A 140167-nucleotide genomic window follows, 5' to 3' on the forward strand; every position below is an offset into this window, starting at 1 on the left:
TTCCTGCCTGCCTGCCCTGGGCCTGGAACTGGGACTAGAGGCTGCCGGTGGGCCCAGAGGACACTGTCCCAGCCGGGGCCCGGCCATCATTTGCTAATCCACCGCCCTGGAATGTCTGCGGGCCAATCAGCGGGGTCTCCAGGGGCTCCCCAAAGGCTCCAATAATCCTGCAATGATTAGCAGGGGCACAGGGTCAGTGCACACTGCCTGGTTGGCTGTTGTGGGCAGGGCCGCTGGCCAGGCCCTCGGCTGGAGGAGGGAGGGAGCCCTGGGATTGGAGCTGCCTGGCTCTTCATGCCAGTGTCGACAGGAGGCCTTTTGGATACACCGATTACTCACACCAGCCTCCCCCTTTTGTCTGCCCGTCCAGCCTGCCTCCTTGAGATTGTGAGTAGCTCTGTCTAGCTTGGGAAGCAACAGGCCCATGCTGGGGCCGGCGCCCTCCGCCCGGCTGGGGGGCCCCCGGCCCAGCCTCCTGCCCGTGCTCCTGGCTCTCCTTGGCATGGCCTGGACGGAGCCGAAGTTACTTCCACTGCAGGAGGGACAGGCTCCGATGCCTGGAGGTAAGGGGGCCCCCCGGGGCGAGGAAGGAGGGGAAGCAGCCAGGAGTGCCGCAGAGCGGTGCCAGGAAGGCCTGAGCTCTGGGCAGACCCGTGTGGTTTAAATAGCAACCCCCCTGCCCCGAAGGTAGTCCAGGGACCCAAGATGGATGGCGGAGGCTGGGACTGGGGAGCAAGAAGAATGAAGGGGAGTGGGCCCAGCCGTGGGGGTCAAGGAGGAATAGCAGTCCAGAGCCCAAAGCTGGCGGCCCCAGGGCTGCCCCCCAACACCAGCCCATGGCCCTACCTCCTTCCGGTCAGCCCAGCCCCCAGCTCAAGGGCCCCTGCACACCTGCCTCCCTCCCAGGCCCCCAGCTCTCTGTCTCCCGTAGGCCGTCCATCCCCCTCACCATCCCCGCGCCCCGGTCCCATCAGCTCTTGCTCCCTAAGGGCAGGGCGGCCCTCTCAGCTTGCCACAGCCAGGGTCACCCCAGGGGAGCCCAGGTCCCGCTGTGCAGGGGGCCTGACCTTGTCTCCCACCCCAGCCCTGAGCAGTAAGGAGACGTTCCTGCTCCTCTCCGTGCACAACCGTCTGCGTAGCCGGGTGCAGCCCCCCGCGGCCAACATGCAGAGAATGGTGAGTACCCCAAGGCGGGCTCGCCGAGGCGGTGGCCGGAGGGGCAATCCCGAAGACGGTTCAGGAGGCCAGGCCTGTGGCAGGCGCCCTTCCGCCTGGGCAGGGCAGGGGGACAGCCAGTCACCCTGCCCAAGAGGGGACAGTTCCTGGTTGCTAGGGTTCTGCCGCGGCCTGCTTCCCAGAAGGGCCAGTCCTTTGGCCTTTCCTCGCATCCCATCCCGTTGCCCTGGAGACCAGAAGACATGGAAGGAGCCCCGCGGGAAAGGGGAGCTCCACAAAGGACTCCCCGCAGGATCAGAGGGGCAGAAGACTGGGAGGGAGAAGCGTCCTGCTTGAGGGAAAGGCCTGGAATGTGACCGGGACCCAGTGCTTCTTCACGGTTTATCAGGGTGACGAGGAGGGGCCCCTCCAAGGTCTCTGCTCCTCTGGGGGCTGGCGTAGGACGGCAGGGTTGGTGGTGTCATCCCAGGGCCCAGAAACTCTGCCCCAGCACATGCCAACAGGCCCCGGGGGGTTGAGGGCGGGATTGTGTGGGGGTGGGCAGGGTTCCCCATGGCTGCCTCCCATAAACTCCTCCAGGCTGGCTCAGCGGCGGTGACCTTGAGAGCTCCTGGGTCAGTTTCCCAGGAGGTGGGGGTGGGGCGGGCCAGTGGGAGGGGGTCGCTTCTCTCCTTTCCCTGCTCTGCAGCAGCTCTGGCCCTCCTCAGGCCCAGGTCCTGGCTCCCACTGCCCACGCCCTGTGCTCCCAGCTCAAGTGCCTGGCAGGGAGGTGCTCCCCCTCCTCCGGTCATCAGTGTTGACGCTTTTCATGCCCCTTTGGCCAAAGTCTTAGAAATCAGCATTTCATAGAAGATGAGAATGGAGACCCACCACTCAGCCTCCCTCACCTGTGCGGGTCTCTAGTGCTTTTCCCCAGTGGAGGCCAGGCTCTTAGGGTGGTGCAGGGCAGCCAAGGGGCCCCCCCCAGGCAATCCCCACTGCTCCGGTTCAGGTCTGCATCAGAGGTAAAATCCTAACAGCCGTCCAGCCCACGGTGGGTCAGGCACTCTCCCCCTGTACCCTTTGAGTCCCCATGATAATCTTCCTCTGTGAGTATCTTACTGTCCCAATTTACAGACGAGGATGTTGAGTCTCATGGAGATTAGGAGCTAGAGGCCACACAGCTGGGGTGAGGTGATCCAAGTCTTCTTGATTGTTGAGCCCGTCATTTAAGAGGAGAGGGGGACGATTTGCTAGCCGTGGGGGTATGAGGGGGGAGTCTGCTGGTGTGGGGGTGGGAAAGAAGATTAGGGCCACTCCAGAGAACAGCGCTGGCTGGGCCCGAAGCCCTGAGGCCAGGAGCCTCTCTGGTCCTGCTTCCCTATTGGCACCCCTCCACAAGGCCAGGTAAGTGGGGGGGACAGGACAAAGCAGCCTGGTCGCTGAGGCCTTTTTCATCAAAGAAAAGCCAGATAGGAGCAACGGAGCCTTCCTGACAATGGCTACAGCCCGCTGTACCTAATGGCAGGCAAAAAACCATTTTGAATGGCTTGGGTCCTGCCCGGGCTCACGTTACTGGACAGAAAAATCTACCACAGAAGCCCATCCCGTTGCCCGGGCTGGCACTGCTCCCTCAGGAACGGGCAGCCCCCTCTGGGGCAGCGCCTAAGGCGGGAGTCAGGAGGAGGGAGGCTCTCAGGCCCGGCTGGAGCCAGGCTCCGGGGTAGGCGTCCAGACCTCACTGGTGTTCTCACCACCGCATCTCCAAGAGCTCCTCGCAGGCCGGGTCTGGCCTTCTCTGGCCCCAGGGTGAAGTGGGTGAAACAGGACTCCCCATCCAGTGCTCTCAGCATGACCCCCACCCCGGGAAAGTGGGGGAAATGGGATCACTAAGGCCGGGTCCAAAGGTCCCTGATGACATCTCTTTTTGTGCCGCCCCCAGGACTGGAGCGAGAGCCTGGCCCGATGGGCTCAGGCCAGGGCGGCCCTGTGCGGTACCCCAGTCCCGAGCCCCGCGTCAGCACCTGGGGCCCCCCAGCAAGTGGGCTGGAACGTGCAGCTGCTGCCGGCAGGCTCGGCGTCCTTCGTCAGCGTGGTGGGCCTGTGGTTCGCAGAGGGGCGGTGGTACAGCCACGCGGCCGCCGAGTGTGCCCACAACGCCACCTGCACCCACTACACTCAGGTGAGGCTGTGGCACCGGCCCCCCGGGGTCAGCTCAGAAGGGCCGCCCCGGCCCCCGGGGTCGTCTGCAAATCCATGGCTGCTCTTCCTCGATTTGTAGTTTTCCTTTCCTCAGCTCTAAGCATGAACTATTTCAAACGTAAATCTAGTAATGGACTCCCTTTTACCTATGACCTCACTTAGGCAATGTTTAACTATACTTGTTCTCATCTCTTAAGAAAAAAACAACTAGGGGCACCTGGGTGGCTCAGTTGGTTGAGCCTTCGGCTTGGGTCATGATCCCAGAGTCCCAGGATCGAGCCCCGAGTCAGGCTCCCTGCTCAGGGGGAGTCTGCTTCTCCCTCCCCCTCTGCTGCTCCCCTGCTTGTTCCCATTTCTCTCTCTCAAAGAAATAAATATCTCTTTTTAAAAGCCCACAAATGGGCACCTTCCATTGAATATTCAACCCTTCCCCCACTGACTCACAGTCCACCTGTCACATAACAAGCTCACATCTGCCCGTGGATCTGTTGCTGAGTTCTTGATTCTATTCTGCTGCTTTTTTTTAAATCCCTGCACAAATCGTGTTTTAATTATTACAGCTTTATAGAAACTTTTGAAATGAAAATTCCCCATATTATTATTATTGTTCAAAACTGTGTTGCCTGTGCTCGGCTCCCGATTCTCTCAAACGCTACGCAGGCGTGGATTTTTAGCTGCTGATTCAACTTTTGGAAATGGTCTACTTCGCGTTGAGACTGTTTTGCCAAGTTCTGTTTTCTAGGAAACTGTCCATTTTACGTTTCCCAATTGATTGGGCAGAATTTTTCAGTACTGAAGAGAGCGTTAAGGCTAGGATTAAACAGAGTGGGGGTGCCTGGGTGGCTCAATCAGTTAGGCATCTGACTCTTAATTTCGGCTCAGGTCATGATCTCAGGGTCCTGGGATCGAGCCCCGCATCGGGCTCCCTGGTCAGCGGGGAGCCTCCTCCTCCCTCGCCTACTCCCCCTGCTTGTGTTCCCTCTCTCGCTGTCTCTCTCTCTGCGTCAAATAAATAAATAAATAAAGCTTTAAAAAAAGAGAATATAAAAAAATAATACAGTAAGCTGAATAAAGTAGGAGAAAGTAAATAATGTGGGTGCCTAGTTCACTTAGTCCGTGAAGCATGGGACTCTTGATCTCATGGTCATGAGTTCAAGCCCCACGTTGGGTGTAGAGATTACCAAGAAAAATAAATAAAATTTATTTAAAAACAGAAAGTAAATAATAACAGATAATAAATTAAATTATAAATAAATTTATAAATAAATAAAATAAAATAAATTTTTAATAAATTAAAAACAGAAAGTAAATCATAAAAATAAGAGCCGAACATCAGTAAAGCATCCGATTCTTGGTTTTGGGCTCAGGTCATGATCTCGGGGTTGTGAGATAGAGCCCCACATTGAGTTCTGAGCTCAGCATGGGGTCTGCTTGGGATTCTCCCTCTTCCTCTCTCACTCTTTCAAATAAAAAAATAAAGTCTTAAACAAAAAAAAAACTAGGATTAAACAGGGATTTAACATTTTCCTGGGATCCCTGAGTGGCTCAGTTGGTTAAACGTCTGCCTTTGGCTCAGGTCGCTCTGGGATGGAGTCCCACATTGGGCTCCTTGCTCAGCAGGGAGCCTGCTTCTCCCTCTGCCTGGCTCTCCCCTTGCTTGTGCGATCTTGCTGGCTCTCTTACTCTCTCTCCAACAAATAAATTTTTAAAAAATTCCCTGTGTCTCTTGCTAGGTCCTTTTAAACTTTTCAGCTTTGTTTATGTGCACCTTCTCTCTTTCATTCTTTACCAGTCTTCCCAGAGATGTGTCTATTTTAACAAGTAAGCTTTTGTTTGTTTTATCCTTTTTCTTTTTTTAAAATTTCTGCTCTTATTTTGACTACTTACCTTTTTTTAAGTTTATATATTTTAATGGGGTGCCCCCATTATTCACTTTCTTTTACTTTATTCAGTTTACTCTATTATTTTTTTATATTTGATCCCAGGACCCTTGGATCATGACCTGAGCTGAAAGCAGACACTTAACCGACTGAGCCACCCAGGCGCCCCAACCTCTTCCTTACTTCTAAGTTACTTACTTGGAGATTGTATTGCATTGAATTTATAGAATGCAGCCCATGGGATATTATTCCTTTGGTTTTTGTTGAATCTTGCTTTGTGGTTAAGCGAAGGGTCAATGTTTGCAAATGTTTCATGCATTCCTAAAAAGAACGTATTTTCTCTAATTATTGGACACATGTGTCCGTGTCTCCCTACTTCATAGCTGTGCTATAGGAGTTTGCTTAACTAGTCCCCTGTATTGACTGTGCTGTTTCCAAACTGTCACAGATTTTAAGATTTTCAATCCAAGTGCTGAATACTATCAGAGACCTGTACATGTTAGCTTTTGGTGCTAACACACTACCCCAAAGTTTAGCATCCTTGGGCTTGGCCCTGTGTGGAGGTTCTTCTGGTCTTTGCTGGGTCCAAATACAAGTGCAGTCAGCCGCTGCCTGGGCTGGGAGCTGGCCGTCTAGAGGGGCCTCACCTGGCTCCCTTGTGCCTGTGGGGTCTCCAGCCCTAGGTTCAAAACCAGCTCAATATCATTTTTTTTTGAGACGTTATTTTGTTTATTTATTTTAGAGAGTAAACACACGGGAGCTGGGGGCAGGTAGGGCAGAGGAAGAAACAAAATCCCAAGCAGACTGCATGAGCCCGGAGCCTGACACAGGGCTCGAACTCACAACCGTGAGATCATGACCTTAACCTTAACCTAAACCAAGAGTCGGACGTTTAACCAACGGAGCCACTCAGGCCCCCCCAGCTCAGTATCACTTCTGCTGCATTCTGTTGGCCAACACAAGCCACAGGCCCAGCCGGGGTCCAGGCTAGAAAAGAGTCCTCCTCTCATTGCAAAGAACTGCAAAGGCACATTTAAGAGGGGCCTGCAGGGAGGAGGGAAGGGTTGTAGCCACGTGTGCAGTCTGTCACAAAGACTTTGAGGTCCAAGACTTTCTTTCGCCACTCCTCCCCCCCCCGCCAAGATTCTCTCCTTTCTTCAGGTATCTGCCCATCCAAACCTCTCCACGCCCCTCACCCAGAAAGCCTTCCTAGGCTGTGCCCACCTGTCCCCATAGCTCTGCCCAGCACAGCTATGGCTCCTGAGGCCCTGAGGTCTGTCCGTCTGCCTCACTGGGGGCAGAGACTGTGTCTGCCTCCCGCGGGGCAGGCATCATCAGTGCGGTCGGCCCCCAGACTGGGAGTGGGGGTGGCCTGTGATAGGGTTCCTGAGCCGCCGTGTCTCCGGCAGCTCGTGTGGGCCACCTCGAGCCAGCTGGGCTGTGGGCGGCATCGGTGCTCTGGGGCCCAGGCCGAGATGGAAGCCTTCGTCTGTGCCTACTCTCCCGGGTAAGGGCCCATCGTGGCGGCTGCCCTGCCATCCCCCGCTGGCCTTGGGCGGGGTGGGGAGGGGCGCCTACCTTCCCCCAAGGGAGAACCCTCGGCCACCCACTCAAAGGCCTTTACCCCTGGGTCCACACCCTCTCGGGGAGAGGGAAGGAGGGTAGGGAGTGGGTGCGGAAGTGGGCAGCCAAGCCGAATGTGGCTTCTCCTCAGACGCCCCTCCTTGGCAGCACTATTCTGCTTTGGCCCACGGAAGAACGGAGCGTTCGTGTTAGTCCGGAGGCCATCCTTCCTGTCCTAGGACACCCCGTGTCTCCTCCAGCTCCCTGACTCCTGGGCTGAAGGGGTCGTGGGGCGTGCAGCAGGGCCCACGCCTGCCTTGCCCAAGGCCAGGCCCCTGCAGCCCCCTGGTGCTCGCTCTCGCAGGGGCAACTGGGAGGTAGACGGGAAGACAATTGTCCCCTACAAGAAGGGCTCCTGGTGCTCGCTCTGCACAGCCAGCGTCTCGGGCTGCTTCAAAGCCTGGGACCACGCAGGAGGGCTCTGTGGTAAGTGCCCGACCCTGCCTGCCTCCTGCTGGGGCAGCGGGTACAAGAGAACTCCGCGTGGTGACCCTTGTGGAGGGTGGCAACGTCTGGTGGGACGGTCCTCGAAGCCCTGGCCCTTGGCACCCTGGGAAGCAGCCCCGTGGCTTGCCGGAAGGAGGCGCCCGCTCAGAGTTCATCCTCATCGGGCCAGAGGTCCCCAGGAACCCATGTCGCATGAGCTGCCGGAACCATGGACGTCTCAACGTCAGCACCTGCCACTGCCACTGTCCCCCCGGCTACACAGGCAGATACTGCCAAGGTGAGGGGCACCTAGAGCTCCAGGTCACAGCTACCCGGGGACCCGGTGAGTGAAGCCTGGGCCAGGGCAGGCAGCTGTGGCGGGTGAGGAGCGCCACGTGTCCTTGTGTGGTGTGTCCAGGGGCCGTGGGGCACCCACCGCGAGTGGCTGGAGAGAGCCCTGAGGGAGTGTGTGGCCCCTGACCAGGTACTTGCTGATCTGAACACCATGTAGTCATTCGACCAACAGCCTGAGCCCCTGACGGAGCCTGAGCCGTGTAGGGGATTCAAGGTGGAAACTGATTTGGCCCTTAGGTCCTGAGAGGGTGGGAGGAGGACATTATCAGGATCTGGAAGTAGACTCGATCCCACTGTCTCCCTCCCAGCTCTGTGACCGTAGTCAGGTCACCCCTGAACCCTAATTTGCTTCTCTCTACGATGGAGATCCAACCAGACACCAAGCGTAGCCGCAGCGGGAAGCCCTGATGGGGTCTCATCCTCGAGGGTCTTTCCTGTCACGGTTGGCCATTGCCCACACTCCGAGGCCCGTGAAGGGCAGCACGGGGTCCGGGGGCTGCGGGCTGAGCTCCGCTCTCCCCCCCCCCCCCGGCAGTGCGCTGCAGCGTACAGTGTGTTCACGGCCGGTTCCGGGAAGAGGAGTGTTCCTGCATCTGTGACGTCGGCTACGGAGGAGCCCAGTGTGCCAGTGAGTCCTGCCCCGAGGTCCCCCGATGAGCCAGGCCACCCCCAGGAGCCCCTCACTGGGCACATCTCCCGACTCCCCATGCAATCACATCATGTTGGTGGCATTCCCACCGCAGAATCGGGCAAATGCTACAGATCGTTCTTTTTTTTTGGAAGAGAGAGCAAGCTGGATGTCACACATTCCCCAGCACGCCGCTGACTTCCCCACCCCCCGCCCCAGCTTGGAGAGAGCGGCCAGAGGAAGGGGCTCCTTGAGCTTAGCTCCCTGGCAGGGTGGAAGGCGTAATGCGTCTGAGGTCCCCACCCGCATAGTCAGGCCCCCCTGTCCCCAGCCAAGGTGCACTTTCCCTTCCACACTTGTGACCTGAGGATCGACGGAGACTGCTTCCTGGTGTCTTCGGAGGCAGACACCTACTACGGAGCCAAGATGAAATGCCAGGTGACAGTGGACCCCAGCCTTCCCAGGGAACCCCAGGGTCTCAAGCGAGGGTCCTCATGGACGGACCTTGGATGAAGAGATGGTTCCTTCGATTTCTCCTGACCTGACTCTGGTCATTGGGATAAAGCAGGGGCCCCAAACTCAGAGGCCCACGGAAGCCAGGAGGCCACTGAATGAGCTGAGGGACTTGGGATGGGGGGCAGGGGTGAGCCCCCACCCAACCCCCCCTCTAAGGAGCCACCCTGATTCAGCTGTAGCTGCGGGCTGCCCGGTAGGTCACTGAGTACAGGAAGGCCAGAACTTGGGATTTTTCAAGAGAATCAGAAATTCAGATTTTCATTGCCATCTCTCGAGGTATTCATGTTGGCAACCGATTCACATATATTCAGGACACTGAACACGTGAAACAAAAGCTTCCCAAGGGCAGGGCCCGGTCAGTCTTGGCCCACTCCCCATGCCCAGAGAGAGGAGAGGCAGGCAGGGGCAAGGAAGGGGGACCCCCACTCTAAGAAGGAGGAAGCAGAGGAAGAGGACGTCCCTGGCCATGGCGGTGTGGCGGGGTGGGGGGGCGGACAGAAAGGGCTGGTCTGAGCTCTGGGCTCCTGCCAGGGTGACCTGGAATGGGGGTTACAGGGAAAGGGCGGGGTGCTGGCCCAGATCCAGAGCCAGAAAGTGCAGGACATCCTCGCCTTCTACCTGGGCCGCCTGGAGACCACCAATGAGGTGACCGACAGCGACTTTGAGACCAGAAACTTCTGGATCGGTGAGTGCCTGGTTGGGGGTGCAGGAATCTGGACTGTGAAAACCCACCAGCAGACAGTAAGGGTGTGGTGAGGGCTACGGACCCAGGACGGGGCAGGCAACCTCCTTCCCCGGGGAGAGCACAGAAGGGAGGGAGAGGGAGAGCCACGGGGGTCTGGAAGAGCTAGGAAGGGGTCTAAGGGCTCGCTGGCAGCAGAAAGGGGATTAGGCAACAGACTCCAAGCTTGGACAGCTCCTCTCAGGGAGCCTGGGCTCTAAGTGGGGCCCCGGGGTGGTGGGCCAACTCACCTGCCGCGGCCCAGGGCTCACCTACAAGACCACCAAGGATTCCTTCCGCTGGACCACGGGGGAGCACCAGTCCTTTACGAGTTTCGCCTTTGGGCAGCCCGACAACCAGGGGTGAGTCTGGGGTACCCTCCCTCCTCTGGGCCGGCTTGCTGAGGCTTCACATGGGGGAGGGCCTGGCTCCCAGAAGCCCCATCTGTGGGCCGGGGCCATTAGACACAGGGGGCCTGCTGGAGGGGAAGACGGAAGCCTCTCCCGGACTCCTACTTCCCTTCCCCGGCACTGAGCCCCCAGCGTCCCGGCCTGGCAGGTTTGGCAACTGTGTGGAGCTACAGGCGTCCGCTGCCTTCAACTGGAACGACCAGCGCTGCAAAACCCGAAACCGTTACATCTGCCAGTTTGGTGAGGGCCCCCTCACAGCTCCCTCTTCTGGTCCCTGCTGGCCCGCTCCAGGCACTAGGATGTCCAGGTCACAGACCCAGAAAGCACCTGAGCATGCAGGGCCTGGGGATGTCCCGCTCTGGGCTCCGTGGCACCTGCAGGCCCCCGAGGCCGAGGCGGGAGAGAGAAGCCCAGCCTCACGTCCACGAGGCAGCAGGACGGGAATGACAGCCTGGCCAGGGATTTCTCCAGGGTCGCTTTCCTCCTGTCACCAAAGCTGCTACTTAGGGACCTGCTGGGTTCACCCGTGTTCCCTGATTCCCTAGAGCCCAGTAAACTACAGCAGGGAACAGAGGTGGCCCAGAACCGACCCCAGCAGCACCTGCTAGAAAGGTCTGGAGCTCCAACCGGGAGCATAGCCATTTCAGGACCAACTGCCAAAAGGTCCCCACCCTAGGACCGCCTGGGCTGCCAGTGACCCTCGCTCTGTCCGGCTTCCTTTCCAGCTGAGGAGCACATTTCCCGGTGGGACCTGGGGCCCTGAGACTCGGCCGTGCCTCTCCCCTGCCAGCTCCCAGATACACAGCCCAGCCGTGCTCGCCCAGCTGCCCACCTGTCTGGAACCAGGGCCAGGCCAGGACCGCAAGCCAGCATCCAGAGGTCTCAGAGAGACCCTGCAGGAAGGGAGGCAGAGGGGTACAAGTCAGCCCCAGAGGGAGTCTGCTCCAGGGGGAGGGGAGCTGGGGCCCCTCGGCCTGCTGTGGATTGGGAAGGTGGGGGTCAGGCACCCAAACAGGAGGCAGGGCCAGCAGCCAGAAGAGACCACCCTCCTCCACGGTCGCCGGACCCTCTGGGGCAGACGGAGGCTTCTCACTGCCCAGGGTGCTCCCTGCAAAGGATTAAACTAAGTTATGAATCAGCTGGACTTGTGACTGCTTGTTTTGAAGGGGAATTCGGCCGACCCAGGATGATGTCAGGAAGACCAGAGGGCGCCTGAGAGGCCTCACTGCTGGCTGCCCGCTACCCACCCCAGTCCCTTCCCTGCTCACCCGCATGACCCAGACCACCTTCTGGAAGTTTTCTGGTCTTAGCCCCTGAGGGGTGCAGATTGGGAAGCTCTGTCTGCACCCTGACTTCCTGCTCCAGCTCCTCTCACCACGGGCTTTGTGCTCCTGCTCACATCCTCCCCTATGGTCCCCACGCCTGCTCCTGCGTGTTCCTCCTGCTTTCTTTGTGATTATCTGAGCTGGGGTGTGTCATGGCCCCTTCTCCTTCCGCTCCGTGCAGTGGTGAGAGAGGCCGTGTGGGCAGATGAAGGCTGGGAGGGGCTGTCATTAGGGTCTGGAAAGCACCCCGGCCCCGTGTGCACACTGTGGAGTCGCTTTGCTGGTTGGAGGTGGGAGTGTGGTCTGGACCATGGATGGGGACACGCGTAGCAGCCACAATTTTTACTGTGGTTGCAACCAGGAGAAACATAGAAACTCAGCTTTGACTCATCATAGCAGAAAAGGAATTAATCAAAAAGACATGACTTAAAAATGAGCAAAGAATGTGAATCCACTGCTCTCCAAAGAAGCTATCCAAATGGCCAGCAAGCACAACATCCCTAGTCGTTAGGAAATTCACATCTAAATTCACATCTAAACACCCATTAGGACAGCTGTTACCAAAGAAACAGACAATACAATTTTGACGAGGCCTTGGACCAGTTGGAGCCCTTACAGGCTGCTGGTGGGAGCAGGAAATGGGCAGCCACTCTGGAAAACAGTTTGGTGAGTCCTCGAAAAGTTCAGAGCAGCTACTATTTGACCCAGCAACTCCGCTCCTAGGTCTGTACCCAAGAGAACCGCGAACAAGTACTCAAATCCTTCCACACAAAGTTCACAGCAGCATCACTGCCAACAGCAAAAAGGTGGAAACCAGCAAAAAGGCAGAACGTGATTCAGCCATTAAAAGGAATGAAGAACAGATACAGGCTACGAGGCAGATGAAGCTTGAAAATGCTATTTTAAGTGAAAGACGCTAGTCACGGGGGTTCACGTACCATACAACTCCATTCCGATGAAATACTCAGAATGGATAAACCCACAGAAGCAAAGCACATACTGGGGGTTGCCAGGGGCGACAGGAGAATGGGGAGTAACCGCTCCATGGGTCTGGGCTTTATTTTGGAACCAAAACGTTTTGGAACTTAGCAGTGGTGGTCTTGATGAGGGAGCAGGAGGCTGGCTGAGGACAAAGCAAAAGCTGGCACCTTGCGCCCCCTCTCCACCCGCTCCCCTCCCCTCGGTACTATAGGTGACATTCCCCAGGCACCCCTGACTGCCATAAATGAGAAACAAATAGTTAACTTGCAGAGATCACAATCCTGCAAGGCAGGAGTCTCCCTTGGTTTACAAATGTCCTTGAGATTTACGACAAAGAAGTTACCTTATCAATAGCCCAATTTCCAGAGGCACATAACTCAGTTCCTCAAGCCCTAACATCACCCTCCCCTCCATAAAAACTGAAGGAGGCTGAGGTAGAAGGATAAGTAAATAAAGTTAAATTGCTTCTAAACCTAAATCTCACTAACAAGGACGCTTGATAGCAGGAATGCGACATTCCACCAGGAGACTCCCAATTGTCTTTATGTCAGTGCCTCATTAGAGGGAAAGCGGCCTTGGCTGGATAGTAACAAGGACTTCAATATCCTGACAGTCTTCTTTACCCTGAGAGCCCTTCTGAACACCCCCTTTGTCCTCACCTACCTAACTCCTGTGTATGTAACCAACCACTCCTCACATCCCCGGGGCAGCTGCATCTCTGCCTGCCCACGGGTCCTGTCCCCGTGCTTTAATAAACCACCTTTTTGCACCAGAGACGTCTTAAGAATTCTTTCTTAGCCGTCGGCTCCGAACCTCACTCCACCGAACCTGACCTAGGTTCTAGAACTTCATCAGTCTCACAACATGGTGATTGGACTTGATGCCCCAAATGGGTTACCTTCATGTTATATGAATTTCACCTTAATTTTAAAAAAAGACCTGGTCCCAAAATCCTGGAGAGAGTCAGAGACCCAGGCCCCAAATTCTGCTGCAAAGTCAGGCCAGGTAGACACTTACACCACTGCTGCCAGGCCCTGGAAGCACATCTGTGGCAACCCCAGCCCGGCCCTCCAGAGCCAGGGCACCAGCTTCCCACCCAGAAGCAGCCTCCCCTGGTGGCCCGCCTGGCCCAGAGGCCTTTCCCTCACCCATGCGTTTCTCTGTGCCACCTCGGGGTTTGTGAGCACAGGTGGTGGTGACCAGGTCCTACCTGAAAAGTCAAGCCCAGCCTTCTCATCCGGAGGCGAGGTGGAGAATGGAGAGATTGTCCATATCAGTCCGCAGCTCGGCAGCACCGGCGTCACCAGTGAACTTGGTGGAGAAGCAAATTCTCAGCCGCCCCCAACGGACGGAATGGTGAGGGTGAGGCCAGGGCTGGGTTTTTTTTTTTTTTTAGGAAGATCTCCAGCTACTTCAGACGCCGGCTCTTCAGACTCGAGAACCACGGGCAGAGGTGGAGAGTTTGAGCCTAAATTGAGACACAATTGAGACCACCTGAACATCAGGACAGGCTCCGCCACTTACTGCATTCCCTTGGGCAAATTACTTAACACACACACACACACACACACACACACACACACACACACACAGCCCGTCTGCCTGGAGCTGTCTGGGTCTTAGAACAGTCCCCGTCCCACCTGGTGGGAAACCCCTGGGTCCCAGGTCTCCGTAATACATCTCTCTACCTCGTGTACTTCTCCTATAAAATGAGGATAATAGGGGCACCTGGGTGGCTCACTGGGTTAAGCATATACCTTTGGCTCAGGTCATGACCTCAGGGTCCTGGGATCGAGCCCCATGTCAGAGTTCCCTACTCAGCGGGGAGTATGCTTCTGTCTCTCGCTTTGCCCCGTCTCCCACTCCAGCATGCTTGTGTGCTCTCTCTCTCTCTCAAATAAATACATAAACTTTTTTAAATTAAAAAAAAATGAGGATAATTCATTGAGTTGGTACACTAATGTGTCTGGACCAGAGCCTGAGACCGGTAAACACGGATGAACGTCAGCTCAGCTGAGCTCATGCCCTCATTTTGTCTATTCCTTCATCCACCGAACACCATCTAAGCCTCATTTGCTAACTAATTTGTGAAATAAGTCTAAAGCCTGGTGGCTAGTAAATGCTCAGTAAGTCTTAAGCTCATTTTTCTTCTTCGCTATTAGCAAAGGTTATCTAGCCACAATGAAGACCAGGTTTCAAGCAGTCATCAGAGCAAACAATTAAAACCATCCCAGCTGGGGTGTCTGGGTGGCTCAGTCAGTTAAGCGTCTGCCTTCGGCTCAGACCGTGATCCCAGGGTCTGGGATCGAGTCCCACATCGGGCTCCCTGCTCGGTGGGAGGCCTGCTTCTCCCTCTCCTACTCCCTCTGCTCATGTTCCCTCTCTCGCTGTGTCTCTCTCTGTCAAATTAAATAAATAAAATCTCGAAAACAAACAAAAACAAAAGAACTATCCCAGCTACTCACACTGGCCCTGCGGAATTCTAAGTATCAGTACAATAAACCCCGTCTCACACCCTTCCCTCCCCAGGCCTCTGGTCTCGGACACCCTCCCCTGATCACTTTGCCAAATTGTGGCCAATATAAATAAGCAAAGTCTCAGGGTGTCTGGGTGGCTCAGTCGTTAAGTGTCTGCCTTCGGCTCGTCCCAGAGTCCTGGGACTAGCCCGCATCAGGCTCCCGCTCTGTGGGAAGCCTGCTTCTCCCTCCCTCACTCCCCCTGCTTGTGTTCCCTCTCTTGCTGTGTCTCTCTGTCAATTAAATAAAGAGGAAAAAAATTAGCAAAACCTCTTGGTTCTTTTGGCGATTCAATGTCCTCCTTTTGGATTTGCAGTCATCAGGCCCCTGGGGCCTGACTTGTTATTTTTGGTCCAGAGAAAACAAGGGCTGATGGGGAAGGTCACCTCAAGGTCATTCGGGGCTCTATTGTTTAAAGAAACGCTAGCTGCCGGCCGCCCCTCTGCCCCGCAGCACACTAACCCCGAGGGAGGGTAAGAAACCCCAGCGACACACACGCCCAGGGAAGGGGTATGGTTTTGGCAAGTAGCCAACAAGTTGCTGCTTCCAGGATGTTCAGAATGACCGCGAGGCGGCTGCTGCCGACCAGAGAGGCTCCGTCGTCGGGGAGCGTGTGTTTGTAGGGGGCGCCTAAGTCTTCCATCTTCCCGAAGAGGCCCACTCTGATGGCCTCTGCCCTGCACTCTCCATTCCTTCTCAGTTAGAGACCAGGCAAGGGTATGAGGCCACCCGATGGCGCCATTTTCTAGCCATTGATCAAGCTGTTTTCTCACTCACTCCTTCTTGTAGGTGCAAGATATAAAAATTCCCTGGTTTTCTAACCATGCCTTGAGCAGAGAATTTGGGCTCTGAGCTTGCCTTTCTCTCTTTCTTTCTTTCTTCTTTTTCTTTCTTTCTCTTTCTTCCTTTTTAAAAAAAAAATTTTATTTGACAGAGAGAGAGAGAAAGAGCAGAGCATGCACACACACAGGCAGAGGAAGAGGGACAAGCAGGCTCCCCACCCAGCAGGGAGCCCGCTGAATAGGGACCCCAGCCCTAGGCTCAATCCCAGGACCCCGGGACCATGACCTGACCCAAAGGCAGACGCTTAACTGACTGAGCCCCCAGGCACCCCTGAGCTTGTCTTTCTTTCCTTCAAGCTGTGTGGTGCTATTAGCACCACCCTCTGAACAACAGCCCCTGACTTCGGAGTAATCCTTATACTCTCCTCTGTCAGGAGCCGCCAGATCACCAAAGCCTTTCCTTTGAGGGGCACTTTGTTCTGGGGGACTGCGGGATCAAGTGTCTCACTGTGGCATGCCATGGGCTGCCATCATCCTGTGCCTTAATACCAGCTGGATTTTCACCATCCTCTGGCCACTTCCCAGCCTTCGATCAACACCGTTTCCCTCTGGGCTTCTCGCTCCTTCCCATGCCCAGTCCAATTTGATTCAATCAAGATCCTTGCTTTAAGCAACAGAAACGAACTCTGGCAACTCTACGCAGGAAAGGAATTTGCCAAAGAGACTGGTTAGTTCCCAGGAGCTCTTGGAAAGCTCAGAGGATCAGGTCTGGAAGACACCTCACTCCCTCTGCCGGGCGCAGACGTCACAGTCAGTGTCACCAAGGCAGGATGGAGCTGGAGAGTAGCTGCTCCCGCTGCCACCTGCTGAGATGGGCTCAAATTCAAAGTCAGCCCTCTGGGTCTGATGACAGGGGCCACCATATGGGCCCAGACACTAGGGGCAAGGAAGGCCAGGAAAGGGAGGCAGAAAGGGGCATTTTCAGTTTCTTTCCCTAGAGGCAGTTTCTGTCTACAAGCTAGGAGACACCTGAAACGCAGGAAGTAGGCTCAGATGTGGAGCCGCCAAAAGAATGACTTGTGTCCACTGTAAGAAGCCACTGGGTACAGCCAGGACCCCAGCCTGCAGCGCTGTCCTTGACAACCCAAGCCCTCACCAGGGTCCTCGCCCCCCTTGGGTGGAGGGGTTCATGGAGCAGTCTGGGGTCAAGACATCGCAGCCTGGAGGTGCTCACAGAACCAGAGCCTGCCTCCAGCTCATCCCATTGGGGACCTTCAAGGAGTCCTCTGGAACTTCTTAGAACACGGTAGTGGCTGCAAGGCAGGGACTGAGATCCCACGACTCCTCTCATCTTACTCTCCACCGGATCCTGTCAGTCAGATGGGGGTACTAACCGCATCCGCCCTGCAAGGCTGCCGTGAGGGCTGAGATGATGCCTGTGAAAGCACGATGGCCGGCAGATGGTTGGAATGCAATCATTTCTGGCGGCTGGTTGTGATATTTCTTTCCTTTCTTCCTGGGGGCTCTATGAAAATCGGGGAACTACTTTGCATCCATTTGATGAATTTAGGATGGACACATCTGGGAGTCAGCTTGGGGAACTCTGGAGACCAGCTGTCCAGGATGTCCACTCCCTTCTGCTTCTCTCCTTTGTCCTGATTCTAGTCCTTCCATCCACTTGGTCTGTTTCTGTCTTCTGCTTTCTTCCCACCTGACTGCTGATGTCCCCTGTCCTTGTATCATCTGCTGTCACTCATTATGACACCTATGCATGAACTATCCTGCCTGTGTTCCATGAATCAGGCACTCAAAGCCTGGGGGTGCAAGAGGGGGTGTCCCTTTGTGAGAGATAAATATGGAGCAAAAACCTCACCTTTTTCTGGTGCTCGGTCCCTGTAATAGTTAATATTATGTTTCAATGTCAGCCACAAGGTGGTCAGCCAGAGACTTGGTCAAACATTATTTGGAGTGAGTCTGTGAAAGTGTTTTTGGATGAGATCAACATTTGAAGGGGCGGACTAAGTAAAGCAGATTGCTCTCCCCAGTGTGGGTGGGTCTCATCTAATCAGTTGAAGGCTTGCCTAGAACAGAAAGGTTTATCTTCCCCAGAGTAAGAGGGAACTTTTCATGTCTGACTGCCATTGAGTTGGGACACCCATTTTTGTTTTTGTTGTTGTTTTTTTTTTCCTGCCTTCAGACTTGAACTGAAACTTTGACTCTTCCTAGGTCTCAGACCTGCTGGTCTTTGGACTGGAACTATGCCACTGGCTCTCGTGGGTCTCTAGTTTGCTGACTAAAGCTCTTGAGACTTGTCAGCCAATTCCTTATGATAAATCTCTTTCTGTATATGCCACCTATTGGTTCTGTTTCTCTGGAGAATCTTGACTAATACAGCCCCTGAGTGGGGGTGGGGCCAAGCCATGCCCCCAGGCTTATATGCTCTGGGCTGCAGGTGGCAGGTGCCCAGGAAGATGCCTATTACACATGCGGACAAGGTTTGCCATTGATGGTGAACTTCCCAGATATTCCACTAGCACCCTTGTTATCATTAGCCCATAACTGGCAATTTGGGGACCACTGAGTGGTTTTTCCCACTTGACCCAAAGCTGGGTCCTGTGATGGAGGCCCCAGGAGAGTGGTGCAGGTTTCTGCAATCTCTCTTTTCTGGGCAATCACGTCTCACTCGGTATTCCCATTTTTAGGAGATGAGGTTTAACCCAAAGAGAGTGGAAAGCTTATCTAAATGCTCTGCCTTCTATCTGGGGCACAGCAGGCACTTCTAAGTGCCTGTGCCCTATGGGGTAGACATGGCTGTGATTTTCTGTCCCCTCTGGATATTGCAAATGTGAAAGTGACCACAGATGTAAAGATATGCCAAGGGAAAAGATGTAGGAAGCCAGACAAGATGGAAATGCAGGCATCTGCTTTGGTGCACAGGGCATTTGTGTGATGTGTCCTTGAGAGGATGAATCAGGACCACAAATGAGAAAGAAAGGCCAAGGTGACAACCTGCCCACTTCCATCCAATTAAACACTAGGTCTGGATCGTCAGTGCCTCGGGGACACTGTCGCCAGTCTCCTGTTCTCCCCGGAAGCAAGCAGGGGCTGAGTGAGTGCTCTCGGCGCTCACGTGGCATGAAGTCTGGAGAAAGGGGGAAGAAGGCTCACATTCGCTTCCGTCTTGGCAGCCACGGTGGACCACGGATGATGATCACAGATTGAGGAAGAAAGGGGTTGGGGTCAGGGAGAGGCCCTGAAGTCACAAGGGAAACTCTGGGTTCTGATCCAAACCCCAAACAAAAAACTGAATTGATTTAATGGACTCTCATCTACATATTCCCCGGACATCAGTGGGCGCCTGCTGAGTGCCAGGCCCCGAGCACCGCATGGGGTGCGCAGTGAACTGGAGCCCTGGTTCACATGGGCACGGCACTGCTCTCTCAAGTGGGGACCACCACAGGACAGAAGCCCAGACACGGGACAATCTGCTGTGACGGTGCACTGACGCCGCCTCGCTGGGTATCTCAGCCCTCCCCTGCGTGGGTTCAGTGGACTCTTACCTCCCCCTCCGATAGAGGGCAGCGGGGTGTCCATTCCCCAGACGAGGCCAGCTGCTGGCTTTGCTTCTCACTCACAGCCACACTGGCCAGCTCCACTGCAGCCAGCACCCACCTCCCGGGCTTATCTCGCAGGCAGGGGTGCGGGGGCCACCAGCAGGCAGGCAAAACAGGCAGCAGGAGGACATTTGAGAATTGACTCTGCCAGGGCTAGGTGTCTGGTCAGAGGACACAGAGATCACGGATATTTTTCCTCCTGCCTTCTGACGGTACCACCCCCAATTCCAGGGCACGGGCAATGGGGTTGATTCCTATCGTGGGTTTGGGGTAGAAGGAGGTCAGACGGGGCTGCCCACTGACCAGGGCGGTGCTCTGCCTCACGGCCTCTTACAGAGCGATACCCAGGGTCTCGGGGCGGAGGAGCAGGGTAGGGCTAGCCCGGATGCCAGTGGGGCCCCGTGTGCACTTGGGTCCTTTCAATGCAGCCCCCCTTCCTCAGGCTCTGACCTTCTCTCTTGTTCTCTCTTCAGACTTCGCCATGGCTGGAGAGGCCAGGCCGGGCCCTGCCCAGCAGGGCGAGAAGAGGCATCAGGGCACAGCCCTCTCTTGGTGAGTCTGTCCAGGGCTGCCTGCAGCCTGCAGGGGAAGGAGGCAAGGAGGCCAGTGGCTGTCCTATCTGAGGCTCTGGGTTCACCTGAGATGGAACAAGATCCCCAGGAGGCCGGCTCAGTCTACTCACTGTGGCACCTGCAAGTCTCTTCTCCCTTGGCCTCAGGTTTTGTCTGTAAACTGAGGGAGATGACACCGTTCATTCCCAGGGCCTTTGTCACTGATGTCACCCAGCACCATCCTGCTGACAGAGGCTGGGTACCCCTTCTCCCACCTGGAGCCGGGGCGAATGGGTCCTCCCCAGGGAGTCCCACCTGCCTGGTGCCTGGGGAATTCTTCCAGCTAGAGATGTTTGGGAAGTCACAAATGGGAACAGGGCCTGGATGAAACCTTGCCCCTAACCTGGGAAGCCTAAAGAAAATGTTAAGAACTCTTGAAACATTTTCAGAAAGGAGGTCCCACATTCCGCCAGCCCGCGTGCCATTTTCACCGGCATAAGGCGAGCGTGTCCCTGAGCTGGGCATCTGTGGTGGCCTCGCTCAGCTCCTGGCCCTCCTGTGAGCAGTGCGGGTGGGGTGGGGGGTGGAGCGGGGTTCCCACCTTGTGGAGGAAGAGGCTGTGGGCCAGGGGTTTGCTGTTAGGAACCATGCTGTGTAAATGCCCTGTGCCTTCTGGGTTTGGCCTTGCCTCGTCTTCCCGGAAAGGAGATGGCAGGGATGGGCTGGGGGCTGCTCCCAGAAGTCTCTGCACCTTCAGCTTGACCTTGACATAGATGAGGCCCAATCTCTCCCTGCCAGCACCCCCCCGGGGGTGTGTGTCACCCTGTGAGTGTGCCAGTGTGGGTGGTTTTGCCACTGCTTTTGTTTTGGGCGGATGAGCAGGTGTCTGGTGCTGGGTAATGCGCGGTTTTTGAACTTGGCGTTTCTTCAGTGATACGGAGCTGCCTACGCGCTCTGTTGGCTTGCCTTGTGTCTTGTGGAAGACTCTAGGGGTTTCGTAATGCTCTGTTCCCGGGGGCACTCCAGGAGGGAGGATGAAGCCTTTTGTGGGTGGGCAGTGGTGGCTGTGGCTCAGGCCCCTGAGATAGTGCCCAGAGGAAGGGCAGGGTGGGGATGGGGTTCTGGTGGCCGCTGAACTGCGGGATGACCTCCCCGTGAGAACACGTCAAGTCCAGGCTGTGTGACTTGGGCCTGAAAATGGAAATTTTCAACCCAAAGGCAAAGTTTTGTGGTCAAAGACTTGCCCCAAGTCTCCTCCCCTTGCCCCTGGCCCTGAGGACACTGGAAGGGGCCTGACCTCTGCCTACCACACCACTCTAAAGCTGCGCCCTATTTCTCTTTTTGTGCGGAGCCCCAACTTGCGGACTGTACCAATTAGCCCAGACCAGGGACCAGATGCGGCTGTGTAGCCCTGAGCGCAGGCGCTGCCCCCTGGCGGGGAAGAGGCAAGCCCACAGGATCAGGGCACAGGCTTCAGCCCCCGCTGATTGCTGAGGGGTGGGGTGCGGGGGAGTGAGGGTGAGAAGCAGGACCCCCGTTCCTCAGGCCCAGGGGGACCCTCTGCCTGCAGTCTAACTCCCAACTACCCCTAACTCCCAAACCCATCCTGCCCCGTCTCCACTCGGGAGCTCTCAAGTCTGTGCTAAGCGGTCAGTGACACACCATTCCTGTACCATTCATTCCTGGCTACTCCAAAATGTCATTTTAGGAAAAAAAAAAAATGCGGGGTGGGGCGTGCCGGGGGAATAAAAAGAAAATAAGAATGATCTGCATTGGCCGGGAATCGAACCCGGGCCTCCCGCGTGGCAGGCGAGAATTCTACCACTGAACCACCAATGCTGCACTGGCAGAGACGCTGCCACAGAGATTCAGAGGGTCTGCAGCGGCCGCCTCCGCCTCTGCGCTCCGCGGGGGTTTCCGGCCTGTCTAGGGGGACGGGTCGGGGGACCCGCCGGCCAATCTAAGGGGATCCGGACCAGTGAAAATTCTCTCCGAGCAGTCGCGCCCAGCTGAGACGCATCAGCTTCAGGTCGGCCCTAGCCCCCACCCCAGGCTGCCCGTTACCGGCACCCCACCGGCGATCCCCGCCCCTATCGCGACCCCCGGGGGCTGGGTGCGCCTCTCCTGACGCTTTCCTTCCTCCAAAGACGGGCCTCCCACCACCGGAATCAGCATCCCTGCTGCTTCCAGGCCGCCCCTCCAGACCCCCTGATGCCAGAAAGCAGGGGTGGGGGTGGTCGGAACTCGCACCCACCGGCCTGGGGGTGGGGGGTGGGGGAACCAGGATAAAAGGGAAGGGTTCCCCTGAACGTCCCCCATTCCGACCTGGTGGCTCTATCGGCCTCGCCTCTCGTGGGCTGGGCCTGAGCTGGGGGCGTGGGCGCACAGCACCCGAAATTTGCTTTAGAAACTGTGCTGCCCCTGCTCACATCCCCTCCCCTCCCCCCCATCACGCCTCTGGCTCCAGGCTTTGGGGGCTCCTGCAGCTGTGTCCCCACAGAGTGCCGCTGCCCAGGCCGCGACCCAGCTGTCCCTTTGTACCCATCTCCCCACCCCTCCTAGGCAACAGTTCGCTCCCTGGAGATGTAGGACACCGGAGACACAGGCAGTGAGAGTCTGGGACCTTCCAAACTCCTCTCTCCCCAGGCCTAGAGCAAAGAGGAAGGTGGCCTGGCCACAGCCCTTACAACTGCCCGGCTGGCCCTGCCAGAGCTGGGTTGCATCCTGGCCATCCCCTCGCAAGGATTAAGGGCTCTCACACACCCACCTTGGCTTTGGGTTCTGACTTCACTCCTCCCTTTCATCCTTTGCCAGACTTAAGTTCCAGAACGTCAGCTGTTCCTGGGGCAGGCAGAGGAACCTTTGGGGGGGGGCCCCTGTCTGGCTGGCCTGAAGGCTGCAGGCAATTGTGGAACGTGACCCTTGTCAGAGGCCAGACATGGGGAAGCTGTGGTCCCCCAGAATGACCTTGGTTAAGTCCCTCAGGGCTCTTTTGATGGAAAAATCCTGGGGTTCTAAGGAAAAATTGCATGCCTCAGTTTCTTCAAGCTAAACTGGGGTCTCGGCGAGGACTCTGGCCATGGAGAGTGACCCCTTCTCCATTTGTCTCTGTTGCAGCAGGAATAACTATGACCTGGGCTACAAGCTGTACAGGGAAGATGTCCCCTATAGGTCAGTGAGTCTTAACCCTCATCCTCTGGGTAAACAGGTGCGCTGCGTGGCCTGACTCCCTGTCCTGTGCCGGTAGGGTGTATGAGTACCAAAGGATCCCTCCGCTCATTAATCGTGTGCCTGTCAAGATCTGGAGGACCCAGGTGGGCTTGGGGGTCAAGAGCAGCTTCAGTCCCCACAAGGGCGCCAGAAAGAGCCACCTGCCCCGAGAGCAAATAAAGCGTGAGTGAGGGGGGACCGCCCTCACCTGCAAGGCTAGGGAAGAGCTGGGCGGACCTTAGCAGTGAGGGCAGGCCGGGGAGCCCAGGCAGCAGAGCCCTCTGCCCTCCAGGCCTAGTGGGCACCAGCTCTGGCCCCTCTCCAAACAGTCCAGACTGAGGAGCTGCACTCCATCAGGGGCGAGCTGAGCCAGATCAAAGCCCAGGTGGACCGTCTCCTGGAGAATCTGGAATGCATGGACCAGCAGAGGGACCAGCTTCCAGGTGGAACACCAACTGTGGACCCAGGCCACATTCCCAGTGAGCTCCAGGTTTTCGCACTGCTGCAGATCCCGGGGGCACCAGGATCCTGCCCTGAGGCTTTCCCTCTGCAGGGCTCCTTCCTGCCCTCCTTTCCCCCACTCCCGCTGGTTGTTCTTATGGCTGGAAGGCCTGTGACTTCTAGGTGGTTCTGTGAGCCACCCCCCCCCCCATCCACTCTCCAGCTATCTGGAGGCAGAGCAGTGTCCCAGCCCCTCCCCATCTTGTCCTCTCAAGCCCTAGGCACCCTTGATCAATGCTGGGCACCAAGTGGGCCTGAGATGAGCTGGGGCCTCCAAACCTGGCCATTAACTGGTGACTCTCCCTGCACAGGGTCAGAGGACAGTGAAGAAACCAAGGGCCCAGGCAGTAAGGATTCCTCATGCAGAATCTCTGACCTCCAGCAGAAGCCCAGGGGCCAGAGCGCCCATCCGGAAGCAGACAGCTTTGAGGACAGCGCAGGCCCAGAGGAGGCAGTGAGTGGCTCGGCACTTCCCCTCATCCTCACCCTCCTTGCATTTGGCTCCTTGTGGCCTCCCTGTGAACAAGGCGGAGACTCCCGTCCGTCCTTGCAGGCGCCTATGGGGGTGGTTGAGGGGAGACCTGAGACATGTGCCTCACGCGACCCCCAGGAGATGGGCCCTGTACTGCTTGTTTTCCCCTCTCAACTCGGGCTGGGTGAACTCAGGGAACTAGAGGCTGGTTGTGGCCTGACGTACCACCCTCTCCTGGAAGCTGGGAGGCGGGCTTTGAGCACGACATCATGTCATAGGTATGCCTCATGGCCCCAGACCCCTTGTCTGAGGGCCTGGAACCAGTTAAAACCTATTTCTGCCTTTTCCCTGCCCTGTCCCCACATCTTTCGGGGTACCATGCTCCCCGGGGGAGCTGTGGTACTCAGACCTTCCTGGAAGGAGACCATCGGATCCTGGATCTGATAACAGCCCTCTGGGCAGCATTAAAGGGCCCAAATGTTCCTGCCTTACCGTGTCCTCCTCCCTGATTGGATGTCCCTGCAGCAGGCCAAGCCCCATGCTTGTTGGGGCCATCTCTGCGAGGTCCGGGATGCTGAGGGGCCTTCCTGCTTCCACCTATCCGGCCCTGTCCCCTGGACCTCTGAGCTCTGGAGGGCCCTTACCACTGCCCAGGCCTACACGAAGGGGCTACTTTGGTGGTTCTGGGTTTCCAGGCCTCAGGAGGAATCTGGAGGGGCCCTGAGCTGCCGACGCTGCCGAGAAAGGGACATGGGGTTGAGGGAAGAGGTTAGCAGGCAGGCCTCTATTTCCTAGGCATTCCATGCCTCTCAGCCCTCCCGGCCAGAGTCCTGCTTCTGTTTTTCCTACAGGGGAAGAACCATGCCTCAGACCTGGAGGGCAGCCAATAGACGGGTGGAAACCCTCTGGGCTCCTTCCTAGGTGGCTCCTTTGCTTGCCTCATGTGGACTCCTGAAGGCCTCCCGAAGGTGACTGTGCCGCCAGAGGCACCCGTTCTAGAATGAGCGCAGTGACAGTGGAAGCAGGGCTCAGCCAGACCAGCCAGGAAGCCTCCCCCATTAATGGTGGCTTTTGCTTTGGAGGTCATGTTTCCAAGATGATAGGGGCCGAGAGGGAGGCCTGCAGCTCCCTAGCACAAGCTCACTGCACTCACGAAGCTGAGGCTGTCTTGCAAGGGGCAGCTGCCCAGGCCCCCGTTGGGCACACGTCAGCTCTTGGTGATGACAGGTACTGCGCTGGCTGCTCTTCCCCGTCCCCCTGCCAGTTCCCAGTGTGGCGCGTCCCGCAGCGGCCAGCCACAGTGGTGCCCAGGAAACTCATGTGCCTACAGTCCCCGTTCCAGTCTGAAACGGAGCTTTAAGTTCCTCAGTGTGTGCCCCCACATAACCACCTCTAGTTCCAGACTCCTCGCCTACCCTATAAAGCCATCCTTCAGAATAGGGCTATCATTTTTACGTCCTATTTCTATCTTGTCTCTTGCTGGTGTGACACTATGTACTTCAGATCGGCTCTGGAAATATTATGTCAAAAGGGCAAAAATAAAATTTGTGTTTCTTTTCCCTGGCCAGGGCTTCTTGGTGTGGTCTCCAAGTGTCATTCTGGTCCTGGGGCTGCCTCAGGTCAGGCCTTCCTGGAGAAGCTGAACAGGCCCCTGAGTCACACAAGTTCAGAAGCTCCTCCTAAGCCAGGGCACACAGAGGGAACCAGGTTGCCTGCCTTCTTCCAATTCAGACCTGGGCACAAACCCACTGGGCTCAGCAGCCACACAGGGAAGATCCCACTCTTGTGGTCACTCAGGCCAGCTCTGCCACATGGAATAATGGCCAGGCTGCATCTGGTTTCCCAAATCTCCTAGAAGCTCATCTGCCCTCCCCCAGGAGCCAAGACTGGATCAGGGACACCAAATAATAAACCCAGCCGGGTGGGGCGCCTGGGTGGCTCAGTCGGTTAACCGTCCGACTCTTGATTATAGCTCAGGTCCTGATCTCAAGGTCACTAAGATCAAGCCCTGCATCAGGCTCCGCACTCAGCATGGAGTCTGTGGGATTCTCTCTTCCACCACACCCCTGCCCCCCTTTCACGCACTTTCTCTAAATTAATAAATCTCAAAGAGAAAAAAGGAAAAAAAAAAAAAAAAGGAAAGAAAGCCAGCTTGGACCCCCTCTTCTTACCAGTAGTGGAGGAGGCCTCTAGCTTCCACCCAGGACCAAACCCCTTCCAGGGACCCACCCCCGAGCTGTGGTCTTGCCCAGCACCAAACCAGAGGATGGAGAGAACACCCAGAGTGCTCCTGGGCCCATACAACCCTGCCTACTCTTGTCACACCTCACCAATGGCTAACTCTGGTACTCAAGGGGCAGGTTCTCCTCCTTCAAGGCACATTTCCCCAGACCAGCCCCCACACCTTTCAGTTTCAGCCGGTCTCTTCTACTTATGTTGGTCTAAGGAACAGGACACATTCATGACAATGCGGTCCCAAGCCCTGATACCAAGGGTCCATTACTTGTCGCAAAAGAGCCTTGCTCCCTTAAATTCACTACTGAGAAGAACCACAATAGATACAAAGAAGTTTGTTTTAGCTCAGATATAAATGAGAAGGCCCAGCCCTCTTGTCCATTCTCTCAAGAGCAGACCAGTTCTACAGAAGGGAGTCACTAGCTGGCCTGCATAGGGTCCATCCCTTACAAGACAAAAGCTCCAAGGCCCGTTTTCCAGGCAAGTCCGGCTGAAAAGTCCTTTCCAACTCGGGAGTCAGGCCATATTCACAAGTTTCTTCAACCGGGTCGTAGCTGGGACGCACCAGCTCAAGCAGAAAAGTTTCTTTAACGGCAGTCTGTAAAAAAAACCGTTCCGACACGGCTGTCCAGTGCATCAGTTCTGTGCACGCCTCCTCAGACCCGCCCTGGCCCTCCGAATTCTCAGCTCCGCTCAGTCTGGAAGGTGACGGCACGGGTCCTTCGGAGGGCGGCGGCAGCTAGGTCCTCGCCGTCCGTCGCGGCTCGGGCTTCTGGTTCAGGACGGCGCGGCGGCGCCCCTCCGGCGAGCAGCCCGCACCAAGCACTGCTGCAGGACGGGGTAGAGGCGCTGGCAGCCTTCCAGGCCCAGACGCAGTGCCTCGGCCCAGCTCTCGGTTGGGCCGCCCTCCCCGCTGCCCAGCAGCCCGGCCACCTGGTTGAGCACCGGCATGAGCGCCACGGTGAGGCCGGCGGCGGCGTGCTCCTCCTCGAGTCGCGTGGGGTCCAGCAGCCAGGTGGGCGCCGGCTCCGGCGTGCGGCTCAGGCCGCAGCCCACCACCAGGTCGTACATCTCGACGCCCGCGTCGGCCAGGGCGAGCGCGGCGGCCGTGAGCGCGGCGGCCAGCGCCGAGCCGCCGTCCTCGAGCAGCAGCGCCGACACCTCGAGCTGCGCGCGCGGGTAGCGGCCCAGGCGCACCGCCGGCTCGAGCGCCTCCTGAAGGGCCAGCGCCAGCTCGCGCTCCTCCCCGCCGCCCGGGGGCGCGCGGCGCCGGCGGCCAGCGAAGGGCGCGCGGCGGAAGTCGCAGAGTAGGCGGCCGCGCAGGGCGGCCGGGGCCTCACCGCCCGCTCCGGCCGGGCCGCCGCCGCGCTCGCTGCCCTCGGCCTGGCGCGGGCCGGACACGGCGCACAGCACCTTGGTGCCTCCCGCCTCCAGGTAGGCCGAGCCCTTAGCCTGGCTCAGCAGCCCGGCGCGCGCGTACACGGGCCGCAGCCGCGTCGGGTCGCGGGCGGCGGGCGTCTCATCCTCGTCGGCCGCGTACAGCTGCGGCGGCTGCGACTCCTCGGGCCCGCGAATGCGGCGGTGGTCCCCGGGCATGGCTGCGCCTGGCGTGGGAGCCGCTTCCGCCCGCCGTCCCGGCCTCTCGCGCGGGTTCTTCCGCCCGCTTAAAGCCGCGCGCCCGCGCGAGGTCTGTCGGGATAGCGGCGTCCGGCGCCGCACCGCCCCCTGCCGTCCCGGAGGGAGACCCCCCGAGCGCAGCCGATCCCCGAGGCCGCTTCAAGGACCCCGGGATGTGGATGGATAAATGGATAGACAGCCTGGGCAGGCCTGCAGGAGTGGGACTCGGTCCGGCCTGGCTGACCTCTAGCATCTTAGGCCCGAGCAATCCCAGGGTGTACGTCTTCGTCCTTTCACTTGTGAAGGTTGTGATTGTTTTTATTTTGCACTTGTTTGTGTGACTATCTCCTACGTGTTTCCCTAGGACTTCCCCAAGAGGACTGGCCTTTTGTCTTGGTCATTCCTCCCATCCTCAGTGCCCTGGCTGGCATCATGCTTGTTGACGGATGGAACGGCCTCTCTCTTGCACTAGACTGTGTACTCTTTGTACCCATGGGAGTCCTCACCTGGCATGTGCTTGGTGAAGCCAGGTCCTCAGCACCCTCTGCCTGAGTGCTTCTCACCCCAAGGACAGCCCCTCACCCCCAACTGGTGACAGCTAGCCTCGCTGCTTCTCCCAGCATAGACCCACTTTCCTCCTCCTTCCGTGTCAGCAGACCTAAGTGAACCTGGGCCCCACGGCCACCTGTTATACCCAGGGAACATGGAATCAGCCAGAGCCAGCACAAGCAAGCAGTACCTTTACCTTTAACCTCCCCTGCACACAGTTTCCAAGCCCAGCTGTCTTCAGACCTGAGTGAAGGATTCAGGGGATCAGGCAGGTCCCAATCCTCACGTTCCATCTTTGGGTCAGAGGGGTGGGGGTAGGCAACTAATGCACCTTAAGTATGCCCCGTACCAGAGAAAACCTCTGGTCTCACCACTGATGACTCATCAAAGGGGAAGGGAAGAAGTGGAGAGCTTCTGTGAACTGCTTCCAGTAACCCCATGGCCCATCTTCTACTCAATGATTAATGTCTCTCTCCATCTCACCCCCAACTCCCCATTCTATGGGCCACCTCCTCCCAGCAGCCATTCCCGAAGTTCAGGAGTCTGGAGCTGGACTTGGTGAGGACCAGAGCCAGAAGCCAGCTGGAGCCGCAGGCTGCTACACAGGGGCTCCGGGGAGGCGGGCAGTTACGAGATCACATGGCATCATCAGGTATTGCACATAGTCCTTTTATTCTCTGCAGCACAAAGGACCCCTCCCTGCGGACCCAGACCCTCAGGCCCGCAAAGAACTCTATCTACAGACACGAGCAGGACAGTGATAAATAACAATCCTGGGGTAGTGGTTTCAGACGGATGGTGCTGGTGTGTAGGGCTCAGGGCAGAAATGTAACGTGGGCCAGGAGTCACAGGCCAGCTCCCAGGTGAGTGAGTTCCAGTTACTGCTGGGTTAGGCGCAGACAGGGCTGTTTAAAGGTCCCAAGATCCCAGTGTCCTCGTGGCAGATGGAGAGCTGGCTGGACGGATCCATCGGGTGAAGGAAGGATGCCTCCCAGTGGAAGCTCCCCCCTCCCCTCAGTTCTTCACATCTCCCAGGCGGAGCTGGGCAAAGGAAGCGGCCAGCTCCAGCGCCTCCTGCAGGCAGCCCACGTTCTTGCCTGTGGCCTGAGCTGACACATCTTTGCCACCACCCTTGCCGTCCATCAGGCCTGACACCTGCTGCACCCACTCACTGGCTTTCAGGCCCCGGTTGGCTGCATTCTGGAAAACACAAAGAAGTGGGAGTGAGGACAGAAGACGAGACTGAGGAAGACATGGAGAGGGGAGAAAATGAAAAAGGATGGGGGAACCCCTGAGCCCGACTCCTGCCCTTCCGGGTGCGGCTGCCAGGGCTGAGACGGATCCTACAGCTGGTGCCCCAGCCCAGGTGAGGCACACGGAATTGCCAGACCAGGTATCAGCACAGTGGAACGTGTTCCCCAAGGAGATGGCCTGAGGGTAGGGGTGCTGGAGGAGGTGACAAACAGGGCCAGGAGGATGGCTGTTTCTAACTGGTGGCACATGCACTGAAGGGTCTTGGCAAACAACTGTGAGAAGAACCAAGCTTCCAACACCATGCCCTGCCGGCACAGGGCTGCAGGGTATTCTGACCTGGGGGACTTGACACAGGCACGTGATCTTGCCAGCTTCATTGTCCACTGTGAAGAGCATGGCAGAGGTCTGAGGGGAATGTGTCTTGAAGAGCTTCAAGGCTTCATTCAGGGCCTGTGGGAAAACCTGCTGTCAGGCCAGGCCTAGGGACGGGGAGTCAAGCTGTCCACTGTACAGTGAGTCTGCAGAGCCCAGTTCTCAGAGCATCCCGTGCCCCTCCCTTCTTAGAGCAGACGCTGGTCCCAGGAGACTGTATGAGGAGGAGAACCCAAGCACAAGGCTCTGCCCACACTCCAGCTCTGAGGTTCGCCTTCCATCATGAGGAGCTAGAGCTCTCCAGTCACCAGATCTCTCCATGGCTCAACCTAACCTCAATCCCAGAAAGTGGGCCCTCAGGCCACCATTCCATGCAGAGCCACAAAGCTCACAATTCAGCCACCAGAGAGGGCTGATCCCCCGAGAGTAGACAAGTACTGGACAGGCACAGAGCAGCACGGGACGTCCCAGCCCCTTGCCTTGGCCGAGGCGCCACTCTCCATCTCCAAGATGACAAGGGGCTGGTTGGGGTTGCTGTCAATGAGCTGCTTTGTCTTCTCCAACACCTGCAAGGAAATCCACAGGAGAGGCCTCAGGTCAAAGGCCCAGACAGCTGTCCACACAGTCTCCACCTGGGTCCTCCAGGCTCCCTTCCACCCACCAGCACGGCAGGACTCACTCGCTTCTGAACATCAGCTTTGCTGGCCCGGTCTAGGTCATCCATGATCTTCTTCAGGGATTTGAGATTCTCCCGGAATTCATCCTTCTGCCACTGGGGGACGACTGCAGTGGCCAGGGCCTGGAGCCAGAACCACGATACCAGTCAAGACCACAAGGAGCTAAGATGTGAGACCTAAGACCAGCCCACCCTTCTGGCTCTGAACACCAAAGTCTTCCCTGACTCGTATCCAGGAGGAAAGAAAAAACAAAAAGGTATCAACTAGCCTAGAGACCAGTCACTCTATGAGCAACTACTGGTGCCCTACCAAGTAGGGTGAGTGGGAAAGGGGCAGACACAGAGAGCTGGTCCCCACCAGGCAGTGAATACAGACTGTGACAGGCTCACAGGAAGCCTCCACATAACAGACATGAAGCAGCCTGGGAACAGTGGGCACCCCTTCTCCCAACTCCCTCAACACTGGTGCCCCCTCGTGCTGAGAATGGGCCCTGCTGTCGGCAGCAGGGCAGCTGGCGGATTCCGGGGGTCCACAGGCCAGGATCCACAGAGCCCCCTGTGCAAGGCTGCCGGACAACAGAAGTCAGTTCAAAGGGCCACTGCACTGAGAACCAGGACTTGAGGCTTCTGCAGGGAGCGTCCGATGCATGCAGCCCTCAGAAAGGCCCGAGGGAAGCAGCCCGTACCTCACCAAGGTCAGCGATCTCCCTCTGCACGTCCTTATTTGGCGCAGTCTGAGCCTTCACTTTGGCCTCCATGACCGAGAGAGAGTTCTTGAAGCTCTCTGCTTTCCTGAGGGCCTGGAGAGGGGCAGAGTTGTAAATCTTCGTGCGGTAACCTTCAGCTTCACTCTACCTGTAAACTGCAGGCGCACTGACTGCAGGCTACGGAGCGACACGCCCCCAACATGGCAGAAGCTTCTCTTTCTCTAGGGACCAAGTGCTGGCAGCCTCACGCCCCAGGAGGGGCGCCCTCCTCACGCACCTGACTAGCACAAAGACTGTACCACCTCAGGCTCAGGGAGAACTCCCGAGTCAGGAGCCCTTCTCACCCCAACACAAGAATCGATCCTCAAGCCTCAGCACACCTCGGGCCCCAGCTACAGTCCCCACCCCTGGGGCAACCATCCTCATGCACTGTGCGTCTCAAACTAGGCATGTACCCCTGGGGAGATATGAGTGAGTGCTGGGGCACCAGAAGCTACAGCCAAATTATGGCTTACCCTCCTAGAGACCAACAGATGATGGAACAAACAGCAGAATTTATGTATATATATATATATATTTTTTTTTTAAAGATTTTATTTATTTGTCAGAGAGAGCGAGCAAGCGAGCACAGGCAGACAGAGTGGCAGAGGGAGAAGCAGGCTTCCTGCAGAGCAAGGAGCCTGATGTGGGACTCGATCCCAGGACGCTGGGATCATGACCTGAGCCGAAGGCAGCTGCTCAACCAACTGAGCCACCCAGGTGTCCCTATGTATATTTTTAAAGGTTAAAGCCAGCACAGTTAGGCAGTTCTGCACGGTGGTGGCTCTCTTTTGCCACGTGGGGGTCACTGGAGGACAGTTCGGGCGTAGCACTGTACTTCCAATTCTGAGCACAGCAGCTATGGAACCGTCTACACTATAGACTCACAGACTGCACGATTCCTGCCTTGTTCCCATAAGCCACAAACCAGCTGCCACACTTACCTTCTGGGCTTCGGCCCCCGTGACAGCAACGATCCTCCGAATGCCCTTGGCAATAGCTTCTTCACTCACAATCACAAAAGAGCCCGCGTGACTTGAATTCCGCAGGTGCCTGAATGGAACAACACAAAGTCCACAGTGACCAGAGAGACCACGCACCCTGGTCCTTAGCCGGGAGCCCTTGGGAGACCTCATGAGGGCCTGAGGTCTCTAAGGTCCTGGGGAAGCTCCCTCAACAGGACAAGGGGAAGAGGCCCTTCACGTGGACTTCAGGGGAGGACTCAGGCCAGGAAGCCCAGCAAGTCAGAGAAAGCCCAGCTGGGGCTGAAAACACACAGGCACTGAGCAAGACACCACCCTTCTGAGCTTCAGTGTTCTCGGGTATAAAATGCGGAGAATTCTCCCGCCCAGGACTACTGTGAAACTCAAATGAAATCAAACAAAAGTGCTTTGTAATCCTTAATGCCCAACACAATGTTCCTGCTGGCAGACTCTGTGTTCATTCTATTTCTGGTCCCCTTTGGAATAGAAACTATATTCTTCTGTCCCTGCCACTAGCTGAGAATATCCAAGGATTACCTTTAAAATCTCACCACAATCCTGTAAACAGGTTTTATTCCCCAGGAGCTCAGAGAATCCTAAAGTTCTTGGGCACGCTGTCTACAAGTATATGTCTGAGAACTTTGTTTTAGCCTTAGAAAAATAAGAGTGGGTCTAGCCTATTACTCACATCCTCCAAGGACAGCACCACATTAACAAAGAGCGAGTCCATCCACTGTTCCCCGATGTACTCACGTTCCCCCACAGAACTCAACAGAAGTGAGTGAGCCCGCAGGGCCAGAGGGGTCATCCAGCAACTCGGACACGGGAACCCCAATGGAGACGACTCGCACAGGGTCAGGGTAGGTTTCATCAAACACAGCCCGAAGGCCCTGGATGGCTTTAGCTGCGGCCAGGGGACAATCCTGGGTGTAGACAGGCTGCCACGGAAAGAAAACAGAACAAAGCTGGGAAAAGATCTCTGGAGGTGCAGTATGAAGCAGCAGGGAAAGCACTGTCTTACAGGCAGGACTCTGGTTTCTAATCCTGGCTCTCATCATGTGCCCTGAGCCTCCTGGAATAAGGCACCCAGGTATAAAGTCAAGGAGCTCAAAATAGGAATTTCCAATTACTTTGCTAAACTGTGAACTGAATCTTCTTTTTTTTTTCGTGGACCAGATCTTATACAGACGTGCTGCATGTGAGACAGAACCAGAAGAGCTCTGGACGGGGAGGAGCAAAAGACCTCCCTCTGCCCCCTCCCTAGAGGCCCTAAGGTCCCTCCACAGGATACCACCACAGCCCCTCCACCCCACGCAGCTGAGAATTGCTGCTTCGAACAAATCTGTGTGCTCGGCAGGATGTGGTCCCATGAGGAAGAGCATCAGGACTGCAGAGAGGGCTCCACGGAGAAAGACACCGGTGCAGGAAGGAGCAGGGCTCACGGCCCGAGAGCTGACGCACAGTCCAACCTACCTTGGCTGCCTCAATCATCTGGTTGGCTATCTCTTCGGCCTCCTTGATCTGCTGGGTGGACATGGCTCCCTTGGCAGTGAAGTCAAACCGAAGGCGGTCGGGAGCAACCAGGGAGCCTTTCTGGTCCGCTTCCCCGAGCACAGAGCGCAGGGCAAAGTTCAGGATGTGCGTGGCCGTGTGGTTGCTCATGATGGGCCTCCGTCGGGGCTGTGGAGGGCAGGGGCAGCTGGTGGAGAGGTCTGTCAGTCATCCTGCAATCCCTGCTCTCTCCCTCCCAACAGCTAGAATTCTTAGTTGGACACGTGGCTGCCCGGACTAAGGGCTACGTTTCTCAGTTTCCCTTGCAGCGAACTGTGGCCATATGACTACATTCCGGTCAGTGTGTTGTGAGAAGATGTGATACACACCCTTAAAGGGAAGGAACACACCCTCCCCTTCCTCTTTCCCACTACCTAGAGTAAGAAGTAAGAGTTGGCCAATTATGGCCTGTGGGCCAAAATCCAGCCTTTTGTCCATTTTTATAAATGGGTTTATTGGAACACAGCCAGACCCACGTTTATACATTATCTACGCTGCTTTTATGCTACAGCACCAGAGGTGTATGGTCGTGACTGAGATGGTATAGCTCACAAAACCGAAAATATTGACTATCTAGAACTTTGTTTAAAAAAAAAAAAAAAAAAAAGTTTGCCAACTCCTGGCCTAGAAATGGATCCAGTGGCTACCTTCCTGGACTGTGAAACGAAGGGCAACACCGCAGGAATAAGGATAGAAAAACAAGCAAGGAAAGGCTGGGCCCTATGACTTTGTGGGGCAGAGTATCTGTATCATCTTGGACTTGGAGATGAGAAACACACTTCTACCTTGTTTTAAGTGACTGTTAATTTGGAGCTCAGTCACATGAACAGAACCTATTTCCTAATTAATACAGGATCCCAGGCTCCTGAAGAAGTATCTGCAGTTAATCTGGAGAAAGACCATCCATGAAACAAGTCTATAAATTTCAACTAAAGTCACTGTCATCTGGGGCACATGGCTGGCTCTGTTGGAGGAGGCTGGTTCATCTTGATCTCGGGGTTATGAGTTTGAGCCACACACTGGGTATAGATTATTGAAAATAAATTAATTAAAATAGAATAAGATAAAATCACAGTCCTCTGACTTAAGAACATATCCATTTAGTAACTCACAGCTGGATCCATCACAAAATGTTCTCTTGCATCAGACTTAGAATCATCTCACGAATTCACTTAGGAGTGACAATCATGACTGGACCGATTTAGAGCCAAAGGAGATGAATTCTTTTCATAATGTATATTGAGTCACTATGACATACCCTTGAAATACCTTAGAATTTTATGTCAACTATACCTCGATAAAGCGGAGATTTAAATTACAAAAATAAAAATAAAAGGGAGAGGATTACTAACCAGGTCCAATGCCAAGCAGCATAATGTAACTCACCTCATCAATAAACAGCCGGACCTGGTCCCCGACTCTCAGGCTGCCATAGATGGTCCCTATGTGCAGCACATACCCTCCTCGCACCTGAGCGTTCTTCACTGTGAATTCTGTTTTCTAAGAGGAGTCCAGGAGAAGAATAATATGTAAATAAACCCCAATACATATATATATATGATATCCTCTCTCTATATCTACATATTACACATTCTCTAAGCTCCTCCTTCCTAGTGTGTGTATATATATACCGTTATACATACATTATACCATTAATACCATTATTGTATACATACATATGCACCATTATCCACTGAAAATTAATCAAAAGGAAACACACAGAAGTGGAGCCCAGTGGCTAGAAGGGGAAGCTAGAACAGGAGCAGTAATAATTTCAGAAAGAATTTGTCAATTACCGAACCAAGTGGAATCCTCGACAGGAAAGATACACATTGCATCTCCTAGGAGAAATCAACTACCCCTGCAACTCAGCCAATGAGAAACCACCATCACCCCAAGCTTGTGATTTTCTCCATTGAACTTTCCTTTAAAACACCCCCCCAACTTCCTCCTCCTCCTCCTCCATAAAATGTCAGTTTCCCTCCTTCCTTTGCTGGACTTGCCTGTGATTTTGCCATAGCTTGCATGTCCCAAATTGCAATTCTCTGCTATTTTCCAATAAACTCACTTTTCCTGGTAAAATACCGGTTTCATTTTTACAGTTGAACGGTACCTGTATTTACCGTTAAAGATACAGACCACTTTATGTGTGTACAAATATTTGCGTGTATATACACAGAAACAGATGTTCCCTTAAGGAGCATGCCAGAGAATGTAAAGCCATAAGGAAACTGAAGCCCATGAGACAAGGTAAGTCCTCCAAGATCACAGAGTCAGCAGTGGCAGAGCTAGAGGCTGAGGCCTCTGCAAGGGGGTCTGCCCTCCAGAGAGCTACCTTTTATTCGCAAGGAAAGCCTGGAGGAATCTAGGATCAACCAATGCAGCAGGGATCCTGCTAAGAGGGACCTAACTGCAGTGGAATCAGTGGTACAAGAGGCAGCTCCCTTGGCCTCAGAAACATTGACAATGGACCACACCCAAAGATCACTTGTGTCTGCTCCCCAAGGCCAGGAGTGTGAGAAGCCAGAAAAGCTACCCCAGCCCAGGCGCAGCCCTCTACTGGATGCCCCCATCCCTGGCGAACAAGGATGAACTGTTGGCTCACATCTTCACTGTTGTCCTCAACCTTCACCAGGTAGCCTTCATCATAGATCTGCCCGCCTTGCTCGGCATAGAAACAGGTCTTGTCCAGCACCACTCCACACTCCTGGCCCGTGCACACTTCTTCCACGAACATCTTGTCCCTGCGCAGAGCCATCACTGTAGCCACCGCGCTCTCAAATGCTGGACAAAAGGGGAAAAGAGGGTCAGGGACCTCACTCACACATTCCTGGCTGTCTTTGCTGGATTCTATTTCTCAAACTCTCCTTATGTCCTAACTGTCTGATTTTATTTTACAATCAAGACCATTAGACTCCCCAGAAGGGCTTAACAGCCAGGAACGTAACACTCAGTAGAGTGACCACCTGTCAGTTTGCTTCAGATCGAGGGGTTTTCCAGGGGAGACTTTCACATCACTGGGACAGTTCTGATCACTCTACCTCTGAGCTGTTGAACAGGAACCTAGTGAATCTAAGAAGTATTTAGGAGAAATAATAAATTCCCTACTCCCAAGTTCAAGTCACAAAGAATGTATTCATTTTGTGGGCTTGCTTGGATAGATTTAGGGATCTCTGCTGATGTAAAAAACCATAAACACCGGGGCGCCTGGGTGGCTCAGTGGGTTAAAGCCTCTGCCTTCGGCTCGGGTCATGGTCCCAGGGTCCTGGGATCGAGCCCCGCATCGGGCTCTCTGCTCAGCAGGGAGCCTGTTTCCTCCTCTCTCTCTGCCTGCCTCTCTGCCTACCTGTGATCTCTCTCTGTCAAATAAATAAATAAAATCTTTAAAAAAACAAAAACAAAAACCATAAACACATATTTCCTGTTTCTTTGATTCTTAACTTCAGAATGCCTCTATTCTATCCTATTCTCTTTACTTATTTATTTAAATTAAGTAATCTCAGGGCATATGGGTGGCTCAGTCGGTGAAGCGTCTGCCTTCAGCTCTGCTCATGATCCCAGGGTCCTGGGATCGAGCCCCACATTGGCCCCCTGCTCAGCGGGGAGTCTGCCTCTCGCCCTCCTTCCCGCTCGTGCTCTCTCACTATCTGTCTCTCTCAACTAAATACATAAAATACTTTTTCAAAATAAAAAAATAAATTAGGTAATCTCTGTACCCACTGTGGGGCTTGAACTCATGACCCCAAGATCAAGAGTCACATGATCTACCAACTGAGCCAGCCAGGCGCCCCTAGAATGCCGCTATCCTGATGCAAAATTCAGCAGCCACTGAAGATTGTATCAATGCCAACTTCCTGGTTTCCTGAAAGGTGTTACAATTAGGAGAAACTGGGTAAAGAGTACGAGGGCTGTCCCTGTAAATTTTTTTCACAACTTCCTATGAATCTGTAACTCTTCCAAAATAAAGGATTAGAAAATTAGTAGCCATGGGTCTCTAGTATAAAATTACAGAGCACGACCCTGCAGGACTACAGGAGAGGCTCTGCTAAATAGCCTAGGTTCCTAATCTTGAGACCTGGCCAAGGTACGCACAGTAACACAGGAACGCACCATAGCTCCCACTGGAGTCCGAATGGTAATTATACTTTGGGGAATCATCTGTTGCTTCCAGACCCTTCTCCCGGAGCTCTTCAATAGCATAGATGTCCAGCATAATGAGGTCTTCCCCTCCAGCTCCCTTGCCCTGTGATTTCAGCTGCCAGTAAGAGAAATAAACAGAAGTTACCCCAATGTGGGAACAAGAATTCTGAAGGACCCCAGACTGCTAAAGTAAGCTCAACAGAAAGCTCTAGAACAGTTTTTTAGTCTCAGCACTACCAACATTTGGGGCCAGGTAATTCTTTGTTTTAGGGGGCTGTCCACGGTAGGATGTTGAGCAGCACCCTTGACCTCTACCCACTTGATGCCGACAGCATCCCACACTCAGCTGCGAAAACCAAAAAATGTCTTCATATATTATTGCCAAATATCCCCTGGGGCCAAAATGCCCCTGCGAGTCACCCACTGGTCTTGGTAAAAATGGAATTCCGAAGACTTTAATGGAGGGAAACTCCTATGCTTTGCAGCCAAGTTCTGCCTTGTTTAGTGTTGGGTTTTCAGCTCACCCCCTAAATTCTTTACCTGAGCCAGTTTCCTCTCCTCTTCAAATCCATCCATATCCACCACCAGGCCCTTCTCTTCAGCAATCAGTCCTGTGAGATCCACTGGAAACCCATAGGTGTCATAGAGGAGCCAAGCAGTGTCCCCTGCATGGCACAAAGGAACTGTGTAAGAATGACATGGAAGTCCCCTCCTTTGCCATCCCAAGCCCTTCTCAAAGGAAGCTGGCAGTGACAGAAGCAACTGGAGACAAGGCTAGTTAGTATTGATTCTCTGCACTTGTCAGAAAACCCAACAAATATTTCAGATTGACCTGGAGGAAGTACAAGAGGTCTCCCGGAAAAGTTTTGTTTCTTAATCAGAACACAAGTGTGCCCTTTGTGGAAATTCATCAGGCTTTCCCCTTGTGCATTATACTACAATAAGAAATTTAAAATTTTTTTTAAATTTTCCAGTCTAGTTTAAAAAAAAAAAAAAAGAAAGAAAAAAAGCCAAGTTGCAGAACAGTACATACCGTATGTTCCATTGTTGCTAGAAAACACACACACACGCCCCTACATACATATGTATGCAAACAGAGAAAAGTCCTGAGTAGTTATACAACAAACTCTTAAGAACTGTTACCTCTGAGAAATGAGGTAATAGGAGGAGAGAGAATCTTCATTTTTTACTTCCGTGTTATTTAAATACTTTGCCACATTAACATATTACATTTATAATTTTACTATAAACTCCATTTTATACCAAAAGCAGTATATCCAAGCTATCCTTAGCCCTTGGAGACAGGGGACTCCACTGTCAATTGTGAAAAAGGGCCTGCCTCTTTTGGAAAGATGAACCTGGATGAAGAAAGGAACAAACTGGTCCTTACCAGGAATGGTTTTACAGTCTCCCAGGCTCTGAATTTTCCTGTCCAAGATGCGGCGCCCTCTGCTGAGAGTCTTAAGAAACTGCACTTCTTCTTCATTTATGATGTCCTTCACCATATCTGGGTCCTTCTTCAGCTCAGGAAATGCATCTCCCTGGCAAAGGGGAAACAGAGACGTGGACTCGTTGAAGACAGGAACCATTCCATGAACGCCTTAAAAACTCTCACTAACAGTATGCTAACTCCCACCCCAGCCCTCTAAGCTATGTGGATTAGCAGAACAGAGGTAAGCAGGGAGATACACCTACCAACGACTGGACGACAACATCTACTAACGTGGCAAAGAACCCCCTGCTGGCATTGAGTTTCTCATGGGAATATCGGACAGCCCGGCGGAGAATCCGTCTCAACACATACCTGAAACAGGCAGAAGACCACCTCCTCCAGACAACCTTCCAAGCATTTTTTAATGGGGTTTTTGGAATTCTACCCAAAGCAACATGACCAGCATTTTGACTCTTCCAGAGACGTTCTTTTATCTAAGTCCTTTTTTCGTGAGCCCCTGAGGACATTCATTCCAGCAGAAAACTCAGGAATATACCCAACAAATATGTCTTTCTACCACATTCTGCTGACCCAGAAATGGGGTCAAGTGCAGCCCAGACGGCTGATGACTCAAATCTCAGGACCTGCCTATCAGTAAGAAAGTTGCCTGGGGCTAATCAATATGGACCCCATCCCACCCTTCCAATATCCTACCAGACAACCTAAAATACAACCTCTATCTTATCTTGTACTTAGCAACAAAGATTTAATAAGAGTGGCAACTCTGTAACACAAGCTGAAACTTTCTTAATCCCTAAAAAATACAAGGATCCCTCCAACTACCTAAATGACAAAGAAAACAAGCATAAGGAATGGCTTTGAGTTCCATGGAGAGTCATCAAACTCACAGTGGCAGTCCTAACCCTGCCCCATGTGTAACAGACTTACCCCCGCCCCGTGTTGTCAGGTCGGCCACCATCAGCCAGTGCCACGGTGATGGTCCGGGCATGGTCAGCCAGCACCCGATAGGCCATATCGATCCCATCAGCATCATCAGCACCAACTTTCCCCGAGTATGGCCGGGCACCTGTGCCCTACAGATAAAAACCAGGAGGTGGCTCGTTAGGAAGCACCCTTCTGGCACCGCCTTGCCCTAGAAGATTCCAAGAGAACTGATTGGGCATAAGGGAAAGGATGACCCTCTTCCCAGATCTTTTAATACTAAGAAAAGGGACAGAAAGAGCCTCCAGCCAGATCCCTGCACTCAACAAACCACAGTACCTTATGCTTAGAGCCTCTTAAGTTATTAACAATTCAGTTAACAGATGGTCACAGGTACCCTTAGCTGGCAAAGACATGATTATTTTACCTTTGACAGTACTGCTGACAGTACAACCTAGAAACCTCCAGAGACATCTGCATGTTTGCAAAAGGACCTGTACCTTCTGAATGGCTTCGAAGTAAGGAACAAAAAGGTCAGTGTCGTAGTTGGACATCTTATTCTGCAGTACGGACACCAGTCGCTCCAGGCCCATCCCTGTGTCAATGCTTTTCTTAGGAAGAGGTTTCAAAATGCCATCGCTTTCCCTGCATGATCCAGAGAAAGATAAGTTGAAACAAGGACTCTAGGTGCCACCTCTCCCCGCTGGTTAAAACTCTGTTATGTAGCACAGATGACAGGCTGTGACTATTTGCCATCTGCCTCTGCCTGATTTGGTGGGAGGAGGGTGGAGAGGAAAAGGGAAGAAGTACTCTGGGGCCTATGAAAGAGTGAGGCACGAGCCTGGGTGGCTCAGTCAATTAAATGTCATGATCCCAAGGTCCTGGGATCGAGCCCCGCATCGGGATCCCTGCTTCATGGGCAGTCTGCTTCCCCCTCCCCTTCTGCGTCTTTCCATCACTTGTGTTTTCTCTCTCTCAAATAAATAAAATCTTTTTTTTTTTTTCCAAAGATTTACTTATTTACTTGACAGATCACAAGCAGGCAGAAAGGCAGGCAGAGAGAGAGAGGAGGAAGCAGGCTCCCCGCTGAGCAGAGAGCCCGATGCGAGGCTTGATCCCAGGACCCTGGGATCACAACCTGAGCCGAAGGCAGAGGCTTCAACCCACTAAGCCACCCAGGTGCCCCAAATAAATAAAATCTTTAAAGAATAAAAAATAAAGGGTGAAGAAAGTCTCAAGGAAATGAGCTTTTAAAACTGCAGTCCAGGGATGCCTGGGTGGCTCAGTTGGTTAAGCCGCTGCCTTCGGCTCAGGTCAGGATCCCAGGGTTCTGGGATCAAATCCCACATCGGGCTCCTTGCTCAGCGGGAGCCAGCTTCTCTCTCTGCCTCTGCCTGCCACTCTGCCTGTGTTCTCCCTCTCTTTCTCTCTCTATGACAAATAAATAAAATATTTTAAAAAACAAACAAATAAATAAAACTGCAGTCCACAGGGGCACCGGGGTGGCTCTGTTGGTTAAGCATCCAACTCTTGGTTTCGGCTTAGGTCACCATCTCTCAGTTGTGGGATCAAGCCCCAAATCAGGCTCTGCACTCAGCTCGGGTCTATTTCAGATTCTCTCTCCCTCTCTCTCTCTCCCACTCTGTCTTCCTCTCTCTCTTTGGTCAAATAAATAAAATCTTTAAAAAATCAAAATAAAATAAAATAAAATCATGGTCCAAATTATAGCTAATATGACATTATAGGAATAGTCCTGAAGCAGGTACTATATGAAATAAAACTAATTTATAAAAGATAGGTCCACCAGTGTCTCAGAGATCAGAGGGAAAACCTGAGAAATAAAATCTAAATAATGTCCACAAGATCCCCTGATGTCTTTAGTCTTGCTTTAGCTCTGTTCCACTATCCCCAAAAACAAGGATGAGAAGACAGCCTTGTGCTCTGAGTTCCTCTTTCTCTACTTGGCTTGGGGAAAGGTGCTGCTATTAGCAGGAAGAGTTTAGGACCCCAAGGCCACCTGTTATACTGGATGAACACAAGGTTCCAAATCTCCAGCACATTGGGGTCATCCTGGTTGACGAGGTGTGCGGCATCCCGGCCACCAATCCGGTCATAGTGGATCTCACTGCAGGGACCACATGGGCCCGTGTCACCCATCTCCCAGAAGTTATCCTTCATGTTGCCAGGGAGGATTTTGGTGTCATCCAGCCTGCGGAGAGTAGGAAAGATAAGCCCAGTTACAGCCATTGATAAGGATTCTTTTTTTTTTTAATTAAAGATTTTATTTTTATTATTTATTTGAGAGAATGAGAGAATGAGAGAAAGAGAGCATGAGAGGGAGGAAGGTCAGAGAGAGAAGCAGACTCAGGGAGCCCCATGTGGGACTCAATCCTGAGACTCCAGGATCATGACCTGAGCTGAAGGCAGTCACTTCACCAACTGAGCTATCCAGGTGCCCCCATTGACAAGGATTCTGCCCAGACTTGTATCCACTATTAAACATTATTAAAGGAGATCCTTATGCATTCCTATTCAAGAAAAAAAAAAAAGGCACCTTCATTGGCAATGACTAACGCTGGGCCCACACAGCAGGGGCTAAGGAAGCAGAACGGGATTCTTCTCAGGCGTGAATACAACAGAATACAAAATATACATAAAGCTACATTCGTAACGAAACAAAAATGGGCAAAGACAGGGACAGAGGCTAGAAAGAACACATGAAAATGAAAACAGCTATGCTCGTATGACCAGAATTTAAGCAAATACTTACTCTGCAAATGTTCCTTCATTTTAAAAAATGGAAACACCAGAAGCATTAAAACAGCTGCTGAGTATTTCAAGTCACTTTTCTATGCCTCAATTTAGTCAACTTTCTCACCTTAAAATGCATTTAGTCAACTTTCTCACCCTATAATTTAGTAAAATTAAAATTAATTCCAAAATACTGAACTCTCCTGAGAGCTGCTAGGTAAGACAGGCGCTCAGGAAAGACTGTGCACACCGGATAAACAGGGTCCAGATACACACAAGCCAAGCAAAACAGGATTCCCACTCAAGTATCTAAGGTTCACGTGTTAAAGTTACTGGCCAAAATGTCCAAGTACATGTAGATGACAGAAACTAAGCAAGGAGGGGTTTCAGACCAAGTACCAGGGGAAGCTGGACTGGAGTAATATTACTGGAGTCAAAGTAATTAATTCATAAATGAATGAATGAAACAGCAAAACCGCTAAGTGTGGTAAAAAGCCATATCTTTTCTAAGAGTTAAAGTAAAAAGAGTAAAGAAAATGAACAGGGTGCCTGGGTGCCTCAGTCAGTTAAGTGGCTGATTCTTGGTTTCGGCTCAGGTCAGGTCATGATCTCTGGGTCCTGCGAGAGAGCCCAGTGCCTGGCTCCCTGCTCATCATGGAGCCTGCTTGAGATTCTCTCTCTCTGCCCCTCCCCCTACTCACGCTGTGTCGCTCTCTCTCTCAAATAAATAAATCTTAAAAAAAAAAAAAAAAGGCAACAAATGCACCAAAGGTTAATTGTTCCTAGTCACTCCCACCTCCATCTCAAAATGCACAGCCCGAAACAGGACAAGGCAATGCACTCCAAGCCCTAATAGCCCACCGAGGCACCAAGTCAGAAATCACTTCACTCCTCCACACTCAACATGTGAGATGCATTCTTACCCCAAGTTCTGCCAGATCTGTTTGCACTCCAGGTCTGGTTCTAAGCCAGCTGCTTCATCCCCACCAAAGTAAGTAACGTAAAGTCTCTCAACTGGAATGCCAAACTCTTGGGTGAGAAGCTCCAGCGCCATCTTACATGCCAATTCCTACAAAAAAGAACAAAAAGAAAAATGCGGAACGTGGCCAAGCCAAAAATCTATTTAGGCTAAGTAGAAAAGCGCAGACCCGAGGAATGCAAATATAGTAAAGTCTACAACATCTTTACTATCAACCCAGACAGGATCAATTTATACAAGATATCCAAAACATAAACCGGAATCCTCAAATGCTAGGCACTGCATCCTGGAAGGCTTAGATCTCCTCTTTGAGCTTACCTTGAAGTAATCTCCAAAAGACCAGGAGCCCAGCATCTCAAAGAAGGTGTGATGATACACATCCTTGCCCACGTCATCCAGGTCGTTGTGTTTGCCCCCAGCCCGGATGCATTTCTGGGTATTGGCAGCTCTGCTCAGCTTGGCCATGGGGTGAGATGGGTCAATAGTGTTCAGAAAGATGGGTTTGAACTAAAAAAAAAAAAAAAAGGCAACACTTCAGCTTTGAAGGAGGTGTCGAGCTATCAGGTGGTCACGTGGTGGCAGGAAGAGACCACACAGAAACTGTTGTTTGTGATTTATTTAATTAGCCTGGAATACAGACACTTGTGAGGCACATGGCCTGACAGGGCAGCAGCCGAGGCAGCCTGTCTTAGAGCAGCTTCTCCCTGGTCCTTGTTCTCAAACAGTCTCCACTATTGCTAGCAACACCACCTGCACCAGGGAAACGCCTGCTGGATCTGTTTAACAGCCAGAGGCTGATGTGGTGAAACCCACGCTTCCTCAGGAGTCTCTGGTGATCAGGGCTTAGGACATCTTTCTGGAAGAACTCAGTCTAAAAGTGATGGGCTGGAGGCACCTGGCTGGCTCAGCTGGTAGGGCAAGCAACTCTTTGATATAAGGGTCATGAGTTCAAACCCCACACGGGCCACAGAGCTTACTTTAAAAATAATTATTATTATTATTTAAGTTATTATTTTAAAAAAGTGATGTGCAGGCTTAATGGTAAAGGTGTTAAGAAGATAAAAAGCTTAGACCTAGGGGCACCTGGGTGTCTCAGTGGGTTAGGCCTCTGCCTTCAGCTCGGGTCATGATCTCAGGGTCCTGGGATTGAGCCCCACATCGGGTACTCTGCTCAGCGGGGAGCCTGCTTCACCCTCTCTCTCTGCCTGCCTTTCTGCCTACTCATGATATCTCTCTCTCTCTCTCTCTTTTAAATAAATAAATAAATAAATAAAATCTAAAAAAAAAAAAAACACAAAAAACTGAGACCTATTAAGGGAGTAAAATCAGCACAACTTGATGAACGACCGATGTGCAGAAAAGGTATTATTTTGCTCTGAGGATTTATCAAGTTACACTTTGATGTAACATTGTTATGTAAGTTTATTTATTTTCCCACTCACTAGACCTGTCCAATCTGGTAGCCCACCAGTCACCCGTGACTTGTGCAATTAAGTAAAATGAAATTATTAGTAATTAATCAAAATTTTCTAAAAACAAAAATTCTGTTCCTCAGTCACATCAGTTCAGTAATCATGCATGGGGTGCCTGGCCAGCTCAGTTGGTAAGCATGCAACTTCTGATCTCGGGGTTGTAAGTTTGAGTCCCATGCCAGGTGTAGAGATTACTTAAATAAATAAAATAATATAAAAACCTAAAATAAAAAATCATCATACATGGCTGGTGGCTGCCATACTGTATGCCATACATAGCCCAGCCATAGCCATAGAACATTACCATCATTGTCAAAGTTCCATTTGACAGTTCTGAACTAGACCATGAACCCCTTAAAAGCAAAAACCATATTACTTATCTTTGTATATCCAGTACCTAGCATAGTACCTGAAAAAGGGCAGAATGCCTAATAAATACTATTTTTAAATGTTAAAAAAAAAAAAAAAAGCAAAAACCCATCTAGGTATTTCTGATTAAGAAGCAGTAAGAGGCAGTACAGCACCAAACTTAAGCTAAGCAAACGACTGTTGGGGTTCCAATCCATACTCCAGCATTCACCAGCTATGTCAGCTTGGGCAATTTACCTGAGCTGTTAGTGCATCAATACAGAGCAAGGATTAAGAGTCAGCTCACATAAAAGACGTAGAACAATTCCTGGCACATAGTAAGTGCAAAATATATCAGTCTAATAATTACTGTTATTCAGAGAACATTAGGACGCTGGACTTCCGGGGCACCTGGGTGGCTCAGTCATTAAGCGTCTGCCCTCAGCTCAGGTCATGATCTCAGGGTCCTGGGACTGAACCCACATCGGGCTCCCTGCTCAGCAGGAAGACTGCTTCTCCCTCTCCCATTCTCCCTGCTTGTGCCCCTCTCTCGCTGTCTTTCTCTCTGTCAAATAAATCTATAAAATCTCTAAAAAAAACAAAAAAACAAAAAAACACTGGACTCCCATGGTGGTTCTACCAAGTATAGTTGGCACATGTGGGAGAAGACAAAACTCTTGCCTAGGAATGCCAGAGTAAAAGAGAACCTTCCCAGTATTCCAGAAAACCCATCACCTCGCAAGTCCACATAAAATTAGTGCCTCCTGGGGCAATTGAGGGGCTCGTGGGTTAAAGCCTCTACCTTAGGCTCAGGTCATGATCCCAGGGTGGTGAGATAGAGCCCCGCATTGGGCTCTCTGCTCAGCAGGGAGCCTGCTTCCCTCCCCCACCTGTCTGCCTCTCTGCCTACTTGTGATCTCTGTCAAATAAATAAATAAAATCTTAAGAAAAAAAAATTAGTGCCCCCTATTCCAGATGTAGACAAAGGACTCACACATATAATTGAAAACATGTGTATAATTATGGAGTTAATGTTATACATGATAGAAAGTGTTCCCACTGGGCACCTAGGTGGCTCAGCTGGTTAAATGTCGGCCCTTGCCTTGGGTCATGATCCCAGGGTTCTGGGATCCAGTGCTGCATCAGGCTCCCTGCTCAGTGGCAAGTCTGCTTCTCCCTCTCCCTCTGACCCTCCCCTGTGCTCCAGTTCTCACTGGCACACATGCTCTCTCTCCGTCTCTCTAATGAATAAATTAAAAATCTTAAAAAAAAAAAAAACAAACCCAAAGAAAGAAAATGTTCCTATTCCCACTGCCTCTAATTTTCTATGTCAGGAAAGAAAAGAAAATATCAACTTATCAGTTAGTACAGAGTGAGACACATTCTAAGGGCCAGTCGGTCCACGGGGCTAAGGGTTCCAAGAAAAGCACCAAAGGAAAGCCCTGAAGGCATTATGTACCTGAATCCACTTCCAGGCCACAATCAGCCTGATAAACAGTGTTCAATATCACAACAAAGCTTTCAAATTATCTCTTAAAGCTCACCACCCTAAACATAAATCCTACTAATAAAGTTTCATCAGCAGTGGATCCAAATTGGCATTGGTGGCAGTAGCTTCAAGAAAGAGTTTAAAAAAAAAAAAAAAATCACTATGGGCTCCTAGGTGGCTCAGTCTGTTAGGCATCTGACTCTTGATTTTGGCTCAGGTCATGGTCTCAGCATCCTGGGATCAAGCCCCATGTGGGCTCCAAGGTCAGTGGAGAATCTGCTTGAGATTTTCTCTTTCTCTCCCACTACCCCTACCCCTCTCACCAACCCCTACGCATGTGTACACACTCTCTCTCTAAATAAATAAATATTTAAAATTTAAAAAATTAAAATAATATAAAAGGTAAAAAATCAATAAAGTTACATGACTCAGAATGTGAACAAAAGCAAAGCTTTGAAAGAATCCTGACATACTTACTTATTTTATAAAGAAAAAAATAAGGGCAGGGCAGGGGCACCTGGGTGGATCAGTCCATTAAGCATCTGCTAAGGTCATGATACCAGGATTCTGGGACTAAGCCCCATGTCAGGCTCCCTGCTTCTCCCTCTCCTGCTCCCCTTGCTTGTGCACTCTCTCTCAAATAAATAAATAAAATCAGAAAGAAAAGAAAGAGGAAAGGAAAGAAGGAAGGAAGGGAAGGAGGGAGAGAGGGAGGAAGAAGAAAGAAAGAAAAAAAGAAAGAAAGAAAGAAAGAAAACAAAGAAAGTGAAGAAGTGAAGGAGAATCACAGTAGCTGGGTTAACAGGTCTCTTCAGGGCTCAGCAAGATTAATCTAGCCAGTGACTAAGGAAACACAGCTTTTTCCTTAGAAGAAAGTAAAGGCAAAACTTTATTCAGAGCAGGGGCACCTGGCTGGCTCAGTCGATAGGACATGCGACTCCTGAACCACAGGGTCTAAGTTAAAGCCCTATGTTGGGTATAGAGCTTACTTAAAAAAATAAATTAGGGGCACCTGGGTGGCTCAGTCATTAAGTATCTGCCTTTGTTTGGCTCAGGTCATGATCCCGAGGTCCTGGGACCAAGCCCGACAACAGGCTCCCTGCTTGGTGGGAAGCCTGCTTTCCCTCTCCCACTCCCCCTGCTTGCGTTATTGCTCTCTGTGTCTCTCTCTGTCAAATAAATAAATAAAAATCTTAAAAAAAAATTAAAGATATTAAAGAAATAAATAAATAATGTCATATCAAAGAAAGAAAAAGGAAAAACACTTCTTACCTGGTTCATGCCCGCATTGGCAAAGAGCAAAGTGGGATCATCCAATGGGATGGTGGCAGATGAGTGAACATAGGTATGCTCATTTCTCTTGAAGAAATCTATAAATCGCTGCCGGATTTCACTTGCTGTTAGGGTCGAGTCCATCTTGAAAATAACCCTACGGAACTAAGCAGAGGGAAAAAAGAAGGAAAATTAGGGGAACTGAAACTAAGAGATAAGTAGGCATTACACAAGACTCCTTGCTTCTCAAGCCAACTCAAATCAGGACACCGGAAAGCTGTTTGATCCTAAAACCTCTATGTTGTAACATCCAAGGCTAAAATCATTATCAAAGCAAAACTTGCTGCACTAGCAGACAATAGTCCCATGTGTTCTTCCTTCCCATGCCAACCTCACAGGTTCAATACACCAACGCATCAAGTAGAGCAGGAGTGTTTCTTCATGTGTTCATTTATTCCAAAATATGAAGATGTAGAGCGCATCCTCTGTGCCAAGGCCTAGGCCAGGAATTAGGAAACGGGAATAAAAACCTCATGGTTTACAGTCCAGCAGAGAAGCCAACTGGGGATGCTGGGGACGCTTAGAAGACCTGGGTTCCAGTCCTAGCTGTAAAGCCTTAATGGAATTACTTCACTTCACCAACACAAGGAGGGGTCCATATGAGATGAACTCTAAGGCCCCTTCCAGCTCTGTGTTCACCTACATGCCTACAATCGCACATGTCCCATTATCCCTAAAGCCAGGGTCTCTAGGTTTGGCCTGACCACCTTAGGGAGGCTGCTGTCAACAGTAGTGGACCTGGGGATGGGGCCAGTTATACAAGGGACTGTCTGCAAGTAGGACTATACCTGCCTCCACCTAGCCTGAGCGCCCCCAGAACTGGCTGGCAGAACTGGCTGGCAGACTGCTACCTTCCCAGCTATTAGGTTACTAAGGGGTGAGGATGCTGCAGCCACACTGAGGAGGTGGAACTCAGAGCCAGTAAAAGAGAAAGGGGTTCAGAAAGAGAGAGAAGCTAAGAAATGAGACAACTTGACAATTTCAAGGCTCTTTCACACTTACTATGATTTCCCTGAGAGGCCGGCTGGGGAAAAGTGACAGTCCCTGGTGAGCAGGTGCCAATCACCAGCATGGTACTACAGTGCCATCAGCACTGGCTGTCCAGAAAAATGGGAACCATCTAGCTGACATTAGTCCCTAGAATTCGAGACCCAACTCTAACCATAAATAAGTTACCGAGTCCCAAATTTCTTTTCTGGGTTTGTTTGTTTTTTTTTTTTTAAGATTTTATTTATTTTTTGAGAGATGGGAGAAAGAGAGTGCACACGCTCAAGTGCAGGGTTGGGGAGGAGAAGCCAATGTGGGATTTGAGCCCAGAACCCTGGGATCATGACCTGAGCCAAAGGCAGACGCTTAACCCACTGAGCCCAGTTTCCTTTTTGTGTAAAAAAGTAGTATCTAGGGACGCCTGGGTGGCTCAGTGGGTTAAAGCCTCTGCCTTCAGCTCCGGTCATGATGCCAGGGTCCTGGGACAGAGCCCCACATCAGGCTCTCTGCTCAGCGGGGAGCCTGCTTCCATTTCTCTCTCTCTCTGCCTGCCTCTCTGCCTACTTGTGATCTCTGTCTGTCAAATAAATAAATAAAATCTTTAAAAAAAAAAAAAAAGTAGTATTTACTCCACCTACTCCCGGCTGTTGTGAGACAAAACCCATCCGAAACTTGGAAGCAACTTGTAAACTGGAAAGGCCTAAAGGAACACGGGTGCTATTACTTCAAGTCACTTAGTGCAAAGTTGTTTTTTCCCTTCTTCTAAGAAGATAAAGATGCACATAGTGATTCATGGTTAACCACAATTTCAAATGATTAATTCACAATTAAATCAACTACTTACTGAAACGAAAGCCCTATGGGCAAAAAGACGTTGAAACACTGGCTGAAGAGCCCCAGAGCGGACTAAAACTCCCACAGTTAAGGACTTTAATGCCCATGCAAAGGACTCAAGGCTAGGGTTTTTAGAAACTTTGCCACACCCCATCCCTCATCGTGGCTCTCAATCAGTCTTAGCAGTGACAAAAATTAACGTACAGTGCCAATTCTGACTGAGCAACATCAGAGCAGTTTCAAAACATTCACTGCTCTTCCTCTAAACAGGCTGAGGTAAATAAGCTGCATCCCAAAAGACTTGTAGACTTCCCATTTTGCTTACTCATTCAACATATATAAACGCATACTGTGCGAGGAACCAAGAAGAATGAGTCTACGCCCTCAACAGGGAGACAGTCATACAGAAAGAACTGCAAAATGATGCAAGGATCCGATATATTCACAATATGCCATATAGAGGCAGGACTCTTAAAAGCCACGTCACCATCACAAATTCATTTATTCAATATATACTGGAAGGCTGTATAGTATTTATATCCACTGAAAAGTGGGAGAAAGGGCGGTCCTCAGATTCTACTTCCCAGCAGAGGCTGTAAAGGTTGGAGTACCTTAAATCACACTGGCCTTTGGGTTTAAGGCTCCAGTCCTAGGACCTTTCAATGTCCTCTTCATTTGCCAAGTAAGTTGTCTACACTACCCCACTCTTTTCCATTTCCTAGTTAACTCCTCAACTTTGATATATCAATTCCAAAGACACTCATTTAAGGAAGCCTTCTCTTTCTTAACCAGATTCTCCCTACTTTCCCTCCCTGGTAGCTTCAGGTGTCTTCCTTTAAAACTTCTACACCCACTGGACTGCTTCTTCAACGTCCATCTCCCCCATCACGCTGTAAGTTCCACCCGCGTGAGAATCATGACTGATTTTTGCTCACCATACGGGAATAGCCTCAACATCTAGTCCAATGATTGCGAAGTAAATATTTCAGGATTAGGTATGATCCTTTAATAGCAAACTGTTAGCGAACTGGAAGCACACCGGGAAACGCACTCTCTTTTAAAGTAATAGCAGAACATGATGGGGCACACACAGTGTCTCTAGATAAACCTGAACAAGTACCGCCTAGTTTTAAGAATTTAGGAAATGGCTCACAGGGGAATTCCATCCATCTAGCCCACCCTCGCACACACACACCCCCCCCACACACAGAACCTCCTTGCCCGCCCCGAGGGGTTAAAACCGGAGGAGATAAAACCTCAGCTTTGGGCAGGTAGTCAATGGCAACCGTGATCCTCCCAAGGTCTTGGTCCTCCGCAAGGCCACCCGAGGCCACTCCGGCCGCGGCGCCCCAGGGGTCTGAAGATGCCGCTCCCCTGCGGCGGTGTAGCCGGGCGGCTGGCTCAGCCCCAAGCCCACCGCAGGCCCTGGTTCCAGAGGCCTCGTGGGGCCTGGCCCCAGAGACCCGCTGGGGGGGTTGCGCTTTCAGGCCCACGACCTAGCAGCTCTAGCGACACCGCAAATCTCTCCGAGGCCCGTCTACTTCTCCCGAGGGTCGCCTTCCCCAACTCCTCCATAAGGACCCCCCACCCAGAGACCGAGGTTACCTGTTCCCGCAGACGCGCAGCGGCACTGGCCGCGAGCCACGACAGACCGCAGCCCTCACAACCCTGCCCAGTCAGAGCGCCCCGATGGAAAGTGCACCGCCCAGCCTTATCTTTACGAAGTATAATTGGTCAGTCTAGATGCCAATCAACCTGAGCACGAATCAGCTTACTAGCTGGTTCCAGAAAGGCGGCTCTATGTCGGCTGATGCAATGGCCGGGAATAGAAGGGCGGGGATACGTCACGTGACCAGGTAGGCTGCGGGCTTCTGGAGGTCGACATTTTGGTTTGCAAAGTCCTAACACTTGACCTGGTTAATAACGGTAACCGGCGACGTGTGTTTGTTAAAGGTCATAGCTCTTGGTGTACAGTTCTGTTCCTTGTGGAAATATGTTACTTTCGTATATAAAAGTGCATTCTATACATAAGGACGGTCAAGCTCAAAAGCCAGTTTAAAAGAAAAAAAAAAAACCCACTTGAACTAGTTTCCCAGTTCACCCCAACTCATTAATCATTATCCCACCTAACGTTTGTTGAACATGTAGTATGCAGCCGGCACTGATGTAAGCTTTCGAGCTGATCTTCACAACAACCTTATAATGAGTTACTAATATAACCTGTTTTTAACAGCTAAGGAGACTGAGTCACCCAGAGGACAAAACCAAGAAAGACAAGTGTTTGTTTTGATCCACATTGGCCCAAAATAGCATATTTGGCCTAAACAATCTGAGAAACGGGTCAGACTTTTGTGCCACCACAATTAAAATGGAAAGCCAAAATTGTACAAGTTATATTTTCAAAATAAAATAAAGTGATATTGGTTTTAGTCTCAATACCTTTATTATGTTGCTGGAGTTGTCGCTATTAGGATAGCACCTTCACTCGTGAAAGAATTAGAGACATATTTACAAAAAATTTTTTTCATTCACCCAATGACTGTGTCAATACACATGAAGAAAAATAGTTGAGGCCCAAAGTAACATTTTTCTAAGCATTCTACTTGAATTATCCAGTTCTCTATGATATGTTTCTCTTGTAGGTAATGCAACTATATAATAGAAAGAAAACTATTTTTTAAAAGATTTTATTTATTTATTTGACAGACAGAGATCACAAGTAGGCAGAGAGGCAGGCAGAGAGAGAGAGAAGAGGAAGCAAGCTCCCTGTTGAGCAGAGAGACTGATGTGGGGCTCAATTCCAGGACCCCGGGATCATGACCTGAGCTAAAGGCAGAGGCTTTAACCCACTGAGCCACCCAGGTGCCCCAGGAAAACTATTTTAATGCAACGCAAATTGTGTATTATAGGAAAATTCTTATTCTGGCTAAGCAAATAGGCTTGTAGGTAAGAGTAAGTGCTATACACATGACTTACTCTGAAGTAAAACATTGGCTGAACCTCTTGGGAAATGAGGAAGCTAATAGAGCCCAAGATAATACAACTTAAATACTTAGTTTTGGAAATATGTAGCCCTAGGTTCTAATTCTCCCATGGCACCTAAAATATTTTTAGCACCCATAAAGTGGACTTAGACCGTTCATTTATTTGCTATCAGGTCAAATGGGAGTGACTGAATAGTTTTCAGACCGTAAGTTGTTAAGAAATCGCCTGATATCTTTAAATTCAGATCCTGATTTAGTGGGTCTAGGAGTGAGGCCTGAGATTCTGCATTCCAATGGACTTCCACAGGTCCTGCTGATATCTATGCTGCTGCTGCTGGAGGAGGAGGATCACACTTGGAGTAGCGAGGGCATCAACTAGGAATGAGCTTCTTCCCCTATTTGTTCAGAGATAAAGATTTAAAAGTTTGACCTATCTGGGGGATGTGTATTCCTCATCTAGTCATTCACCAAGTGGGTGTCTATTATGCGTTAGTCCCTGAAGGTCAACATTAAAGAATGCAAATTGCCCTGCCCTCATGAAGTTTTCAGTCTAGCGAAGGAGCTGGATATTCAGCAAAAAATAACAAAGTTCAATACACAAAGGACCCCTTGCTGGAGCCAAGGCTCAGCCTTTCACCCCTAGCTACCTGGGTACGCGTGCCCGAGGCTGTGCCATCCCCTCCACTGATTGGCTGGACGGACCGGCTCCCAGGCCTCAGCCAATGAAGCAGCGGCAGTGAGCGGCCGTTGGCGGAGGTAACCGCCATGCTGAGGGGCGATGGCTGGGGCCGCTGGCCGTATCCGAGGCCGCGCCTTGGGGTGCTTTCCGCTTGCCTTGCCCGTGGGCGATGTGAGTATCTCTGAGGTTAGAAATAAGACCCCTTTTCCACAGTTAGGCGTCTCCCCCCCCCCCACCCATGAAGAGGAGAGTCGGGAGTAGTAATTATAGCTAATATTTATCAAGCCTTCGCCAGAGGCCAGTCCATATATCACATAACCTTGTGACTGTTGAATCATTGAATGGTGCAGTGGGTACTTACCCACAACTTCAGAGAATGTGGAGGCTGCCAAAGTCATGTGGGAGTAAATACAGGAGGTTGCATTCTAATCCAGTGGCTCTTATAACCTTGATTCCTCTCTCCACGCTCTGCTTTGGAAAGCACATTGCTTCTTAGCAGGTGTCTCACGTTGAGCTGGTATCTGCAGATGGACACAGGAAACCTTAGCATCCTGATACGTATTAAATTTGGGGTGTGTTTTTTTAAAGATTTTATCTATTTATTTGACAGAGATCACAAGTAGGCTGAGAGGCAGGCAGAGAGAGAGGGAAGCAGGCTCCCCGCTGAGCAGAGAGCCTGATGCGGGGCTCAATCCCAGGACCCTGGGATCATGACCTGAGCCGAAGGCAGAGGCTCAACCCACTGAGCCACCCAGGCGCCCCTTGTTTGTTTTTTAAATAGAGAAAGCAACACATGGTAAAAAGCATTTATGAGAAGGATAAGCGCCAAAGTCAGGACAGCTGCTGTCTTTAGGGATGGTCATACAGGGGGCTTCAATCAAATCTTAATTGTTTTCTTTCTTAAGCCCTAAGGTGGGAACCTAGATGTTCATTGTATTATTCCCTTTCTATTTTGTCTAAAATACACATTTATTTTTTAAAGATTTTATTTATTTGAGACACAGAGAGAGTGTGTGCACGAGTGGGGGAAGAAGCAGAGGGAGAGGGAGAGGCAGACTCCTGGCTGAGCAGGGAGCTCCCAGGACTCTGGGATCATGACCTGAGCTGAAGGCAGACGCTTAACCGAATGAGCCATCCAGGCATCCCTGAAATACAATTTTAAAAGGAAAACATGCACATGGAAACTAAATTTCAGAGGATGAAGTGTACACAACGAAAAGGAAGTCATCTCCCACCCCACATTTCTAGATCCCTCGCAAGAAGCAACTACTGTTAACAGATTTGTGTGTATCTCATACATTTTCTATAGTATCTACAAGCACATGAGGGTTTTCTTTTTCACAAGTGGATCCTATTGTAAACAGTCCTGCACCTTGGATGATTTCTTTTTTAACCTAAAAATCCTTAACCTCCATTAGTCCTGTGATCAATATAATTTTGCTGGCAAAATATTCCTAGGATTGCTTCTGAATACAATGAGATGTATGTCATGGCTTCCCTGGCTGTGTGTTTGCCTTTTTCTTTTTGCATATCCTCCCCTATAGGTACCAAAAAATCTTCACCAAATTAACCCCCACAAGGGTACAAGAGAAAAAGAATCATGGCAAATAGAGTATCGCTTGGAACTGTTTTACCCTTTCCTGAACATTCTTACACTCTGCAGGTAAAATTCCAGATAGAGCCCACTACTGCTTGAAATTAATTCACTGGAGTAGAATAGCAGCAAACAGAAGTGGGGATTCATTTTCTCAGCTTGCAGGAAAATACCCAGCTACTTTCTAGTTAGGTAACAAGGGGAGGGGACCTTGTTTATTTCCAGTTAAGGGAAAGCGAGTGTCACATTTAATCCTTATTTTACCTCTTCTACAAGCCCAAGATATTTTTTCCCTTTAAAAAAATTCTCCCAACCACGCAACCAGCGCTGGGATTCCAACCCAGGCACAGGTAACTCCAAAAGTCATGACAGATGGGGAAGATTCCCTGGAATGAACTCATTTGCTCATTAAGCGGCTTTGCATGGCCCTTTGCCTCTATCTACTACCGATCTCTTCATCCCTGGCTCTTGTCAATCCCCGCAGGAATTGTGTCCTTCAGACTTAAGCCTCCTTGCTTTTTCTTGTTTCCGATCCTTCACCTGGAACACATTTCCCTAGCACCTTGCTTGAGTTATTTTTGAAGGTGAAATTCCTGTAAGTGGTATTGCCACATAGTCTACGGGACAAATTTTTAACCAAATTGTGTTTGACATGGCTGATTGCCAGTCCTTGGGCACTGAAAATGACCAACCTGAAGAGAAAAAGGTGTTTGAATACGCTTTTGGTGGCTACTCTACCTGTAATGGTTCTGTGTTTTGACATATTCGATCTATATGAGCTTCTATGCCGGCGTGCTGGGTGGGAATGTGGTTTTGCTCGTGCGGTGGAGAGCTAGTTGGCAGCCAGCGTTTCCGGACGTTAGAAAAGAGCGTGAGCTAACCAAAGGTTAGGTTGGAGGCTCTGAAAGCGATGGAAATTACAGCTCGAAGTGGGCGAGGCGGCTGGGTGGGCGCAGAGTCTGACGTCACTGCGGCGCGCCACTTCCGCTCCTCAGCGGCTGAGCGAATGACTTCCCCCTTGGTGGGGCTGGAGTTGGGCTTGCTGCGACCCCGGAGAGTCCACGATTGCGCCGCCCCACCCAGCGAGTCTGTCTCACCAGCGCCTGGGACCATGGCCACCGACTCGTGGGCCCTGGCAGTGGACGAACAGGAGGCGGCGGCGGAGTCGGTGAGTTGACTTCAGCCGTAAAAGGATCAGGGGGTCCGTTTTGGCCGGGGATCATCCCTGGATAAGACACTCACTACTTTGGTCAGGACGGGTATGGGGTGCGTGTGAGGATGGAGGATGGAGCCTGGACCCTGAGCTGGCTTTGTTTATCCATCCGCCTCCTGGGTTACATAAGAGCAGGTGAGTACTCCCATGGATAAAGAGCCCAGCCGCCTGTCTTCCTGGAATCGACTGATTGTAGATTGCACTCTCCCCACTTGGAGTATAATCACCTTTGTGTCATTCTCCACCTCTGGATTCTGAGCTTTCTGGGCTCTGTGACCGTGGCTTACTCCTCTTTGTGTACTACTTTGCTTGCTTAGTGATGATGTATGATCGACTCTGTGGGCCCGGTAGTCAGTAAGTAAATCCTCTTCTCACCTTAACTTTGTTCCGGGGCTCACACACAGCAATCAAGATACGACTTAAACATCACTATGTAGAATTAATTCCTTCTACTTCACCACTCTAAGTTCTGATAATGATTTGAACCTATTTGTTAGTCCTTCTATCTGTGAATTCCTTGAGAACAAGGACTTGGTCTTATTATATAACCGATAATAGATTATATGCACATAATTCAAGGAGTCAAATAGTTTTAGAATTTTTAAAAGATTTTATTTGACAGACGGGGCGGGGTGGGGGTGGAGAGAGAACAAGCAGAGGGAGCTGCAGAGAGAGGGAGAAGCAGACTCTTCACGGAGCAGAGAGCCCCACATGGGGCTTGTTTTCAGGACCCTGGGATCATGGCCCCAGTGGAAGGCAGAGGCTCAACCGACTGAGCCACCCAGGCACCCCAAGTCACAGTTTTAAAAACTGGTTCAACCACCACCATTTTTTCCCTCCTCAGAGACAACTAATAGTTCTGTTGAAGGTAATTTACATCATTGACCTCCTTGTTCTCCAAATAGCATGTTATGCTAGTTTTTGAACTTTCAATTTAGCTTATTAACTGATTTTGAGTCTTTCCTCCATACTTTCTCTACCACCCATGCACACCTTCCCACTCCCTACCTTTTCATTATAATTTCAGTTAGATCAGTATTTCATGTTTACATTACTAGTAACTTATGAATATTTTACTTTCCTATAAAACTTTGTTTTTCCCTGGAATTTGTGATTGTCTTGCATTTTTGCTTCATATTTTTTGTACTTATCACCAACTCAACCCCAAGCTCTTTGCTGACTGTTTAGTTTATCTCAGGATGTTCAAACACATTAAGTATTAATTTGGAGCATCTAGGTGGCTCAGTCAGTTAAACCTATGACTCTTGATTTCAGCTCAGGTCATGAGCTTGGGTGGTGAGATCGATCCCCTCATGGGGATCTGCGCTCAGCATGTAGTCTGCTTAAAATTCTCTTTCTCTCCCCATCTGCTTCACCCCCCCCCACTCTCTTTCTTTCTAAAATGAATAAGTAAATAAAATCTTTCATTAAAAAAAGTATTCTATTAATTCTGTTTCCCCCAGGTCTTTCAGCCTGCTTCATATTGGACTAGTTCTCCCTGTGCTTAGAGCAGAACTCATTTCAGGTACTGGAGGGACCAGGGCAGATTTCCCTTCACCTTCATTCTGGGGATTCACTCTTCTCTTGTGTTGGATCCCCTCTCTTCATCTTTATTGATTTGGTGAAACCATCCACCAGCTTTCTGGAGGTGTATCAGAAGTATTGTTATTGTTGTTTTGTTTGTTTTAGATACTGTTGCATTTCTGGAAATACCTTATCTTACCAAGCTATAATACTTGGATAGTATTATAGCTGGATGTAGAGCTGTAGGCTGGAAATTAATTTCCTAATAATTTTTAAAGGCATTGTTTTGTTGCCTTTTAGACTTCTTTATTGGTTACTGAGATGTCTGAGACCATTCTGATTCCTTATGTGACCTGTTTTTCCCTTTGTGAACTTGAACAATCTTCTGTTTGCTTCCAGTATACAGAACATTCCTGATAACTGGTATAGGTCTGTTTTCATCCATTTTGCTGTGCACTGGGTATATCCTTTTTTTTTTTAAGATTATACTTTTAAGTAATCTCTACACCCCCTGTGGGGCTTGAACACACACTCCCAAGATCAAGAGTTGCATGCTCTTCCAACTGAGCCAGCCTGGTGCCCCTGGGTGGGTCCTTTCAATCTGGAAAATTCTTATTCTTCAGTAATGAGAAATTTTCTTGAAATTTTTCATTTTTTATTTCTCCCCCTTTGTTTTTTTCTTTGCTCTTTCAAGAATTCTTACTAGTTGACTGTTGGATATCTCAGAGTGGCCCAATTGTTAAGTTTGTTGAGGTAAAATTTACATATATTAAAACTCACCTTGTTCTGTGAATTTTGACAAAGGCATTCAGTTGTGTAACCATCACCGCAATCAAGATACGGAACATTTCCACCACTGCCCAAAGTTCCCTCAAACTTTCACATTCACTCCCTTCTCCCCACCCTTCTCTGGCAACTGGTGATTTGTTTTCTGTCTCTTGAGATTTGTCTATTCTGGATATTTTATGTAAGTTGAATCATACAATATGTGGTCTGTTGTGTCTGGTTGCTTTCACTTAGCATAAGGTTTTCAAAGTTCATCCATATTGCAGTAGGTGTCATTCCTTTTTATTGCCAAATAATATTCCATTGTCTAGATATATCACATTTTATTTCTCTGCTTATCAGTGTCCATTGATGAGCACTTCGATTGTTTCTACTTTTTGGTTATTATGAATAATGTTGCCATGATTATTCATGTACAAGTTTTTGTATGGACCTTTATTTTCTTTCTTTTTTTTTTTTTTTAAAGATTTTATTTATTTATTTGAGAGAGAGAGAGAGAGAATGAGCATGAGAGGAGAGAGGTCAGTGGGAGAAGCAGACTCCCTGCCGAGCAGGGAGCCCGATGTGGGACTCGATCCCGGGACTCCAGGATCATGACCTGAGCCGAAGGCAGTCGCCCAACCAACTGAGCCACCCAGGTGCCCTGGACCTTTATTTTCAAACCTCTTGGGTATACACCCACAAGTGGCATTGCTGGATTATGTAACTCTATGTTTAACTTTTGAGGAACTGTCAGACTTTTCCAAAGTGGCTGCACCATTGTATTACCCTTAAAATAATTACTTTCTATGAGATTAGTATTATCTATGACAGGCACTCTTGTGTAGAGGTTAAAACCTTAGCCTTTATAGCCAGACAGTCTAGGATTTGTATTGCAGGTCCATGGTTTACTAGTTCTATGACTTTGGGGAAATTGTTTAATCTTTATGTGCCTTGGTTTCCACATCTGTAAAATGGAGATAATCATAATACCTACCTCACTGAGTTATGGACATGCCTGTTATACATGCTGTGTTAAGTAATAGCAGTTGTTGTTGTTATTATGTATAAATCACAGTTCCAATGCAGGAATCTTTTTTTTTTTTTTAAGATTTTATTTATTTGAGTGAGTGATAGCAAGAGAGGAAGGGGGGGAGGAGGAGAAGCAAGCTCCCTGCTCAGCAGGGAGCCCAACATGGGGCTGGATCCCAGGACCCTGGGATCATGACCTGAGCCAAAGGCAGATGCTTAACTAATTGAGCCATCCAGGTGCCTTGTAGGAATCTTTTAAATTACTTGTCCATATTGTATGGATTAGATAGTTGAACCTGGATAAGACTTGTATATCTACTTAACCATGCACAGGTAAATTAGATCACAATATTCCAAAACTGAGCAAATGAGTAAAGACGCCTCTATTACACTCTGCCTCATGGAATTCTCACTGAGGACACTGCATGACATAGGTAACACTGATGTGTGTAGTGCATAATTACTGTATTTTAAATATTAAGCTTCATTCCTTATTTAATGTAGGTAAGAAAATACTAGATTCTATTTATATTTATTTCCTCATCCTCCAGTAGTTCCTGTCTTTGTTCCCCTCTATTCCATTGGGAGATTTCTTTTTAGAGGAGGGCAAACAGATAAGAAAACTGATGAGTATGACTCTATGTCCTCTACTTCACCATTTTGGCAGAGATAATCCCTGTTCTCTATAATTCACTATAAAATCTTTTATGTCTCAAGAATACTTTCTCAAGTAGCTTTTGAATAAAATGCAGTGTGTAACTGTAGAGTTTTCAATTATTTTAACATACCTTAAAAACTAAAATATTAAAGGCATTGAAAATGTGGGTATTACAAAGTAGATGTTTTTGCTTTTTTGCCTTTTGGTTAATTTCAAAATGGTTTCTGATGAAGTTGCAAAAGAAACTGGTTTCTCCTTTTTGGTCCAAGTAAACAGCAAAAAAGGTATCTAACTGTACTTTCAATAGAAGTTTCAGCGTTCAGTTTACTGACACTGCACTGGGTAATACAGACGTCACTGTCTCTACTTTACAGGCCTTAAGGTCCTTATAGCCAAGGGAGGAGTTTGTTTTTAGATTCGCTGGACCCTCTCCAGAATCCTGATACGTTGTAATCAAAACATCTACTGGTTTCATTTACATTGTTGCTACCAACTTTACTACATATTGCATTTAGTTACTTTAACTGTTATTTACTGTTAACTTCAGTTTGAACAATGTATCAACAAAACAATGGTTTGTCCTTTTTATCATTATTAAAATTTTTTGTAATAGATGTTTGTAACTTATTTATATTTCATTAACTCATTTATACCTCAGCCCTGTCATTTGCTTTAGCTAGCAATTTTCACCCTAGGAGTACTATTAAGTTTACTGTTGCAAGTATTGCCAGTAAGTCAGGCAGTCTGTCTAGATTCGCTCTGTCTCTCTGTCTCCGCCCTGCAATCTCTCTCCCTCTCAATAGATGTGGATACTATACTTAAAACAGGGTTTGTCGGCAGGATATGCAGAAGTGCTTTAGAGAAGATTAAAATATATTGAACACCTGCTGTGTACCAGGCACTGCGCTGGTCCCTTTGTATTCATTATCTGTTAGTGTGTTTGCTATCATTTGGAATTAAGGAAGGATTTTTACTGTTTTCTGATGATTTCCTTTTTTTTTTTTTAAGATTTTATTTATTTATTGGACAGACAAAGATCACAAGCAGGCAGAGAGGCAGGCAGAGAGAGAGGAAGGAAAGCAGACTCCATGCTGAGCAGAGAGCCCAATGCGGGGCTTGATCCCAGGACCCTGGGATCATGACCTGAGCTGAAGGCAGAGGCTTTAACCCACTGAGCCACCCAGGTGCCCCAATGATTTCCTTTTTTGCCAATTTCTTTTCTTGCCAGTCTCTCCAGTATGTTCCCCCCTATTTCTCCCTTCCCTAACACCAAAGCAGAGACACCAGAAACTCCCTTTTCAGTTGGCAACAAAAGAAGTGTAGTTTCCTCCAACCCTAACTAACCACCTATTAAAACAGACATTTGTTTCATTCCTCTCTTGCCTTTCCTGGACTTAGAGGAAAGACAGAATGAACCTGAAAACATAACCAGTGTAGGTGGTGCTTTAAGAAACAGCCATTTTCATTGTTACCCATCACTAGATGAGGTCCTAAGCCCCACTTAATATTTTATGGTTAGAGCGCCTGCTTTGTGTTAGATCCAAAGATCAATTAAATTAAAATATTCCTGTCTTTAAGGTATTTTCTCCCCCCCCCACAGCATTTATGAGGTAGAACTGACAAATAAAAGGATACTTTCATTCTAATAGAGGAGATAAGTCCCATCACGATATGCCTAAGTTATGGTGTTTGATCAAAGTCCTAATAATTCTTTGAAATGTCTCTTTGCTCTGTCCCTTCCTTTGTATTCCCACTTCAGCTAGGTATTTTGATTACACAGTGTGCCATGATGCCCCAGACTGCTCTCAGTTTAAAATATTAGACTTCCACCACAAGGCAAAAAGGCAACCTGAGTATGAGGGTGCATATCTGCACGTTGTGGTCTTGCAGCTCAAACCTACCGTGCAAGGGAGCGGACTCCCACCCACACACGTTTTTTGTTGCAGCCCTCCCACCTTGAAGTTCTCTGTCTGAAGTGTGACTGCATTTTCCAGTACCTTTTAAATTTTCCTGTCGTTTGGAATATGAGAGAATGACAAATGGTATTCTACTGAGAGAGTCTTTGTAATCAGGGCATTAAGCAAACTCATAAACTATAATTTTCTCTAGGGACTGTAATTAGGAAGTGTGGATTTTGAGTCATTTGTGTAACCAGTTTTTTTCTACTGCAGTGTTTATGGGAAATTTTGTTTATTCTCACTCAAACATTTAGTCGACCAAAGGAGCCCAGCAGAACAACTTAATGAATAGATCTTGAGAGTGGCTCATTTCTCCCCAGCTTCACTGGGGAGGCTCTGTTGATAAAAAATCTTTTAAGTGATTTTCCTGACACTTTCCCCCCTCCCCCCATATTCTCCATTTAGTTGAGCAACTTGCATCTTAAGGAAGAGAAAATCAAACCAGATGCCAATGGTGAGTAAAAGCTAGTTTGAAAACAAATGTGATTTCCTTTAGTATTTCTGCTTTGACATAACTGTCTGGAAAAAAATTGTATATGTACAAGCAGGGGGCTGGCAGATACTGGCAGTCATTTGATTTGGGAACTAAATTGTTTTGCTTTGTATTGTGCTTAAAATAAGCATGAGGATGCCTAAGTGACTTATTTATTACCATACTTATTGCTGACCATGAGAATATACAAAGTATGAACAACCTGAGAGTTAACCTATTGTCATTCTGAAATCATATCTACCCAAATCCAAGATTTCCTTTAAATTTTCATTGATGTACATATTGTGGCGGGGACGGGGCAGTAACACTTACCTCATTCCAAATTCATTTACAATCTTTTTCTGTAATTTTTCATACCTACAATGTTGTTTGAATATACATTTCTATTAAACAATTTATATACATAGAATCTTAATGGCATTATAGTGTTCATACACTGATGAAATACGGTTTGCACAGATACTCCTCTGTTGAGCATCAAGGTGGTTTGTGATCATTGCCTGCTGTGATCATCTTTCTATATATAACATGTCAGAAATACTGATGCTATGAGGGAAAGTCCCATTAGTGCTTGATGTACCGTGAGAGGACTCGGAATAGGAAAGAACTGAAATATAAGCAGCACTGTTTCATACCTTTGTTTATTTAAGAAGAATAAAATGGTTTTATCTGTGGCTTGGTTTCCTCATTTATTTTTCTGCTCCCCAGGCCTTTTACATTTCTGGTGTCTCTTAGAATTTGAATTGTCTCTGCTGTTGGGTATAGTATGTGATATTGAATGACGGCCACTTTGTGTCTGATAAAGGTGCTGTTGTCAAGACCAATGCTAATGCAGAGAAGGCAGATGAAGAAGAGAAAGGTAACAGCCTAGAGCTATACCCATGAGATTCCACCATCTTAAGACAATAGAGTGTTACGAGGCTTCATTTTTAGACCTAACTTGGCTTGACTTTAAAGGGAGTCATATTGCTAACAAACACTCAACATGGTTGCTGGTGAAGGAATTCTCAGTAGTTACATTTTAGAGAAATTTTACTTTGAACAACTGATGGACTTCAGCAGCAGCAGCAGGAAATAAGCCCTGAATGATGACCTTTTACAGGGCATTATAAAAGAAATTTTAAGTTGAATCCCTATTGTCTACTAAAGTTAATGCTATTTGAACACATTAAAAGTGGATAACAACATACAAACAGCTTATGTGATATCAAGATACAAACTTTGCTAATTTCTGGGGTTTTTTTTTTCATTGTTGAGACGTGCTGGCCAAGCTAATAATTTTCCATTTTCTATTGAGCACAAAGTAGGGGGTCAATACTTGGGTTTACATAGGAAGAATAGATAACCTCCAGAAAGGAGGGCTTGGAAGAGAGTCCTGGAGAGGAATATGAGACCCAAATGTATGACATCAGTATCAAAACCTTTTTCTTTAATAAATCAATTTTAATTCTATTTATAAATCAAAACTATGATATATCCTGAATTATACGTTCTAGCATAAATACATGTAAGTGCTTAAAATGCCAATGAAAAGTGAATTCAGATGAGCTCATGGTGGATTTCGTGGCCTTTTAAAATTCTTTGCTCTCAAAAAAAAAAAAAAATAATAATAATTCTTTCTTTTTCCTGACAGAGGACAGAGCTGCCCAGTCCTTACTCAACAAGCTGATCCGAAGCAACCTGGTGGATAACACAAACCAGGTGGAAGTCCTGCAGCGGGACCCTAACTCCCCACTCTACTCTGTGAAGTCCTTTGAGGAGCTTCGGCTGTGAGTGTTTACTTTCTGACTCTCCCCTTTGTGTTAGATACAGACTAAAACTTAGTCCATATATATATATATATATCTATATATAGATATATATATATAGTTTTTTTCATCACAGCATAACATTTTTAGCTAATACAAGTTTAGTTTTTTACTTTATTTATTTATTGGTATAAAAAGGTGATTTTATTAAAGGAGGAGCAGAGGATCCATGGGCAGAAGGAGCTGCTGCCAGCCAATACAAGTTTAATCAAAGAATTTAGCTGCTTTGGCCTATTAAGTAAAATTTCTAGGTAATGTGAATTGTGCAAAGCACACAATTCAAGTATTATTAATTGTAAATAAACTGTGTGTAACAATAGTAAGAAAGAGAAAAAAAAATCCCTCGGATATTTGGCTTCTTTCCTCAACCAAAGAGATGGTGACTTTCATCTTTAACTGTTTTCCCAGGAAACCACAGCTTCTCCAGGGAGTCTATGCCATGGGCTTCAACCGTCCATCCAAGATACAAGAGAATGCACTGCCTTTGATGCTTGCTGAGCCGTATGTGTCCTGATAGAACTCTACCCCTTTTTAATTTTCCGTTTTTTAAAATTTCTATTATTTTAAAAATCTATACTAGTAACATGTTTATTTTAGAAAAGTTAGAAAATAATTTAAAAATAAGAAAAATTGTTTGTAATCTTCCCCAACCTACTATACTAACATTTAGAGACTTCTAGACTTTTTAAAAATAAACTCACATATTTATACCTTTTTTTAAAAAATGGAACCATATAAAATCTTATATGCTTTTTTAAAAACTTAATGAGATGATCATCCTATGTTGGTAAATAAACATTTATCATTCATACACACCTTGCTTTCATTAGATGGATAGATAGAATTTATTGTGTCAGAAACAGTAAGCAAAAACCAACCAGGGTTCTGGGAGATCAGAACAGGGTCATTACCAAGGTTGTTTTGTAGTGCAGTGCTTTTCATACTTTCATAGGCACATGAATCTCTTAGGAATTTATTAAAATGCAGATCCTCATTTCAGTCCATCTGAGGTTCACTATTTCCTAGAAGCTTCTAAGTGACGCTGATGCTACTAGTTTCAGACCACATTTTGAGCAACAAGATTCAAGAGCATGTGGAGCTTTTTATAAAAACTGATCCCTACATTATATATGATTATGGAAAGTTGTACTGCATCTGATCCTAAATCCTGAAACTCCTTTCATAGAGTCTAAAAATAGAAATTTTAGGTCTATATTAAAGTTTTCTTTGTTCTGTGTCAAAACAGTGACTTTTTTCACTTGATCTTAGCCAGAAGCCTGAGAAGTGATTAGTGACTTTTTTCATGATGAATAATATCTTTTTTTTTTTTTAAGATTTTATTTATTTGACAGAGAGAAATCACAAGTAGGCAGAGAGGCAGGCAGAGAGAGAGAGGAGAGAGCCCGATGAGGGACTCGATCCCAGGACCCTGAGATCATGACTTGAGCCGAAGGCAGAGGCTTAACCCCCTGAGCTACCCAGGCGCCCCAAATAATGTCTCTTTTTAACTTGACATTTTGAGCATCTGTGAAAGCATTGAGATCTATAAAAAAACGAATGACCAGTGTGAAACAAATACTCCGTTTATGCATCTCTAAGTACGTTCAATTTTTAAATCATCAATGTTAGAAGAGACCTGAGAGAATTATCTAGTACCTTTCTTCATTAACATGAGAGCAGGTGTGTAACAGATACTATTCTAGGCACTTGGTAACATTAGAAAACAAAACAGACCAAAATTCCTGTCTTTAAGGATCGTGGTCTGGAGTATAGATAATTTATTTTTATTAAAAATAAATAAGATATATAGTGTATAGTATGTTAGATAAGTTATAAATGTAATTAATGCCACTGAATTGTACACTTAAAAGCTGTTTTTAAAAAAGGTGATAAATACTGGGGGAATCAGGATGCCTGGGTGGCTCAGTTGGTTAAGCGGCTGCCTTCGGCTCAGGTCATGATCCCAGGGTCCTGGGATTGAGTCCCACATCGGGCTCCTTGCTCAGCAGGGAGCCTGCTTCTCCCTCTGCCTGCCTCTCTGTCTGCCTGTGCTCACTCTCTCTGACAAATAAATAAATAAAATCTTAAAAAAAAAAATACTGGGGTATCTGGGTGGCTCAGTCAGTTAAGCTTCTGCCTTTAGCTCAGGTCATGATCCCAGGGTCCAGAGATCAAGCGCCACATCGGGGCTCCCCCAGCTTGTGCTCTCTCTCTCTGTGGGTCAAATGAATAAATAAAATCCTTTTTTTAAAAAAGGTGATAGGGGCGCCTGGGTGGCTCAGTGGGTTAAGCCTCTGCCTTCGGCTCAGGTCATGATCCCAGGGTCCTGGGATCGAGCCCCACATCGGGCTCTCTGCTCAGCAGGGAGCCTGCTTCTCCCTTCCTGTCTGCCTGCCTCTCTGCCTACTTGTGGTTTCTCTCTCTGTCAAATAAAAAATTAAATAATTTTTAAAAAAGGTGATAAAAAAAAGATGATAAATACAAATAAGAAAAAGAAACCATAATAAGGGAGATCAGGAATACCAAGGGAAGTGATTGCAGTTTTCCCCAACATTATATTATGAAAATTGTAAAAAAAAAAAACAAAGTTGAAAGGTTGTGGTTTTTTTGTTGTTTTTTTTGAGAGAGAGAGAGCGCACACTAGTGGGGTGTGGAGGAGCAGAGGGAGAGGGAGAGGGAGAGGGAGAATCTTAGCAGGCTCCATGCCCAGCACAGAGCCCCAAGAAGGGCAAGATCTCATGACCCTGAGATCATGACCTGAGCCAAAATCAAGAGTTGGACAGTTAACTAACTGAGCTATCCAGGTGCCCTAAAGTTGAAAGGATTTTATAGTGAACACCCATACGTCCCCCATCTAGATGCAGTCACTAACATTTTACTAATCTGCCAATACATAATTTTTAAGGCATTTCAGAATAGGCTACGATTTTAATCAAGTGCTTAGGGTATGATCTCATCAAGTAGGTGATGTGTGAGCAAAGCCTTGAAGGAGACAGCTGTCCCCACAGAGTACAGAAACCCTGGGATGGGGGCATGGCTGGCTTGCTTTTGGGGCAGCCCCAAGGCTTCTGTAGTAGAATGAGTAAGGGAGCCCGTGGTAGGAGCTGAAAACAGAGAACTACTAGGGAGCCAGATCAGGTAGGACCTTGTAACGCAGGATTTGCACTTTTACTCTGAATGAAATGGGGAGTGACTGAAAGGTTTTTGAGCAGAGCAGTGACATGAGCTGATTCACATTTTAAAAGAATCACTGGCTGCCCTGTCAAGAATAAGAGATAGGGAGTGCTTTAAATTCCTCTAGTCTTCTCTCTGTGGTGCTTGGTGTTTGTGAGACTAGCATGTGTTAACTACTGCAGCAATCAAAGCCTCCTTCCATAAACTCATTTATTCTTCACTGTTACTAACTAAAAGGATACTTGAGATTTAAGCCCCTAAACAATTTGTTTTCTTGTGCAGCCCACAGAATTTAATTGCCCAGTCTCAGTCTGGTACTGGTAAAACAGCTGCCTTTGTGTTGGCCATGCTCAGCCAAGTAGAACCTGCAAACAGATACCCTCAGGTAAGGTCTTGGTGAATTTGGATTTTCTGTTGATGTGCAGCTAGAAATTACATGTGATGGATTGAAAGCCAAAATGCATATTACTTTTTACATAAACCAGAACCCCTTGTCGAGCACAAACAATATGGTTGACCTTCTGGTAGCAACATGCATCCTGTTCCCTTTCCACGGTTTGCCAGTTCTGAGATACTGCTGATAGCCTTGGCACCTTTACTTTCAGGAAAAACCTCTTCATCTACAGCTATCATCCTCTGGAAAGTTCTGAGAACTTCCTGAGTAAATGAAAAGGAAGCTAATCTCCACCTGGGATTTCAGATCCTTGTTCACATGTGGGTTTTGTATTCCTGTGGCCAATAGCTATTTTCAAGTGTATTTACCCAACCAGAGTTCTAACCTGTGACTTTGCAGCATAAAGAATCAAATGGCATGCACTTTAATGTTCTTCTTCAGCCTCGGCTGGAGGAGTAAGTCCTGATGGTGATTCCCCACTGCCCTTGAGATCTCACTCTGCACTCTCTCCTTGCCAGTGTCTGTGCCTCTCCCCAACTTACGAGCTCGCCCTCCAAACAGGCAAAGTGATTGAGCAGATGGGCAAATTTTACCCTGAACTGAGGCTAGCTTATGCTGTCCGAGGCAATAAATGTGAGTATGAATATGTGATCCTAATTCATTAAGCTAACAACTTCTATTTTTTTTTTTAAGACTTTATTTATTTGACAGAGAGAGACACAGTGAGAGAGGGAACACAAGCAGGGGGAGTGGGAGAGGGAGAAGCAGGCTTCCCGCTGAGCAGGGAGCCCGATATGGGCCTCAATCCCAGGACTCTGGAATCATGACTTGACCCGAAGGCAGACACTTAACGACTGAGCCACCCAGGCGCCCACAACTTCTATTTTTAAAAATTTCAAAACATACACAGTAGTTGAAATAATAAAAATTAACATTTCACTTAGATTTGAAAACTTAACATTTTGCTAAATTTGCTTTATGTGTGCATGTTCTGGGGGAACCATTTGAGAGTAAATTGCAGACATTGTGGTATTTACTCCTAAACACTTAAGCATGGAGGCACCTGGCTGGCTCAGTCAGGAAAGCATGCAACTCTTGACTTCAGGGTTTTGAGTCTGAGCCCCACATTGGGTGTAGAGATTACTTAGAAATAAAATCTTGGGGCATCTGGATGCCTACCAGTCGGTTAAGCATATGACTCTTGATTTCAGCTCAGGTCTTGATCTCAGGGTTGTGAGTTCAAGTCCCACACTGGGCTCCACAAACGGAGTGGAGCCTACTTAAACAAATTTTTTAAAATCTTTTTTTTTTTAAGGATTCCATTCATTTATTTGTCAGAGAGACTGAGCACAAGCAGAGGGAATGGCAGGCAGAGGGAGAATGAGGCCCCCTGCAGAGCAAGGAGCCCCATGTGGGACTTGATTCCGGGGCCCTGGGATCATGACCTGAGCTGAGGGCAGATGCTTAACCAACTGAGCCACTGAGGTGTCCCTTAAGGAAATCTTAAAAAAAAAAAAATTTTTTTTTTAAGATTTTATTTATTTATTTGACAGACAGAGATCACAAGTAGGCAGAGAGGCAGGCAGAGAGGCAGGCAGAGAGGGAGGAGGAAGCAGGCTCCCTGCTGAGCAGAGAGCCCGATATGGGGCTCGATCCCAGGACCCTGGGATCATGACCTGAGCTAAAGGCAGAGGCCTTAACTCACTGAGCCACCCAGGCGCCCCCCAAAAAAACTTTTTAATAAATACTTTAGCATGCATCTCACAGTAAGGACATTTTTTTTTCTTTTTTAAGATTTTATTTATTTATTTGACAGATAGAGATCACAAGTAGGCAGAGAAGCAGGCAGAGAGAGAGGAGGAAGCAGGCTCCCTGCCGAGTAGAGAGCCCGATGTGGGGCTTGATCCCAAGACTCTGGGATCATGACTTGAACCAAGGCAGAGGCTTTAACCCACTGAGCCACCTGGGCACCACCCAGGTGCCCCACAGTAAGGACATTCTTCAGCATATCCACAAAACCCTTATCACAACCAAGAAAATTAGGAGATTCTCTAATAACTAGTATCTAGTCCATTTTTATTTTTCCCTAATAGTCCCAAAAGTCCCATGGTCTTTATGGCTGTTTTGTTTTTGAACCAAGATCAAATTGGTGTGAATGCACTGCATTTGGTATTGTATCTCTTTCGTTTCTTTAAATCTAGAATAGTCCCTCCACCTTCTCCTCCCCGCTACTTCTGACTTTTTGAATGGTCCAGACCAATTGCTTATAAAATACTGCACATTCTAGTTTTGTTTAACTGCCCAGTTTCTTTTTAATGTAATTAGAAGAACAAAAATGTTCTTGAATATTCATGACAATTAACTCTGGCATTTAATTTTTAATTGAATTATAATTAACAGTGTTTTATTAGTTTCAGCTATATAATGATAGATCAAGTCTGTATTTTTCTCAGTTCTCATCAAAATAAGTGTAATAAATGTAAAGGATAATCCCCCGTATCTATTTCACTCCACCTCCCCATCTACCTCCCCTATGGCAAATCTGTCCTCTGTATTTAAGAGTCTGTTTTTTGTTTGGAGCTTATTTTTATTATTCTTTCTTTATTCATCTTCGTACTTTTGTTTTGCAACAAATTAACAATATTTAAGTAATATAAAAACTGTTGAAAGTTTGGCTTTGAATTTTTAACATGTTTAACCATGACTCACAAATCCACTCAGTGTACAATACCAACTAATACCAACTTGAAGTTGCTTCTAAAAAGTAATACAATTATAAAACTTAGTGGAAGATGATCATACATTTATTATGTAAACTGGTTGCAAACTGGGTTGAAGTTAGAATGCCAGAGTCTGAATAACTTTTGTGGGAGGCAGTAATTGTTTTGTTTAAGTAAGAAGAAGCATTTATTAGCTTTGAATCGACTCAACATTCACATTTGGGCAAAATTTTGGCAGTGATTAAGAGGGAGATTGTGTATGTCAGGTCAAGGTTGTAATTAAAAGACTTAAATTCAATATGTAAGTGTGATCTAATTCAAAACAAAGAGGCAAATCTCAGTTTCAAACCACACACAGTCAAGAATGTGCCATGGTCCGCTGGGCCTTGTTTGGGGAAGCACTTTACCTAAGAGAGGCAGTTTGTGCTTCTTTGAGAAAGCAAAGCCATTCATGATGAATCCTATTTTCTGACCTGGGCAAGGGTGTGTAAAGGCAACTGGCTTGTTTGATGTAGGTGCCAGGATAGCTGAGGGGCAGAGTGCTCTGGAGAGAGCGGTGAAAGTCTGCTTGTGAGAAGTGCAACCCTGGGCTGGGGGAATGATGCTGACAGAGAAGAAATAAAGATTAACAACAGATCCTCCTTGAAAGAGAACTGGATGACTACAGAGAACGGACAAGAACACTACTGAAGAGGCTTTCATCTTGTCACTGTTTCTATCCTATGTCTTTTCAGCATTATTAAATACTATGGTGATATTATAGCCAATCCGTAAGATATTAATGCAAACATCAAAACAGTTGGCATTAAAGTACAGCATAGCCTTAGATTTTCTCAGAGAGGAAAGCTGGCTTTACCATGGAAAATCCCCACAGAAAACATCTTGTCTCCACAGTGGAAAGAGGTCAGAAGATCAGTGAGCACATTGTCATTGGCACCCCTGGGACTGTTCTGGACTGGTGCGCCAAGCTCAAGTTCATTGACCCCAAGAAGATCAAGGTGTTTGTTCTGGATGAGGCTGACGTGATGATAGCTACTCAGGGCCACCAAGATCAGAGCATCCGCATCCAGAGGTAGGAACACTTGAGTCAAGAGGAACTTCTCAGCCTCCTGAGCTGCAGCATCTTCTCCTTTTCCTTCAAACACCTCTTCTTGGTCCTGTCAGGTTCTTTTTCTAGTACCTCCAGAAGCATTTGTTTGATGGGCCACTTCCTCATCAGCACTGAGCTGGGGTTGAGGAAGGAGACTTAGGGAATCTAACCCCAGCCCCATTCCTGCCCCACGGCTGCTCTCACCTCTTCCCCGCTGTTCTCCTCCCCCTTTTGCTGTTTTCCTGGGCACGTAGCCCATGCAAGCCCCGGGCCGCTGTCTTCTGTTCGTTCCAGAAAAGACTCGGGATCATGCCCCATACCTGGGTCTTCCCTTGCAGGATGCTGCCCAGGAACTGCCAGATGCTGCTTTTCTCTGCCACCTTCGAAGACTCTGTCTGGAAGTTTGCCCAGAAAGTGGTCCCAGACCCAAACATTATCAAGCTGAAGCGCGAGGAGGAGACACTGGACACCATCAAGCAGTATTACGTGCTGTGCAATAACAGAGATGAGAAGTTCCAGGCCTTGTGTAACCTATATGGGGCCATCACCATCGCTCAGGCCATGATCTTCTGCCATGTGAGTAGCAGTGGCAGCAGCAGCCCTGGAGGGTGAGGAGCGGCCCTGGAGGGTGTGCCTGCCCCTCCTCTCAGCCAGCGCCACCTCAGTGCTGAGGCGGGCCAGCTGCCCTGTGTGGCCAGAAAGGAAATGATGAATCACCTCCACCTGCCCCAGGGAGTATTCTCAGACTTAACGAGTTTATGAGGGAAAGACTGTGAAGATTTGAACCTTCTTTGGTCCCACTTCTTAAGAGATAACTTGGAAAAAAACTTCAAATAACACCCAACGAAATAATTATATAAAACATTAAGAATATAGACTGTTTGGGAATGAAGACTTTTGGCTCACACCACACTCTTCCTAGCGGAACACTAAGATGATTTAAGTAATTCATCTAAAAAAATGACAGGGCTAGAAGTATTTTTGAAATTGGCAAGCCTATCCTGATGACTGAACTCAGCGGGTCTTCATGTACTTTTCGTGGCAACAAGCCACTTTTTTGCTGTTATCTTTTTCTTTAACAAGTCTGTTCGTTTAAAACAATTCTGTTCTCCCCAGACCCGCAAAACAGCGAGCTGGCTGGCAGCAGAGCTCTCCAAAGAAGGCCACCAGGTGGCGCTGCTGAGTGGCGAAATGATGGTGGAGCAGAGGGCTGCGGTGATCGAGCGCTTCCGAGAGGGCAAAGAGAAGGTGCTGGTGACCACCAACGTGTGTGCCCGCGGTGAGCAGAGAATGTGTCTGACCGCCAGGCCCTGGTAGCCAGGGAGTCCTGTACGGGGCGCTCCGCCGGTTTGGGGGAGTCCACGTGGGCTTGGTTCTCTCCTGGAGAGACTGGATTCCCCCAGCACAGGAGAACTGCCACCGAAGCCAGAGGCACCGATGGGCTGGAAGGACAGGGAGCAGCAGCTCACTGGCCCGGGACGGTGTCTGCTCTCTTTGGGGCCCCCACGGAGGTTTCAGCTGCGTTTTCTGATCCTTGTGTCTAGCAGAGGGTCTCTTCTTGAGGTCATAATTTTGTCAGCACTTGCCTAGGTTCTGTCTTTCCCCCTGGGTTCTGCTGCGTGCCCCCGGTCCCCGAATGCCAGAGCCGGCCTGCCCCAGACTCTTCCTTCCACCTGAAGCTGGTGTGTGTCGGCCTCACTTGGTTGGCAGTGATTTTCAGCTCCCGTCCTGACTGCTCTCCACCTGCCTTTCATGCAGGTATTGATGTCGAACAGGTTTCTGTCGTCATCAACTTTGACCTCCCCGTGGACAAGGATGGGAACCCGGACAACGAGACCTACCTGCACCGGATCGGGCGCACGGGCCGCTTTGGCAAGAGGGGCCTGGCAGTGAACATGGTTGACAGCAAGCACAGCATGAACATCCTCAACAGAATCCAGGAGCATTTTAGTGAGTGCCTGGGAGTGGCCCCCAGGGAGCGGGGAAGGGTCGGTTCTCCCGTGGCCCCAAGAGAGGCCCGTGTCTTTGACACACAGTCCCCTCCTTCCCTACAATATGGAAGTTCTCAAAGAGCACACCTGGCAAGTTTTCAGAGTCAGGGATGCAAAGGACTGTGCCCCCCTGGCCAGGCCGAGGGACCTAGGGCTCTCTCTGTCCCTCACTTGGGCACCGGGAGTCTCTGGGGTCAAGTGCAAGACTGCTGTGGCCAGAGGTATGGTCCTGTTCCTAGGCCGGGCAGAACTCTGTGTTTCCTCTCTCTCTGCCGTGCTGTCCCTTTCCTAGGTGTGTGTCTCCACAGTAGGCCCGCATTGACTGCTCTCTGAATTCTCATTTTCCTCCCCAGATAAGAAAATAGAAAGACTGGACACGGATGATTTGGATGAGATTGAGAAAATAGCCAACTGAGACGCTCCACCAGTCACCAGTGCCCACCCCTGGCACTCCGCCTGCATGGGAGACCAGTGCTTTCACGGCACAGGCCTCGACAGTCACCACAAAGACAAACGCAGAGGAGAAGAAACTACCTACCTCATTTTAAATTACGTTTGGACTCGACAAAAATTGTGCAAATGATGGGGGAAGGTAGAAAAAATTGTTTACACAACTTCTGAAGATTAGGCGTGAATACAGAGAAATTTGCTTTTTGGAAATTCCGTCTTTTTTTTGGCCACCTTTTCCCCCATCTAGATGCTGTGGCTAATCACTGCTCAAGATCCTTGTGGCAGAGAATAGGCCAGAAGTGTTCAGAACAGCCTCAAGCAGAACAGAGGTGAAGAGGGACAAAGAGACCCCAAGTAGGACAGATATATCAGCCAGCCATCATGTTTGTTGTATGGCATGAGGCCTGTGAGCTGGTGCTCTGGATTTGGGGTGGTAGAGCTCATCTGAATGTTGTCATCTCCCTCTGTCCTGATGCCCACACCAGGAAGGGATGTGCTTAGCATGGACCAAAGTGCCATCCTGAGACTTTCGGTGTATGCAGATTTGTGCTGCAGGACCACAACCTCCTGGTTCTCATCAGCAGGTGCAATCTGTGTATGGTGCACGTGATTACTGGTGGGTCCCTTGCGTGTGCTTGATCAGGCCTGTGCACAAGTCATCGTGGAGAGTTAGAGGTGGCCTGAGCTTGCCCCACATTCTGGGCTCACAGGCACTTGCAGCATCTTTTTTATAATCTCTATTGTCACCTTGACCCCTTAGGAGCCCCAAGCAAATAAAAGGTGATCTAAGGTTTGGATCTTCAGTGAAAATTACGGCTTCTGGTCACTTGTGGCCAGTTTCAAGGCAGCTCCAAAAGTGGTCAGCAGTAGTCACAAATACTTGCTTTGTCTCCAGATCCCAGAAGGCAAGATTTGTCAGAGCTGGGGTATTATTTCAGTTATTTGCTGTCCTGGTTGTGAAGTGATTCCAAATGTCTGTGTTCACAGTTCTTGGAATACAAAGAGTGCAATAAGGGACTGGAAGGACTGTGGTCATTCACCTGTGCAAGACCGAAGTAACTGCCAAGGAACTGGCTCCCTCCTTACTGGGCATCTTTGTGCAGAATAGTCCAAGCAAATACTAGTTATGGACGCTTTCTCAGACCTGGCCTAGGCTGATGGTACCCAAAGAATGACACAGCAAGGATGAGATGAAACGGAGACCCCAGTCACAAGGAGTCCTCTCCAGTTCTTTGACCTTGATACAGAATGGCTACTTTGTCTAGGCCCAGGCCTGGAAAAGGGATTTTCTGTGATGAGAACTGCTCCAATCCCAGATTATCCTTGTAAGTGTTTCCATGTTTTAGGGCCAGATCTGTTTCCTGGGAAGGGAAGGTGCCAATACCAGCCTCCAGGTGGTTTCCTTAATCTGACATTACAGATACTGCAGACAGACCAAAAGACTGCCAATCCGCCACCCCAGTGGGCATTTGACTGTTGAGTGTTCTCTGCTTCTGGCCAACTCTGACCCACCTTGGGACTCTCTTAAGAAGAGAAGAAATTTTTGTCTCCCACCCCCTGCAGTGCTGTGGACCAACCCTAAAATAACTAAATCAAAGGCAATAATTAAAGGAGTACTGACTCCTCACAAAGCTGCAGGGTTACCTCCATTTCCCCCCTTCTCACAACATTTGTAACCTGCCTACTGCATAGCCCTAAATCTGAGGAGGAAAAGGGGAAGGGATAGGCCTCAGACTTCTCAATACTAGGAGTAAATAGGTATCTGGTAGAAGTCTAGATCAACAGCTTTCCATGTGGGGGCTTGGACTCTAAGAATTCACTAGACGGGTTTCATGGAGTCTATGAAGTATGTGCCGTATCTTGAATTTAGATGCATTTTCCTGGGGCGAGACTCCCAAAGGAGTGTCTTTTAAAAAGGTAAGACTCACTGTTATGCTGGCTGTGCAGTGTCACCGCAGTCCGTATTTCTTCACAATCCATATTCATCCTTGCCAGAGCTTGGCTCCCAGGGTTCAGTGGTCCACAGCTGCCTATGTGCTGTTTTGAGATACCACTGATGTACTGAAAATGTACTTGGTAAGCTTTAGTCCCCAGAGTTTCTTTTATTCTTTTTAGTAAGTTCTCATGTGTGGAATGATAAACTGCCCTAGAACAGAGAAACTCACTTGGAAAAAGAGATTTTTGGTCCAATGGAAGATTCTGGATATGTTCATCCATAAACAATGGATTTTTTATTGGGATTTTCTGGAGTGTCATTGAATGGCTGTGTGCATAAGAACTAGTCAATTGCTGATGTATTTCTTATTGATGTTAAATGAATTTAATTATGAAGTATGCATGTTACTAGGATACCATTAATGGGTATAAAAAGTATGTTTTGGGTTGCTGGAATTAGTGATCATGCTTAAGTCGAGACACTTAAGATTCTATAGGCTAGTCATTCCCTGATCCTACTATTCCATGTCAGAATTACCATTGCTCCAGCATGAACAGTTCCAATGTCTCTATAGGCCAAGGACCCCTCTCGGTTGCCAGAGTGCTCTCACGTTCCTTTTTTCCTGCTAGTAAACCCAGAGAACACTGGCTACCTAATCAGAAAGAAGGTGGATGCCAGTAAAGACAAAATCCTTACATTCTATTTTTCTAGTCCTGGGAAAGAAATACAAATAGGCCTTGGAAGCAGGTCTTCTCCCTTTGTTTCATCTTGTTTATTATTTAACATGAAGGCAGTTTCATTCAGTGTCAATGGTATTCAGAAATTAAGGATTTCTGAGGCTAGAGATTTCATAAAGGAGTGGGGTTTGCTTCTGAGAGAAAAGTGACAAGGAGAGTGCTGTAGGCAGTGGAAAGTAATATTAAAACTAAAATAGTTTCCCCCCTTGGGACACCTGGGTGGCTCAGTGGGTTGAGGCCTCTGCCTTCAGCTCAGGTCATGATCCCAGGGTTCTGGGATCGAGCCCCGCATTGGGCTCTCTGCTCGGTGGGGAGCTGCTTCCTCCTCTCTCTGCCTGCCTCTCTGCCTACTTGTGATCTCTGTCTGTCAAATAAATAAATAAAAAATCTAAAAAAATAAAATAAAATGGCTTCCCCAGGATAAAATACTGGAAGGGCAGTGAGGAGAGCAGCTTCACTATGTGGACTGGGAAAAGTCTTGTTAGGTACAAAACAAAAACTTGATTGAACAGTGTTTGGATTTATTAGTGAACAGTCAAAGATTGTTAAATCACATAAAGGGAGTGATGAAATTAGTGGGCTTTTTTTTGGGAGGGAGGTCTAGCAGAGGTTTGTAGGATATATTGGAGCTGGGAAAGGCAGGCATCTGAGAAAACAGTTTGAAGATGATTGCGTAGTCCCATCACACAGCAAGTGCCAAGGTTGTACTGAAAGCACAAAAGAAGTGGACTAGATGGTTATCACAGGAAAAATGATGGGCTTTTATACCTACTTGTTATTCCAAAAAGGATTTGTGGAAAGATCCATTGTGCAAAATAATTCTGGGGAGAAGCCCAAAGGGTTTGGGTTTGGAAAGAACAGATGCATCAGGGTTGAGTCTCATACACAGCATGTATGATTTCAGGCCTGTCACCTCTACAAGCAGGGACTTGGCCCCTCCTCAACATCTTGTAGATTTCAGGGGTCTTCAGGTTTTTCTTGGTCCTAGAACCTGACAAATGTCAGGTTCTTAGGAACTCTGCAGTTTTACCTGACTTGACTTTTTCTGCTTAAGAATAATTATTCTTTATCCTGTTGATTGACTCAGATTGCAGCATCTTCTAAAAATGATACAGTGGAGGTGAGGGAACTAGAGGGGCTGATCCTAGGAGGCTCCAGGACCCTGCTTTCCCAGTCCTGAATCTGGGACAGGGTTTTCCCAGAATTAACTTCAAACACCTTGTTGGAAGTCAGGCCAGGTGGAGATCTGTTTGGAGGGTATCTGTCATACTCATACCTAATGCCCTCTTGTTCTCCAGCCCCTGTTGCTAGATGCTTCTGCCTTGACTTAGAAACCATTCTGGTGTTGAGTATTCATCTAAGCAAGGGGATCCATAGTAGTTCTAGTTGTAAGATGGGGGACAGGAGTAGGTGGAGGAAAATATTGGATGTGATCTGAGATTGGTCATGGTTTGGGTGTCAGCTGCTCCAGTGAGATCATTCTCATTTCCACCTTAGCCATCTCTCCCAGGCAGATCTTTTGATCGTGCAGATCCGCAGCCCAGGGCTACAGTCAGCTCCCTTAAGGCAGGGGGAGGGGTTTAAATGGAACTCTCCTACAAGTACCAGTACACATTTCTTGATTCTTAACAACTGGTCTATCTTTATCCACACACTTCCACCATTTTTGGAATTCTCCAACTGGAGGAAAGCCAAGTAGTCTCAGGTTAGCTTATCCCTGAGAGCACACATCCCCATGCTTAGACTTGAAAGAGCATGAGACAGCCCTGGTCGGGTGTGTGGTCAAATGTGCTAGGTGTTGTCCTCTGGTCTGTATTCCTCTCACACCAACAGCTTCTAAATTTACACGAGAAATGTCCTGATAAATTAATGCCAGTTGAATCCAGGTTTAACAACAGCACAGGTCCCAGTGTTTGGCACTGGTTTAATTTCTAAAACAAGGTTATGTTAGAGGGACAAATATTGTTCTATTCATCTGATTTCATATTTAATGCCCACGGAAGGAACAACTTCAGAAACAGCTGCAGTACCTCTAGCCTCCTGGTTCATTAGTCCTTTCCTTTTTTTTAGATAGGCTCCACATGCAACATGGAGTACAGTTCAGGGCTTGAACTCACAACCCTGAGCTGACACCAAGAGTCAGACGCTTAACTAAGCCACCCAGGTGCCCCTCATCAGTCCTTTCAGATGAACTCTTCCACTCTGTCCAGTGACGATTTTAAGACTCACCTCAATCTTTAACTCCATTATCTCCATACTCAGAGTAAACAGTCAACACAAGGAAAACCCCTCAGCTTTCTGCCACCAGACCTTTCCCAAGCACACCTATCCTTCCCTCTCCATCCTGTTACAATGGGAGAAGTGCCTACTGTCTAAATTTCTCTACCAGTGCACCAAAGTCCCGCTACTGTGGCTGCTTAAGGACTTGCTCCATCTTCTCCCTCTCATATTTTCAACCTTTCCCGTGCCACTAGCTGGTCCCCCCCCACCATCAATTTTTCCGTGTGTGTGTGTGTGTGTGTGTGTGTGTGGAGGAGGAGGAGTAATAGTGGTAAAATACACATAACAAAATTTACCATCTTAACCATTTTCAGGTGTACAGTATATGAAATACATTAATAATGTGATAAAGCCACCACCATCTATTTCCATAATTCTTTCGATCTTGCAAAACTGAAACTATACCCAAGGAGGACGGGGAGAAAAGGGAGGGGGAGAGAGAGAGAGAGAGAGAGAAGCAGACTCCCCACTGAGCGCAGAGCCCAACGCAGGGCTTCATCTCACGACCCTGACATCACGACTAGAACTGAACCCAAGAGTCAGAAGCTCAACCAACTGCACCACCCAGGCACCTCTGAAAAACACTTTGACTCAACACCATTTAGCACCATAACAGTCCCTTTTTTTTTTATTAACATATAGTGTATTATTTGTTTCAGGCATAGAGCTCTGTGATTCATCAGTCTTACACAATTCACAGCACTCACCATAGCACATACCCTCCTCAATGTCCCTCACCCAGCCACCCCATCCCTCCCATCCCCCTCCACTCCAGCAACCCTCAGTTTGTCTCCCTCTCTGGTTTCATCTTGTTTCATTTTTCCCTCCCTTCCCCTATGTCCTCTGTCTTGTTTCTCAGGTTCCTCCTATCAAGGAGATCATATGATAATTGTCTTTCTCTGATTGACTCATTTCGCTTAGCATAATACCCTCTAGTTCCATCCACGTTGTTGCAAATAGTAAGATATTTTTTTTGATGGCTGCATGATAACTCCATAATACACCCCCCCACACACACATCTTCGTTATCCATTCATCTGTTGATGGACATCGAGGCTCCTTCCATAGTTTGGTTACTATGGAAGAGGCCCTTCCTCTAACCATTCTTTGGTGACTAAAGTGACACACCACACTTACTGGTCTTCCTTCACTCTGGCCACTTCTCTGTCTCCTTGGTAGGCTTTTTTATTTACATCTTAAATGTGAGCACCCCTCATGGATCTGTTTTGGGGTATTTCTTCCTCTTTCTCTATTGTGGGCAATCTTGTTCATTCCTCTGGCTTTCTTTCTGCTGGCAACTCTAAAATCTATACCAAGACCCAGTTTTCGAGCTCCAGGGTTATAGGAACAACTGCCCACATGACACTTGCAACTGGAATCTTCAAGGAATCCTGTACTCAACACATCCAAAACTGAACCCATCATCTTGTATACCACCAACCATCAACACTCCAAAGAACTCATGTTCTGCTCTTGGCTCTTCCTCTAACTTTATCTCACAAAATGGCACTGCAATTGTCTGTTGTTCAAAACAGAAATCTGGACTCATCAGGAACTTCCTGACCCCCAACCAATAATCACCAAGTCCTTTCATATCTATTATCTGCTGCTGTGTAACACATCACCCCAAAACAATGGCTCAAAGCAACTTAGTCTGGGTGGCTCTGCTGGTCTTTCCCAGGCTCACACATGCAGCTGTATTCCCCTGGCTGTTGTGTGGACTCTGCTGAGACAGCTGGGCCCCTCCACAGGGTCTTTCATCTTCATAACATGGCAGATGGTCTCTGGGTTTCAAGAGGGGAGAGCAGAAGCTCCAAGTTCTCTTGAAGCCTTGGCTCAGAACTCCCCAGTTCACTTTTTTTTTTTTTTTAATAAAAGATTTCATTTATTTGCTAGAGCACAAGCAGGGGGAGAAGGAAGCTCCCTGCTGAGCAGAAAGCCCAACTGGGGACTCAATCCCTGGATCCTCGGATGACCTGAGCCGATGGCAGATGCTTAACCAACTGAGCCACACAGGCACCCCTCCCCAGTGCACTTCTGTCACATTCTTTTAGTTGAAGCAAATGACAAGGCCAGCGCAGAGATGATGGGGAAATAAATATCTTCTCACAGGAGAAGCTTTAAGTATCTGTGGCTATTTTTAATCTAGCACCTACTATTGGGTTGAATCAAATGAAATATTGACCTACAAAGGTGGCACTTTCACATGGTTCAATCTGATGTTTCTTGAATTCCTCCTGGCCTAGATCACCATTGGCATTGGTCTACTACATTAGCTTCCTAGTGGTTGTTCCCGCCTCCAGTCAGGTTTTCCTCTAGTTCAACTGTCACACAGCAGCCAGAGTGATCTTTCTAACATTTCAGTCTGATGACCCCACCCTTCAGGTTAAAACCATCTCCTGCCCCCATACACACTTTCCATTTTTCTTGAGATAAGCTCAAGAGGTGCCTGGGTGGCTCAGTCCATTTGCATCTGCCTTTGGCTGAAGTCTTGATCCAGGGGTCCCGGAAGAGAGCCCTGTGTCAGGCTACCCGCTTGGTGAGTAGTCTACTTCTTCCTCTCCCTCTGCTCCCCCCACCCCCGCTAGGTCTCTCATAAATAAATTCTTTTTAAAAAAGGGCGGGGGATGACTGGGTGGTTCAGTTGGTTAGGCATCTGCCTTTGGCTCAGGTCATGATCCCAGAATCCTGGGATCGAGTCCCCCATCAGGCTCCTTGCTTAGTAGGGAGTCTGCTTCTCCCTCTGCCTGCTGCCCTTCCTTCTTGTGTGCATGCACTCTCTGTCTCTCTGACAAATAAAATCTTAAAAAAAAAAAAAAAAAGTCCAAACTGCCTAACATGGTAGGTACTAACTAGGCTCTCCAGATCAGATGCCTTACTTGCTTTACATTCTCCCTCATACTCTCTGCTCCACTATCACTGAAATTTGCCCTCGAGCTGGGCAATGTCTCAGAAGGTAGTGGTCCTGTGCATTTCCCTCCCCAATTTCTCAAAACCGTATTTCCTCCTCCAGCACACTCTGAAGCTGAAACAAAAATTCAAAGATAATGCTAGAAGAGCTTTTTACCTCCAGGATTGTGGCTAAGATGAGTCTTGGGGGAAAAGAACGTAACTAAAAATAGGAGCCCTCCAGTGCTGCAGGCAGCTAGGGAGCAGTGTGGAAGAAGCTCAGAGGACACTCCCTTTGCTCCACCCTGGGGAGCTCCCTCTTGACTGATCTCTTGGAAGTGCCCCTACCCCCAACAGAGCACAGGAGACTGGGATACCCTGCATGGGGAGAGGAGCCTGGAGGGAGAGACTCATCCCTCCCCAAGTTTCCCCCTAACAACCTGTGACCATTTGCATCCACTGCCATGGTTATACCTCTCCTTGAAACTCCTCTCCCAATCCTTCCCTTTCTTCTGTCTCTTCCTGGTTCTTCCCATTTCAGTGGTAAAAATGGTTTCTTCAGGAAGGCATGCCTCACTCCCCTGTCATAATCCCCCATCATGTCCGGTTCTTGCCTTATTAACATTCTGTTAAATAACCTTCTAAAGGTCTATATGGATTAACTTATCAACTCTTAAGAAATATGTTATAAAAAATCTTATGATTCCTATTTTACAGATGAGGAACAGGCACAGAGAAGTTAAGGAATTTAACCTACAACATATAGCCAGGAAGTAGCAAGCCAGGCCTTGAGTCTGAGCAGTCTGGCTACAGGGCCAAGTTCTTTTTTTTTTTTTTTTTTTTAAATATTTACTTATTTATTTATTTGACAGAGAGAGAGAAGGAAACACAAGCAGTGGGAAAGAGCAGGCAGAGGGAGAAGCAGGCTCCCCTACCATGCGGAGTGCCAGATGCTGGGGTTCAATCCCAGGATCCCGACCTGAGCCAAAGGCAGACGCTTAATGACTGAGCCACCCAGGTGTCCCCAGGGCCACATTCTTAACTACTAGGCGGTATATGCTTCACATACAAATATGCCTAGGTTTAAGACTGCTGGTTTGGTGTCTGTGTCCTTGTACTTAAGGACAGCAAAGGCAGGAAGTAGTTTTACTCAATCATCACTGAATTCCTGTCAGCAGGATGTGTTTTACAGAGAAATCTGCTTTGCTAATGTGTTAACCAATGAAAACATGGAAGACGTTTTACATGTTTTCTTTTAAAATTATCCCCAATCACTTTTTCATAGAATTTTTTTTGTTATTCAAAAAATTTTTTTAATCCTTACAGCATCCCCCTTCCCATTCCCCGCCCGTTGCCTCCTGTACATAGAGGCATCCTGAGAGAAGAGTAGTTCCCAGAGCAGAGCCATCGTCCTGTCAGGCCCACCCCCACCAGAGGAACAAGCAATGCAAGTCCCTGTACCCATTCACTCAGAAGAAATGACGCCACAAAGGCAGGTGTGTCCCTGAGAGATGGTTATTTGTTGATCACCAGTTCATTCACTGATCTGTTCACTACCTAATTCAACTGTTCACTGTGTCCCTGCTCTGGGCAAGATGCTGGGGAACCAAATGTGAACAAAACAGGTAAGGTCCCAGCCCACAGGATTCCCAGCTGAGTGATGAAATTGAAACAATCATGTGATCAGGCAATTCCATGGACGATGCAGTTCAAGCTCACCCAGGCCCAAAGGGCCAGTTAAAAAGTATCCCAGGAGGGGCACCTGGGTGGCTCAGTGGGTTAAGCCCCTGCCTTCGGCTCAGGTCATGATCTCAGGGTCTGGGATCCAGCCCTGCATCGGGCTCTCTGCTCAGCAGGGAGCCCACTTCCTCCTCTCTCTCTGCCTGCTTCTCTGCCTCCTTGTGATCTCTCTCTGTCAAATAAGTAAAATCTTAAAAAAAAATAAAAAGTATCCCAGGAATGCTGGCCCCTCACTCTGCCCTTAGTTTCCGGTTTTCTTGCCCAATGATTTCTGAAAATGGGTTGCCCTGAATTCAAATCCTATATTTGCCACTTATTAGGCCACATGGTACCTGGGAAAAGTTAACTTTTTAGTCTTTAGATTAACTAAGTAAAGTTAATTAGATAATTCAAGTAAATCACGTAGGATGCATTTAAAATGTTAACACATGATGTCCTCACTGCCCAGCAGAGCTGAATCTAACTCAGAGCAGGAGACTCTCTACTCTGCAGCTTCAGGAAAATTTGCCCTTCCTGTCAGTCACTGGTCTGGAGAAGACTGGGATTCTCAGTGGCTTCTGGCTGGATGCCCTCCTTTTGGGATATAAATGCTAACTAAGGGGGAAGTGACAGCCTTGGCAAGGAGTTCTCTATTGCCCAGAGCTGTCCTAAAACAGGTTGGCTGGTTTCATTGTTCCAGGTAGAGCTTCAGCCTAGATCTCCCTGAGAGAACTCACCTGGACTAAGCAAATGCCTGCCAGCCTTCTAACTGGAATAGGTGGTGAACTAAAAAGAAATTTCAGTAAACACCCTACATATCCGATGCAAGCAAAAGTCCTATCCTCAATTCCCCAGGAGACCATATTTAGCTTGAAGAGTTGTGTCTCAGTGGAAACAATGTAGGTGTCACCCTCTCAGTGACAGAGCAGCTGACTTTGTAATAAAACAGCAATCAAAGACCCCTGGGTGGCTCAGTCTGTTAAGTGTCCGCCTTCAGCTCATCTCATGATCCCAGGGTCCTGGGATTGAGCCCTGCATGGGGCTCTCTGATTAGCAGGGAGCCTGCTTCTCCCTCTCCCTCTTCCTGCTGCTCTAGCTGCTTGTGAGCTCTCTTTGTCAAATAAATAAAATCTTAAGGGGAAAAAAAAAACAGCAATCAAAAGAAGACAGTGGACTCCTAGACTTCAGTTGTGCTCTACACAAGATCCTCTGTCCCCAAAGAACTTAGAAAAACGAGTCTGTTCGTGTTCTTGCTTTTGCTTTTCATGAGAGTTTGCTACATAGATGTTTGAGATAAGACAGACTGGGAGGGAGAGGTGCCTCAAAATCTAGTTGTTGGTATTTTCAGCAATTGCTGCAATAGTAAGACAGAAGAAACATTATTCCTCAGAAATGCAATTAGCAGTGTCTCTCAGGGTTGCTGCCCCACATAGTTAAACCATGGTGGTGGCTCCTTATAAATAATGTAGTTTTCCAAATCACTGGTGCTAAGGATGCTGGGAATTAAACTAGTTACTTGGGAAGACTATTTGGCATTTTTCTATAGCATAGGGTATACTCCTGTGCATGCCCTCTTTTTAAATGAGTAGGTAAGAGCTGAGTAAACATTCTAAACCCCCCACAAACACTTTTTACAGTACAAAGTGTTAACTACCTGTGTTTTTAAAAATTTATTTTTTTCACTGCATTGCTTTGTAATCGCCACTCCAATTAAGATACAGAACATTTAAAAAATAAAAAAGACACGGAATATTTTCATCATTCCTGAAAGTTCTCTTTTGCCCTTCCAAACAATCCTACTCACCCCAGCCCATCCCCCAGCAACCACTGTTCTGATTTCTATCTCTAGAGATTATATATACATACCTATTTTGAACTTACATAAATGGGAACATGTACTACACACTCTATCTCTGGATTCTTTTGCTCAACATAATGTCTATAAGACTACAGAACTCTCATTTCTGTTGCTGTATTTATCAGTACTTCATTCCCTTTTTTGTTTTTTAAATCAATGTTATTGGGAAGGATAATTTATATATAATAAAATGACATTTGAAAAATACAGTTCCACTAGTTTAAGATTTTACTTATTTATTTGAGAGACAGACAAAGCACAAGCAGATGAGGGAAGGGGCAGAGGGAAAGGGAGATGCAACCAGACTCCCACTCAGTGGGAAGCCCAACATGGGGCTGGAACCAACTGAGTCACCCAGGTACCCCTAGTTCCATGAGTTTTAACAAATTTATACATCTATGTAACCAGGACCCCAATCAAGATACAGAACATTTTGGGTACCTGGCTGGCTCAGTCGGTGGAGGATGTGACTCTTGATATCAGGGTTCTAAGTTCAAGCCCCATGTTGGGTGTAGAGATTACTTAAAAATAAAATTTAGGGGCATCTGGGTGGCTCAGTCGGTTAGGTGTCTAACTTCAGCTCAGGTCATGATCCTGGAGTCCTGGGATGGAGCCCTACATCGGGTTCCCTCCTCAGTGGGAGCCTGCTTCTCACTCTCCCTCTGCCACTCCCCCTGCTTGTGCTTTGTCAAATGAATAAATAAAATCTTAAAAAAAAAAAAAGATACACAACATTTCTATCACCCAGAAGTTCCCTTGTGTCCTGCTCAACCTTCCCTCATCCAGATGCATTGCCCTCAGATCAGTGTTCTCACTATAGATTTCCCTTTTCCAATTTTTAAAAAAGATTTTATTTATTTATTTGACAGAGATCACAAGTAGGCAGAGAGGCAGGCAGAGAGAGAGGGGGAAGGAGGCTCCCCGCTGAGGAGAGAGCCCAATGAGGGGCTTGATCCCAGGACCCTGAGATCATGACCTGAGCCGAAGGCAGAGGCTTAACCCACTGAGCCACCCAGGCACCCCCCTTTTCCAATTTTTGACTTGCATATATGTGGATCCTACAGTATTGCATCTCTTATATCTGACTTCTTCCCTTCAATGCAACATCTCTTAAGATTCACCTACTTCATCATGAATAGTTTATTCCTTTTCATTGCTGAATAGTAAGTCAATGAATAAACATACCATAATGTGTGTATTCATTTTCCTGTTGATGGACATTTGGGTTTCCAGTTTGGGGTTATTTTTGATGAATTTTGCTATAAACATTTGGTACGAGTCTTTCTGTGGACCTATGTTTCATTTCTCTTGGATAGTAACCAGGAGTAGATTTGCTGGGTCACAGAGTACGTATAGGTTTAACTTCTTAAGAAACTGCCTAACACACAAAACCACTGTGCCATTTTACATTCTCTGCAGAAGTTTCTGAGAGTTTTAGTTGCTCCTGACAAAGTTTCTTTGCATGACCAAACTTTAGTCAGGTTCTTGAACCTTCTACTAAGCCTATCTGTGCATTCCTTGTAAAATCCAGTTTCAGCAAGAACCCCCCCCCCCCAACACTTGGTATCTGGCCACCTCAGTATCTGACAGCACCATCCCCCAGGTGAGGTCTGATTCATCAGCAAGAATCCTGTTAGGTTAGAATTCCACTAACAGAATTACCCTACACCTTTATGTTTCCTCTTAGTAATTTTCAATCCACTGACCACTCCCTACGACCACCACCCCGCTCCTCAGCTATAAATTCCCTCTCCCTCATGTTGCATCTCACCCTCACCAAAAAATCTCACTGTAGAGTTCCCTATACCTATCCTGTGTGCCTTGCCATCTCTACCACGTCGTTGAATATTTCTTTAACATTCCACATTCTTACCAACACAGGGTAGGTCAATTTTTAGTTTTAACCTTTCTACCAATATGCAGTGGTATCTCTGTGCGGTGACTTTGATTTGCATTTCACTTTGATTCGCATTTCCTTAATAACCAGTGATTTCCAGCTCTTTTTCATGAGCTTACTCACCACAACGGTATCCTCTTTTGCAAAGCATTCAAGTCATTCACACATTTTGACATAAATGTTGCAATTAAAAATGTCCTGAAGTGGGCGCCTGGTGGCTCAGTTGGTTAAGCCACTCGGGTCATGATCCTGGAGTCCGGAATCAGGCTCCTCGCTCAGTGGGGAGTCTGCTTCTCCCTCAGAACCTTAGGTCTTCTCATGCACTCTCTTTCTCTCTCACAAATAAATAAATAAAATCTTTTTAAAAAGATGTCCTAAAGTAATACATTTCTAACTAAAATCTCTATTAACCTATTCATCCACACATTTATGTAAGACATAAAATGTTTGCTCTTGCTCGAAGAATTCACATTCTGGGGTGGGAGGCGAGAGGCAGAAAGCGAACCAAAAGCAAACAAGATGATTTTTGATGGGATGGAGATGTTCACTGAGTATAAACGATAAAACGTTGGAAACAACCTATACATCCCCAAGGTGACAGAAGTAGGGGGAGTTAGGTAATTTATGTGACATGAATTTAATGGACTATTATAATGCCGTGAAATCGATAACTATAACATGAAAAAAATACTTAGCCATATAATAAAAGGGTCAAATTTAAAATTGTATGCGTACGTTGTCTATGTAAAACACCCGTGTTTTGATGCATATGGACGAAAACTGGAAGGACCCAGAAGAAAAATAAAACGCTGCTGCGTGTATTCTTCGGAGTGATGGAATTACGGGGGGCGTCTAACGGCTCTTGGTTTCGTTTTGATTTTTGTCTTACATGCTACCACGTTAACAGCAGACACCAGCCGTCTACAGCATTCTCATGGGACTTACCTTTGTGTAAGTCTTTAGAATTCAGAGACACGTGACAGGTTTAAAATAAAGCATGGGTTACCTCAGTGTGAAGTAAGGCAAGGAAGCCAGGACTAAGACTTTGACTTCGCAGAGCCTGGGGACTTCAAGGCGCGACAACGGTGCTCCCGCCCGCGGTAGACACGCGTCAGCAAACGACCGGAAGAGGCGACGCTAAAGAACACGCGCGGCGCGGCGCGGAATAGTGACGCCTTGCGCCGGGCAGGAACTGACGTCACTTTCGTCAAGCCGCTTCCGGTCCTCGTGGGGGAGGTTCTCGCGGAGACAGCGGACTCAGGACTGGTGTTGGCGCGCGTGTGGTGAATTCTTTAGCGAGTCGACCTCACTTCCCGCCGGATCATGGCCACCGACTCGTGGGCCCTGGCAGTGGACGAGCAGGAAGCGGCTGTCAAGTCGGTCAGTGGCTTCAGCTCCCGCGGGGCGAACATAGCAGGGGCCCGATCGAACCCTGATACGAGTCCAGGGAGCTACCTACCCGGGTTGGGCAGGCTTGTGGCCCACATCTCCCTAGAGTTTGCTGCCTGGAATCGCGTAGCCCCGATTTGCGCCTGGGGCGAAAGAGACCAACGTCGGCCTTGTTCTGTTCATCTGGGCGGGTTAAAGACTTTTTTACCCTGTAGCAAGTTTTTTTCCCACTTTGTATGCTTTTTTTTCTGTTGCACTTCCTTTTCGGGGGTGGGGTTTGTAGGGAAATTTAGATGCTAATTCTCTTGTCTGTTTTCTGAGTGATTCTGTGCTAAACATTGTTTTTCGGTTTGTGCTTAACATGGTTGGCAGTTTGTAGCTCTTTGAAGAATAACAGATTCAGGTTCAGATTTAGTGTTTCAGTCTAGTGCAGATGTCAGCGGGAGGCCCTTCAAATTGTTTCGTTGATGTTTGAAGTGACGTTTTATTTCATATACTGGTTCTTTGATTAATGAAGACCCATTCAACTTAAGGTAATTAGAGTGTAAACTGGCTTTCTGTTCTGATATCTTAGTTAAGGTTAGTTTAGTGATAATGATAATTGATTTTGATAGTTTGTGTTTGTTTGATATTCTGAAGTCTTATATAACTTTTTTAATGGCTAAGTTACATATTTTTCCCCAGTCATCCTTGATTACATTGGGAGGATTGTCAGTTTGTCAGCAAATGTTACGGGCTAAATCCAGTGGAGTATAAAAAGAATCTTTACAGTCTAGTTAGGAAGGTGAGAATGTGGGAAGTGCTGTGAAAATGGTAAGAATAATGTGATAAGTGATCTCTGAGTGGAAGGAGGCCGTTTATGAGTAGGAAATAGCGAAATTCCTTATGAAGAAGTTTTTATTTCAAATGGATTTTAGAGAATGAGTCATTTAAGAGAGAGGTGAATGGCATTTTGGGAGAAAATGCTCAGAGGGGCTGGACTTGTCTAGAGAGCAAGAATCAGAACTCATTTTTGCTACAACTTCAGTTTATGGGTTGTAGTAGATGCTGAACAGAAAATACTGTATAGTGTACTTTGCAACTTTCGTTGAAAACTTAAAGAGGAGAGACTTAGCTTGGTTGATTTGGGGATTTTTCGGGAGGATATTGGACAAGATTAGATCTGAGAGCTGTCAAGATTTATCGAACTACAGAGAATATTAGAAGGAGTGATGTCCAAAGGAAAGGCAATCACTGTGACAGTCTAGCCCAGAAAGGGCCTATGTTGTTGGTTGGTGGAAGTGACAATGAAGAGATGGATTCAAGAGAATTGTGGCGTTATAACGAGCAGGATTTAGGAAAAAGGCAAAGGTTGCTGTTTGCAGTCAGGAGCCCACAGGTGGTATTAGTTAAATGCTAATAACAGGACTAGGGAAGTGGGAGGATGGGCACATTTTATATGGACGATGTTGAGTTCAGGTTTGGCTTTTTTAATTTTGAGGTAAGGAGGTCTCGTGGTAGGTACCTGTGTTGGGAATCCCCAGGAATAGTCCAGGTTCAGTGATTTCCTGGGAAGACTCACAAGACCTAGCATATGTTTGTACTCACAGCTATGATTTATTACAATGAAAAAATACAAAGCAAAATTTGCAGAAGGAAAAGGCACATCTGGCAAAGTCCGGAGGAAACCAGGCACCAGCTTCCAAGAGTCCTCTCTTAGTGGACTTACATACTCAGCTTAGTTTGAGTTTAAGCCCTGCCTCAGCTAATTGTAGCAGCACATGTGAAGTATTGTCAGGGAAGCTCCTTAGAGACTCAGTGCTCAGGGTTCTTATGGGGGGAGAGGTTGCTGTCACAAACTAACCCTCTGCCTAGTGTGTACCAAAATTCCAGACTTGGAGAAGGAAAGCAGGTGTTTAACATAAATCACATGTTTTTACAAACAGTTTAGGCATAGCAAACCCCTCAGCAGTTCTAGGAATGGTGGGAACCCCTCAGAAGTCTAAGACCCCAGATGCGGGACAGGGGCCAGCCTTGCAAGCTGGCTTTTCTAAGGATAGGAAACTGTTAGCTGTGTTATGTTTTCTGCGCAGCACCAATATTGCATTTGGAAATGTGGCATTGGAGTCAGGAGAAGAATCAGGGCAAGTAATAAAACAGGCTGTTACCCACAAATAAATCAGAGAGTATGACAAAGGTTAAGGTTCTGGCATAGGAGGATTTAAAATCCACTATTTCACACCAGAGCTTTCCTAAAAGATAGTTGGTTTCAAATCTTTTTAAGCCTATGACTCTAATCTAGCTGTGATACTATGAATATTGTAAATGTAGGTCTAAACATACTTGGTATCTGGTTTTAATCACTCTGCTTCTCAGGAAGCTGGTATAAATAAATGTGTTACGACATTGCTTCCTAGGGGCGTCTGGGTGGCTCAGTCATTTGAGTGTGCGACTTTTAGTTTTCGGCTCAGTTCACGACCTCTGAGTTGTGGGATGTAGCCCCGTGTCGGGCTTGGAGTGCAGAGCAGAGTCAGCTTGGGCTTCCCTCCCTTTCCCTTCGCCTCTGCCCCTAACCCCTGCTTGCACAAGCTCTCTCTTTCTCTCTCTGTCTAAAAAAATAAAATCTTTAAAACAAAATACTGCTTCTTATTAGTTGGGGAAGACTACCCCCCTTTTTTTATTTTACCATGTAGACTTGTGTACCTTAGCTTAAGAATAATTCATGATAATTAGGTTATGTGACTGTGCTCTCAAGTGTACAGGTAGTAGATGAAAATGACAGAGAAGAGGACAGAGAAAGCACAATGATAAAGATTTTACATTTATACACCATGAGGATTTTTGTTTGATTTAAGCTTTTGTGGTCAAGGATATGCCTTGAGTCTTCCCTACATATAAAAACAGGTTTGGAGGGGAAGGAGAGGTCGGGGAGTTTAGTTTGGTTGCAGTTTTAGGAACCCTGATAAAAAGTTCTGAGAGTTTGAATTAGTAGAAAGGACCTGATGCCAGTTCACTTGTCACTGTCATCTCTTCCAACACAAATGGCTTCCTTTGTTGCCTCTTTTTGGCCAAATCACCAGTTTAATTCCTTTCTTTTCCCTGATCAGCCAAAAACAAAAACCCAAAGGCAACCCTAAGAATCTTTCAGAGACATAATCTGACCCTTTTGCAGTTAGAGTTGTCATAGAGGTAGATCTTGAAGCCTCGTTGAAGTGTCTTTGAGTGCCTTAGAGTTCACCCCTTCATGGATCAGGGACTCTGGTGGGACTGACAGAACGTTCGTTAGCCACCCTTCAGGAGCTACTCTGTTAGTTTGGATAGGGGAAAGATGCTTTTATCATAACTGAAAATCTGTGTCCAGTGTCAAGGACACTGCCTTCTGTGAGAGGCATGATTAATAATCAGAACGGTCCTCACTGAAGATGAATACAGAATGAAGGAGAATGGGAGTTGACTGGCCTGCCTCTTTCCCTTGGTGGAGTTACATCTCAAGACAGGAATACTCATCTGCCGGTAGTTTTTCCCTTGAATACAGCCTGATAAATGCTGACAAACTCTTAGATTTCTCTAGCTTCTAAGCTTGTCATCTTATGTTAGCACATATATTTGTCAAACAAATTATAATACAGTAGATTTGGTTACGGTTTTCTTTTTCACCAGTAGGCTTTGAGACTAATCAGCCTGGTTGAATTGGGCATTCCAGACTGCCTCATTTGCATTTTCAGCCCATCCCAAGATTAGTCAGCTTGTGTGGATCCCTGTGTATTAGCCTAAAAATAGGGGTTAATCAGTGGATAAGTTCTGGTATAAAATACCTTCTCTGTTGTGTGCCAGCTTTCCCATTGGCCTTAGGGAAAAGGTGGCTATCTGCAGTAGTGTGTTGATCTGATTTTTCTCTGGAAGACCTGGTTTTAAAGAGAGGAGATGAATATTCCTGTGTGAGGGTGGATTTCTCCCAAAGACCAAGAGTAGAGTCAGTTGCGGAGAGGGGGAATGGAGGAGGAAGTATTTCTCAATGTCCTCAGGGAACAGTGGTAGTCATCATAAGGATAATGAATGATTGCATCAGTTGAGGGATCATTTTGAAGGAAGGGCTTGGGGCCTAGCACTGGATTGGGGGTGCTCTTCAGAACCTGTTAACATACCTTTATAATACCCATGTCTGTACTTACTCTTAAGAATACCTTGAGTGTGGAAAAATAGTTCTCATGAGATCGGAAACTTCATTACAAATGTATAAATTATTGGTCTGCTTGCACTTTCATTTGTAGCTTAGTAAGCAAGTTTGCATTGACCAGGACTAGTGGCCAAAATAAAAAAACCTTTTGTTCAAGTTTCCAAAATATTCTAAATCAGGAATATGAATTTGTGGAGTCTTTCATCAAAAATAAATAACTTTTTGGGATGCCTGGGTGGCTCAGTGGGTTAGGCCTCTGCTTTGGCTTGGGTCATGATCTCAGGGTCCTGGGATCAAGCCCCGCATCGGGCTCTGCTCGGCAGGGGGCCTGCTTCCTCCCCTCTCTCTCTCTCTGCCTGCCTCTCTGCCTACTTGTGATCTCTGTCAACTAAATAAATAAAATCTTTTAAAAAAAATAACTTTTTTACCTAAGTCATAGTGGAGGTGGTTGATAAGGCAGGAAAGAAGGCTATAATTTATTTGCTAAGTGTTGCATTAATACAGCCTGGGTTTCAGGACTAAAAGCTGAGATGGTATTGTTTTTTACCGTATCGAGAAGGAAAACTGAGTGTGTCTGCCATTGAAAAGCTATCATAGGTATTTAATGAAGGCAGATGTTCTAGAAAGAGCATAAGTTGAAAGAAAAGTAGAGGTTTGAGACTGCTGTCAAACTTTTTTCCCATCTGGGGCGCTTGGGTGGCTTAGTCATTAAGCGTCTGCCTTCAGCTGAGGTCATGATCCCAGGGTCCTGCTCAGCGGGAAGCCTGCTTCTCCCTTTCCCACTCCCCCTGCTTGTATTCCCTCCCTTGCGCACACGCTCGCTCTCTCTCTCTCTCTCTATCTCTGTCTCTCAAATACATAAATAAAATCTTAAAACAAAACAAAACTTTTTTTTCCCATCTGCTCTGTTAGTCCCCTCCCCTTTTAAGGTTCTTGAAGATGTGAAATGATGTCTTCACCCAACCTTGTAGGATTTCTGCTTGAACAGGACAACTCCCTGAATATAGGTGCTACTAGACTTTCACTAGGGAACTTCTCTTTGCTCAAGGGACTTCCTTTCCTTTGATTGGGTCATTTGCTTAACTCTGTTTCCTTTTATTTCCATTCAGATGAGTAATTTGCAAATCAAGGAAGAAAAAGTCAAACCAGATACCAATGGTGAGTCACTTGTAACTACTAGGTGGATACACACTATACACGTGCTCTCCTGCTTTCCTGCTTTGCAGTAGTAGCTGCAGCGTGAAAAGGCCTTTCACTTAGCATAATGTTTCGCAAATGACGGCACTGTATTTGAGAGCCAGTCAGTTCCGTTGCTGAAGAGGATACATTAGTTTTACAGATTTTACCTAGTCTCTGGCTCCTGCCACTGTTCTTTTGGTAGTGTTTCTTTACATTTTTAACTTAATTTTTTGAAAAGTTAATCTGGGTTCAAAATTCAGCGTGTAAACAGGTAAAAGGCCTCCTTTTTGTCCAGGACTGTCATTTAGCCAGTCGTTACTCTCTATTAGTTTGGTGGGGCTGCCATTCCAGGTCACAGATTGAGTGGTTTAAACAGTCAAAGTTTCTTGTCTCACAGTTCTTGAGCCAGAAATCTGAGATCAAGATGTCAGTAGGGTTGGTTCCTTCTGAAGTTTTCAGAACTTAATCTTCAAGTTTTTAATCCATTTTGAGTTAATTTTTGTGTGTGGTTAAGATAGCGGTCCAGTTCTGTTCTTCTACATGTAGCTCTCCATTTTTCCCAACACTGGTTCCTGAAGAGACTGTCCTTTCTCTGTTGTGTATTCTAGGCTCCTTTGTCATACATTAGTTGACTGTGTATGCATGGGTTTATTTCTGGTCATGGTTTATTCCATTGGTCAATGTGTCTGTTGTTATACAAGTACCATACTGTTTTAATTATATAGCTTGGTAATATAGTTTGAAACCAGGGAGCATAATGCCTCCAGCTTTGTTTTTCTTTCTCAAGATTGCTTTGGGGGGTGGGGGCGGAGATTGCTTTGGCTGTTCAGGAGTTTTGTGGTTGCATACAAATTTTTAAATTGTTCTATTTCTGTGAAGAATGCCATTGGAATTTTGATAGGATTTGCACTGATTTTGTGTGTCGCTTTTGGTATATGGACACTTTAACAGTATTCTTCCAATTCATGAATAAGGAAAACCTTCCTATTTATTTGTGTCTTCAGTTTCTTTCATTCATGTTTACAGTGTTTAGTACACAGGCCTTTCACCTCCTTGGTTAAATTTATTCCTAGGTATTTAATTATTTTTAATGGAATTGTAAATGGCATTTTTTTTCTTAATTTCTCTTTCCAATAATTCATTATTAGTGTACAGAAACTCGCCAGATTTTTGTGTATCAATTTTTGCATCCTGCAACTTTACTAAATTCATTTATTGGTTCTAACAGTATTTTGATGGCATCTTGAGACTTTTTGTACATAATATCATATCATCTGGAAATATTGACAGTTTTACTTCTTCCTTTCCAATTTGGATGCCTTTTATTTTTTGTATCCATTTACATTTAATATAAATGGTGGGTTAAAATTGATATGGTGGGTTTAGTTAAGCAGTTTTACTATTTGATTTGTCTTTCATAATTTTTCTACCTCTCTTTTCCTGCCTTTTGGGTTAATTGAATATCTTAGAATTCCACTTTAATTTATCTATTGGCATTTTAGCTATAGTCTTTGCATTATTTTATGACTTTTTTAAAGATTTCTTCATATAAGTCTTGCATATTTTTTGTTAACTTTATTTCTGGGTGCAGGGTTTCATCTTTTTAATTGCTATTATAAATAGGATCTTTTAAGTTATATTTCTGTATTTACGAAAGCTACTGATTTCTATTTACTTCTTCTGTACTTTTTTATCTTTTGCTCAGATATATTATTTTAGTCGTTTTTAAGTTATACTTAGTCCTGCAGGTTTACAGTCCTGTAATCACAAAAAGTGATCATTTTACCTCTTCCTTTTAATTGTGTTTGCTAAAATAATAGTATATTTTAAAATAGGATAAGCAAGTCAGAGGTGACATATTCTGATCAGTATGAAGTCAGCCAACATATCTAGAAAGTTGAAATTTTCTTATGTGCTTTCTAGGAATAAAAACCCATTAAATATAAAGAAATGCCAAATATTTACATTTTGATCACTTATGTAAGATTCGGTATTTATGTTGTCACACCTTTCAGATGGGTTTGAAATTTGCCTTTATGATGACACCTGTTTTCTTGTGTAGGTGTTATTAAAACCAATGTCACTGCAGAGAAAACAGAAGAAGAAGAGAAAGGTAATTACTTTTTAAAACTCTGTAGCAGGAAACAACATGTGACCCAAGATTTGCCTTTCTGGAGACAGAGGCACTAGATCAAAGAGATGTGGAGGAATCACAAAGGAGATCGAGAAGCAGTCAGTGAGGTAGAAGGAGAACCAAAAGAGAGGGATATCCAGAGACCAGAAGAAGGAAGTGTTTCAAAAGTAGGTAGTCAAATATAGGTAATAAATTGATTAGGGAGATATAAAAATGGATTGTTCACTTGATTTAGCAGCGTAGAAGCCACTGGTGTGCTCAACAAGGGCCTTTGAGGTTTCAAGTGCAGAGGCTAAATACAAAAGCCTATTCAGTGTACATTTGGCAGCAGGGGAGGGCAGGAAGTGGGGGCAATGAGCGTAGACAGCCTTTCCAGGGAATGTCCTATAAAGGGGAGTAGAGAAATAGGACAGCAACTGGATGGCGATGGGGACTAAAGGAAGAAGTAAGTTCATAATGAGATGTTAAAATGTGTGCACATGCAGTGGGGGAACGTTCCAGTGGAAGGGGAAGCTGATAATGCAAGACATAGTTAGTGTCAGGAGAAATATCCTTATAGGCAAGAGAGGCTGGGACCTGTTGCACCAATGCAGGTGTTAGCCTTAAGCACAGGCTGTTCCTCCCAGGTTACCAGAGGGAACACAGAGTATGCACACAAAGCAGGTGGGTGTGTAGGTGTGTTACTGCAGTGTCTGAGGTGCTTCTGATCACTTGTACATCTCTGTGAAGGAAGACGCGGGTTCATCAGATGAGTGAGAAGGAGGAGGGATGAGAAGAGAGGTGGAGGTGGAGATCTGCGAAGAGTGAATGAGTAGAGAGTAGAAACGAGAAGACTTACAGGGCAGGGCAGCCCAACTGAGTGTGGTGGTCAAGAATCTAAAGCGAGACCTGTCGGTGTCGGTGTGATTGTTTTTCTCCAGTCGTGCTCAGCGGCCCAGGTGCTGGTGCAGAGCCAGGGAGAAAGAGAGATTTCATGGGGGTGGGTTTGCCAAATGAGTATGAAGGCGATCTGCTGGTTTCTTCCCGACAGAGGACAGAGCTGCCCAGTCCTTACTCAACAAGCTGATCCGAAGCAACCTGGTGGATAACACAAACCAGGTGGAAGTCCTGCAGCGGGACCCTAACTCCCCACTCTACTCCGTGAAGTCCTTTGAGGAGCTTCGACTGTGAGTGTCTGTTCCCTGGAACAGCTGTTCCTTGTTGGTCCCGCCTTTCTAAAACTGAGCATCTCAGAGATTTTTGGGGAATTTTACTTTTTGCCTTTATTTTTAAGAATCTTAATGTATTCACTTCTTTGATTAGTTAATAATTCACATGATTCAAAAGTGAGAAAGTATGGAAAAGTTTATGGTGATGGTTTCTCTCCCACCCTTGTCTCTTGGCTACCCAGTTCTCCTCCTCTTGGGAGGGATTTTTAAATGCCACAAATTTATTCATCATAGCTGAAAGTCTTTTTTCTTTTATGCTCTTAGAACTTTCAATAAAATATTGGCTGACAGGTGATTTCTGGATGTCAGGAACATTTCTTATTAGGTAAGCCCTTTTGTTAGACTACAGGGTTTACGGTCTTGAGAACACTTTATCTGCTTTTACATAATCAATCAAAAGAGCCTATGCCGGATTCCTAGTACCTACGGTGGAAAGCAGCCTTCAGTATTCCGGAACGTAAAAAACAAAAAAACAAAAACCAATTCAGAACCCAGAATTAAGCCACAAGGGAGCACTTTTATGGCACTGTGCTAAGAATGACTTCTAACATCTCTTTACTTTAAAGGCAGAATTGTGGAAGGTCATACCAAGTTTTTTTGTTTCTCTCAGCATATTAGTAAGGAAGTATTTATGAATCCTTGTTTTACATACATGCTACTGGGCTGGGTATCATGAGTAACATAAGACATAACTACCATTCTTACTGCCTGCCAGGACCGGAATCACAGACAGAAAATAGCTGGTGAATAAGAAAGTGATGGAATTGGGGCACCTGGGTGGCTTAGTGGGTTAAAGCCTCTACCTTCAGCTCAGGTCATGATCCCAGTGTCCTGGGATCGAGCCCCGCATTGGGCTCTCTGCTCAGCAGGGAGTCTGCTTCCCCTCCTCGCTCTCTGCCTGCCTCTCTGCCTACCTGTGATCCCTGTCTGTCAAATAAATAAATCTTTAAAAAAAAAAAAGTGATGGAATTAATAGATTCTTTGCCTTAATCAGCAAAATCTATAGTATGCCCACTATGGGCAAATAAGGGCTACATTCTTGGCAACTTATTACCACTGCTTTAGAGTAAGAGACATTTAAACTATGAGAGCTAACTAAAACCAAATCAATTCATTACTAAAGTGATAGCTAAGAACAAGTTTTTTAAAGCATGGCTTTTTTTTAAATGTTCTTAGGAAATTATATTTTTCTATGTGTATTCCCTCCATCAGGGGCTTCATTGACCAAATCTGTCATCTCTGCCTCTGTTTATAAACTAGATCAGGGCAGCGAGTTGTGCTCTTTTGTTTCCCGAAGCGACAGTTTGCTTTTCCAAGGATTGATGGTTTTTAAACCCCATTTCATTTAAAGGACTTGAGCTCCCAGTCCAACCAGTGAGGAACTGTTCTCTCTGAAAAGTCAAGTTCTCTCTGATTTAGTAGTTGTTGGCTAGAGGAAACAAAAAATGAAACTTAAGTGGCCTTGCTTTGTTTTTGTGCTTAAAATTTTTTAATTAATCTGCAAAATAAGAGAAAAATAATGAACCACCAGAAGCTCTTGGATCATTTGGATCTTCATCAGTTGTGACTTTGTTTCCTTAGCAACCAAATCAAAATCTGCCGAGATTCATAGCCTTTTCTTCCAAACAGAAGACACCACAGGTTATGCTTTCAGGTCTTTGTATCTGAGAACCAACATAGGCCAGAAGAATTTGCCATTTAGAGAGCCTGTTAACTCCAAGGAGGGCTCAGAGAACAGAAGTCTTGACTCGGTTTGACTCTTCTTTACAGTCTGGTGGGATTTTTGTTGAACACCCTGTCAGTGTGGAGGTAGCAGGGAGCTAATTGTAAATGCAGTGGAAGAGCAACTTGAGGGCCACCTGGGTGGCTCAGTCACTTAAGCCTCTGCCTTTAGCTCAGGTCATGATCCCAGGGTCTTGGGATCGAGCCCCACAATGGGCTCCCTGCTCAGTGGAGAGCCTGCTTCTCCCTCTCCCTCTGCCACTCTGCCTACTTGTGCTCTTTATCTCTCTGTCAAATAAATAAATAATTTTTTTTTAAAAAACAAAAGGAAGAGCAACTTGAATTTGATATTTGTTGTGCATCTACTTACATAAGCTGGTGCTTTCCTATTCTTCATTTTTGACTAGACATAATAACTAAATATGAACATTTGGAAAGTTAAGTATGGTAATTGAACACTCCTACCTATTTACTGTAGATCAGGTAATAGAAACTGGTTGAATCAGTTTTCTTCTTCTTTTTTTTTTTTTTAAAGATTTTGTTTAGCTAGAGAGGGAACACAAGCAGCGGGAGTGAGAGAGGGAGAAGCAGGCTTCCTGCTGAGCAGGGAGCCCAATGCGGGGCTCAGTCCCAGGACTCTGGGACCACGACCTGAGCCGAAGGCAGTCGCTTAACAACCTAGCCACCAGGTACCGCAATTTTCTTATTTCTTGACTGTCCTGAGTATTTGCATGGCCGGCTTTAAAAGGACCATGGAATACAAAATGACTGTGGTTCAGTTTAACATCTGCTTCAAGAAATTAAAACTGAATCTCATTCCGTAAGGGGACTTCTGTATGTTACTGGTATAGTAGCAGTATATTTTTAACTATGTCTTTTATAATTCATTTTATGCAAATTATAAGATTGATATGAATTAATACATACCACTCTTGCAATATTCAGGGAACATTTGTCCTCCAAGGCCAGTCATATTTGTGGATCTGCTGAAAGCATGAATTTCTCCAAGAACTGAAGCTAGTCTGTATTTTTGGAATTGCACAAGAGTTGCAGATTAAGGGGCACCTGGGTGGCTCAGTCGGTTAAGCTTCTGCCTTCGGCTCAGGTCATGATCCCAGAGTCCTGGGATCGAGCCCTGCATCAGGCTCAGTGGGGAGCCTGCTTCTCCCTCTCCCTCTGCCTGCTGCTCCCCCTGCTTGTGCTGTCAAATGAATAAAAATAAAACCTTAAAAGAAGAGTTGCAGATTAAGATTTAGTAGGAAAAGATGGTGGCTTGGTTTCATTTTAGATATTTTTAAGGCATTAGAAAAATATGTCTGACAAAGATAGGAAACGTTCTTTGCTAGATTAGGGAAAGCTAAAATTCTAGGCTTTTAAAACAGTTTGAGCGACTAGGAATCCATTCTTTCTCTCCCTGGCTTCCTAGGAAACCACAGCTTCTCCAGGGAGTCTATGCCATGGGCTTCAATCGACCATCCAAGATACAAGAGAATGCATTACCCATGATGCTTGCTGAGCCGTGAGTATGCAGGATTTGGTTGAGTGTCTTATACCAATAACTGTTAACTCTTCTTGAGAACAAGATGGGATGTTTGGGACAGCATGTTTCTTCAGGAAAACCACTTGAGCAAGTGCAGAGAGTCATTTGAAATTTGGTACAGCTTCTGCCTTTCCACTTAACAGTAAAAGCTGATGGGGTGCCTGGGTGGCTCAGTCGGTCAAGCATCGCACTCTTGGTTTCAGCTCAGATTGCGATCTCAGGTCATGAACTCAGGGTTGTGAGGTCCAGCTCCACACAGGGCTCCACGGTTAGCATGGAATCTGCTTGAGACTCTCTCCATTTCCCTCTCCCTCTGCTCCTCTCCCCACTCCCCTACCCACTCGCATGCACACACTTTCTCTCTCTCTCTCAAATAAATAAAATCTTTTTTTTTAAGATTTTATTTATTTATTTGACACAGAGAGAGATCACAAGTAGGCAGAGAGAGAGAGGGAGAAGCAGGCTCCCTGCTGAGCAGAGAGCCTGATGCGGGGCTCGATCCCAGGACCCTGAGATCATGACCTGAGCCAAAGGCAGAGGCTCAATTGGTAGAGCATGTGACTCTTGATATCGGGGTTGTGGGTTCGAGCTCCATATTGGGTGTAGAGATTACTTTAAAAAATAAAATCTTTAAAACAGTGGCACTTGGGTGGCTCAGTTGGTTAAGTGGCTCCCTTCGGCTCAGGTCATGATCTCAGGGTCCTGGCATTGAGCCCCACATCAGGCTCCCTGCTCAGTGGGGAGTCGACTTTTCCCTCTCCCACTGCTCATGTGTCCACACTCTTTCTCTGAAATAAAATCTTTAAAACAAACAAAACTGATGAAGAGAGCTAATGTTGTTATTCTGTGCAATTTTAAAATTTGGGGTTTTAAAAAAAGATTTATTTCTTTATTTGAGAGATCATGCACATGAGTGAGTGCAGGGAGGGGCAGAGGAGGAGAGAAACTTTAGCAGTAGAAAACTGGCATCCTACTCTATGTAGTAAACTTTTCCATTCAACTCCATTATTTTTCTTATTTAATGACAAAAATTCTACCCATTTCCCTGACTGGGTTACGTTAAATAAAATGTGGAAGTTCCCTCTAAAGCATCTGTTTGACTTGGTGTCTTATATTTTCGTAAAGAAGGGAAAGGGAACACACAGAGGGAGCCAAGTCCTAGAGAGGCATTATAGCTCAGGAGAAAATGCCTCCGGGGATTTGCCTCAGCACAGAGTTTACTTGCAGTGTTAATTTCCATGGGGCCCCTCGGGTACAAAACTAGGGCACTCTGGCTGTGCTGGAATCTAGAGTGAAGATTTCTTGGCGTGAACGCATCTACATCATTATGTCCCTTAATATTTAAGCAGTTTTTTGACAGCGTATAAAAAATATACCATTGTGTTCAGTGCAGAAAACCTGGACTAAAGGGAGAAAGCTCTGCATGCCTACCACCCAAAAAGAACTTTTGATACCGTATTGTGTTTAAACAGTTTTATTTTCAGTTCTGTTCTTCCTTGATCCAGCCCCCAGAACCTGATTGCCCAGTCTCAGTCGGGTACTGGTAAAACAGCTGCCTTCGTCCTGGCCATGCTCAGCCGAGTGGAACCAGCAGAGAAATACCCCCAGGTGAGGGCTGGGGGATCCTGAGGGCCCTGGCTTGCCTGCCCTGAGCAAGGCAGTGCCATACAGTGGGGGGTTAATGGTGGTGCCCCTAAAGGGGTCTAAATGTTTACTGTGGCTCAGGCAGAGCCAGGTCATGCACTAGGCCACAGTCTGGGTAGAATTCATTCAGAAGCAGCAGTCTTAAACAGTGGCTTCCAAAGGCATCCCCCCAGCCAGGGCTCCCTGTTGTAGGTTTGGGCCTACAGGTGAAAAGTGGGCATGGTTGGAAAGGATGTGGTTCCCTGTACTTTTGAGTGGCAGTAAGGTCAGCATGTTGTTGCTTTAGGGCCTGTTGTCTATTACTGAAAGGCTCTTCTAAACTCAACCTTTATGATCTCCCTGTTAGTGTTTGTGCCTCTCCCCAACATATGAGCTGGCGCTTCAAACAGGAAAAGTGATTGAGCAGATGGGCAAGTTTCATCCAGAACTGAAGCTTGCTTATGCTGTCCGAGGCAATAAATGTGAGTATAAAGGGCTAAGACCGAAGCAGTGGGCAGGACAGGGTGGTTGGGTGTTTGAATTTTGAAGGTATGATAGTATTAAATTTTCCGGTTCAGTTGAGCTTAGGGCCCACTGCATCACTTTCGGGAAATCTGTTTTAAACTTGCTATTTAACAGTCGTTTCTACTCTTTTTTTTTTTTTTTTTTTCATTTCTACTCTTAAAAGAAGATTTTGAGTTGTTGTAAAAAAATCTTTGTATGAGTCATGGAGTTCTTAAAGTCTGGCGTTCTTCCCAGAGAAAACAGGGTTTGAATTCAGCATGCAGAGTTCTTAAAGCTGCTTATTACTAACAAGGGATTAGTAGGTGTGAGGATGGTAGGTTGGAGTCCTATCCCTTTGTTTAAAAACAAGCACAGCCTTAGTAAGAGTAAACTAGGAGCACGTACGGATAACTTGGTCTTATCAAAACCAGAAATCCTTCCACATTTCTTCCACCATTTTTTTCTCCCATGTATTTTATAGAATGTAATGTAGAGAACATGGAGTAAAGTGAAAGGAGGGGCAGGTAGAAAATGGTTCATTAGAAAGTTATCACAGTATATAAAACTATAAGTCAGTAAGGAAAAAGTAAGCGGTGTAAATAAGGAGAGAGTCTAATAGTAAAAGAGGCCCGGTTGAACAGACTCTTCACAAAAGCCTCATTTATCATCAGGGAAATGTTAAGTTAAAACCACTGTATGCCTCTCAGATGGGCAGAAGTGAAGCAGTCTGATGATACTAAGTATTGATGGAGATGTCCACACTTGATCTTAGCCAAAAGGCCGAGAAGCGATGATGGAGATGTCCAAAAACTGGAATGCCCATACGTTCCTGGTAGGGAGTATACAATGGTATAGTTATATTCTGGAAGCAGTTTGGCATTGCTTAGAAAAACTACAGACAGACCTCCCTTTGACCCAAGCAGTTTATAATTGCCTGGAGCAGTGGTTCTCAAACTTTTTCATTTCTTTCTTTCTTTTTTTTTTTTTAAGATTTTATTTATTTATTTGACAGAGAGAGAGATCACAAGTAGGCAGAGAGGCAGGCAGAGAGAGGGGGAAGCAGGCTCCCTGCTGAGCAGAGAGCCTGATACAGGGCTCGATCCCAGGACCCTGGGACCATGACCCGAGCCGAAGGCAGAGGCTTAACCCACTGAGCCACCCAGATGCCCCCATTAATTACCTTCTGATGCTTGAATATCCCTGCATATGTGTTGTTTCCCACATGTTAATATACAACAGGGTTAATTCCTAATCATGGAGTATTGGTCACAGGCTTTGCGCATTAGTAATGTTGATAGGTGGTTGTACCAGGTCAGCTCCCACCAGCTATAATTCGAAAGTAATATGTTTTTTAAACCAGAGAATTTGTACTTAGGAAAACTGTCTACATATTAGAATGTCTAACAAAGCAAAAACGCAGTGGGCCAGGGTCCTGGGACTCACAAGTACCAACTAAAGAAAAACCTATGAACCGTGAGTGAATGTATGGTGGGAAGTGAGTAAGAGTGATGTTGAGGAGAATGAGTGGGATGATGTTGAATCACAGGAGGAAGCAGGAAGGAGATATGATGCTTATTGAGAGTTCATTGCAGAGGATTGAATCCTGACCACGATGCAGTTAAGATGGGTGCCCTTGTGCCTGCTTTATAGTAGAAGAACCCAAGACTTTTGGATAACACTCCTGTGTATGTGTTTTGACATCTGGAGTTAACTTGTTTTACTAACTCTGGAAGGATGGGCAAAGCTTTGATTTCCAAAGCTGGTTTTGCCATGGAAATCCCCACAGAAAACATCTTGTCTCCACAGTGGAAAGAGGTCAGAAGATCAGTGAGCACATTGTCATTGGCACCCCTGGGACTGTTCTGGACTGGTGCGCCAAGCTCAAGTTCATTGACCCCAAGAAGATCAAGGTGTTTGTTCTGGATGAGGCTGACGTGATGATAGCTACTCAGGGCCACCAAGATCAGAGCATCCGCATCCAGAGGTAGGAACACTTGAGTCAAGAGGAACTTCTCAGCCTCCTGAGCTGCAGCATCTTCTCCTTTTCCTTCAAACACCTCTTCTTGGTCCTGTCAGGTTCTTTTTCTAGTACCTCCAGAAGCATTTGTTTGATGGGCCACTTCCTCATCAGCACTGAGCTGGGGTTGAGGAAGGAGACTTAGGGAATCTAACCCCAGCCCCATTCCTGCCCCACGGCTGCTCTCACCTCTTCCCCGCTGTTCTCCTCCCCCTTTTGCTGTTTTCCTGGGCACGTAGCCCATGCAAGCCCCGGGCCGCTGTCTTCTGTTCGTTCCAGAAAAGACTCGGGATCATGCCCCATACCTGGGTCTTCCCTTGCAGGATGCTGCCCAGGAACTGCCAGATGCTGCTTTTCTCTGCCACCTTCGAAGACTCTGTCTGGAAGTTTGCCCAGAAAGTGGTCCCAGACCCAAACATTATCAAGCTGAAGCGCGAGGAGGAGACACTGGACACCATCAAGCAGTATTACGTGCTGTGCAATAACAGAGATGAGAAGTTCCAGGCCTTGTGTAACCTATATGGGGCCATCACCATCGCTCAAGCCATGATCTTCTGCCATGTGAGTAGCAGTGGCAGCAGCAGCCCTGGAGGGTGAGGAGCGGCCCTGGAGGGTGTGCCTGCCCCTCCTCTCAGCCAGCGCCACCTCAGTGCTGAGGCGGGCCAGCTGCCCTGTGTGGCCAGAAAGGAAATGATGAATCACCTCCACCTGCCCCAGGGAGTATTCTCAGACTTAACGAGTTTATGAGGGAAAGACTGTGAAGATTTGAACCTTCTTTGGTCCCACTTCTTAAGAGATAACTTGGAAAAAAACTTCAAATAACACCCAACGAAATAATTATATAAAACATTAAGAATATAGACTGTTTGGGAATGAAGACTTTTGGCTCACACCACACTCTTCCTAGCGGAACACTAAGATGATTTAAGTAATTCATCTAAAAAAATGACAGGGCTAGAAGTATTTTTGAAATTGGCAAGCCTATCCTGATGACTGAACTCAGCAGGTCTTCATGTACTTTTCGTGGCAACAAGCCACTTTTTTGCTGTTATCTTTTTCTTTAACAAGTCTGTTCGTTTAAAACAATTCTGTTCTCCCCAGACCCGCAAAACAGCGAGCTGGCTGGCAGCAGAGCTCTCCAAAGAAGGCCACCAGGTGGCGCTGCTGAGTGGCGAAATGATGGTGGAGCAGAGGGCTGCGGTGATCGAGCGCTTCCGAGAGGGCAAAGAGAAGGTGCTGGTGACCACCAACGTGTGTGCCCGCGGTGAGCAGAGAATGTGTCTGACCGCCAGGCCCTGGTAGCCAGGGAGTCCTGTACGGGGCGCTCCGCCGGTTTGGGGGAGTCCACGTGGGCTTGGTTCTCTCCTGGAGAGACTGGATTCCCCCAGCACAGGAGAACTGCCACCGAAGCCAGAGGTGCCGATGGGCTGGAAGGACATAGAGCAGCAGCTCACTGGCCCGGGACGGTGTCTGCTCTCTCTGGGGCCCCCACGGAGGTTTCAGCTGCGTTTTCTGATCCTTGTGTCTAGCAGAGGGTCTCTTCTTGAGGTCATAATTTTGTCAGCACTTGCCTAGGTTCTGTCTTTCCCCCTGGGTTCTGCTGCGTGCCCCCGGTCCCCGAATGCCAGAGCCGGCCTGCCCCAGACTCTTCCTTCCACCCGAAGCTGGTGTGTGTCGGCCTCACTTGGTTGGCAGTGATTTTCAGCTCCCGTCCTGACTGCTCTCCACCTGCCTTTCATGCAGGTATTGATGTCGAACAGGTTTCTGTCGTCATCAACTTTGACCTCCCCGTGGACAAGGATGGGAACCCGGACAACGAGACCTACCTGCACCGGATCGGGCGCACGGGCCGCTTTGGCAAGAGGGGCCTGGCAGTGAACATGGTTGACAGCAAGCACAGCATGAACATCCTCAACAGAATCCAGGAGCATTTTAGTGAGTGCCTGGGAGTGGCCCCCAGGGAGGGGGGAAGGGTCGGTTCTCCCATGGCCCCAAGAGAGGCCCGTGTCTTTGACACACAGTCCCCTCCTTCCCTACAATATGGAAGTTCTCAAAGAGCACACCTGGCAAGTTTTCAGGGTCAGGGATGCAAAGGACTGTGCCCCCCTGGCCAGGCCGAGGGACCTAGGGCTCTCTCTGTCCCTCACTTGGGCACCGGGAGTCTCTGGGGTCAAGTGCAAGACTGCTGTGGCCAGAGGTATGGTCCTGTTCCTAGGCCGGGCAGAACTCTGTGTTTCCTCTCTCTCTGCCGTGCTGTCCCTTTCCTAGGTGTGTGTCTCCACAGTAGGCCCGCATTGATTGCTCTCTGAATTCTCATTTTCCTCCCCAGATAAGAAAATAGAAAGACTGGACACGGATGATTTGGATGAGATTGAGAAAATAGCCAACTGAGACGCTCCACCAGTCACCAGTGCCCACCCCTGGCACTCCGCCTGCATGGGAGACCAGTGCTTTCACGGCACAGGCCTCGACAGTCACCACAAAGACAAACGCAGAGAAGAAGAAACTACCTACCTCATTTTAAATTACGTTTGGACTCGACAAAAATTGTGCAAATGATGGGGGAAGGTAGAAGGAAAATTTTGCATTTTGGAATAAGTAGTCCTCCCCCTGCCCCTTCCCCCTTTTAAGCCATGGTTTTTCCCCATCTTTATAATAATCTAGTCGCTATGGATAATCGCGGAGCCTAGGAATCCCTGCTTGTTTTGTCGGTGGGGTGATAGGACCAGTCTCCTGCCCCTGCAGAAATGGTAGATGTAGAGTGCGAGAGAGACCTCACAGCACAGGTGTGCGGGCCCCGCTGCACAGATGGAGTGTGGGGAGCAGCAACAGAGACACCCGTGAGCTTTCCCCCTTCTCGGTCCCTTACTGGAGACCTGCTGCCAATGTCTCCTGCCCTCGGGGCCATCTTCCTTCTAAATCCAGTGACGTTTCAGCTGACCCCTTTTACTTCTGTTCCCAGTGCCAGAGGTTGTCCGTTTCTCTTCGGGTGAGCATCTTGGGTACTTTTGTAAATCTCTGATTTGGAGAGAAACACGGAAGTCAGTGAATCTTCAGAGGGCTTGGTCTGGCCAGGGTAGGTGGACCCTTTCAGAATCTAGGCCTTCCTGTTGCTGCCGTTGCTGTGTCTGCGCAGGCACGGGTGGTCGGTCGTGGCACCCAGGAGACACCAGGTGAGTTTCTGACACACACCTGGCCAAGTGAGTTGGGTCTTATCTCCGGGGTGTCACGCTGTGCCTGGAGGTGAGCAGCAGCGTTTGGAAAGGAAGTTAGGACCAAGTGGAAACTCTGATAGTGCTCTTTATCTGTAATAGTGGATCCGTTGGCTACTTTAACTCAGAGGTCATCTATATGCATAAGGACAGATAAATTCGAGCTATACCCATCATTCATTATGTTCAGAAATTTTAAGGTAATTATGAAAGGCTTTACTAATCATGATTCATTTTTATTTGTATTTTTCTGCTAATTAGACTAATACATGCTCATTAAAAAAGGTGTGTGTGTGTGTGTGTACATACATAAGGAGCAGGTGCTGTCTCTCCCCGCCTCTCTGGAATCACCATTGCTGGCATTTTGATGAACATTCAATAATATTTCCTTCTGTTTACATATCCAAGTTTTTACAAAAATGTGAACATCCTACTCAGGCTCTAGCGCACCGCGCCTTTTCACTCAGTAGCGTTATCTCGACATGTGTCATGTCCAGCACACAGGCATATGCATTGCGTTCGTGGCTTCTCTAGTGACAGGTGCGGGAGGTGGCCACGGTGCCACGGCTCGCAGCCTCACTCACCTCTGCCCTGTGAAAGTTGCTGTAGGATCTGTTCCTGGAAGTCCTGGTGCTGGGTCAGAGAGAGGAGACTTAGATGATTTTAATCCATTCCCAATTTACCCTACCAAAAAGTTTTTACCAATTTACATTATTGTAGTGATACAGAAGTACCTATTTTCTTTCCTGCTGGCCAATCCTCTCTATTGTCAATTTTTACAAATTTTCCAGTTTGAGTAGCAAAAATAAATGACATCATTGCATTCTGTATTTAGTGCGCTTTGGCAAACTTTTTCAGTTTATTGGATATTCGTATTTTTGCCTTTTGGGATACTACCCATTCTTGCTTCATCACTTTACTATTGAATTGTCAGCCCTTAATGATTTTAAGCCACCGCTATGTTAAGGAAATTGGACTTTATCTTGAGTGGTGAATGTTTTCCTCATTTGTCTTTATAAACTAATTTTCATAATATTATGCAAAAGTTTAATATTACTCAGATTTCATTTTTAAGAAATCTGGATTTATGCCATGGCTAGAAGAGTCTTCCTCATCCCTGTGTCATAAACCCCAATGTATCCTCTACTCATCCCAGTATTATAAATTATTTACTCATGTATCCTGTGGTGGCAATTGTTGGGGAGTAAATCTTCTAAATTCCTATAGATCTTTAAATGTTTTTCCCTGTTTATTTGCAGCAAGTGATTATTACGGGTTGTCCCCGAGAGTGAATGGATGGCAGAGCTGTGGGTGTGGGCTGGAGTCCATGCCCCCAGGGAATGAGAATACAAAGGGTCCACTGGGAAGGGATGTGAGTGAATGAAGGGCTGGGTGTCCCTGCAGGTGTCACCAGGTGCAAGAGAGTGGCTGCAAGTATGTGAGGGGTGGATGCAAGCTGGAGGTGGGAGTGCGGTTTGGAAAAGAGAGGTGGGCAAGAAGGGGAGCCAGATTCCAGAGAGGGGACAAGACGGGGGTGGGGGGGGAAGAGGTCCTCAAGGGAGACAAGGAGATGGAGGAGGCCAGGTGGGGCACCAGCGTTCCAGTTAAAGTGATACCCACTATGACCCCAACACAACAGTGATACAAAAAGGTAAAAACCAGAAAACACCCTGCCTGACCCCAAAACAAGATCGATATTTCTGTAGACGCGCAATAGGGTAAACATGCAAAGTGGTGAGCCAGGGCTGAAGCCAAAAATTTGCTGGGCTTCAGTCCAGAAACAAAGTAACTACCGGCTGTTCTGTCTTACGGAGCGGAGGCCGCTGGAAGCATTGCGTACAAGACCAGAACCAAAGCCAGGCTCGCTGCTGGGAGGGAGCCGGACTGGAACCTGAGCTGCGAGCTGGCTGGATGTGAGGCTTTCGTTAACACCCAGACCCATGAAGCGGGTGGGAGGACTTGGACCACCCACCCCCTGTTATAACAGGCAGTTGACACAATCCTGTTGACTCTGCCTGCTCTGTGAGATCCCCAGACTACTGAATGTCAGCAGACCTGTTCTAGAATAAAAGCCAAAAGGGCAGGAGCTGGATGGAGCCAACTGCTAGATGCACCTGTGGGTTGTCAGGGGGAAGAAATCTATGCGAAGAAAGAGTACAAACATCAAATTGACTCCAGATAAAACTACTTTTAAGGAATGGCCTGATAAAAGACTTCAAGTACGTATGAATGTTAAGAGAAAAAAAGCATTTCACTAAAAAAGAGCATGAAATTATTAAGTCAATTTAGACAAAAGCTGAAACTCAACAGAAGCTGGCTGTTAAAGTCACTGGTAACTGGAAGCTGGCCGTGCTGAGCGTGTTTACCATCAAAGTCAGCAAACTACAAATCAGAGTTTTGTTCTTAGACAATTCACCCGCATAAAACAAAATAATAAATATTAGAAATTTTAAGAAAAGAGGAAGGTAGTCATTGAGATAAAGTCAATAAATGGGAATCCTAGATTAAAATCCTAATTAGGAGTGCCTGGGTGGCTCAGTCGGTTAAGCATCTGCCTTCAGCCTCAGGTCATGGTCCTGAGGTCCTGGGATGGAGCCCTGTATCAGGCTCCCTGATCAGCAGGGAGCCTGCTGCTCCCCCAACTCGTGCTCTCTTGCTGAGTCGTTCTCTGAAATAAAATCTTTTTAAAAATAAAATCCAAATTATCCTGGCCCTGTCAGTGGAGCATAGGACTCTTGGTCTCAGGATTGAGTTCGAGCCCCAAGTTGGGTGTAGAGATTACTTAAGCATACAATCTTAAAGAAAATTCTAATTATATTCTCATTTTTTTTTAAAGTATTAAAACACAATCCAAATTTCAGTAGATTCAGCCTGGGTGGCTCAGTCAGTTGCGCATCCAACTTTTGATCTCAGCTCGGGTCTTGATCTAATGGTTGTGAGCTCAGTTGTCCCCCATCGCCCCTGAGTTGGGCTCCATGCTGAGCATGCAGCTTACTTAAAAACAAACAAACAAAAAAACCCATTTCTTGCTTTAAAGTCCAACATGGAAGTCCTTTAGGAAGACCACAGGGGCGCCCGGCTGGCTCAGGGTGGATCATGCGACTCTTGATCTCAGGACTGAGTTTGAGCCCCGTGTCGGATGTAGAGATTACTTAAAAATAAAATCTTTAGGGTGCCTGGGTGCCTCAGTGGGTTAATCCTCTGCCTTCGGCTCGGGTCATGATCTCAGTCAGGGTCCTGGGATCGAGCCCTGCATCTGGCTCTCTGCTTGGTGGGGAACCTGCTTCCTCCTCTCTCTCTGCCTGCCTCTCTGCCTACTTGTGATCTCTCTCTCTCTGTCAAATAAATAAATAAAATCTTAAAAAAATAATAAAATCTTTAGGGTGCCTTGGTGGCTCAGTTGTTAAGCATCTGCCTTCGGCTCAGGTCATAATCCCAATGTCCTGGGATCAAGCCCCTCATCAGGCTCCCTGCTTGGTGGGAAACCTGCTTCTCCCTCTCCCACTCCCCTTACTTGTGTTCCCTCTCTTGCTATGTCTCTGTCAAATAAAATCTTTAAAAATAAATCAGGGCACCTATGTGGCTCAGTCAGTTGGGTGTCCAATTCTTGGTTTTGACTTGGATCGTGATCTCAGGGTCCTGGGATGGAGCCCCTTGTCTAGGCCTGCACCCCGTCAGGCTCCTGGCTCCGTGGGGAGTCTTTTTGAGGGTATATCTTCCTCTCCCCCTACCCCCTTCATAAATAGATATAGATAGAAGGAGAGAGACCACACAGGTAAATTCCGATTTTCTTCACATCGTACCAAAGGCACATATAATTAGCATGACATCAGTTGTGACCTGGCAGAGGTAGGATCTGTCAGGGTTTTCCACTGTAAAATTACGTTCTTCAACCTTTCCATACCTTCCTCTTTGAAAGGAAGTTGCTACACACATCTAAGGTGTGGGGAGCCGTGCATTTATGTAAGTATAGACTGGTGACGTTAATTTTGATCACTTGGTTAAGGTGACTTTGATATTTTAGAAATATCAAGTCTTAAAGTTTAGTTAAGTCCTTCATAGCAAAGAAAGCTGAGATTCCAGACCCTTCCCTTGAATGGTCTTTAGCGTGGTGGTCCATGGAAGCAGGTTTCACAGGAAAAGCTGTGGAGACAAAGCCTGGGAGACAAGAAAAGTGGTTCAAAGGGGGCAGGGTTCCTTCTATGAGTCCCTTTACCCATTTTATGACAACTTATAAATACAAATGAGCTATTGCAAGAAAGCCTTCCACGTTTTACTTTATATGTTTATGAATTGTTTCAATTATTTTTGTAATTTTTAATATTTAAAAAAAAAAAGAGACAAAGTTAGCAGAGTATAGCAAAGACAGGATTAAACTCAGATCCCTCTGAATGCAGATACCATATGCTCACTCTACCTCACCAAGCCTTCTCCCTGGAGAGAAGCCATGCTGCCAGAAAGGGCCTGTATTATTCTCCAGCACAGAAACAGTTGTTAGATGAAAGGTGTTAATTCTATATTCTCAGAGGAACAGGCTGGTCCTGATACCCATGGTTCACCAGGAGTCGGGAGAGGGGGCATCTTCTTGCAATTTCGTGGGTTAGTTGTCATCCAGGCAGTTGCTGCAGAAGCTGTGATTTTTCTGGAAGGATAGTAAGAAGGGGCACCAACTCTAAAATCACACTCAGAAAATAATATTCTAATTTTTAAAAATACAGCTTTGGGATCTGATCTTTTCCCTCACCTAGCAAGGAAAGATGTTTCTTAACCTTGCCAAACATGTCACAGGAACCAGCTCCTTGCCTGCTGAATGGCAGCCTGCAGCTGTTCCTGTGATGGGGAAAACCCTTAACCCCTTCGTTCCCTTCCCTAGCATCCATCTACCCCTGCCCAGGCCATAAATCCAAGCACTTCTCTTCCAAGAGGCCTCTGTGTCATGGACTGTATGACTACATCATCCAAACATGCTGCTTCACCCAGAGAAGGGTTACACATCTCCGCTCAACTCACGCATGGCATGGGACTTCTTTGGCATCAAGAACGTGAGAACTTCTCGGAGCAGAAGCCTTACGAGCAAGTATGTGGATCACCAGATTCTCTTTTCCGTGCCCCGGAGACCCCAGATCCATCCCAGATGGTACCACTACCAGTCTGGGTCCCTGAGAGACTGTGATAAGCAGAGAACCCCAGGGTGGATATGTGGCTTGAGGGAGCAATAAACATTGCTATTTTGAGCCACTGGGAGTTTCATGGGTGTTTGTTACTATAACATAACCTAACTCATCCTTACCCTCCATGCCATGGAATGACTGGTTCCCTGTCCCGCCACCCTAATGCCAACCTGGATAGCAGGTAAGCCCCATCCCCGTACACAAAGTTCCCAAGCGGTTTCTTGACCCACTATCTCAGAAGAGAAAACAATCGTCAATTCCCAATTATTTAAAAAGCCAGAGATGGGTTCAATAAACAACCACAAAAAAAGCTACTCTGTGGAGTCAGAGGGGAACCAAGGAAGGAAAATATGTCTGCTCAGTACATGAGTAAACATCACACATACCGAACTTTCCTTCCCACAACCCCTGTAACCTATAAGGAAGGAATGAAAAAGGGATCAACACCCATGGACAAATGGAAATGGGGGCAATTACATCAGTAGGAAAGGAATTTAACAAAATGTTTGGAACATACACACACAAACAGGATGAAAAGCTCCCATTTTTAGCAATACAGGGTACTATATAGAGCATGAAAAATAATACCAATCCAAAACCCAGCTACAAAGCTGGGAAAAACAATTTTTATATATATATATATACACATATATATATATGTATATATATATACATATATATATAATCTGTTTGAATATATCAAAGAGCTACCACTTTTAGAGTTTTATTTTTTACATTTAGTTCTGATTCACATGGCATTTTGGTGACTGGTTTAAGGTATGGATATAATTTTATCTTTTTCCAAATGGTTATCCAGTTGTTCAATAAAACTTATTTGAACCTCCCTCTTTTCCTAAGTGATTTGAGAGGCCATCTTTATGATTAACCACATTTCTGTATAGACCAGGTCTAGGCAATCAGGCTAATGAAACAGAACAGAGTATCCAGAAATAGACTCAAGTGATCATGATCATGGGAACGTTAGGGTAGTGGTCACCCTCAGAGGAAAGAAGGGGTTTGAGCTTGGCAGGGAAGATGGAGTGGGGAGGCCTCTGGACTACTCCCACAGCCTGGGGGGCGGCTATGAGGGTTCATCTGAAAATAAGTTGGCTAAGGAGGCTCCACGCTGTTTTCCATACTGGCTGTACCCATTTATATTCCCACCATGAGGGCTCCCTTTCGTCCTCATCCTTACCAGCACTTCTCTCTCATCTTTTTTTTTTTTTTTTAAAGATTTATTTATTTATTTGGGGGGAGGGGCAACGGAAGAGAATCTCTAAGCAGACTCCCCACTGAGCAGGGAGACTGACTGACTGACAGATGCAGGGGCTCAATTTCATGACCCATGAAATCATCACCTGAGCTGAAACCGGGAGTTGAACGCTGAACCGACTGAGCCACCAGGGCTCCCTGCTCTCATCTTTTTGGTAACAGCCACCGTAAGGGGTGTGAGGTGATCACTCATTGTGGTTTCGATTTGCATTTCCTGAGGATTAGTCGTGCTGAGCACCTTTTTCTGTACCTGTTAGCCATCTAAATATCTACTTCGGAAAAATGTCTATTCAGATCCTCTGTCCACTTGTTAAACAGTCTGTCTGTCTATCTATCTATCTCTCTATCTGCTATCGAGTTGTAGGCATTCCTTGTGTATTTTGGATATTAGCCCCTCTCAGATATTTGCAAATATTTTCTTCCATTCTGGAGGTTGCCTTTTCAGCTTGCTGATTGGTTTTCGTTGTTGTTTTGTTTGCTGTGCAGAGGCTTTGTAGTTTGATACGGTCACACTTGTTTGTTTTGCTTTTGTTACTTGTGCTTTCAGTATTGTATCTATAAAATCAGTGCTAAGATCAATGTCAAGGAGCTTTTTCCCTATGTTTTCTTCCAGGAGTTTTATGGTTTCACATCTTAGAGTTAAGTCCTTAATCTACTTGGAGTTAATTTTCATGAGTGATGGCAGACAGAGCTCAATCGACTTTCATTCTTCTTCACGTGAATAAAGAACTATTCTATAGGGGCACCTGGGTGGCTAAGTGGGTTAAGCCTCTGCCAGCAGCTCAGGTCATGATCTCAGGGTCCTGGGATCGAGCCCTGCATCTGGCTCTCTGCTCAGCGGGGAGCCTGCTTCCCCCTCTCTCTCTGCCTGCCTCTCTGCCTACTTGTGATCTCTCTCTCTGTCAAATAAATAAATAAAATCTTTAAAAAAATAAAAAAAGGAACTATTCTATAGCACGCCTGTGTGGCTCAGTTGGTTAAGAGACTGCCTTTGGCTCAGATCACGACCATCCAGGAGTCCCAGGATGGAGTCAGCATTGGGCTCCCTGCTCAGCAGGGAGTCTGCTTCTCCCTCTGACCTCCCTCATCTCTTGCTCTCTCTCACAAATAAATAAAATCTTCAAAAAAAAAAATCTATTCTGTAACCCAGTAATTCCACTTCTGGGTATTTATCGGAAAAAAATGAAATCACGGTCTCAAAGAGATATCTCCACCTTCACGTTCAATGCAACACTATTTACAATAGCCAAGACATGGAAACAACCTAAGTGTCCATCAATGGATAAATAAAGAAGATGCGGTGTGGTGTGTTGGTATGGGTGTGGGTGTTTACAATAGAGTATCATTTAGTCATAAAAGAGGAAATCGTGCCATTTGTAATGATGGACCCTGAGGGCATTATGCTAAGTGAAATAAGACGGAGAAATAGTATATGATCTCACTTTGGGTGGGATCTTTTTTTCCTTTTTTTTTTTTTTTAAAATAAATGGAATCTTAAAAAAACAAACTCATAGAAACAGCAGATTGGTGGTTGCTGGGATTGGGGGTGGGGGTGGGGGTGTGAAAGTGGTCAAAAGCTACAGACTTCTAGTTATAAAATAAGTAAGTTGTGGGGATGAAATGTACAGCATGGTAACTATAGTTGACAATACTGTATGTTTGAAAGTTGCTAAGAGTAGACTTTTAAAAGTTCTCACCCCACACACAAAAAATTTTTGCTATTTAAGATGGCTAACTAACCTTATTGTGGTAATCATTTTGTAATATATACACATATAAAAGCACGACACTGTATACCTTTGATGGGTCCGTACACCTTATACCTACACAGTGTTCTACGTCGGTATATCTAATGAACCTGGAACAATACACAACATTCTACTTTTTCTTTTCTTTTTATTTTTTTTAAAGATTTTATTTATTTATTTAACAGACAGAGATCACAAGTAGGCAGAGAGGCAGGCAGAGAGAGAGAGGAAGGGAAGCAGGCTCCCTGCTGAGCAAAGAGCCCAATTCAGGGCTTGATCCCAGGACCCTGGGATCACGACCTGAGCCGAAGGCAGAGGCCTTAACCCACTGAGCCACCCAGGTGCCTCATCATTCTACTTTTTCTAATTCTTCCATATAACATGCTCAACCACCTCTTTTCTTTCCTTTATTCCATTTCAATAACGAAATGGCAGTGGGAATTGTTCTTCCTTTACCACAGAAATCTATCTATAAATATATTTATTATAGATAATATTATCCTATCTTTTTTTAAAATCTATTATTTTTTTAAGATTTTATTTATTTATTTGACAGAGAGAGATAGATCACAACTAGGCAGAGAGGCAGGCAGAGAGAGAGGAGGAAGCAGGCTTCCCGCTGAGCAGAGAGCCCGATGTGGGGCTCGATCCCAGGACCCTGGGATCATGACCTGAGCCGAAGGCAGAGGCTTTAACCCACTGAGCCACCCAGGTGCCCCATATTATCCTATCTCTGCTTTGCCAAATAAATTTCCATTATGGAGCTTTTAAAAAATAATAATTCATGGGGCGCCTGGGTGGCTCAGTGGGTTAAAGCCTCTGCCTTCGGCTCGGGTCATGATCCCAGGGTCCTGGGATCGAGCCCCACATCGGGCTCTCTGCTCAGCAAGAAGCCTGCTTCCTCCTCTCTCTCTGCCTGCCTCTCTGCCTACTTGTGATCTGTCTGTCAAATGAATAAAATCTTTAAAAAAAAAAAAAAAATAAAAAAAAAAAAAAATAAAAAATAATAATTCATGATCTGTTTTTGTACATTAATCTTTAAATCTTTTCTGCATATGTATTAAATTCCATGACAAAAATAGTTTTTGGTTTTTGTTTTGTTTTAATATTTTATTTATTTATTTGACAGACAGAGATCACAAGTAGCCAGAGAGGCAGGCAGAGAGAGAGGGGGAAGCAGGCTCCCTGCTGAGCAGAGAGCCCGATGTGGGGCTCGATCCCAGGACCCTGAGATCATGACCCAAGCCGAAGGCAGAGGCTTTAACCCACTGAGCCACCCAGGCGCCTCTCAAAAATAGTTTTAAAAACTTGATTTAAAAAATGCTTTTAGTGATTGGTACACCAGCATCTTTGAGGAACTCTGTAGTGGCTGTCCTGTGTAAGTCATAGAACAATGCGACCCCAACAGGATAAAGGCCCAAAAGACACACCTAACTAGTGCCTAAATGCCTGAGATGGTAGTAAGCACATTTACCACAACAAACCGCAGTATGGTAACTGGAGTTTTGACCTACAAGGATTTGGGACAAGTTAATGGACCATTAGAGTCTCTAGAAATGACATAAATGCTGGACAGCCTGCTAATGTTCTGCTTAATGGGCATGGGAGGACAAAAAAGAGGAGTACTGAGAAAACGGAGTCACAGTGATGGGGATTTACAGCTTCTCACCTAGTTCTCAGACCTAATTCAGGGCACACATGGAACTCTTTTTCAAGGGGATCCCAGGGTCCTTTGAGGAGTGACTCTCTGACATAGCTCAGGTGTGTAGCATGAACCTTGCCCAAGCCTTTCCAGAGGGACCCATTTTCTGGAGTAACAGTGTGCTAGGGAAAGGTAAGTACCCAGAGAGCCAGGAATTATCAGATACTAGCTCCGATGTCTGAGTACCGATTGTCCACCAGTTAGAGTCAGAGCTTATTATGGCAAATGACAAATGGAGCTCTGATCCAAGTCTATTTAATGGTGGGCGCAAGGAGACCGCAGACCCATTTTAAGGCACAAGCATATTTGGAGTGCCTGGGTGGCTTAGTTGGTTAAGCATCTGACCCTTGATCTCAGCTCAGGTTTTGAGCTCCTGGTCATGAGTTCAAGCCCGACGTTGGGCTCCATCCTAGGTGAGGAGCCTACCTTAAAAAATAAAAAAATGGGGTGCCTGGGTGGCTCAGTTGTTAAGCATCTGTCTTTGGCTCAGATCATAATCCCAGGTCCTGGGATTGAGCCTTGCATCAGGCTGCCTGCTCAGCAGGGAGTCTGCTTCTCCCTCTCCCACTCCCCCTGGTTGTGTTCTCTCTCTTGCTATGTCTCTGTCAAATAAATAAATAAAATCTTAAAAAAAAAAAAGAGGGTACAGACAAACCTCTGAGATATTGCAGGTAGGGCTCCAGACCACAGCAATAAAGTGAATAGCACAATAAAGCAAATCTAAAGAATTTTGTGGTTTCCTAGTGTATGTTATGCTTACACTACACTCTAGTTCATTAAGTGTGCAAAAGTATGTATAAAAATGTATATACCTTAATTAAAAATACTTTATTGCTTAAAAATGCTAACCATCTTCTGGGGTTTCAGCAAGCAGTAATCATTGATCACTGATGGCTACACCAAATATAATAATGAAAAGGTTTGAAATATTGTGAGAATTGCCAAAATGTGACATAGAGATACAAAATGAGAAAATACTGTTGGAAAAATGGCATGGACAGACTTGTTCGCCACAGGGTCGCCACAACCTTCAATTTGAAAAAGCAAACAAACAAACAAAAAAACCGTCTGCAAAGTGCAAAAATATTAGTCATGCCTGTAATTTCCTCAGTCCCAAAAGAGATATTTACTACCTGGCAAAGTCCCCATATTGGTAACCTGACCCATGGAGTGAGGGGGATTAAGAAGGATGGCCAGGGACGCCTGGGTGGCTCAGTTGGTTAAGCAGCTGCCTTCGGCTCAGGTCATGATCCCGGCGTCCTGGGATCGAGTCCCACATCGGGCTCCTTGCTCCGCAGGGAGCCTGCTTCTCCCTCTGCCTCTGCCTACCACTCTGTCTGCCTGTGCTCGCTCGCTCTCTCTCTAACAAATAAATAAATTAAAAAAAAAAAAAAAAAGAAGGATGGCCAGACATACGTCCCTGGAACTCTCTCCAAGATAGCAAGTCAAAAGTAAAAAAAAAAAAAAAAAATCAATATCACTCTGGCAGGATCTATAGATTGGTGCTGCCAACAAACTTGAGTTATACATGGGTGGGTGATTTCTTCCTCATCCCATTTACTCACCATCTTGAGTCTTAGAAACTGACAGTAGTTTATTGCAAATGCAATCGAAGGGGACTGCTAACCTGTGGTTCCAGATGTGGTATCTTTGTGGGATCAAAGCAACATAGTCCTTGGCCAACATGGAAAAAAAAAAAAAAAGATACACAATTTGGTGGGACTCTTGATTCTGGAGGCAACGGGTACGATATTTGGGAGTGCTGCTCCAACCAATTTCAGTGACCTATCAGGCAGCTGAGTGGGACCCAGACAATAAATGGTTCTCAGCAGTCCAGGCTACGTATGCACTGCCCTGCCACCAGGCCTTAGGACTCAGCCAACCAAATGCTATTAGAGCATCTGCAGTAGACAGAGATGTATGGAGTCTCCAAAAACTCCAAATAAGAGAATTACAGCCCCAAGTTCTAGGATTTTAGAAAAAGACCAATACCCTCCTTCACAAAAAGTATTCTCCACCTGAAAAGCAACTCCTGGCTTGCTTTTGGGCATTGGCACAAACGGAAACAGGATACCAAGTGACTTTAGACTCTAAGCTATCCATTGAGAGATCCATATTATTTGATCCACTGAACTATAAAACTGGACATTCAGTGGCATTCCATTGCCTGATGGAAGTAGGCTGAAGGGATCCAGACGGTCCAAGAAAATGGTACGAGGAGGTGCCTCAGATGCCTGTGGCACCTGCTCCTACCGTTCTGTTGATTTCCTGCCAACCCACTCATACAGCATCTGCAGAGCCTGGAAACGTAGGTGGAAAGTCCCATCCTGGTGCCTGGTGGGTGTGCATGTTATGCAGCCCCTGCTGATCCACTCAGGCGCCCCAAAAGACAGTGGTGCAGAATCACCGTTTCAGAGGGCATCTGTGGTAGTTCGGGGTTGGGAGGCTTCATGTACGAGGGGTGGGTGTCTGGGAGTTCGAAGGGCCTATTCAGCCAGAGCGGCTCCACCTGGTTGAACAGCCATTTTGTTGTTTATGCAGTAAAACTTAAACTGACCCTGCACTCCACCCCACCCCCACCCCCCCAGGGGACTTACTTAAAAGCAAGTCCGGGAAACCAGTAAAATAAGGTGGACCAGTCCCTGATAACAGAGCCCAAATACAAGGGCGGGTCAGATCAGGTGGAGATAACAGCCCGAATGCAGGGATGAGTTGGGCCAGGTGGAGACATCCAATCAGTGGGGCGCGCATACTACCTCCCTAGCTGCCAAGGAGTGTGGGCCCCGCCTTTTGGTCGCCAATTCTAACCAAGGTGATAGGCTAGTTCAAGTAGCTACTATGGGGTGAATTGTAATTCAATTGGCCACCCGTGTGTGACCTAGCATGACTCTGCAGCTTTCTCTGTGTGTTACAATCTCATTGGCACACGGCCTTTGCTCGATAAAAGTCAGTCTGTAAGGCAAGGAGAGGTCGTCCTCTCTGTAAGAGGCGGCCCAGAATGGTTGGTTTGATTCTCGATGCTTGGCGCGAAACAAAGCTTTGTATTTATTTCGCTTTGTATCAGTCTCATTCCTTTGATCACGGACCTAACAGGAGTCATTCTTTTCCTCCTTCCTACGTTCCACTCGATGTTCTTAGTCATTACTCAGTCACAGCTTCCCAGTGACAGAGAGGCCTTCTTTCCACAATCGGACCCATTTCAGAATAGACAAATGACTATATGGTTTTTTTGTTCTTTTTAATTCAGAAAGAGAGAGAAAGGGAAGAAAAAAAAAAAACATTTGTTTAAATAACTATTGCAGAAAAGGAGATCTGGGCTGGATGCTGGGACCTACCTCTTCCAGAACGGGGATTTATTAATGTTTAAACAAAACAAAACAAGAAGAAAAAGGAACAAAAGGAAATAAATTATTCTGCTCAATACTGTTTGGCATAATTGCATTGTTTTTTCATCTTCTAAACACTCCGAACAGCCTCTCCAGGAAGCACTGAGATGAGACTGGCAAGAATGGCTGGTGCCTTGACTCTCTAAAATGGGGGGTGGGGGGGGTGAAAGACGCATTCCGCTATAGGCCCCCCAAATCCACCCTCACTCTTTACTCCTTGTACTTTTGGAATTGGGAAGGAACAGACTCAAGCTAATTTCTCAGTATATTAACTTTAGGGGTGCCCACTGCCCTGCCCCAATCCTCCTCTAAAATACTCTCTGCATTACTGTTTCCCCAGCCAGCTGCAGGAACTACACCAACGGCTAGGAGGCTGCTTGGTGGTATCAGCTCACTAAGAGAAAGGGTGGTATTTGTGTTCCTCACTGTTGGGAAGGGGGATCCTATTAGTGGTCTGGAAGCTTCACAGAAGCCCTTTCCCCTCCTCTGAGAAACTTCCCCAACCTCAAAGGGTGAGAACACCATCAGCAGCTTCCTCTGGGAATTAAGCTGGGAACAGTCATGCAAGTAACTTCCAGGTGTAACCCCTGTTTGTTAGCATCTCTGCCCTTCTAGAGCTGAAAATGGAAAAATGGGTTAGAGTGAGGAGGCAGGAAGTGAGCACGGGAAAGGGGATGCATGGGGAGGAGAGGAGGCATGCAGGCGGGCAAGTCTACTCCTCCCCAGCTAGAATCCCAACTATTTGCATGGCCAGCTTAAAATTTTAAAAGAATCTTTGTTGGTCAGCCATCCCTAGTAACTTCAATTAAATTAAGAGACCAAAGCAAATCTCACCCCCAAGCAAGAGGTTTCCTACTCCTCTTTGGGGTGATGGGTGAAGAAAAAAGGTGCATGCACCAGGCAGCTGGGCTCTCCAACTCCAGCCTTCTTTCCCTCGTGTTGCTTCCAATCCCTAGAGCCGGCCAAAGACGAGTGAGTGGGGGGTAGGGGGTGGAGAAGCAGCAGTGCCCCCCAATCCCAGGGCAAGTTTGGATTTCTTTTCCAGGACAAGTAGGCTGGTGAGGAGGCCCAGGGCCAAGGGAGAGACACTAAAAAAGTTGTGGGTGAACAGTAAGGGGCCGAGAGTACACGAGAGTGAGAAGCACCTTACATCTGAAGTGACGGGGCTTCCTTGTCCCCTGCCCTGTTCCTTACACCTGTGTTCCAGAGTTAGGCCCTAGGCAAATTCCGCCCCCTAGCAAGAGGTGAATACAGTTTTAGTATTCTGGTGAGATGTTCAATGCCCTGGTCGGAAAGGCCATTCCATAGGGTGGCCAGAGGTGGGGATGGGGAGAAGGGAGGATGAGAGGACCCACACGTCACTGCATTTCTTTGGTGGGTTTACACTCACCCATGTGAGCCTGACAGGTAAAGGAAATATGGGGTCCAAAATTCTCTGAGGCCTGAAGCGGTTTGAGAGGGCTCTAGCTTTTCCCCCGGGATGAAAGCGCGCTCCCTGGAAACCACCTGATCGCCCCCAGACCACCAGAAAGGAACCGCCAACGCCCCTCGGCGCACCCTGAGGTCACGAGGGACGCCCGGCAAAGGGAAGCCCAGCTGCCGCTGCCCCCGGCCGAGTAAGGCCGACGGGCAACTGACAGTCTTCCTGCAGAGCCTGAGGAAAGAACTTCGCTGAGGCCAAACCAACCACACTACTCCTCAAAAAGCATGAAATAAAATCCTACCCAAAGCATAAGGAAGTGGGGATTCAGCGGCCGCCGGCCCGCCTCCGAAGGCCATTGATTGGAAGAGACGGGCCCAGCGCCGGAAGTTCTCCTTGAGTCGCATGATTGGTTGGGAGAGTCTCCGCTCCGACTGCAGCGCTGATTGGGTGCCAGGCCCGGGCCAGCCCCCAGAGTCTCCTGATTGGCAGGGGACAGCCGGCCCTTGCCGGACTTGCAGCATGATTGGTCCAGACCGCGGCCGCGTCGCCTCCAAGGCCTGGAGATGCCCAAAGGGGCGCCGCGCTCTTGCCGAGGCCGCCGCCCTTGGGCTGGCCTAGAGTCCCGGCTGGGAGCGCGCGCCGCCGCCTCGCGGCTGGCCGAAAGGGTCGCGGCGAGGCCGGGCTCAGTTGCCTCGGTAGACCTCGATCTTGCTGGCCTTGGCCAGCATGTCGATGATGTGGGCCTCGAAGTCGGCGTCATGCACTCCCGTCTTCCGGAACTCGCCCGCGTACCGGTTATTCTCCCAGTAGTGGTGCCAGTTGCCCCGGCTGTCGGCCCCGAACCCGTACACGTTCACCTGCAGGGGAGGGCAGCGCACGTCACCCCGCGTCGGGGACCGGGAGAGCCTCGGGTCGTTGGTGGGCTAGGAGAAAGGGGCCGCGGTTCGCAGAGCGCGGGAGGCACCGGGAGGAGGACGGGACAGCCGGGCCTGGAGCTGAGGACACCGCCCGGGGAAGACGGCTGCTCCCTTTCGGTCCTTCCGCCCGGCTCCCTGCACCAGGACCCTCAGTCTAGGGCTAGGACAGCTCTCCAAGCTTGCTAACATCCCTTCTGGCTTTGGTTTTGGGGTACTTTTGGAGTACTTTTCAGTGTTCCGGTACCACACACTCATTTACTGGCAGAAGTGGGTGTGCTGGGCGTGAGCACTGGGGAGCATGGCACAGCAGCCCGGTTGCTAGTGAGAAGCAGCCCCTTGAACGACTGGCCTCCAGGGTTAACACAGGGCAGGCCTGGCGCCCACAGCTATGGGAGAAGACCATCCGCTGGAACTTAACTACATTGTTACCTTTCTATTTATATTTTTGATTATTTGTTTTCTTTATGGCAAGTAATAACCAATTATGGTGGTAGGAGTCTATTTCCTTTTTAAATAAATTTAACTTTCCACTGAAATGATTTCAGGTTTGGTAAAATCATGGACATAGTGACTCTGGGAAATGAAAATGTATACTTTACAGCCTAGAAATGGGGAAAATCAGAGCCACTTGGTTTCTGCCTACAGAAACGCATTTCCCTTGCTCTTACCACTTAGTAAGAAGGACTGACTCCCTCTGCTCCAGGGGTATCCCTATTTTACCCCTAACATTGGGCTACCCACCTCATCACACACATGCAGGGCAAAGAAGAGCACCAGCATCCCTGTGGAAGGGTACCGCCCGTGATGCTCTGTCCACCGGTCATGGATGTACTTGAAGAAGGCTGGGTTATAGATCTGAACCTGGGAGGAGAAAAGGGAACAGATGCATGAGAGGCTTTGGGGACCTGAAGACTCAGGTGAGGCTCTGAGCAGCTTCTGCCAGTTCCTCCATGCTTGCCAGCAGACCTGTTTGTCCATGTTCCCTGGTTCTTATGGCCTCTGAGGGGGTCAGGCATACCAGAAGATTGGGGGGGGGGGTACTCTGAAGGTTCTGGAAGGGCACTGGGGGTAAACCTGAGCCACCAGACCGGGCACACCATGAGTCAAGTTTGCACTGTTTCCAATGAGATGGGGATGAAGAAGGGGGAGGAGGAGGGAGCTTACCTTTTCTTTGTCCACTCGAAGGAAGGACTTCACTGGCGCATAGGTGCTTCAAGCAGAGAGAAAGACAACATTTAGATGGTTCCTGGGATCTAGAAAGGCTCAGAGATGCCTTTCTATCCTCCCAGGCTTGAGTGATGACAACCTTACAAAAGATCCCTGCCTCCAGACTGCTTCCCATAGCACATCTCTGCAGTACCTTGCTCAGAAACCTTCAGAAGCTACTCATGTCTTTCAGGAGAAAATGAGGATGTTTTAGACAAACACTGGGGCCTTCCATTATCCAGCCGCAACTTTTCCTTCCACAACACCCAGTTGTGAACTCCCCCACTTGATTTAGCCAGTCATTTCACGCCCACTGTGTCCCTGTCTTACTTGTGACCATGATGACCCTCTCGCTACTATCCTCACATTTGGCATAAATCCCTCCTTTCCAATTAGCCAGCCATGGCACCTATAATCTATACTCCTTTTCTAAGTATTATGGGACTTAAATTCAATGGCACTTATTTTAGCCCTTATGTCTCCCAAACACAAGATAATGTCTAAGAAATGGTAACTTATATTTCTGTGTTTAAAAAATATGTGGTGGGGTGCCTGGGTGGCTCAGTTGGTTGAGTGTCTGACCTTGGCTCCGGTCATGATCTCAGGGTCCTATGATCCAGCCTCGGGTCAGGCTCTGTGCTCAGCAGGGAGTCTGCTGGTCCCTCCCCACCCCCCCCCCCCGATCATCCTCCCTCAAATAAATAAAATCTTTTTTTTTAAGATTTTATTTATTTATTTGACAGAGATCACAGTAAGCAGAGAGGCAGGCAGGGGTGGGGTGGGAAGCAGGCTCCCTGCTGAGCAGAGAGCCTGATGCGGGGCTCGATCCCAGGACCCTGAGATCATGACCTGAGCCAAAGGCAGAGGCTTTAACCCACTAAGCCACCCAGGTGCTCCTCAAATAAAATCTTTTTTTTTTTAAAATGTGGTGGCAGGGCCACCTGGATGGCACAGTTAGTTAAGTGTCTGACTCTTGGTTTCGGAACAGGTTGTGATCTCAGGGTTGTGAGATCAAGACCTGTGTCAGGCTCTCATTCAGCTCAGCGCCTGCTTGAGTTTCTCTCTCCCTCTCCCTCTGCTCCTCCCACTTGTGCTCTCTCTAATAAATAAATCTTTTTAAAAAAGATTTTAAAAATGTGATAGCAGGCAAAAGGCAGAAACAGCCTAATTGTCCACTGATGGGTGAATGGATAAATAAAATATGGTATATCCACATAATGGAATACTATCCAGCTTTTAAAAGGAATTAAATCCTCTACATGCTACAACATGGATAAACGCTGAAAACATTATACTTAAGTGAAATAAACCAGACACAAAAGGAGAAACACAATGATTCCACTTACATGAAGTACTTACAACAGTCAAATCACAGACACAGAAAGACTAGTGGTTATCAGGGGCCTAGACAGTGGAGGAAATGGGGAATTATGATTTAATAGGTACAATTTCCATTTGAAATTGTGAAGAAGTTCTGAAGATGGATAAGGTGATGTTTGCACAACAAAGAAAATGTACTTAATGCTACTGGACTGTGTGGTTAAAATACATTTTATGTTATATACAGTTTTTTGGCTTATTTATATTTTTGGTGGAGGATGTGGGCAGTGACCTGAGAAAGCTAATTTTTACTTATTTTTGCTTTTTAAGTAATCTCTACACCCAACATGGGACTTGAACTCATGACCCCAAGATCAAGAGTCACATGCTCCACCGACTGAGGCAGCCAAGTGCCCCACGTTACATACGTTTTCACACACACACATACACACACACACAAACATGGTGAGATAATAGGTTATTGGCTACTGCCTAGGCCTTGAGGGTAAGGATGGAGAGAGTGAGGGTGATGGCTAAGGGATACAGAGGTATCTTTAGATCTTTAATCTTCCTTTTTTTAAGAAGATGAAAGAGTTCTAAAATAAATTCTGATGGTTATACAACACTATATTTAATAAAAGCCACTGACTTGTATATTTTAAATATGCGAACTGTATGGCATGTGAATTTTATCTCAATAAAGCTGTTTAAAAAAATTCTTGGATGGGGCGCCTGTGTGGCTCAGTGGGCTAAAGCCTCTGCCTTCGGCTCGGGTCGTGGTCCCGGGGTCCTGGGATCGAGCCCCACGTCGGGCTCTCTGCTCGGCGGGGAGCCTGTTTCCCCCTCTCTCTCTCTGCCTGCCTCTCTGCCTATTTGTGATCTCTGTCTGTCAAATGGATAAATAAAATCTTAAAAAAAAAAAAGTTAAAAAAAATTTAAAAATCCTTGGTGGAGTGCCTGGGTGGCTCGGTGGGTTAAAGCCTCTGCCTTCAGCTCGGGTCATGATCCCAGGGTCCTGGGATGGAGCCCCACATCGGGCTCTCTGCTCAGCGGGGAGCCTGCCTCCTCCTCTCTCTCTGCCTGACTCTCTGCCTACTTGTGCTCTCTGTCAAATAAATAAATAAAATCTTAAAAAAAAAAAAACAACTTGGTGATGAAACTAATGTAACATGTATGCCAATTATACTTCAATTTTTGAAAAAGGGGGAGAGGGGCCCTGGGTGCCTCAGTCAGTTAAGCATCTGCCTTCGACTTAGGTCATGATCCCAGGGATCAAGTCCTGCATCGGGCTCCCTGCTTGGCAGGGAGCCTCCTTCTCCCTCTGCCTGCTACTCCCCTGGCTTGTGTTCTCTCTATCTCTCTGACAAATAAATAAATAAAATCTTAGAAAAGAAAGAAAGGAAGAAAGGAAGAAAGGAAGTTGGTGAATTGAATTTCCTGAGGTTCCCAGCAACTGCCCCTACAGAAAACTCTCAGATGGCAGAGTTCCCACAGTCAAGAGCCACTTCCTGGAAAGGAGACCAAAACCTTTCCTCGCCTTTCTACTACCAGTATGCCCGCTGTGACTATGCAGGAAGTGACACTGAACAGGGATGGCCTCCCTTTTCGCCAGCCCCTCTTGGTCAACATATTCAGTTAAAAGTATTCTCAGAGCCCATCCCTGGGAAGAGTCCTCTCAAAATGCTCCTGTCTCCCCTGTCCCACTCCCAGTCCGCAGAGTGACTTACAATCGGATCTGCCCCGTGGACAAAGCGCTGGCAATCCACAGGAGGTCCAGGGCTTTGAAGGGCACCAACACAAAGCTGACGTTGGCGGGCAGGTTCTTGGCACTCTCGGGGTACATGAAATGGTGGGTGGTTCGGCTGCCAACATCCTGCTCAAAGCCCACGGTTGGCGCCTGATTCATCCTGCAGGGACAAGAGGGTAACGTGAGAAGAAGCCGCCATGGAAACCGGTGCGAGATTTTTAGAAGACGATTTGGTACCAGCCATCGAAAATGTAAACGGGTGTCCACCGTGGCCCAGCACCTCCATCTCTACATATCCTACAGAAATGGGGGCCGAAGTCTGCAAAGACATGTGTACAAAGATAGTCACTGTATTAATTTTTAGAGGTGTGAAAAGGAGAATTAATTTAACAATAAAGACCGGTCAGCACATTGTGGCACACTCATACGTGGAATACCACGGAGCCATGAGAATGAGTGGAGCAGATTTACATGTGCTGGTAAGAAAGAAGTCCAGCGAAAAAACCAAGCGGTGTGAGGTGCCCATCCCCTTTCTTTCTTTTTAATGTGTATCTTCTGAATACTGCTCTGCGCTGCAGGAGGGAGGGAATGAACAACCCACAAAAGGAAAACTTTAAACTAAATAGCGTGGTACCATTTTTTGTATACGAATGTAACAAAATCTGGAAGAATACTAAAACTGGTAACAAAGGTTACTCTTGGGAAATGGGATGAGGAGGGATAATTCATCTTTCAGGGTATACATTTCCAGTTTTTTTTCCCCCATTAATAAGCACATATTACTCTTATGCCTTTTTTTTTTTTTTAAAGAAAAGAACAGCCTTCTACAGCTTCAGCCTTCCCTGGGTGTTCTGTCCTCTTTCCTAGAAGACGGTGGAAGCACGGTAAGAAGCTGCAGTGTTCCCTCAGCCCTGGGGCTGGATGACAGCCTCTATAGCGCCAGGCCCAGGCCCTCTGTCCTTGTACTTCACCTTCTTATCTGTCTTTTCGTTCCAAGGCCAAGGGGGATGCGCCAAGTTCTGACAACACCCACCTCGGCTGTCCCCTGCTGATGTGCAGTGTGGCTCTGTCTCTCCCGTGCTGCTCTGGAAGGACTCAAACCCAGAGCAGGCTCGCCACCCTCCTGGGTATAACAAGCCAAGAAGGCTTCTACTTTCTTCCAAACAGTGCAAAACACAGGATCAATAAAATCAAAGCTCCCTCTTGTGCAGAGCATCTTCAAAACAGGTGATAACAGCTTTGAACACAAGTGTGTCGGTCTTTTCTGCTGTGACCGTTTATGAGAACATTCCTGTCTCACGTGGACCACCTTGCAGAATCCTGACTACCCAGGGAGATGGCCATAGCCTTGTCTTCCAATGGCAACAAAGGGACCTGGGACAGAGGGAATCAAGTCTCTAGGTGTTTTTCCTGCTTTTTATGCCTATCCATAAAACGTGTCCTTACAGTGGCTGGCACCACTAGCTGGGCTGGGTAAAGACCTCCTGTGACACTGAGGCTCCCACAATGCCTTCCTCCTGCCCATCTCCCATTGATGGCACGATGCAGTGCAAGCATGTCCAGGATGCCCCCCTCCCCCGCCCCACCGCTGGTCACATCGCTGTACCTCCTCTCTGCTTTCCTTCCCTTCAGGGACTGGAGACTCTCTGGGCCTGGGAAGCCATAAAGCCCAAGAGTGGCCTGATTAGGAACTAGAGGGTGAGTCTTTGTTCTTGGCCACTTCTGTTCTGGTCTGGTTCAAGCAGAAGCCTAGAATCTTCCCTGCAGGACTGCACTGTGGCTTCTATTTCTTTAGGTTAACTGCCACACTGCCGCCTGTCTTGGTGCCCCTCTGTTCTGGTCTTTATAGAGTTCAGAGATATTGGCTGCTGGAAGAGCCTAGAAGTATCTTTTCCCATGTGTTAGTAACCATTGGCTGGGGCTTGTATAGCTCTGCACACAGCACTAGTATGTCCTGTGGTCACCATAGCTACAGTCTGGCTCTGTCTTCTGCCACATCAGCCCTGGGGTATGTAAGTGGGTAGCAGAAGACTTGGGTGGGTGACACTCAAGTTGGCTGGGCCTAGACTGGGCAGGAACGGGGGTCAAAGTTCACTCTGGTGAGTACCTAAGAAACAAACCTCATCTCACGTGAAGTGCAGAGGCCAAATTGGTCCCACAGATCAAAGGGCTGCAAGTGCCCAGGCTGGCCTCTGAAGACACCCACCGGCCCCCCATCTGACTTTCCCACTGCATCTGCAGCCACAGTTTTGACAAAGTCCCTTCTTAGACCTGTCAGGCAGCATCACTGCCTCCAGCTCCCTCGGTCCCTTCCATTTGCTGGGCAGGCACCAGCTTTCAGAAGTCTGGGAATGAATGGAGAAACAGGTCCAAAAAGATGTTTCAGAGCCTCCAAGGTAGAGGGTAGGCGCAGGGCATGCTTTTGAAGACAGGATTTTGTGTCAAGGCTCTGATTCATTCTGGAGAAGCCAAGCCCTGGAAAGGGGCCCGAGCAGGATGGAGGATGAACTACATCTCCATGACTCAGGGGAACAGCATTCTAGGAGTCTGTCTGTTCCTGGTTCCCTCCACCCGCCAAAGAAGCACCTGAGGGTAGCAACACAGCAAAGGCGGATGTGGATTCGTCCTTAAGGTCTGGTATCCACTCGCCTTGTCTCTTTCATTCATTCATGTATTTCTGGTGAGCCTACAATCTGCCCAGTGCTTGTGTTAGGAGTTGGGGATCTATCTGCTGGTTGGCTGAGCAGGACCAGCTCAACTCCATTTGGAGTCACCAGCAGGGCTCAGAAGACACAGAGGAGGAAGAGGCAGCTGGGGAGTGGCGTAGGGAAGTATGGGTAGAGCATCATCTCACTGTAATCCAGCTCAGTGGGGTCTTACGTTGGTCCTGCTTCCGTGGAGCAGGGAGGCTTCCCCACTGGTTCCAAAACCAAGACATGCCTATAAGCAAGGAGCTACCTCCACTACCACCTAGCAAAAAGCCAATTCACTCTGGGTCAGCCCTTCCACAAAGCAATTTTGGGGTCTACTCCAAAACGTACATCTCCGAACCTGGTCCAGGTAAGGGAACCTCTGTAAATTCCTCTTGGCAGCCTGGCCTGACCGGGTACCAGCCAGGTATCATAGGAGCCAAGCCTTTCTGGTGGCTTCCATGGACCCTGGAGCCTCCCAGCCATCACAGACATGCACAGTGAAAACACCCACTTGGTACAGGCGGGAGGGCAGGGGCAGCAGGCGTTCCAGGCACTCAACAGCATTTCCCTGGGCTTTCCAAGGGTCCCAAGGCTGCAGAGGAGTGTGGACGTCTCATTCCCCACTCTGTGTCTGGGTGGCGAGAACTCCCTCTCCAGCAACCAGCCTGCCTCCCTCACATTGGGAGCGCCAGCAGCTAGAGGATGGAGAGAATCTCAGGTGCCTCTGGGCTCCTGGATGAGGCCTAGCATCCCTCCTCTCCCCCACCCCCCACCATTCTCAACATTAGAAAGGTTTCGCAAGGAACGGTGAAAGCCTCAGAGACATACTGCTGCCTTGGTGTTGCTATGGTAACAGCAACAGTTTCTAAGACAAAGCCCTTCCTTCTGCCTCCTGGGGAACCTGGTCTTTCTGCAACAGCTCATCCTAAGAGATGCTTTGTGAAAACTGGGCGTTTTCAGCATCTTCACTCTTAAGGCGCTTCTTCCACCAAGGAGTGGGATGGAAAGACCCCCACTGTGGCACTTCCTGTCCCCAAGTCAGGGAGGAAGTCAGAAAACACAGGTTCAGGAACAGAATGAGCAGCCCATGTTCAAGTTACAAGTCTACCATCTAGGGGCACCTGATGGTTCAGTCAGTTAAGAGTTCGACTCTTGATCTCAACTCAAGTCTTAACCTCAGGGTCATGAGTTCAAGCCCCGTGTTCGGCTCCACACCAGGCGTGGTGCCTATTTATTTATTTTTATTTTTATTTTTTTTTAAGCATTCTTTTTTTTTAAAGATTTTATTCATTTATTTGACAGACAGAGATCACAAGTAGGCAGAGAGGCAGGCAGAGAGAGGAAGGGAAGCAGGCTCCCCGCTGAGCAGAGAGCCCGACTCGGGGCTCAATCCCAGGACCCTGGGATCATGACCTGAGCCAAAGGCAGAGGCTTTAACCCACTGAGCCACCCAGGCGCCCCACGTGGAGCCTATTTAAAACAAAACAAAACAAAACAAAAAACAAGTCCACCATCTAGTCCCTGTTCACCTCCAGACTCATAGCTCTGTGTCTTTGAAACGAACGCCCTCCCAACCCCTCTCCTTTCCTCAAGGCTGGGCACAGATATCCGTTAAATAATCTAAACTTTATGAAATAAAAGTGAGGGAGAGCAGCCCAGAGCAAGCACTGAGCAGTTCCTCTTCCTGCCCAGGACCTCCGTCTTCCATGAGTCTGCTAGAAGGAATCATCTGGAGCTACTAATCAAGTCTCTAGTGTAGGCCACCACTTCTGGCCCAGCACTGGGGGGATCGGGCTGGGACTCTGGTGGGAGTTTTCACCAGAAAACAGCCGGGACTCTACCCTCAGCTCTTTCAGGAGGAGTTCAGAGCTAGAAACTGAGTGCTGGCCTCGAGCAAAGTATACGATGGGGATTCTGCCTCCCCATCTACCCAACAAACAAGAGAGAGACCTGAGCGTTTACAGAAGGTTCTAGCATCAGAGACTCACAGCAGCGGGCAACTCCTCCACTGCAGACAAGGCTAAGGAAGCCAGTCCCTCCTTCTGGAGACCTGTTCTGGGCCCACCCTTGGGCGCCCCAGGGCTCACCTCATGATGAAGTTGTGCCCATCCACGTCTGGACCATAGCCAGAGCCTCGCAGGTTACCCGAGTTCCCCACGACGGCACAGCGCCGGCACTGGTGGGGGTCCCGGAAACGGTATGGGTTCTCGCCTGGTACTATCTGGAACAGCTTCTCCAGCACCTCATTGGTGTTGTGGGACTTGAACTGGGGCTGCAGCATCTGCCAACACAAGGGGAGAAGGAAGGTGAGGGGGTTATGCGAGCAGGGAGGGATTCCTGCCCACCTGCCTGCCCTCACTTTCCAGTCTCAGTCAGGGAGAGAAATCTCAGCATTGAGGACGTTCCCCTTCTCCAACACTAGCAGGTCCCTTTCTCAGACTGGTGGCCTGCTCATCAGGAGCGATCTAATGCACTGGGAGGGGCTTGGGGGTCAAGGGGTACCGCAAAGCAGAGAAACTTCCTGGGCTTGTCATGCCTGCAGATGCCCCTGCTTTGCTGTCCTCTCAGGGAAGCTACAAGTCACCCGAGAGTCATTCCCAGGTGCGGTTAATGTGAAAAACCCTGTGAAGTTTGGGGGCTCATCCGAACCAGCCTACAGAGGGCGCCCCTGGGACTTAGCCGGAGGGCTCAGGGTTACAAAAGCTGCATCTGAGACAATATCCATGGGATGAAGGCAGGTACCCACCCCCCTCCCCGAGCTCTGGGGAGGAGGAGGAGGGAAGGCAGTGACATACAAAAATTCTTTCCAAGTCAGGATGGCTGGAATGAAACTGGTTCCCTGAGCTTCCCACCACCAGTGACTATGAAAGACCATGACATGAAGCTGGGGCAGCCCTCAGATGCCTACGCGCCAGGCAAGCAAAGCTCGGAGGGAAGCATCAGATGGGGCCTACGGCAAACAGGAGGCCCCAGCAAAAACGAGTGACATCAGCCAACTGTTGCCATGTGGTATTGTGAGCCCAAAAAGACCAAATTTTCCAGTTTTTTGAGAAGCTGAAAATATACATTTCATGTGAAACATCCTAATTCCTAAACGTTGGCAATGAATGCAAATATTTTAAAAATATTGAGCAAAGAAGGGGGGCCTGGGTGGCTGAGTTGGTTGAGCGGCCGATTTGATTTCAGCTCAGGTCATGATCTCAGGGTCCTGGGATCGAGCCCCATGTCAGATTCTGCACTACATGCAGAGTCTACCCTAGATTATCTTTCTTTTTCTCCCTCTTCCCCTTCCCCTGCTCTCATGCACTCTCTAAATAAATAAATAAATAAAATCTTTACAATTTTTTAAAAAAGATTTTATTTATTTATTTGACAGACAGAGATCACATGCAGGCAGAGAGGCAGGCAGAGAGAGAGAGAGAAGAGGAAGCAGGCTCCTCACGGAGCAGAGAGCCCGATGCGGGGCTCAATCCCAGGACCCTGGGATCATGACCTGAGCTGAAGGCAGAGGCTTTAACCCACTGAGCCACCCAGGCGCCCCTACAATTTTTTTTTTTAAATGAACATACTGGACTTGGCCCACAGGCCACAAATCAGTAAGGTAGAAACCAAGGAAATATGCTCTATAGGGGACTCATGGGGGGCTTAGTCAGTTAAGCATCCGGCTCTTGGTTTCGGCTCAGGTCATGATCTCAGGGTTACGAGACTGAGCCCAACATTGGGCTCTGCACTGGGTGTAGAGCCTGCTTAAGTTTTTCTCTCTCCTTCTGCCCCTCTCTCCTCCCTCTCTTAAAAGAAAATGCTCTGTGGTATGAGCCACAACACGGGGGCTATGACTGAGCAGTAGGTGCTCAGGGGACAGAATAAATGAAGGAGAAGGGTGGGCCAGCTTCTCTGACCACAGGAAAGTCTCCTAAGAACAAGAACAAAACTGAATGTGGAAGGGAAGCCCAGCTCTGAGACAAGAATTTCTAAGTTCACAGCAAAAGGCGTTGACTGTGGGGAGCAGGAGACACGTGGCTTCTGCTGCCTCTTGGCCAAGGAACGTGCTTGGTGCTTAAACTGCGTCTGAGTGCCATTCCTAAGGGAAGAAGGCATCTCAGCCCCCATCCATGGGTCTACCTCTGCCTAGCATCCTGTTTTGGCTCTCGATGGCCACTGCAGAGACCTATGACCTTGGGCAAACCCTGTGCACTATCTAAACACTGATTTTCCCCACAAAACGAAGGCTGTGACTATGATTAACAGGCAGAACCCTTCGAGGGCTCCAGGCTGTCACAGGATGGGCCTGTGGAGTTCCTGGTGACCCTGGCTCTGTAGACCTCCCCATTCTTAGGGACTTGGACAGTCTGGGTCAGGAAGTGGGATCTGTAAGTTGTTCTGATAAGCCTGATCGCATGAGCTCATTCTTACTGCCTCCCTGAATGTGAGAAAAATGGGGAGTCATCATTCACCCCACCTGCCAGGTGGGGAAACCAGGAGCCATGAGCTGCCTCCCAAGTCCCCCAGTGGGGAAGGCAGGCAGCTTGTGGGCCCCTGGGATAAGTACTGACACTGTCCCACCTGACATGTGGCAACCAGATGGCCCTGGTGGAGCCTGGGGAGTGATGCTCCAGAGATGATGGGGGATGAAAGGGAATTAAAAGCAACAGAAACGTGACAGGATGCAGAAGATCAGGCAGGCACAGACGCAACTGTCCCTTCATCCCCTCCCCTTCATCTTCCTTATCACCCAGAGGAAATGACAATGTTTTCTTATCCCCAGCCCAGAAGAAAGTCTTTTTCAGCAATTGTAAAAAAACAAAAGAGTGGCCCTCACAGTGTTTAAAATTATTGTGAGCCAACATTCACAAATTAGGATAGTTAGCAAGAAACTGTGGACTTCCCGGTTCTCTTAAAGGGTCAAAAGATGCAGCAGTTGGGGGGGGGGTCACACCTCTGCAAGAGGGGCTACAGCGGAGATAGGCTGTGTCCTTTATAAAAAGCAGACCCTCTCCCTGCCACGGCCTTGACCTCTCATCTTCTTCCTCCTTGGGACCTGTTTCTATGTGCCCTCCCAGTCCTACTAGGGATTCCTCATCTCTGCTCGGCCCCTACAGGCACTAGAAAACAGTTCCCCCTCCTTCCAGGTCAACAGCTTGCTCTGCCTTTCAGAATCTCTGACCCTAGTAGATGGCTCTGGTCAAGTGGACCTAATACTTTGTCAGGGCTCTGGAGGCCAGAGGACAGACAGCCCAAATCCCAGGGCTCAGGGGGCAGGGCTGGAAGAGTGACTCCCAAACAGGGAGACGGGGCAGCAAAGGGTAGGCAGGAGGGGCCGCAGCTCTCACCATCCACCACCTCTGGACATCTGGAGGCAGATCCATGTTCTCTCGGGTCCACACGGGGGAAATGTTGCTGTTGAAGTGACTATCGAACCAGTCAGAGGCACCAGTGTCACCCATGCAGCGGCGGCAGGCACAGCTCTTGCCGGTGAGCCCCTCCTTGCTGAGGCGCTGCAGGCCAGCATAGCCAGGCACCAGCTTCACCCGGTGGGTCCCGCCCAGGCCCCCCGAGTCCAGGTAGGGCAAGGTGGCCATGCTGTGATGGGAGTAGGTGAAGAGCAGCGACATGACGAACACCAGCAGGAAGGCCACGGAGAGGAACCACACCCGCAGCGAGCACTTCATGGTTCGGCGCCTCGCGGGGCTACACCACCAGCCTGGGGGGCGCGCGGGTGTCACCGTGGCCGCTCCTTTCCCAGCCCACTGATGGGCCAGCCACAGCGTAGCCTGCCTCTTCTGGCACCACGTGCAAAGGGCATAGGGACACGTGCTGAGGAGGGGACAGAGGCAGGGGTCCCTTACCACACCCTCCCTCAAATGTAAGGAGAAAGCACAGTGGGCAGGAGTGGCTCCCCTGTCCCTGAGCCAGTCGGGTGCCGGCTTATGGCTTCATCGGGTCTCTCCGTCACTAGCTGGGCCACAGAGGCTCCGGCTCTCCTGCTGCCCTGAAGAGGGGGAGGTCAGTCCATCCCAGCCCTCTAGTCCCTTGGGGTTGCTGGCTGCCAGCTCTGGGGGGCCCCCTCTTTGGTGGCTCGAAATGGTCCAGTCTGGAGCATTCGGGGTCCTTGTGGTTCATGAGCAGACACGGAGGCGGCCCCTCGTCCCCTGCAGTGGGGAAACCCTAAAACCCCAATCACAGCAGAGAGCACACGGGCTTCAAACGGCCTGGATTCCATCCGAGAGTCCTCCCCAGCGCAGCTGGCCCTCCTGGCCCAATCCCTCCACCAGAGGAGGGAACAAGGCCCCAGTCCTGCGAGAAGAAACCCAAGAAGCGCTGTGGCTGTCGGAAAACTCTGCTGCAGAGACCGAGATCCTCCTTGCACTAGGTTCTGCCCTTCCACTTCCCATTCGAGGTGCTGGGTCCCTCTGATGGTCACAGCTCCAAATGTGGTTAAGGGGTGGTTCGCAGAGCTCCTGTTCCTGCTGGGAGGTCCTCCGGGCCTGGGAACAGCTGCTCCTCAGCAGGGACCTGCTTCCAACGCCGTCTGGGTCAGCTGAACGTGTGCCGAGCTCCCTGCCAGGGCCCAGCCCTCCTTGGTGCTGCCGGCCGGGCCTCGCAGGCAGGCTGCTCTGCCCATCCCCAGTCCCCTGAGGGCTGCTGTCCCGCTGTTAGCTCGTGCTAGCAGTAATCCGCTGGCGGGTTCCCCCTCACTCGTCAGGCGCCAGGCTGCCGCAGCATGACCCTGAAATTGCAGAGAGGAAAAGTAGCGTGCAGATAAATGGCACACACACACACACAGGCTCTCCCCCCAGCCCTGCCCCCAAGTCCCAGAGGGGACACAGCTAGCAGTAGAGGAGACGCCCACTTAACCAAAGGGTGGACAAAAGAAAGGGCTCTCCCCTCCACCGACCCACAGACAGCTCTCTGCTGGCTGCAGATGAAGAGATTAGCTCCCTCTCTCACTTACTAGCCATTAGGTAAACAAGGACATAAAGTGATTTCCCTGGAGTCCACGGCGACTCACTGGAAGAACCGGGTTTAGAAAGTTCCTAGTCCAGCTATGTGAGGTTAATTTCAGGTGAAACTGAAGAGAAATCGGCCCAGAGGAAGATTACAGGAGACTGCAGATATGACTCCCCACCCTGGGGCTCTCTACCCTCCTGAGTGCCTGCGACAAACTCCTCTGAGCAAGAGACAGGGTGGTGGAGGAGGGGTAGGCCTCTGCCCTGGGATCTGCCCCCTCCTCTCCTGGGTGTGGGCTCTAGATGAGGTATTTCTGGGTTAGCTCAGTGAAACATTAACAATCCTTTCGACCCTGGTATCAGGGAGAGAACCCGACTGGGTCAGGATGGGATGGTGCTGGGCTCAGCGTCCCCACCAAACGGCCGACTGGGCAGCTGCCTTCTTCTGTACATTATGGATGAAATGGATGCCAGGGTCCCTGGAGGCATGGACAGTCTGAGGCCTTGTGCTGTCCTGGTGGGCAAGAGCAGGGAGAAAGGGCTGGCAGTTTGGGGAGGGCTCTGAGAAAAGGAGTCTGAATCCATGCCGTGGGTAAGGGAGTCTGGGCCAGAGTCAGGGACAAGGCTGAGGGGGGAGGCCCTGGCTTCACGCCACGGGGATCACTTAAATCTGGCCGCCGGCCTGTCCCCACCAACTTTTCTCCAAATCCAGCTAGCCTCAGCTCTGAGCTGGCCCCAGGGCATCACAGCTCCTTGCTGAAAGCCCCAGCTCCAGCCAGCCCTTCCTGGCTTCTCTGTTCCTGGGTCCTCTGGCGGCTGCCGGCAGTTTCAGAGAAGGCGTCTCAGACTCTGTGTCCAAGAACCTCAGCTGCCCCTTCCACTCGTGGCAGCTCAAGTTTCTGGAGCCAAGCCAAACCACAAAGCCATCGGGGAACGGAACTAGCACGTTCCAGTAAGGAGAACATTATTCTGGGTGGAGAAACAACACTTGCAGAAGTAAAGCAACTTGCCTAAGGTCACAGTCTTGGGAGCAGAGGTGAGATCTGTGTCCAGGTCTATCTGGTTCCAAAGCGTATGACTGACCAAGGCTCAGAAAGAGGCCTGTGAGTTCTTTCAACTACCAAAGGGCTCTGAGATGAGCGACAAGGAGACCCAGGAGCTGGTTCCCAGGGTCAAGAGCGAAGCTTTCCTCATGTGTCTCACCCAGGGTTCCTGGCTCTAATTCCCAGGGGCTCCCACAGCACTGACTCCATTTACTGCAGATGTTTTATTGCACCCACTTGGAAGGCCAGCCTCCATGCATGGCGTTTGGCTGATAGTCTGTAAATAGGAAGCCAGGTCACTGTCTCTTCCCATTCTCCCTTTGTCCCTTTCTACACCCAACATCTAAGGAAAAGAACTTGGTTTTCCAGGTCCTGTGACCTGTGGGGAGAGCCAACCACAAGGAAAGTGGCGCAAGAAAGCAGTGACTTTCTGAAGAGCTTCTCCATGGAGACCTGGTTTCTGGTGGGCAGCCCACTGAGGCCACTGAAGGTGGGGGCTGGGCAGACGC

At 48.0% G+C, this 140167-nt stretch overlaps 7 protein-coding genes across 14 annotated transcripts in view; 4 read left to right on the forward strand and 3 right to left on the reverse strand.

Annotated features, from left to right (window-relative positions):
• Positions 1-424: 424 nt before the first annotated feature.
• On the forward strand, positions 425-10678 carry CLEC18C (C-type lectin domain family 18 member C; the record flags this gene model as incomplete). The annotated part of the gene is made up of 12 exons (XM_080828087.1): positions 425-563; positions 1085-1176; positions 3098-3337; positions 6647-6744; positions 7165-7286; positions 7477-7584; positions 8176-8268; positions 8600-8706; positions 9340-9469; positions 9771-9867; positions 10064-10155; positions 10641-10678. 12 exons carry the CDS (start codon positions 425-427, stop codon positions 10676-10678), a joined length of 1356 nt encoding a protein of 451 aa, XP_080684213.1.
• Positions 10679-11878: 1200 nt separating this feature from the next.
• On the forward strand, positions 11879-25431 carry LOC308357911 (uncharacterized protein; the record flags this gene model as incomplete). The annotated part of the gene is made up of 9 exons (XM_080827789.1): positions 11879-11906; positions 13411-13577; positions 19365-19503; positions 19607-19685; positions 22802-22855; positions 22932-23077; positions 23224-23373; positions 23707-23849; positions 24719-25431. The coding sequence occupies 9 exons, from the start codon at positions 11879-11881 to the stop codon at positions 24755-24757; spliced, it is 945 nt and encodes a 314-aa protein (XP_080683915.1). The 3' UTR covers positions 24758-25431.
• A 996-nt stretch (positions 25432-26427) lies between these two features.
• On the reverse strand, positions 26428-27724 carry EXOSC6 (exosome component 6). The gene has a single exon (XM_080828140.1). It carries the CDS (start codon positions 27696-27698, stop codon positions 26880-26882), a length of 819 nt encoding a protein of 272 aa, XP_080684266.1. The 5' UTR covers positions 27699-27724; the 3' UTR covers positions 26428-26879.
• A 1192-nt stretch (positions 27725-28916) lies between these two features.
• AARS1 (alanyl-tRNA synthetase 1) lies at positions 28917-52228 on the reverse strand. Of its 2 annotated transcripts, none has more exons than XM_080828134.1 (21): positions 52162-52228; positions 48676-48840; positions 44413-44601; positions 44039-44184; positions 42382-42573; positions 40865-41009; positions 40371-40516; positions 39686-39794; positions 39381-39531; positions 38531-38655; positions 37961-38105; positions 36456-36634; positions 35237-35350; positions 33773-33979; positions 33053-33237; positions 32261-32369; positions 31257-31370; positions 30574-30693; positions 30374-30460; positions 29859-29972; positions 28917-29468 (listed from the first exon to the last, which is right to left on the reverse strand). In XM_080828134.1, exons 2-21 carry the CDS (start codon positions 48817-48819, stop codon positions 29283-29285), a joined length of 2907 nt encoding a protein of 968 aa, XP_080684260.1. In that variant the 5' UTR covers positions 48820-48840; positions 52162-52228; the 3' UTR covers positions 28917-29282. The 2 variants fall into 2 exon arrangements, with proteins under 2 accessions (XP_080684260.1, XP_080684261.1); XM_080828135.1 differs by lacking the exon at positions 52162-52228 and adding an exon at positions 51813-52140.
• A 4405-nt stretch (positions 52229-56633) lies between these two features.
• On the forward strand, positions 56634-77323 carry LOC308358111 (ATP-dependent RNA helicase DDX19B). Of its 4 annotated transcripts, none has more exons than XM_080828136.1 (12): positions 56634-56981; positions 63369-63417; positions 64262-64315; positions 65090-65225; positions 65673-65765; positions 68721-68823; positions 69351-69465; positions 72447-72624; positions 72981-73218; positions 73759-73921; positions 74401-74592; positions 74987-77323. In XM_080828136.1, the coding sequence occupies exons 1-12, from the start codon at positions 56724-56726 to the stop codon at positions 75046-75048; spliced, it is 1641 nt and encodes a 546-aa protein (XP_080684262.1). In that variant the 5' UTR covers positions 56634-56723; the 3' UTR covers positions 75049-77323. The 4 variants fall into 4 exon arrangements, with proteins under 4 accessions (XP_080684262.1, XP_080684263.1, XP_080684264.1 ...); XM_080828138.1 differs by lacking the exon at positions 56634-56981 and adding an exon at positions 57368-57380; XM_080828137.1 differs by lacking the exons at positions 56634-56981; positions 63369-63417 and adding an exon at positions 57338-57380.
• A 12296-nt stretch (positions 77324-89619) lies between these two features.
• On the forward strand, positions 89620-110333 carry LOC308358609 (ATP-dependent RNA helicase DDX19A). 2 transcript variants are annotated; one of them, XM_080828871.1, is made up of 12 exons: positions 89620-89779; positions 95054-95102; positions 97186-97236; positions 98288-98423; positions 101614-101706; positions 103233-103335; positions 103718-103832; positions 105661-105838; positions 106195-106432; positions 106973-107135; positions 107615-107806; positions 108201-110333. In XM_080828871.1, exons 1-12 carry the CDS (start codon positions 89723-89725, stop codon positions 108260-108262), a joined length of 1437 nt encoding a protein of 478 aa, XP_080684997.1. In that variant the 5' UTR covers positions 89620-89722; the 3' UTR covers positions 108263-110333. The 2 variants fall into 2 exon arrangements, with proteins under 2 accessions (XP_080684997.1, XP_080684998.1); XM_080828872.1 differs by lacking the exons at positions 89620-89779; positions 95054-95102; positions 97186-97236 and adding an exon at positions 98730-98790 and having other exon boundaries at positions 98362-98423; positions 108201-110316.
• Positions 110334-122205: 11872 nt separating this feature from the next.
• Positions 122206-140167, reverse strand: part of ST3GAL2 (ST3 beta-galactoside alpha-2,3-sialyltransferase 2) — a 47488-nt gene continuing 29526 nt past the window's right edge. For 2 of the 3 annotated variants that reach the window (XM_080827895.1, XM_080827896.1), the window contains exons 2-7: positions 136999-138395; positions 133756-133949; positions 128956-129135; positions 125867-125912; positions 125444-125563; positions 122206-124642 (exon numbers count right to left, since the gene is read on the reverse strand). In XM_080827895.1, the coding sequence (XP_080684021.1) occupies positions 124469-124642; positions 125444-125563; positions 125867-125912; positions 128956-129135; positions 133756-133949; positions 136999-137337 (1053 nt within the window). In that variant the 5' untranslated portion in view covers positions 137338-138395 and the 3' untranslated portion in view covers positions 122206-124468. Of the gene's footprint in view, positions 124643-125443; positions 125564-125866; positions 125913-128955; positions 129136-133755; positions 133950-136998; positions 138396-138620; positions 138749-140167 lie in introns of those variants that run through there. The other variant, XM_080827897.1, reaches the window with a different exon arrangement.

This window comes from Martes martes, assembly GCF_963455335.1.
Source record: "Martes martes genome assembly, chromosome: 17".
Lineage (NCBI taxonomy): Eukaryota > Metazoa > Chordata > Mammalia > Carnivora > Mustelidae > Martes > Martes martes.

What these genes read in the sequence shown, in the direction of transcription:
- LOC308358111 (XM_080828136.1), top strand. Translation starts at nt 56,724, where the DNA reads ATGGAAATTACAGCTCGAAGTGGGCGAGGCGGCTGGGTGGGCGCAGAG. An exon ending in CAGAGCATCCGCATCCAGAG is followed by an intron (nt 72,625 to 72,980) that starts GTAGGAACACTT and finishes CTTCCCTTGCAG; the next exon opens with GATGCTGCCCAGGAACTGCC. An exon ending in AGGCCATGATCTTCTGCCAT is followed by an intron (nt 73,219 to 73,758) that starts GTGAGTAGCAGT and finishes TGTTCTCCCCAG; the next exon opens with ACCCGCAAAACAGCGAGCTG.
- AARS1 (XM_080828134.1), bottom strand. Translation starts at nt 48,819, where the DNA reads ATGGACTCGACCCTAACAGCAAGTGAAATCCGGCAGCGATTTATAGAT. An exon ending in ACTTCGAAGCCATTCAGAAG is followed by an intron (nt 40,517 to 40,864) that starts GTACAGGTCCTT and finishes TTTTATCTGTAG; the next exon opens with GGCACAGGTGCCCGGCCATA. An exon ending in GTTGAGTTCTGTGGGGGAAC is followed by an intron (nt 32,370 to 33,052) that starts GTGAGTACATCG and finishes TGTTCCATTCAG; the next exon opens with GCACCTGCGGAATTCAAGTC.
- LOC308358609 (XM_080828871.1), top strand. Translation starts at nt 89,723, where the DNA reads ATGGCCACCGACTCGTGGGCCCTGGCAGTGGACGAGCAGGAAGCGGCT. An exon ending in CAGCAGAGAAATACCCCCAG is followed by an intron (nt 103,336 to 103,717) that starts GTGAGGGCTGGG and finishes TCTCCCTGTTAG; the next exon opens with TGTTTGTGCCTCTCCCCAAC. An exon ending in CACCAACGTGTGTGCCCGCG is followed by an intron (nt 107,136 to 107,614) that starts GTGAGCAGAGAA and finishes CCTTTCATGCAG; the next exon opens with GTATTGATGTCGAACAGGTT.
- EXOSC6 (XM_080828140.1), bottom strand. Translation starts at nt 27,698, where the DNA reads ATGCCCGGGGACCACCGCCGCATTCGCGGGCCCGAGGAGTCGCAGCCG.